Source organism: Sciurus carolinensis, chromosome 4 (genome assembly GCF_902686445.1).
Source record: "Sciurus carolinensis chromosome 4, mSciCar1.2, whole genome shotgun sequence".
Taxonomy (NCBI): Eukaryota; Metazoa; Chordata; class Mammalia; order Rodentia; family Sciuridae; genus Sciurus; species Sciurus carolinensis.
The window spans coordinates 125,285,005-125,406,900 of NC_062216.1; the positions used below are offsets into that span (position 1 = coordinate 125,285,005).

A 121,896-nucleotide genomic window follows, 5' to 3' on the forward strand; every position below is an offset into this window, starting at 1 on the left:
ACAGAAATAAGATGGTAAGTTTATTATTGTTATCATAACAATAAGCCCAAACCCAGCGTCTCATAAAAATTAGAATTTCTTTCTTACAATCACAGGTCTGTTGGTGAGGTGTGGCAGATATGCTTAGACACTAGGCTGAGTTCAGGTGTGCTCCATGAGTCCTTCATTCTCCTTCAACCAGTAACTACCCAGACATGTGCTTCTCAGGGAAAATGTCCAGGAACGTAAAAAGTAAAGCAAACCATCTAAGTTCACTCCAGGATTCTGCTTCTTGCACTCACCAAACCAAGTCATATGCTCAAGCTCAGTGGGTGTGGAGGCAGGAAAGTATCCCCATCCATAGGTACGTGGCAAGTGGTATGGACATATAATCTCACTGCAGATGAGTGGATACCTTAGCCCATGTGTGCTGCTATAACCTGAAACTGGGTGATTTATAAAGAAGAGAAGTTTATAAAGATCAGAAATTCTGGAGGCTGAGAAGTCCAAGATCAAGGCACCAGTGTCTGGTGTCTGGTAAGGATTGCATACTAGCAAGGGGAGAGACACTGGGTCCTTGCATGGTGGAGGCTGAAGATCCAGAGGGGAGGAGTTCCCACTGCAAAGCCTTATTTTAGGAACACCCAGTTTCACTGGAGGGGACACACAGAAGGAACCACAGTGGAAAATTGGACTCTATCATCACTGGCTCCCATCACACCTCACTCACGGTTTTTTTATCAGCCTTCCTGGATATTTCTCCTCAGTTTTTCCTGTGGTGAAACATTGGAGAGTCCCAGGACACATTCCCTTGCATTATTCTCTATTTACTTTTCTCCAGGCTACAACCTTTTAGGATACCCACAGTTACATCTCCAGCTCTCGTGAGCTCCCGAGGAACGTACCCTTTTGAATGTCCCACAGATGTCTCAGACTTAGTACACCCCTTCTAAAGCTGCTCTATCTACAGCCTCCTTTTTAGGGGGTGAAGATGGAAAATCCACCTTACAATCATTCAGGCCAACAGTCTCAGAGTCAGAGTTGTCATTGAGTCTTCTCTTCCTATTACATACTTATCCAATTTCTAGCAAAGACAATTGGTTCTACCTTCAGAAAAGAACTTGAATGTACCACTTCTGAGCACCCTCATTGATTACCACCTTTATCAAAGCCATCTCTCAACTGGACCACTGATATAGCCTCCTCCTATGTCCCCTCATTTTGCCACCTCCAGTCTATTTAGAAGGATCCTTTGAAATGTAATTTACATGATATTCTTCTCGAAAGCCCCTTGCAGCCAGACTAAAAACCCAAATCCTTGCAATGCCCTACAATGCCTTCTATCACCTTCACTTCTCTGACATCCATTCCTTCTCCCTCACCCACCATGCTTCAGCCATATTGGATTCCTGGCTGTTACTGAGCACAGCAGCCTTAGTGACTACAGACTTGGCTCTCTCTTTCCAAATTCTTTTCCTTTCAATGACTGCTCCCATCCATCTGCCTCAGATACCTCCCTCATATCTACCTACTCTTTGCTCAGATGTTGCCTTCCTAGTGGGAACAACACTGGCCAATATATTTAATATTGCAAACGGGTCATCCTCCCAACCCTGACCCAGTCCTTCCAATTACCCTTAATCTACTCTAGTTTGTTTTTCTGTAGTAATTATCACCTTTAAGCAATATTCAATTTACTAAGTTATTATATTTTTATTTATAACTTGCCTGAAAGACAGAGGTATAAGGTATATCTTCTTCATATTCATACAAGTGTCTACATGGTCTCTCTACTATAAAATAACTTTTTCTCTTTCTCACCTCCCCTACCCCACAGTAACTTTTAGGGAGCGTCCAAAAGTAATGGAATATAAATCCCATCTTTTGGGGGACTCCTGTATACTTTTAGAGTTGCAATTCATCTTAAGGTGTTAATGAGAAAAGAGACCAGTATTCACATCAGCCCAGAAAGAATTTTTCTATCCAAAGAGCTTAAAATTTACTGGATCAGAAAGAAATGGCTTTACTCTAGAGAGTACACAATTCTTTCTCTTTTTATTTCTTTCCTTTTCTCCTGGAAGATTGATCTATTCCTATTTTACCCTTACTGATTTATCTCATTGTCTAAGTGCTGTAAAAACATGTAAGGATCCTTTAAGTGGAGCTAACTTTTCTTGAACATCTGGAGACTCTGGTATCTTTCTTTGGTGATCTCTAATTCTAGTTTAAATAATTGTGTGTGTGTGTGCACATGTGCACACATGTGTGCCTAGGTGCTTTTATAGACACATATGTTAGAAGCGATAATAATGTACTTTTAAAGCACAAAACAAATTCTTCAACAATATACCTGATAATTAAAGTTGTTCTGGGAAGAGGCTGTGTGTTGACCCAGTTTTGGAGTATTTGGCACATTTGTCCAGCGGAAAGTTTTTAAAGGCATACATTTGTACACATACACAAACACATCTGTAAGGTTCATCAATCTCATTTGAATAAATATACAAGTTAATAAATTAATTCCAGTTAAATAAAATTGTAGTCCCTGCAATAGGAAATATTTCTAGCACTGAGGCTGCTACAAACAAGTATTTGCTCACCTGAAGAAGCATCATTAAATGAGAAAAGACACATAGTGTGTTTAGCCAACTACCATTCATGTGAGGGGAACAAAGGATATATAATATATACATATTCATAAAAGCACAAAATATTTATGAAAGAAAACAATTTATGTAAGTTATGGCCAGTTGCCTAGGGGAGGGGGGCCAGGGATAAGGTCTGGAAGAAGAGAAACCTGTCAGTGATTGTGTCTGACTTCATCATGTATATATCTTACCTATTAAACAACAACACAAAGCCCACAAAATAATTAGGAAGAAGCCTACTTTAGTACCATTTTTATGCTCTCATGTAGTAGAGCAGCCTGCCAACATGGGGTTGGGTTTTAGGGTCAGACAGGTTAAGATTTTGCTAACTGGAGATGTCCTCTGGGTCCCTCAACTTCCCTGATGTCATCTCCTCTGTGAAATGGGGAAAGTGACAATCATCTGAAAACATTGTCTCAGGGGATCATGAAAACAAACAATGGAAAGACACAGTGGGCACTTGGAAAACCATAGCCTATGTTGGCCTTCATAATGGTAAAAGTTAATTGAGGACAATTTGTCTTTTCCATCCGACACACTCCAGGTCATAGACAAGACTTTGATCCAGAACACATCCCTGTGTGAGTCTTAGGAAGGAGCAGGTCTTAGGAGCAGATCTCAAACCAGGATCCTGGAGGAGGCCTTACCTTGGAATGGGGGTGGGTTTAAAGAGAAAAAGAGAAATGAAGGGAAAAAAAAGTTAACTCTTTGTCTTGGTACATGAAATTTCACCATTAAATTTCACTCTTTTATATCTTGGTGGCTAGTAAATCCCTAGCAGTCTTAATATGGATGATATTTAAACCTCATCTGCTAACACTTTGCAGGGAATTAGTTTAAGCAATTAAAATCTTCCCATTCCCCAAACACCACTGCCCATAAAACAGAGGGCTGTGAAAGAGGAGGCCAACCAGCCTCCAGTCTAATCCAAACTGTAACTTGACGCGGTTTTAAAGTAACTCCTTCCTCAAGACACTTTACTGCCATCTGCTGGAAAGTTGTAGCTATTACCACACAAAGTCCCTCACCACTCCAAGAAGATAAACCTCCCTGTGCAGCACCCAGCCTGCCCTACCGAGGGCAATGCCCTAAAATCAGCTTCACAGTTCTGCCAAGGGCTGGCTGGCACTACTGTGGCAGCACAGGTGCCAACGATCCTTTTCGGGGTGTGTCTCCCCTGAATTCTTGGCTGCCATGACTTCCCTTGGTAACCTTTGTCTGACCATGGTACTAGACGGAATATTGCTTCCTGTTCCCACAAAAACTTAAGTGGAATATCTGCAGGGACCCTGCAGACTATTCAAAAGACCCATCAGGAGTCCATGACCTCCCCCAGTGAAAAAGTTTTGAAGGGGTGTGAATTCATCTCTCCATCATTGCTGCAGGCAGAACTGTAAATGGTGACAGGCAGGGGAGGCCCGGTGGAATGCAGCATTGCAGGCAGGCTCGGCGGATGGGAAACAGATCTGTCTAGGTGCCATCAAAACAACACAACTGGCCACTGGAAACCCTGCCAAGGTCTAGGGTGCTGGGGAGCAGGGAGAGGAGAGGAGGGGGAAGAAGTCCTGTGGGGCTCACACAGCCGGCCAGCCCAGCCTCACGAAGACAGAAATGAGGTTTGGCTTCATTCTTTTCAGCCCACTGATTGCTTTATTTTAAATTACCCTAACTACTTAGCATGGTAAATTAAGTTGAAACCCCCAAAAGTTTGAGGAGGATGTCATCTAATCTGATTAAAAGGAATATTTCCGTCACAAGCAAGGGAGGAAATGGAAATTACCCTGAGTGCACTGCTATTAAATAATTTGCATAGACTTGCATATGCTATACATCAGAAAAGCATATGCTCTTTAGATTTAATGAAATAATTTTCCCTCTCCAAAGACTGTTAGAGTCTCTGTCCTTCCCTATCTGTCTTCTTCTCTTCCCATCTGTCTCTTTTTGAATGTTAAAATTATTTCATGGGAAGGGTATATAGCTATGCACAAATTACATGAAATATGCTAATAATCTTCCTGCTGGCAGGGCTGGGAGGTCCTGAAACTGCATTGCCAAACTTCCCAAATGTCCCCTTGTCAATTTCACATAATTAAAGACTCCCTTTATAGCCCTTAAATGGTTCGGCTTGATTCATTGGGGGGTCCTATCGATGGGGGGAAGGTGGTTAAAACCAATCCTTTGGCTCTACTTTCCAAATAATGTCTTCCTAACCCTAAGGAATAGCATCTAAATCAAAACGAAAATGAAAGGGAAAATCGCCCTCAAGCTCATGTCATCAACATCGGCAGTCTGTGACACTGCCATTCTGGTTGCACATGTACGATAATCATCTTTGAAAGATTTTTGTGCCTGCGCTTCTTTTCAAGGTTCAAACCCTTTGATGGATATTGGCTGCTGTTAAAGCATCACCCCCATTTTATCAATGGAGACAAGGAAGCCCAGATAAATGGACAGGATGGGTTAGGGGCTGGAGGTGGGGGAAGGGGAGAAGGGAAGGAATGAAATCTATCTATTTTTGTATTCTCTATGGATATTCTCTCGTTTTGGGGTAATATTTTAGCAGATCTCATGTTCAGTTGTAATGTAGCCAACAGAGGAATTCTAGTGAATTCCCCAACAAAATTACATTAGGATCAAATGTGATCGTTATAAACACTATCCAGATGTTGGGGATGGACTGGATATAACTCTTTAAGCCCCAAATTACAGTATAATAAATGCAAGCATGGGGATCTGCCAATACATCTGAACTTCGTGTCGGAAACCAGGTCTGACCTTAATTTAACTCTATGAGGAACTATGAGTTTCCCCACTTGTATAGTTAGGATGCATCCAAAGATCTCCAAGTGCTATATTGTCACAAGTTTTATCACTTACTTGAAGCGTGACCATATCAGATTCTGGAGCAAAGCCAATCTTAATGCAAGCATTTTATTAACACATTTAGAGAGGAAACAGAATTGCAACTAGAAATAACTATGGAGGTTATGAAACAAACCTGGTGAAATGAAAAACAATATAGTATTAAGATTACATTTGTCCTTGGTAAATCTCAGGGAGTTATGATACTAAATAAGCAGACACTAAAATATTTTATGATATAAACCAGAGATGCAAACTAGCACAGGTCCATAGAGAAAGATAAAATGTACGAAGAAAAAACTTCATACACTGCCCCTGACATTTTTTTTCCTATCAGCAGAGTTGATATAAATTGATAGTTTTGTGTTATAGCTGAAGGTCAACACTGAATATAGAATAATTACAATGCCAGTGGTTACCAGGAAAGATGACTATTTCACATATTCTAGTATCAAATATAAGAAGATAGATAGCAGGCATTCTGGAAAGCTGGAATCAATAGACCAACCAATTTGTAAAGTTCGAAACGATAGCATGACTACTATCTGCATATTTTGTTGGATGATGCTGGAAGAAACAGAAAGGAAAAAGAAACGTTTTAAGGGGTGCCAAATATGCATCAAGTCCTTTAAAACATGTATGTTCTTTATCTGACTTGAATGTTTGCTATACCAAACTATAGAATGGTTTCCTCCCTGAAGAAACTTAAAGCATAATACCAAGGATATGAAATACACCACCCCTCAAAATTCAGAAGTTAAACCACCAGATTAATAGATGTCACAAGTCAGCATAAATACTGCATTGAGGTTCACTGTGTATCTCCCGTCAACAACATTTCAAGTAAAAAAAAAAAAAAAAAAAAGCTATTTGTAGCAGCTAAAAGTACTTAACACACTTGAAATAAGCTACCCCTAAAAATGAAACCTATGCCATCATTATATTTATTTACCAAGAGCATTTTTTTAAGTCATTGATTTATTTGCAGAAAAAGATCACTAGTGTATCCTCAAAGTCATCTGTCCAGTAGTGAAAATATAGCGGACAGATTGGGAAACATCAACAGGAGAATTCACAGATTATGTGACTTTGAGGCAGATAAGGTAGACCGTAAATGACTTTTTTGTTTGTTTGTTTGTTTGTTTGTTTTGTGGTACCAGGGATTGACCCAGGGGCACTTAACCACTGAGCACATCCCCACTCCCTTTTTAAAATTTTGAGACTAAAGTCTTGATAAGTTGCTCTGGGCCTCACTAAATTGCTGAGGCTGGTCTTGAATTTGTGATCCTTCTGCCTCAACCTCTGGAACTGCTGGGATTATAGGACTGTGCCACCATGCCCCGCCCCTGTAAAGAGTTTTGAGAAGAGGAGACTGTCTCACAAAGGACAGCAAGATGAGAGGTGAAGGCCTAGTTCTCGAAAGATTCTGCCCCTGAGGGCCCATGTCACTTCCACTCCTACCACATTGGCCAAAGTCAGTCACATGGACACATCCAAGTGAAGCTGGTGGGCAAGTGGAATTCTACTACAGACCTAAAAGGAATCAGAAATATTTGGGAGACAGCACTAATAACTACCACACACACTACCCTCAATTACAACATACCCCCTAATGTTTACATTGCTTCAGAGAGTAATAGCATTTCTTACATCTATTATCTCATGAGAGCCTCACAAATCAAGATCTGTTTTATTATCTCCATTTTAAAGCTGAGGAAGCAGGTTCAAAATTAAGTTACTTGCTCAAGGTCATTTACTAGTAAGTGGCAGGGCTGGGATTTGAACCCTCATTTCCTGATTCAGTTCAGTCCTGAGCTGTTTTCTTGATGCCTCCAGACAGGCAGATGGGGGCAGATGCCAGATTGCAGTGACTGAGAGATAATTGGAAGTGAAGAAATGGAAGAGGGTACACTAAGAAGCTTAGATCCTGTCTCGCAGTCACGGGAAGCTTTCTAGCAGCAGAGTGACATATTAAAAGGAATGTTTCAAAAGGCTTCTTTTACAGTCCTTCAAAGGTGCCCCAGACAGGCCCTCCTACACGCCTGGAAGGATTAATAATTGTTTCAGTTTGGGGGGGAAATCACTTTTGCAACATGGATCTGAGCTTTTTCAAAAAAAGTTCATGCCCTTTTTAAACTCTCCCACAAGACAAAATCAGATAGTGATTAGGCTTGAGTGTCAGGCCACTAGTATTACAGAGAAGCATTTTAATGGCAAAACACAAAAACAAAAACAAATCGTAGAAAGAACTTAAATGTCCGAAAGGCAAATAAGAGAATGTATAGTTTCTCCACAAGATAGAATATGAGGTGACTTTTCAAACAACACTTTTTTTAAAGAATCCCTAGTGTCATGGGGGAAATCCTCAAGCTATAAAGTTAAGAAAGCAGGATATAAAATTATACAGTCTTAAAACAATTATGAAAATATACACACAGCTATACATCCTCTGGGTGGTTGGATTACGAGTGATTGTATTTCATTTAGACTTCCCTGAGTTTTCAAGTTTTCTATAATATACATGTGTTACTTTTACGAGAAAAAATAATAAAAGTTATAAAAGAGAAAGAAATTGACAACCACACAGGATGAATTAGAAGGAAGAAAGTAGATGAAAAAAATCTGACCTTTTATGGGAGGCATAGGGGATGAGAGGTTGGTTATTGTTTTATTTTATTTTGTTTTCGTTCACATACACTGTGAAGCAAAGAGGCATAGTCATCAGTGGGAAAGGTTTAGTTATTAATTACAGTAGAAATAGACCTGCAGAAAAGATCACTATCATACACCATAGTTTCATTTAGTAGCCTCTCTCTTTTTATGAAAAAGAATAAAATTAATTTTGACATTAATTTGAATATGTTACCAATTGTTTGGTGAGTTATCACTGATTTATGGTTTAGAAAAAGATTGGTGTGAGAATACAGTAACCTGGGCCCCAGGACTGTTCTCCCATGAACTAAGAATATCTTGGGAAAATTGGTCTTCATTTCCTCTCTGCTAAAAAGCCCAGGGTTAAAATAGGTGATCTCTACAATATTTTCAAGCCTTAAAGGCTATGACTATTTTAATCCATATTAATATCATGTTAATGAAACCAACCTGTAAGTGCATTTGTGTAAAATATTTTCAGCTAGACCACCCACTTAATCAAATTATATTGGAATGCCATTACATGTGCCAGTATTCTAGGTGCCATATTAAATTAAAACAGAATCCTTTCTCCAGCATTTAACTTTTCAAAAATGATTTGTAAACTTTCAGGAAAAGTTAGCTATGATATTTATGAAAATCTGTACAATAAAATCATCTTTTTTTTTTTTAATCCAAAGACTAGGAAGCTATCTGGCAGTGGCAGGTGGGTGACACATCTAAACACGCAAACCTACCACAATAAAAACCTGTTGGTGCCACCTACCTTGTTGTTATGGTTTACCTATGAGGTGTCCTCCCAACTCACATGTTAGACAATACTAGAACATTCAGAGGTGAAATGACTGGTTATGAGAGCCTTAACCTAACCAATGAATTAATCCACTTGAACAGATTAACTGGGTGGTAAGGTAGGCAGGTAGGGTGTGTCAGGAGAAGGCAGGTCATTGAAGGTGTGCCTTCAGGGTTTTTATTTTGTCCCTGGTAAGGGGAGCTCTCTCCCTCTCTGCTTCTTGGCTCTCATAGCCTAAGCTGCTTTCCTCTACTGCACTCTTCTGCCCTGATGTTCTGCCTCACCTCAGGCCCTGAACTGGCTGTCTATGAACTGAGACCTCTGAAACTGTGAGCCCTAAATAAACTTTTCCTTCTCTAAAATTGTTCTTGTCAGGTCTTTTGGTCACAACAGCAGAAAAGCTGCCTAAAACACTTGCTTTGATACTCAGTGAGAATTTTCTTTTGGATACAATTACCTTCAAGTAAGAAAGTTGGTGGGGAACTTCTAAATGTGAAATACTTCAGGATGGAGAATGTAAGATTCAACTCATTTGAATTCTCAAATAAAGACAAGTCTTCATTTAATAAATACAGACATTATTTTAAATCAGGAGTCAGCAACTTTTTCTATAAAAGCACAATTATAATACAGACTTTGCAGGCCATTGGAAGTCTGGGTCCCAACTATTCAGTTCCACCTTTTTTTTTTCTTGGTACCAGGGATTGAACCCAGGGATGCTTAACCACTAAGCCACATCATCAGTTCTTTTTAAATTTTTTTTTTTTTTTTTTTTTGAGACAGGTTCTCACTTGCTTGTTTACATTCTTGCTAAATTGCTGAGGCTGGCTTCAAATCTGCAATCCTCCTGCCTCAGCCTCCAGAGCTGCTGGGATTACAGGTGTGTGCCACCATGCCCAGCTCAACCCCACCTTTGTAGCACAAAAGTAACCATATACAATGCATGAAAAAGTGACCATGGTTACATGCCAACAAAACTTTATTTGCAAGAACAGATGGCCAGTCCCTTTGCCTAACCCCTTTTGGAAAGCATATTTTCTATTCATATTGCATTCAGCTAATGTTAGGAGATGAGGGTGAAAAGGAAGAGTAAGAAAAACCTAAAGAGTAGAAAGACTGAGGTGGAAGGGAAAGGTTAGTGATTTGAGCCCAGGGAGGAAATTAAAGTAATACTTAAAAAAGGCCAATGCAGAAAGAAAAAAAAAAAAAAAAAAAGAACTAGAAACAGAAAGACAAAGTAGTGAAGAAAAATAACAAGCAGGAAACCTATTTCTTTTGTGGTCCCTGGTCCATGAAGAGTAATGCTAGGAATCATGTATAAACAAACAACATGTATTAACTAAATTTAGTGGTTTTAAAAAATGTTTGACTTACAGTTTAAAATCTTTATTTTTCAAAATAATAAAAAAAAAATGCAAGAAAACCAGATGGAAGAAGACCAAAAATAAAGGTATGAAAAGAAAAGGGAGGTGAAAAGAGTGTCAAATGGGAGTAGGAGCAGCATATGGGCAGCCAGGAGGCAAGAAAAAGGAAAGCGTCCATTTTTTCTGTCTTTTCAGTCTCTGCTTCTAGAATTCCAAGTGCCAAGTCTGAGCTGAGACCCTTTGGTCTTGCTGGGAATTTCCTGGTCAAAATAGTCAGCTGCAACATACCCAACGACACAGCCGTCACAGCCATTCCCCAGCCAATGCAGATTCCTCTGCTTGAGTTCAAAGTGTGCACTGGTCTTTCATGACAAGGATGGGAAATTAACCATGGATCAGTGTCTTCATCCATTCGTCACACCTTGGCATTTCCTTTCAATTAGGAATAACATGGACAGAATCTCCAGACCTGAGAGTCCTGTAGAACTTTCATTCCAAGAACTGAAGTGTACTCTTCAGTTCTGACCTTGTAAACTTCATAACCCAAGATGTGAGGGTGAGAAAGGAGAATAAAAGACTCAGGACCATTAGGTAGAATTACACTGAAGCCATCTTAATTAAATAGGGATTGAACTCTATCCTTGTTCCTTTCTATTTCTTTCTCTCATGCTCTTATATCTCCTCCAGAGACAATTCAACAGCCTCTTTTCAATCCATATCTGGCTTTACATAACGCTCACATTCAGGAAGTTCTTCTTTACATTTAACCCAAATCCTTTCTGCTATAGTTAAAACCCGTTTCCTCAGTGGAGATTTGGAACAGCTGGTTTCCATTCTCTTTATAGCAACTCTTCTTAAAGATTCATAGGCTTATAAAGGACATTCATACCAACCTCACCTAAGGCACATAGCTCTTTTTTAAAGCATTTTCCATGAATATTTTCCTGTACATATGTTAATAACCAATCACCCAGTCTGTGGAGATCTGACTCATTGAGCAGATTTCTACAGTTCAAGAAAGAATAGCCCCTATCCAATCACTCAAGGTGGGAGAGGGCACAGAGGCAACCACTTAGTACTTAAAATTATTAAATACCTGGTTTTTTGAAGACACTGGTAATTTGAAGTTTGGGACAAAACTAAAACAGGAGTAGAGTGCTTATATCTGAATAGGGAAGCATGTAGAAATGACCAATCTTTGGCCAACTGCCTATATAGTTCTGCTCAGGAATATCACCTCTTTGTGGGAGCAAGTCAAGGCATTTGAGAATTTTGACAAATAGCACCCAATGTTGGTCTCTCAATGAAATTTGTAACTGTCTTCTCTCCATCACACACCTCAAAAGGCTTCTTCTCTGAAGCATTGGGGGAAAAAATCTGGAGTTACACAAAAGATCTTCAGCTGACTTAGGAGCAAACAACATATGTTCTTGAACATCTGTGCGTTTCCCAAGCTATTTTTTTCCATTATTGCCAAGAGAAAAGAAGTTTAGTGGGATGTTTCTCCACAGAGGCACAAGTCTATAATACTCTCTGTTGATTACATATAAAAGACACAAAATATTAGTTTATTAAAAGCAGCTTCAACCATTGCTGTACAAAGCAGTTCTCCGATGGAACAGATTTATGAAGTAACGGCTGAAAGGTATGCAGATCACAAGATCCATGACAAATGTACTTTATTACATGGATCAGAAATTCCATATGTACTAGCAGTTACTGTACAATGATACACAACACCCAACTAAGACCACTTAAAGGTTTCGCTGATATTGAAAACTATAAAGGCACAATGTGAGAGTGAGAAAGTGTTTCATAAGATAGCATAATGCCAAGACAATTCATCGCTTTAGGAAATAAAATACATTCTGCATATTATAAACTTATTATAAAGCTATGCTATTCCTTAAATTAAAATTCGAAAGTCTTTGCCCCATTCATTGTTTAAAGCAGATGTTTATAACATTTTTTCCATACTTTAATTTGAAACTTGGTTGAATGAGTACCAGATTTAACATTAATAAAATTAAGAAGATTTCAGATTTTGTTATTTCCATCAAAACAAGATACTTAAGCGTACAATCATGTAGCACCAAAAGACTGGCTAGAGCAAAATAAACAGAATACAGTTCAAATATGACATTTTTATATAAGGCATTTCTTGACTGGAAAGGACTTTACCAACTTTTGACTTGAATTCCAAGTACAATTTTGAACGCATTCTACTGTATGCTACTTGGTTCTCCAGCCTGAGCTCGACAGGGCACTACTCCCACTTCAGCTCCTTACATCTCCCGGTATCTTAAAGGTTCCTCTTTAGATGCAATCAGGGTCTTTGTTACTTTCCATCCTAGGCATTCCTTCCATACTTGGAGCAGTTTTGTTCACTACTTAACAGTTGCACTACCTTTTCTGTTTTCTCATCTGAAACTAGGGATAAGATTATTGATCCCAAACCTTTGTTTTATAGAGTCAATAAGTAAAGCACTTAGTGAATAAGCATTCTCTAAATGTCAGCCTTTTGTTGTTGTTGTTGTTTATTACCCTAATGAATGAGTCTCTATGACATCAAATTGCATTGTTTCCCTGCTCTAAAATAGATGTGAAAGACCTTTGACATTCAACTACAAAAAGTTTAGCATTCTTTTCCTAAGCAGGCCCAACCTTGGCTCTGGTCCTTCTAGCTGCCTGATAGCCCCCTGGGACAGCAGAATGGCTTTTGACCTTTTGTAAAGCACATAAAGGTCATCCCTCGCCCGCAAACACTTTCCTGTAAAATTAGCATGTGTCTGCTGTAATAGTGTTCTCATAGGCTGGTAGATATGGGGAAAAAAGAATTATCTTTGTGCCTAGCACATATTTGAATCAATCTGCCAGGTAGCATAAGAAGTTAGTCACTTAGCAAGTAATATTAGCCAAGTCTAATGTTTGCATTTCAATTGTAGTTCTTATAAGTTTGGCAATTCCTTGAGTCTCTTTAGAGGACCCAATTTTTGGGTCCTTACTAGCTTGAACTACACACCGTTATCCGTCACCACCTACCAGTACATTTAAGATATTTGAATCGTCATTTATAGCCAGTTAATTTTTCTTCTCCAACTTCTAAAAATTATATCCTAGATACATAGATCCAAATTTTGAAAACATCCAAATTTCTTAACAAGCAAATATACACTGTTGCGTATTTTACATAGCATGCAAAGTAGTGGGGAAAGATAGGCATCTACATTAATTTGACAGCAGAAAAAATGTGGTCAAAACCACTTAGAGCTTCAACCAACCGCAGTTCATATTTCTTATCAGTAAGCCTGTGCACCAATGATCATGGCCATAGCTTTTCCTTCTTTTGGAAGGTCAATTCATTCCTAAAGAGTTTCTTAGGGAAATCCAGTCTGCTTTAGACGCAGAGGTTTGAGGAGAGTTCTAAAAATCATTTCTCTACTAATCTGCTCTTTATCTGATTCTGACTCTGCATCAACCCAACCCATCATGGGTTGAACCAACAAGTAAGTGTTCTACCCTAAAATTACCTTTTTCTTTTAACAATTTTGGGCATCCTTAAAGCAGATTGGCATTCTAAGAGTAAAGGCTTTAGGGCCCAGATGCCTGAATTTTGAATCCCAGCTTTTGTACATATGGCCTGTATGCCTCAATTTCACCATGTGTAAAGAGAGAGAATATTAGCACCAAACTCAGGATTGCTGGGTGGATTAAATAAATTAATACTTTCAGCAATTTTGACTATCTTAAATCTTTGAATATAATTTAATTTCTTTAAAAACAATAACATTACATTCAAATCCTAATGCCATAGCTCAATCTAATTCCAAAAATTATTTGGTGTTTAGCTTGAGCTCCACCTGGTGGCTTTACAGCAGTTCTCTGGAAAACATCAGTCAAATTAAAAGATAACAAATTTTAAAAAGATAAGCTAATAACAGATTAAAGTGCTATACTATATTTCTCAATTTATCATACCCTTGCACTAATTTTGGAATGCCAGTTTAAATTTCCTGCCAAATTTGAGGTGGGAAGAATCCTGCTGGCAGTGCAGTTCAGGAAGTTAGTGCCTTAGACCTATTAACTGCATGGTACAAGGCAATTTTTGTTCAGTGGCAAAATTTCCAGGGGACAGGACACTCTAGAACGTGATTCCCAAGTAAATTTTTTTAGTGGTGGTATTTTTGTTGACTTTCAAGTTAAATCCCAAATGGACATATTTCATGACGGACAAACTTAAGTCAACATTCTAAAATCACGGAGAGGTCCTAGATGAGAGTGCAAAACTTCTACCACTGGAAGTCAAATTAGAAGTCATCAGCCACAGAAAATGTGAATAAACTCCTGGCATTGATCTCTCAATTCAACTTAGAAGGAATTCAATTAGATTTATTTCTTGAATATTTATATGTCCACTTTTCTCTCACAAATGCTGCTATTCATATCTATACCAAAATGCAACAAAAATCGTGAATGATGCCCATCTTCCAACTTACATCTGTCTTTGCTGTGTGTGTATGTGTGTGTGTGGTGCTGGAGATTGAACCCTGGACTCTGTGAATGTTAGGCAAGTTGTTCTATCACTGAGCTACATCCCCAACCTATTTTAAACATTTGAAGTTATCCACTAACTTCTGACTGAAATAGTTAACTCAGAAAAGCCTATTAAAATAATTTCGATACTTTAAAATACTTTAAATTTTATAGATTCCAATCTTCACAGGATTTTGGTCATATCCTTTCTATCTATATTGTGCCCCAGTCTCCTAGGATGTTTGGCAGTTTATGACCTCATGGCCAAGTGACCTTATTCTAAAATTTTTCACTTTCACTTGGTTTCCTGGTGAATTTATCATCTTCTTCTGAGCCGATGCCCAGCATTCAGTTCTACATATCCTAGTATATTCCCCAGTACCTAGCAAAGTCCCTGGCACAACGGAGGTACTCAAGAAATATTATTTCAGTAAACATATAAAATGATTCACCTGATTAGACTGGAATTTCAGAGGAAATGCTAAATTTAGATTGCTTGATTAAAAGTAGATTGAAATTAGCAAATTATAGCAAGACATTTAACTAAAACTAACTTCCATTATAGTACCAGCATTTTCAACAGTGCATTTTATTTCTCAGAAAACTGATCTTTATAAGACTATATTAATAATAGGTTAACATTTCCAGTGGTTCTTTGGATATACAGCATTATCCAAATTGATGTGACCAAATTTTTTTTTTTTTAAGCATCTGGAGAAGCTGATTCTGGAAAACATACTCTGGGAAATACTGTACTATATTATATTTAGGCCACACAATATTAAAACTGAAGAACATCAAGTAAGCTTCGAGGAAAAACCTGAGGTATTCTAATTTAAAGTATACTGCTTTGCATATATCAATATATTCCACCTAATATTAAAACTTTTAAATAATTTAATGGAATTTTCTGGTCTTCTCTAGTACTAGAACACCTTAATAAAATAAAAAGAAAAGATCAAACTTTTAAGTTCTACACACAAAATATCTTTTATTCTAAATTATAGAAAAATCAAAACTCCAAACAAGTACTACTTATAAGACCCACTGATGTCACATTTTAAAAATATGTAACTACATAATAGCTTTTTAAATATCTGAGTGAACTCAAATTTGTCAGTTTATCACTTATTTTACCTTTACTGATTATAATTTTACCATGTTGTAAGATCAAACAATTATAACCACATTGATTTTTTTTTTCTTTATTTTGGTACCAGGGATTGAACACAGGGGTGCTCAACCACTAACTACACTCCCATCCCTTTTAATTTTTGAGACAGGGAGTTAGTCGCTTAGGGCCTTGCTAAATTGCTGAGGTTGGTTTTGAACTTGTGATCCACCTGCCTGAGACTCCCGAGTCACTGGGATCACACACATGTGCCACCATACCTGGTCAACCACTTTAATTCTTGACAGGATTTTGATGTCTGATAGTATCTAGATATTGAATGACAACCAATTAAAACATCAATATAGTTTTCATTTACCAAAGAAAATATTTTATTTGAGTTCCCAAAACAATCTTGAGGGGTTATTCTGGGTTTAAAGAAAAAAAGATTAATTTAAAATATGAAAACAAATAGTTTTCATTTAGTGAGAGTCAAAAACAAGGTATACATTCTCCAATCAAAAATGTGTCCCATGTGGAATTTTTCAAGTTTTTAAGGGTCTACCAGGCCAAACCCTTTGCTGCCTTTGCTGCTTTTGCTTTGCTCTTCCCCTTTCCTTTCTCTCGCTTTGCCTTCAGTCTTTTTCTTTGCCTCTGGTTCATCCATATTGGGTACTGTCCATGCTGGTCTAGAAGAGTCTTTTTATTTCTCTTAATCTCAGTCTCCATTTTCATGTCATCTGAATAAAAAAAATATGGAAAAACTATTAACACTTATGTGTGTAAAAATAACCCTGTGAAAGCACATGAATGCACTGAGCCTAACAGAACTGAAGGCAGTCTGAAACTACAGAAAAAACTTATTTCTAGAATGCTATCACTCAAAACTCCTTGCAGCAAGCTTGATGGGATTAGACACATGCTATATGTTACTATAATCATGAATGATATAAAAAGTGTTTGTAACTATGGGCACTCTCTACTTACTGAGAAACTTTCTAAAGAATGTTGTCTTGACTGTGCTTTGGAATAATAAAGTCAAATAGGAAACATTTAGGATTTATGGCTTTGAGTTACTGAATTAGTGGGTAAATGTATGGTTCTGAGCACATGTGAATTTTAAGAATACTTCTCATTTTTAAGTGATTCCTTGAGTTACATAAGATAGTTAAGGCAGTAAGAGGTGCATCCATACTTTTAGTGGACAGGCTTTACAAGTAAATGATGAGGAATGACTGGCTATTACTTATGAACATGAATTAAATCCTAATGAACTCAGAAAGAACTTCAATGCCCTCAATAGAGTGGTTTAACAGCAGAGATATGGTAACAGACATAAGCATAAACAAAGAAGAAAGACCTGAACACATCCTGGGGCTGCCACACTTCTGCTCAGGTAACAGACACCCAGCTCTAATAACTGGGAACTTGGCAGGAAGTTCCATGCAACTATGTTATGGTATATGTATCACTAATCTTATTTACTGGTAAGGATCATGCCCAGAATGTCCCTCTCATGGACCTAACCATGGTATACAAGATCTTCTATTATCTCTACTATTTGATGTTATATTCAATAGTCATCATTTCCTCACTGCCTAGAATAGTGCTGATGTTTAATAGTCACTCAATAATTAGTGACTGAATGATTATTGTAGGTAAGTTCTGTTAAGAACACAGAAGATTCAAGGTTTTAAGGATGCCAGTGATATAATCTGATTTATATTCTAAAAAGATCACACTGGGTAATATGTAGGAGATAAATCAGAAGGGAAAAAGCTGAAGAAGACAAAAGCAAAAAGATTACTATGATGGTATAGGCAAGAGATGACAGTTGTTTTACTCAGCTTTTTTGCTGCTGTGACTAAAAGATCTGACCAGAACAATTTTAAAGGAAAAAAAGTTTATACAAGGACTCACGATTTCAGAGTAAGAGTCTTAGTCCATAGAAGGCCCGCTCCATTCCTAGGGGCTTGAGGTAAGGCAGAACATAATGGTGGAAGAGTGTGGGAGAGAGAAGCAGTTCACATGGTGATCAGAAAGTAGAGGAGAGTCTCCAATCTCCAGATACAAAATAAATACCCCAAAGCCACACCCTACCACTTCAACTGGCACTCAGTTAATCCTGATTAGGGCAAAAACTCACTGATTGGTTAACACTCCTATAACCAATTCTTCTCTGAACCTTTTTGCACTGTCACACATATGAGCTTTTGGGGGAAAACACCTCACATCCAAACCATAACAACGATCATTTGAATTGAGATGAAAGCAGGAAAAATACAGATTCTGCTGCAATTTTAGAATATTAAATAAGACTTGCTAAGGGTTTAGTTATGGAGGAAAAAAGAAAGCAGGATCAAGGATGACTACTAGTTTTGTGGCTTAAGATACTGGGTAGGCAGTTGAAAGAAGAGAAATAAGGAGAAACATCAACTTAAGGGCAGTGATAATGAACCATAATGAATACAAAGTGGGACTCTCCTCACTCTCAGTCCTGTCCCCATTTAGCTCCTACAATACTCCAATAATGAGGGCATCCAGACATTCCCTAGGCAGGAAATGGATGAGAGAATGCTTCTCTGAGGATGAAGAGAAAAAAGATAAGACACAAATTCTGACACAGGAGATCTCCTAACAGGACCTCTTATGGCCCTTTCAATTACTTTACAGGTCTAGCAGGTGATAGGACCTCCCCACCATGCCTTCACCCATTCCAGCTTCCAAATATCATTTTAGTGCCTCACTTAAATACTAATAATGACTACTGATTAACCTCTAATATAGAGATAGAGATAAAAATAAAGGAATGGAAGGGTGGGGATGAGATGAGAACTCCCAAAGAAGATAGATGATGCATACAGTAGATCTGAATTTCAAAAACAACTGTATTTAATACCCTCAGGGATACTAAAGAAGAAATATAGCCACTAAGAACAAGAGATTATAAAATGGAAAAGTATAAGGAAAAAAAAACTTTTGAAAATGAAAATTTGATAGTAACATTAAATAGTAACACAAGAACTAGAAAATAAAGTTGAGGAAATTACAGAGTGTAACAAAAGAAAAAACAAAAAGGAGAGAAAAGAAAATTACGGGATCAATTCAAGAGACTCAGGAGTGTGTGGGGACCTGGCATATGAAATTTAAAAGAATTCCTACAACGCAAAACAAAACAAATTTAAAAAACAGGCAAAAGATTTGAATAGACTTTTCTCAAAAGAAGATAAGCAAATAGCCAATAAATACAGGGAAAAATGTTTGGCTTCATTAGTCATTAGGGAAATACAAATACAAATCATGGGACACTAACCCTATCCATTGCTGGTAGGAATGTAAAATGATGTGGCTTAGGTAGGAAAGAGTAAACAAAGAATTATATGACCCAACACTGCCATTTATAAGTATATACCCAAAAGAACCAAAAGCAGGTATTAAACAAAAACTTATACACAAATGTTCTCAGCAACACTATTCATAATAGTGAGAGGTAGAAGCAACCAAATGCTGGTTAACCAATGAATGGATAAATGAAATACAGCATATAAAGTGGACTATCATCCCAACTTCAAAAGGAAGTAAGTATTGATACATGCTACAATGTAGGTGAAAATCAAAATTATGCTAAGTATGAAAAGTAAGGCATAAAAGATGGCATACTGTATGATTCCATTTTTATGGCATGTTCAAAACAAGTAAATCCAAAAAGACAGAAAGCACATTAGTGATTGTCAGAGGCTGGGGGTTCAAGGAAGTGGAAGAGAGACTTTAATAGGTACAGGGTTTCTTTTTAGGTGATGAAAATGTTTTGGAACTAGAGGTGATGGCTGCATAAAACTGTGTATGTACTAAGTGCTACTGAATAATATACTTTAGGGAGAGGCATTGAGTAGAAAGAGAAAATTTAAAAATAGTCATTTTGAAGAATAGGAAAGGAAACTTACAGAACTTTAAGGTTGAAGAATACTGCTCTCTTCTCTGACCACAAGATACCACATAAACATACTTCAAGAGTACAGATGCCGTGAATTCTTAATTCAGCTTGCTGCCAAATTCGTACATTAAGATGTGAGATTCAACAAACGTTTTGCTCTGCTGAAACCCAGCATTATATACAGCCTCTACCTTAAGACTATGGTTAAGACACAGAGGTCCCTGGAATTTGTTGAAATAAAATAAATTAAAATTGATCTTCTGGGTAATTGTCTAAGTGCACAGGACTCATAGTATGGTGATCTTGCAAAGACCTTTCTATCCTGTGGGGACTCTGACTGAATTGTGCACCATTCCAACCAGGTGAAGTCTAGATTTGTCCCCCATGGTACTGTCTACTCCTGAGACACTCAAGCTATTATATAATCACCAAAGATCCACCCTGAAAATCCACATCATGTCTATTCACATGAACTGGTTTTAAAATAGTTTAGCAGAGAATTTCTTGTAGCAATATAGCCTTCAATAATAAACACAGGCACCAAAGGTGTGTAGGGGAGCAGATTTGAAGGCAGGCAGAGGACAATTTAAAAAAGGAAAAAAAAAAAAATCACAAAAGGAAACTTAATTTTTTAAAAAATGAAACACATAAACTCACCATTTTCATCTTTCACCTCACACTGCATTTTCCCTTGGCAATGTCTGGGTACCACCACAGTTGCTATTTCTTCAACATCTTTCATTAAAACATCACTGCCTATTTTGAGAATACTTTTAAGTCTGTTGAGCTCTTTTGGAGCGTTCTTTTTCCTCTTTTCAGCACGCATCTTCCTTTTCCACTTACTACGTAAGCTTTTAGCCATCTTTTACCTGGCAGTTAACAAAAACATATATCCAAAAGCAAATTATTTAAAACCAAAAAAAGGCAAATCCTTGGGAAATCAAACCAACAGTTATTTCTACAAAACAGGAGCAAATGGAAAATAACTCTTTACTAAAGATTTACAATAGCTTAATGTGCAACTTAGGTGTGGATCAATATGGCTCCTATTGCCACTAAATAAGTAATTAAGAATGTTAAATCAAACTCCCTGTGGTCAACGGCAAGTTGTATAAAAAGTTAACTCTGAAATCTCCTTAGTTTCCTTACAAAACAAAGTCAATTTAATTCCCCCCAAATGTAAAAAAGCATCACCAACTCATATTTACTAATTACGAAATTACTTTTACAAACATCACCCTCCAATGGAATGCAGGCACCAGGAAAGTGGATGTTACGTAGAGCGTATTCACCATTGACCCTCAGCGCACAGCCGTCTGCGTAGAGTCAAGGCTGAATGATTTGAATGCCAGCAAGCACAGACCCACTAGGCTACCTTGTCTACGACCCAAGCCCAGCACGGGGACAGCATACAGGGTTGCGGAAACAGTCTTTAGGGCCAAAGTTAAACTTAGCACGACTGACTGACAAGAGAAGGCTCCGTTTTACACAGAAAACGAGAAATCGAGGGCCACCATCAGGAGCCGGGGACCCGCGCCCTTGACCGAGTCCTGCCTCTCCACCTCGGAGTGGTCAAACTTGGCACAAGAGGGTCAAGGCTTGGCACGAAATTTTCCACAGGCAGCAGAATCGAGCCCCAAGTCTCACCCCACTGGACCCCGGAGGAACCGACCCACAACCGATAAACCCACAAGACCACCTTCTGTAAGCAGCACGCCGACCACAACTTCCGCCTTCCGGCCCGAGAGAGCGCAGTGCACGCCGGGATCCTAAACGTCCGGTAACGCCTTGGAGGCGGGGCCGGCGCTGACGAGCTTTCTGCTTTAGATGTTGAACGTTGGCGGGTCCCTTACCGGCATAGAAGCCAGATTTAGAGAATTCGAAACAGCCTTCCAGACGGGGGTCCTGCCGCGTGTAACCTGCTTCCGCGGCGCGGGCATGTCAGCCCCAAGACTCTATCACAGAGTGAATCCGGCAGGGGACCGTGCTTGTCAGATAGGAGATCGGAGCCGACCTTTAAAGTCGACCTCACCGTCCCCGGGTACTCAAGATACATAGTTAATCATCCTAGATCACGTGTACTTTCTGAGATCGTATTGAGAACGTCTATATTTGCAGCCTGGAAACTCCCATCATGGCTCATGATCTTAAGGACGTACACGTATGTCAAAACTTACCAAACTGTACACTTTAAATACTTGCAGCTTATTGTCAGTTATATCTCAAAGGTGTCACCAAAATCAGAAAGTAATCCTATTCCAAAGGAGAATTTAAAGTGTAAAATTTAACCGTTTCACTTCAACTGATGTTTACCTGTCTGAACGCTTACATACCAGGCACAGTGCTAAGCCTAGGACATTGAGCTCATGAACAGTGCTGTTATTAAGGTATACTTCTTATGGTATGGGCATTAGAACCACACAGGTCTGTGTTGTATTTTTGGTTAGAACATTTGTAATAACATGGTGTTAAGAGTTTGGATTTCTTTGTACATAATACAATCTCATGGGTAGGTGATGAGCTCAAAAAATGGTGGCCCCTTTTCCACGTAGTTTCAAACATGTAGCTAACCAGTACTATTTGTAATCAGTGTTTTTTAGAGACTTATTACATGTACCAAAAAACAAGAAAGGAATTGTCTTTGATGATAACCTACTAAATTCCGTCTGGTGGTTAGTAGAGTTTTATGTAAGACAATTTGGGGCACCTTTTATTCTTTAAATTTGTGTCCTAATTTATGAAACTGTGGTATGCAAATTGCTAAATTCAGAATAGAACAAGCTTTTTTTAACATTGAGCTGAAAAATTCATGGGATATTAAAAAAAGGATGATTGCCTGGGAAACCTAGTTTCTTTAAATGGAAGATTAAATGCTTAAAGAGCAATGAGTTTCTATCTTATGTTAACTGTATGCCTCGTTTTTCAAATTCGGATTTAGCTACATCTCCCGGAAATGTATGAGCATATTGCATTTTAAACTAGAGAGAGCTCCCTTTTAGATAGTCTAAATTGACTGCATCTTGCTTAACATACCAGGCAAAGGCTTTTGAGTAGAAATTTTGCAAAAGTAAAAATAACTGAACCTATTATGAAAATTGTTGCTCTAAAATACACGTCACAATTCAGCATTACAAATACTTTATAAAGCAATCATGGACTATGTTATGGAAAAATGTTCTTACTTGCTTAGTTTGTGCAAATGTAGTTCTAACAATAAATGGCCCTAGCATATTTAAAAATCCATAAGCCCACATTCAAGTATAAACTCTGCAGTAGGCACTTTGCTGAATATATCCAAAGTAAAGGAAAACAAACCACTGTGTTTGGGAAACTGTAATCCCTGATGGAGGAATAAGGATTAAGGGTCAAGATGAATATGGCTGTAACTCTTCAGAGAAATGGAAGGAGCTTATGGAAGTAGAAGGCACAGCAGGTAGTGCTGAATACCTGACTGGAAACCAACCTATTCCCCATCCAAAAGGCATGCTATACTACTGGCTCTACTCCAGTGAGTGGAGCCTTCAGGATTCTCCATAGAGTCCCTGATCTGCATAATGATTTAGTAAGCAACAGGAAGACTTCTGGAATAGAGATGGTATCTTCACATTGCCAGTTCCCTGAATCATGGATACTTAAGGACTAAGCACTGCAAAGATACATAATAAAAACAAGAATAAAAAAAATTGTTCCCAGCTCCTCCAAAAAGGTCTGCATCTGGCTGCTGCTACCACTCATTCCCAGAACTACATTAAGTGATTTGCATCTCCTAAGCCAAATGATATTCAACAAACACAAAAGTTCTCAGATCCTGCTCTTCTCTATTCTCCTCCTATCTGTTCTTCCTTTGTCCTTTGCACACTGAGCTGCCTGTTCCTTTCAAAATCCTGCTACTTTACTTAGCATTTCTCAAATCTGCACATTTTCACCTTTGATATAAAAAATTGAAAATTGCACATACCCTTATACCTAGCAAATTGTCATGCTTGTGCATAGTAGGACACACAAGGATGGACAGAGTAGCATCAATGTACAGTAAGAAAGGAGCAACCATATAAAATTCATTAGTAGAAAAAAAATATGGTTGTGGTTCATGGAATATTTTATTCCAGTGGTTTTCAAATCTTTTAGTGCTGGGATTCCTTTAGACTTAACAATTATGGTATTTATCATATCAGAAATTAAAATATTTTTTTGAAAATTTAAGTCATTTAAAAGGGATAAACTCATTAGGTAACATTTTATGAAAATAATTATTTCCTAAATAATTTAGTAAAAAGAATGGCATTGTTTTCTATTTTTTAAATGTCCAATCTGCCTTTGCTTATTGTCTTTAGTCACAATTAAGTCTATTCTGCATTTGGATTGAAATACTAATAATAGCAGCTGACATTGATTAAGTGATTTAGTTTATGTATCTCTCATTTTATCCTTCTGAAAGCCCAATTAGGTAGGTAGGTTTTATTATTATTATTCCCATTATAAAAATGAGGCAAAGGGTAACTTGCCAAACATGCAACTCATCACAGGTTTCCAATCTAGATGTTTATACCCACTATGCTGTGCTAAAATTGATTGTAAAGTATTATGCAATTGGGTATTCAACAATCAATTGATGACAGAGTCAGATTTATATCTAAAAGTTGATGGAGACTACATCTATACAGCTAACTAAATTCGACTTAATAGGTAGGAAACGATGTGCTTAGTGAGTATTATGGGCTCATTTATGTCCCTAAAAATTCATGTTGTGAAGTCCTAACCTCCCATGATTTCACCATATGAATATATTTGGAGATAGTCTTTAAAGAGGTAACTTTAAGGAAATATGGTCATTAGGATGGGCCCTAATTCAATGACTGATGTCCTTAGGAGGAAATTTGGACATAGACAAATATAGTGGGAAGACCTGGTAGAAACAGTATGAAGACAGCCATTTACAAGGAGAGAGGTCTCAGAAGAAACCAACCCTGTCTATGCCTTGATCTTGGACATCTAGCCCACAGAACTATGGGAAAATACATGTCTACTGTTTAAGCCATTCATTCTATAGTACTTTGCTATGGCTGTCCTAGCAAACTAATAAAGTAGTCTTCTCTTATTTTTGAGGGGATATATTCCAAGACTCTTGGTGGATACCTGAAACATGGTACCAAACCTTATGTATACTATGTTTTCTCCTATACATACATACTTCTGATAAGTTTAATTTATAAATTAGGCCCAATAAGAGAACAATAATAGAAAAGTTGGAACAATGTACTATAATGAAAGTCATAAGTATTGTCTCTTTCACAATATCTTATTGTACTATATTCACCATTCTTTTTGTGATGTGAGATAATATAATGACTGTGATGCCACGAAGTGAGATAATGCAGCATTGTGCCGTGTAGAGGTAAGGCACCAATGGCCTTCTAACTATGTGTCAGAAGGAAGATCCTGGATCACTAAGCCATGAGAAAGTGGGTAATGTATGCAGTGTGGATATGCTGGACAAAGGGAAGATCCTGTCCCAGTCAGGATGAGAAGGATGTCATGAGACTTCATCATGCCACTCAGAAGGGTGTGTGACTGGGTCTGAGGTTGTAGCTCAGTGGTGGAGCACTTGCCTAGTGAAGCCCTGGGTTTAATCCTCAGCACTGCATAAAAATAAATAAATAAAATACAGGTATTGTGTCCATCTATAACTTTAAAAAGTATTAAAAAGAAGGGTATGCAACTTAAAATTTATAAATTATTTCCAGTATTTTCCACTTAACACTTTGAGGGCACAATTGCCTGCAGGTAAATGAAACCACAGAACATGAAACTACAAATAAGGTGGGAATACTACATAGTAAGAAAATTTGCCAAAGTTTCAGTGCTCACTGTACACTCATCTATATGCTGTATGGACCAACACAAATGGAACTACAAGACACTAGTTTTCAAATATTTTTATTTTGAATACATACACTAAATGTCAGATGAACCAGTATCTTTGGGGGTCTCCTTTAACCATATGACCTTTCTATAATTTTAAAATGAAACCTTTACATAAAAAGATAAGTAACTACTATCGAATTCTGTCATATCTGACTTTCAAGTAGACCTTTAATTTCTAATACATCATTTTATAATGAAACATCATTAACATTTTAATATAATACTGAGTAATTACTTTGGAATTTATCTTTTATATTATTTTTCTTCTAAATAAGATTAAAATCTAGTAAAAGATTTACACTTCAACTAATACTAGTGTTTATAATGGTAAAGACACTAGTGTTTTAGAAATCAAATCAAATCTGTTGTTCAAGAGAAAATTTATATTGAATCACTAAAGACAAATCAATACTTTAAATGATCATAAAATTATTTTTGAGTTACCAACAGGTAGGTATAGTTAGAACTTAGGGCTGAAAAAAGCAAAAAAAAGATAATTTTGAATATCTCTTACCTGAGACTCTAAATCAAAGTATTAGGAAATGATAAACCATAAAGAATAATAAGATTTCAAAACTCAGAAGTACACAGATTACCAATAAAGACCATAAAAGTATTTAATATTTAATTATGTCTCAACTTTTATTACTTAATAAAACAGTTCTGTATACGGCTTTCAATTACTTTTATTAACTGCTTCCAAAAACCGTAAAAGGTGCAGGAATAGATTAATAATATCCATGTAGAGGCTGATGGCAGCTAATACATACTCTTCAGGTGACAGTTTATGCATCAGTGAGTGTGTGTCATAGATGATGAATCCACAGAAAAGAAGGGCTCCCATAGCAGCCAAGACTAACTCCACTGTCTCACTATTAAAAAATATCTATAGGCAAGAGATTAAAAAAATATATTTGAGAATGGTGGTAATAGTACTTACGTTACCTCCACTAATGATCAGGTTAACCATTTTAAAACAACTTACCTTCAAGAATCCTGACAAGCATAAAATCCACAAAAGAGCAAATAGCCTATAAAAAGAAAGTTTTAATAATTTAGGGTTCCTTGAAAAAACAAACACAAAACCAACACTGTAAACCCATTCCACTTTATTTATTTATTTATTTACTTACTTTTGGTACCAGGGATTGAACCCAGGGCACTTGACCACCAAGCTACATCCCCAGTTCTTTATTTTATTTTTATGTTATATTTTATTTTGATACAGGGTCTTGTTAAGTTACTGAGGCTGGCTTTGAACTCTCGATCCTCCTGCCTCAGTCTCTCAAGTGTCTAGGATTGCAAGACATGGACATGGACATGGGCCATGGTGCCCAGCTCCATTCTACATTTTCTGAAATTCATGCAGATTTGTGACAAGAAATAAAAGTATAAGAATTCATAACAATGAAAACAATACCCATTTTATTATTGAAAGTACAGCTATCCAACAATTTTATGGTATACAAAACTGAGTATCATTTTTTAAGTTTTCAATTATAGCACAAGGAAAATACTGACATAGGCAGGAATCATTAGAAGTACTTTAATTTAGAGATTTATAAAAGTTTCTAGAAAATATACACATGAATAAATGAAAGATAGTTGCATTTTTAAACTAAATAATATCAAGTTATTGTATGAACAAGCATATATATTAAAGTTCACAATGTATTTTCTATTTTATTTTATGTATTAAGGAATGTAATTTATACACACAAATTGGCCACTTTTGTAACTTTATGAATTACCATTCAAATGTATATACATAAAATATGTGACAAAGAACATCTAAGAAGTCTGTCTTTTGGTATCAAATCTGCTGCTTCAGGCACAAGCCAGACTTACCCTCCCTCCTTAAATTAAAACCAGGAAAAATATATGAAACAACAGATTTCAGACAATGGATAACAAGCAGCACAGGATAGTCATTCCAGAGATTAAGGAGACAAAAATTTACGATTGCCCCAGCTAGAGAATTTTCAGGCCAGTGTCAGGTCAGGAACCCTAGAGAACCTTTTAGGCTCCTTGAGTTAAAGAAACAAGAATTCAGAGGTTTGGGAGATCAAGGTGGCTAGAATTTTCAAAAAAGAGTGCTAAACAGAAAAGAGCTGTACTGAGAGAAAGAGAAAGCTCTGGTGGTATGTATTGTAGGGTTCCATTAGTTTTCAGCTGAATACTGATCAATATATGTATATGAAGACTGAACCAAAGCTGTGGAAAGATGCACCACAGAGGCAGGAAGAAGAATCCTTGGAGCTCACACAGGGCTAGGAGAGTTTGTATTCATACTAAGCAGGGTACAAAGATCTCCTAAATCATGACGGTTTAAGTACTCCTCAGAAGGTACTATCTTTGGTAATGGGTCAAATTATTTCTAAACTAACACTATTTATTTAAACTAATTATTTCTCTGCCTAACAGAGCCTCAAAAGGTTCAGAGGGTTTCCACGGAACTTAACTTTATTCTACATCTTGTAAGAACAAAGTCAAAATATTTAAGGTGATGCAAAAAAAAATTTAGGACTCAAAAATACAACATTTATAATGGTCAGTGTCCGGTCAAAAATTATGAAGACATACAAAATGATGAAGAATATATGGTCTATGCAAACAGAAGAAAAAATCAATCAACAGAAACATAACCAGAAAAGAAACAATGTTAGAATTACCAGATAATGTCATTAAATATACATTCTCTCACCTTACTTTTTTTTTTTTTTCTTTTTTTCTTTTTCTGGTACCAGGGATGAACTCAGGAGCACTTAACCACTGAGCCACATTCCCAACCCTTTTTGTATATTTTATTTAGAGACAGGGTCTCACCGAGTTGCTTAGCACCTCACTAAGTTGCTGAGGCTGGCTTTGAACTTGTGATTCTCCAAGCCTCCCGAGTTGCTGGAATTACAGGTGTGCACCACCACATCTGGCACTTACCTTACGTTTTTAAATGAAAAGTAAAATATGAAATAAAAATACTCTGAGACTAAGAGAAGATTAGACACGGATGAAGAAAACATTACTGAATTTGAAAACTAAACAAAATAAATCACAGAAAAAAACCCACTGGAAAAAAAGTTAGCAGACCACCAATGAATTGGGACAACCCCAAGAAGTCTAATATACATGTAATTGGAGTTGCAAAGTAGAGAAGAGATAAAAATAGTTGAATAAATAATGGCCAAAATTTGATGAAAATTTTAAATTGACAGATCCCAAAAGCAGAAGAAAACGAAAGAAAAAAATACTAAGGAATATTGTAATCAAGTTACTGAAAACCAGTGAAAAAGAGAAAATGTTAAACGAAGCCAGTGGAAAAAAGATACATACAAGGAACAAATATAGGAAAGAAAGTGGGCTTCTTGTCAGATACTGCATAAGCCAGAGGGAAATGGTATGGCATCTTAAAATATTGAAAGATTTTAAAGATCTTTAAGGCAAAAAACAAATTTAAAAAACCCCACCAAAACCTAGAATTCTGTTCTAAGAGGTACAAGTACCTTGAATTTAGGAACTGAAAAAAAAGTATTATTTAAATTGAGAGTTGGCATGCTTATCTTTGCTCAGTGTAGGGCAGGCACAGGGTCGGGGGGACACTATATCTTCCACGTTTGTTCACTATAAAAACAACCTTGAAAAGACAATCTGTAACAAAGGGCAGTCAGGATATCACTCACAAAACATTCTGAAACACAAGGGACCCATGAAAAACTGTCTCCCAAAAGGTGTTAAGATGGTCCCCTAGAATGAGTTTAGGATAGGGTGCCAAAGGTTTCCTGACATTAATTTACTCTATTATTTTCTATGTAACTAGACACATAAAGATGCTACATTTGATTATGATCTGACACAACAGATAATAAATATCAGAGGACATACATCTTTTCTCCACTACAACAACCAAGTTGAAATGTGGCAAGCTTAGGCTCCCTGGTTAAGTCTGTCCTCCCCAGGGATCCAGGTGTACGCACAATAAAAGAGTTGTTTAGATTCACAGGTTCCATTTGTAAGTGTCTGGTAAGAACTTCAGCTGAAAAGTTTTCAGTTTATGATAATATTTTCTATAAATACAGTAATAGTCAAAAAAGGATTTGAAGGTCATGTACTGCAAATATGCCTCCTATGTTGTTATTTTCCTGGCACTTTACTTTGGCTTACATCTCATTAAATATTTAAACTCCAAAGAGAGCAAACACTCTGAAAAATATAGATAAGATTAGATGAGAAATGCCACAGATATATTGCAAATTTTGCCATTCTGATTCCTTCACCTATAGGACTGACAAAAATAAATTCTAGACTCTTCTTTTTCAGTAAGAAGCACAGATTAAGAAATAACCTACAAACAGTGATGTGCTGGTAAACTGATTCTTCAGGGGGAACAAAAATAAGCCATGATTTGTAGCACTTCTCAGTCTTTGTGGTGTAAATACTTCCACTGTAGTCATTTCAAGCTTCAAGAAATTTAACTGATTTGTGAGATTCTTCTTGCAAACTGGTACAAACAGACTCTAGTACACCAATAATGAGCTGCCATAGTTACCATACGTATTTCTTTTTTCTTTCTTTTTTTTTGGGGGGGGGTGCCTGGGATTGAACTTAGGGGCACACCACCACTGGGTCACATCCCCAGCTTTATTTTATATTTTATTTAGAGACAGGGTCTCACTGAGTTGCTTAGCACCTCACTTTTGCTGAGGCTGGCTTTGAACTCCAGATCCTCCTGCCTCAGCCTCCAGAGCTGCTGGGATTACAGGCATGCACCATTGCACCCAGCTACAACATGAAGTTCTAACATTCAATTCCTTTTGTAACAAGACTCTACTGGATAACAAATGATGATAAATAAATAAAAATGATGTTGCAAAACCCATTACAGCTATAAGTCAATATATGAAGCACTGCTACCACTATCTGCTGCTATCACATCCACACATTTCACAAGTATTTCTTTAGTCCCTACTGTAGCCCATAAACAGGTCAGAATGAATAAAATCTTTTTGCTCAATCTTTGTATCCCCTTTTGGCACTTAGCCTCCACAACCATTTTTTTAAAAAATATATTTCTTAGTTGCAGATGAATACAGTACCTTTATTTTTTATTTATTTATCTATTTCTATGTGGTGCTGAGGATCAAACCCAGTGCCTCATACGTGCTAGGCAAATGCTCTGCCGCTGAGCCACAACCGCAGCTCCCCTCCATAACCATTCAGACTTTGAAGCTTCACAATAATTACTGTCATTTTGTTTAAAACTCAATAAAATGCCACTGTTAAGTATCTGAATCTATGGCACACTGACCAAAATATGGTTATTACTATGATTTTTCTAGAGAGTTATTACATGGCAATATCCCATAATGGATGGCAATAAAAGCATATCACTAGAGAATCCGGCTATCCTCAAGGGGTAGTAAAGTGTTACAGTGTACAGTAGTAAAGTGTTACAGTGTTTTAAATATGCCACTATCAAACTTGCATTTTGGAAAGATCACTTAGTTGCTTTGTGGAGAAGAGACTAGAAATGGTAAGACGGAGGATAGCAAGGCTGGTTATAGTAATACAGGTAACAAACAATTTCAGAAGGGTTCTTTTTCCAGTATTATAGCAAACAAGGCTATTCAGATCAATTATGACACCATCCCCATCTCCTCAGAAACTAAAAAGAAAAACTTCTCACGGCTATCAAATAACTGACAAAACAGAAGGGAATTATCAAGTCACAATGTAGGTAAAAGTAGAAATCCAAAGAAGTAATCATGGTACCACAGCTGGATTTACCTAAAGCCAGTAACATTAATGTCAGGGCAACCATGTATCAATCACCTCCCAACTCCCATCCAGAGACTACAAGGAAAGCTATCAGTGCAAAGGCAAGGAAAAGGCAGAGGGATCATCCCTGAGAAATCGATACCCCAAGCCAATCCTTTACAGATTTGTAGTTCAAATTCACAATATCTAAGTGGCTGGGAAAATATCGTGAACCATGAATTTAGTTTTAGGTGGATTCAATCTATAATTCTCCAGATGCCCGGTAGCAGCAAACCCAAATTACTATGGAAAAATGCACCAGCAGTGTAGGGTTTAAAGAAATTCAACATAATTTTTAAAGGACAATTACCTAGTAAAAACCTAACATACAAGAAAATAAAATATTAAAATGATCAGAAATAGCAGCCAGCTACACAAAGAATTCAGAAATGTTTGGCATTGGACCTATACATGATAATGTTAACATCAGCTGTATCAATAAATATGTATTTATTATGAAAAAGCTGAAATATGAGGGAGACTGTTTACTAGAAATTAGAGATATTAGAATGGATTGGAGGGAGAGGAGCAGTTGGAAGACGGTGATGGAAAGAGAATGTGGAGTAAAGCTTTCATCATGTATACCACAAAATATATATGAAACATCTCCCCAAAAGAAGGAAGAGAAAATACTGCCCCTTCCTAAACCAAACTCAATTCTAATAAAACTATTTAGGCAACTTGTATGACTACACTTTATTCCAACGGGATTTCTGGTAATCTGGACTACCAGGAAACAAAAGGGAGGAGGATAGAAAGTTTTGCAAGAATAGACTTTTGTAAATACTTAGTATTGTTAACAGGAAAAAGAACAGAAAATGGTTAATTGTGTGCAAACAGGCCACTGTAAGATGAGAAGTGTCTGCATTCTTACCAGATGAGGGCAACATGCTGTTATTCTAATATAAAGAATCAACCATATATCTGTTTGTTTGAAGAAGGATACAGGTTAATCTAGATAGATCAAAAAAGTTTTAAAGTTTGTGGAGACAACTGTCGGCCTTTGCACAAAGATGTGGATAGTCTTGGTAACACTTATGCCAAACAAAGGATTACATACTTTCAGTAAATCCCACACTATTCATAAAGCATACAAGTCTAGACTTTTTGGAAAGCTGATTTCCTTAATTTTTTTAAAAATTCACTTCCTTTTCCTTATAGGGGAAGGAAATGACTCAAAGTCACTTTCTATTTCCTTGTAGGCTCTGTAAAAGTAGGGTCTGGTCCTAGTACTTTATTTACTTCCATTTTAAGGTACCCAAAACTAACAGAATAGCACTTCTCTCAAAATCACTAATAATATTAAAGATATCTATTATACCTAAAATACATAACTTACCCTGCTCCAAATTTGCTGAAATCTCTCTTAGACTGTAGAGTGTATATAGTCAAACCAAGAAATACTGTAGTAGTCAGTACAAAAGCTTGCAGAATAATATATACATCATAGAAAGTAACTGTAAAATTAAAACATTGATTAAAATGTACATAAACATATTCAAAATAGAAATGCATTTTCTGTTATTTAACATTTTATTTCTCCTATACTACTCACCAATTTAAAAAAAAAGACTCCTTATTCTGTTTTGAATATATTAGTACAATAAAATCATACCCATTATATAATTAAACAGGCTCTAAAATATTCATTCACACAAAATAAAGGGGTCTCATAACATTATTATGAAGTGAATGAAATGACTACAAAGATATTCTGCCAGTAATTGACTAAGAGTTTCAGGGATATGGTAGAATGAGTCTCACCCATCTCTGTCCCAGCTGAAGTTTATCATGGTCTTTGGAGACTGTCCATCATGTCTTAAATATCAATAGGAATGACTCTGGGTTCTCTAGCTAACTAGGAATTCCTGAATAGTAGCAATTCAGCAAGAAAACTATTGGGGATACCAGGAGTGGCCTACCCATTACTCTGCAGAGGACAGAAACCAACTTCTAACTGCTTTATATATAAATCTGTGTTACTTTGGAGTACATTATTGTAAGGTTTATTAAATATGTAACAAATTTTCTTCTATAATTTTAGAATGATCATCCAGATTGACTATGCCTATTTTTAAAGGAGGTTAAGTGCTTTGAACACCAAAATATTTAAGTAATATTTAACACTTCAACAAATAATTACTCACATTATTTCCATTCCTAAATTATTAGAATTTTGCTATAAATGACATAGGGTTAGGAAGATGAAAACAGAAAAGAAAAAAACATAAAGCCAATTTTTCTTCTTGTCAATTATTTTAGTATACAATGAGGTAGAAAAGATATTATAATTAATGAGGAAAATAAAAGTCCTCACATTACACGATATATATTTTAACCTCTAATTCCAATAAACCTGACATAAACCTCTCTCCAATATGCTTTACACATGGTGGGTACTCTAGAAGAGAGAAATGGACTTGCTAACATTAAGTAATCTTAAAACACTAAAAATATGTTAATATTAATATTTCCTTTCTATGTTGAGAAGCTTTAATTCTACTTATTTTGGTATTTCTTAGCATTTTTATATTCTAATTCTTTTATAAAGACTAAATTACTAAAAATATAAACAAAAACTGATATAAAAATAGTAATGAAAAAGTAGGAAGAGGAACATACATAAATCATAAGGATTAACAATTTGCCATTATTGAGAGTAATAGTTAATACCAACCTTTTTTGGCACCCAAGGTTAACCATTTCAAAATAATCAGAATTGTTATTAACTCATTGAAATATTTTATTTGAGGCATTACATAGGGTACATCAAGTAAATATAACAGACCATTTGGCCTTCAAACACATTTAACATGAAATATAGAAATAAATTATTGCTGTTTCTTACAGTATCACTTAGTAAACAAAATATGAGTATACAGCAGTAGGCACAGTTCAATGCAGACAATTCTCAGGAAGCTAAGCTCATGTGATGAAAAGCACACAGCTCAAAACAAACGTCCTCAATTCCTCTAAATTTCCTTTAAATTAGGAAAAATATCAGTCATGGTTGTCTTATTTTTTAATAAATATGTAAACAGAAATGAAATATTGTTCTCCATTTTTGTTTTCCTTAAACTTTTGCATTTCCTCTAAGCTCAGCTGAACTACGTAAAATATAAACATTTGACTTTTGCTTATATTTTAGGCAATCTTTATCCTCTGCCATATTTTTAAAATATAACATTCCATGCTATTAAACTTTAACCCCAAGTGTTTTTTTACCGGAAAGATTTATCCACATAATAAAAAGTTACTATAACATAAAGAAGCACAATCATGGCTTACCAACAACTGCCACGGTCAGAGCTTCCAACAGTGTCTAAGAAAAAGAAACTGAAATTAACTAATGCATGTAAAATGTATACAACTACATGTACATTTTCTAATTTCTAGTAGATCAATGGGATACCGTGTGAGTGATCTCATTTTGTTTCACAGCAGTCTGGTGAAGTATGTGAGACAGTTATCAAGCCCACCATAATGAAAAGGAAACCTCAGTGTACGGAGTGAGAACACTGAAACTCTAATTGTGGTTCCCATGACTTGCCAAGTTCTAATTAAAATTTTCATATCTGTAACAGTGGAAACAATACAGAAAATTCTATTTTTCTTACTAAGATAATATAAATATAAATGATAGTACAAATCATGTGTTTCATAAAAACCCCGATATCTAACAAATACCAATATAAAGATAAAATATTTAGGTAGTACTTTGGTGTGGAAGTCTTAAAATTGTCTCCCAATATACATTCTCTTTCTTCCTTAGTAACAATTTTTATCTGGATACCTGACTGCTCAGATTTAACATTACATTTTTCAGTCTCCCTTGTATCTAGGCCTGGCCATATGACTACCAGTAGCCAATTTAATGTGAGTAGAGAGGTGTACATCTTCTATATTGTGCTCTAAAAAAACAAAGCTTGTTCTCCTCTTCTCTTCCCTTCTTCTTTTCTTTTCCCCTGCCCCTGCTCTCTTTCGTAACTGACACTATGTGGCTATGGTAGTGAGGAGCTGTCTTACACCATGAAATATGTTAGGAATGCATAAACTATAGCAGGAACCTGGGCTGTTGTTAATGTCACTAAACAATCATTCAGATTTTTATATGAAAGAGAAACAAACTATCTTGTTTAAGCTGTTATTTTGTCAATTAAGCCATGTCATAAGAAGCCAAACCTATATTTCAATAAAAACTGGTGGATATTGAGCCTTATCCTCTAGCCTCTCTTTCTACTTGATTATATTATCTTTACTTTGTCTTACATTCTTACTTCAGTTAGACTTCTATCGACTATCTGATTGACCACTGTGTGAGAAGGCAAAGTTCAAAATAACATAAATATCTGTATTATCATACTTCTGGTAGAAGTTTTTCCTGTATTCCATCCTACCTGAAATCAACAAATTTTCAGAATCAGAGCAAAAATGATATTAGAAATTGTACATAGATATGGAGGCAATGAAGCTGTTGCTATGTTTTAATGTTGTTGGCAGTGCCAGGGAAATGGGAGTAAAAGATGATAGAAACATTTTTTCCTGGGCATAATTATACAACACTCTTGATATTTGTGACATGATTTTAGAAAGAAATCCCACACCATATTCAAATATATGAAGGAGACAGGACAATATAAATAGGAGTAAAGATAAAACTAGGAAGACATAATATCAACCAAAAATAACACCCTCCTTTAAAATGCACACACACATACACATACAGGCTTCATAGGGCAAGGTAAGATTCACTTCCTTTCTTATTTTGGTACGACAAGACAGAAACAAAACAGAATAAACAATAAAAATCCCAAAATCTAGTAGTCAGAGGGCACTGAATAATCTGAGATGTATTTTACATACTTCCTTATCTGTTAAACCACTTTTAGTTATGGGCATGTTGAACAGGTTTGGTAATAAGTGGCCATCTTGCTTATAAACATTTGGATGATGCTTTTCAAGTGAGTCCTCTCCACTGGGCAAAAGTTGGCCTATGCCTTCTTCCTATATAGAAATCAGTCTAAGAAGAAACTATGAAAAGAAATCCACATGATCCCATTTTTTTGTGCCTCCCTCATCTGTCCTGGCACATAGCTGACTGGGCTAGAAGCTGGAATCTGGTCCAAGGACTAGCAATCCAAAGTTATCTAACACTCTACAATGGGACCTTACCAAAACTAGCTGTGCCAATCAGATTCTTCTTACTCAGGAAACCAGATTCAAGAGTATGAAGCAATGGCAGGAGGAGCTGAAGCTGAAAGGTAAGTGAACTATGTGGACCAACAATGGGTCATGTTAAAATGAAAGACAAAAGAAAAAAGAAAAAAACAATGTTTAAGGACAGTTGTGAGAGAGAGATGTAACAGGACCAGGGGGAAGAGACCACAAACTGGTACCACTGAATTCCCTGCAATAGCATGTTTTCTAGAGCATTTTTCCAGTTCCTCTTCTTAAGATCTGGTGGGTTTGGGTTGGTGGGTTCCCAGGCTCTTATATTCTTAAAATAAACTCATGGTACTTGAGATAACTTGAGTGGGACTGATAACATTGCAAACAAAAGATCTTAAGATTTAAATGAATAACCTCTCCTATAACTGAAATTTCCAAAGTCATGAGCTTTTTCTTTGTCATATTAACCCAAACTCATTATCAGAATTCACAACTTTCTTTAGTTGAAATCACTTTAATCTGATCATAGCTTTTTTCCTTAATTACATTACCTCTATTTTGTCTTTCAAAGTAGACTCACTTGATAGACCACATCACAAAGGCAAAGTCAGAATTAATAGCAATGGCTGTTATTTACTACAAATATTCTTATTTTCAGTTTGGAATGTTTTGGAGTAAATTTTCAAGTTAGAAGACAAAAAAATCACTGGATATGAGAAGAAACAAATAGTGTAAAAATATGTTGAGTCTTACCAATGTTACTCAAACTCAGAGATTTTACAGGTGATATGGCCATACCACTGTGAACGTGGCAGAGCTTGTCTACAGGTGACAGTTGGGGTTTTAATTTTTACCTCTATTTCAACAAACAAGACTTAAAGTTAGATTCTCCTATCTATGAATTTGAAACAAGTTGGTAAAGCACATCATTTGAGCAAAATGGTCTTTTAAAATAAAGCAATATGAAAAAAGTAACACTGAGGAGCTAAAAATAAAGAATTTGATTTAATTTCTATGAAATTAAGGTTACAATATAAATACTGATATAGAAAGTATCACAGGGATTATATTAGTATTTTCATTTTATATTTGAAAAAATGTGATACAGAAAGGTCAAATGCCTTGCCACATGTCACATTAACAGACAGTTCCAAAGCTAGGTCATCTAATTCTGATTTGGTATTTTTTTCATTGAATGCTAATTAAAAACAAAACAACGACAACAACAACAACAAAAAAAACCCAAACTTTGATACTGACAAGTGGTTAAAATTCTAAAAGCCTACAAAATTACAAGTGATTTCTTATTATACCCTAATTAAAAATAAAACTCCATTTTCTTCTGTCATTGTTATATCTGTTTGTACATCCAATTAAATAAATGCTTTGAAAACCCTTATTGTTAAAGAAGCAGATATCACCAAAGTACTCACAAATCCAAACAGCAGGTACAGGTTAAGGGGATGTTTATGTCTGTTTAAAGTCAATGCAAAAATCAAACCCAAAGATCCGAGGGCAAACACCAAAATCAAGGCAGGACTGAAAGACATAATATTAAAAAAAATTTCACCTTTAAAAATACCATGAAGAGTGTTACCCAATTTAATAAAATTTTTCTGTATATTTTATGTGTTCACAAAAGTAGAAGATAAAACCTGGAATGATCCACATCAAACTATCACAATAAATTACTCTGGGAAACTGGAGCGGGGAATAAAGGGGGGGAACAGGACAAAACCCACAAGGAAAAAAGAAGACTTTCCTTTTGTATCTCATGAACTTCACCTGTTTAAGTAATGTCTGTAATTAGCATACTACTTTCATAACTAAAATGCAATAAATAAATGATATTAAATAGTTAACAAATTTTATACATAACTACTTTTTTAGGGTACTTACCATCTAGGTATACTTTATTTTATCCCAAATAACACTTTCTTTTGGTGGGGAAAGTGGAGACAAAAACTCTTTACTTTTATGAAACTATTCATTATTTTTCCTTTCCTTTAACATAGATGAAGTATATTATTTTTAGTCATAGGAATAATTATGTTGGAAGTAAAATTTTTAATTAGGGATAAAGTAAACTCTTCTGGAAATTTCTCAGTGAAATTATACTAGTTATGAGCCAAAACTAAAATGAACACACATTAATTAAGTACCAGTTTTTCGAACACTGTCTTAGGTTTTGTGGGTAGAGCAGATAGTCTAATAAAGTAGAATAATTAAGGCCTAAAACTATGTGAAGTAAAAATTTTTAATGCTATTTCAGGAGATGAAACCATAAACTAAAAAGAAACCATAAACTAAAAAGAGGTAAAATACCACGTTGTGGAACATTTTCCTTCAGCAAAAACAAAACTAATTTTATAGGAGTGAATAGAAAAGAAAGAAATTTTGTTTGTATAAGCCCTTTTGCTCACATGTAATTATCTGAAAATAATTTAGAATTATAGTATTACCTTACCTTTCATGTACAAATGTCCGTATAGACTCAAAGTATAAGAACACTGTACAGGTCACTGTAGTTAAGAGAACTTGCAGAGAAAGTATGGTGTAGACTTTTCTGAGGAAGGCTAAAAGAGAAAAATATTACACATGATTATTTACTTAAGTATCTATACAGAACTATAAGACCAAATTTCTTCTTAGAAAAGTTAAGTTTTTACAGGCATTCTTTCTTAAATCTTAATCTAAGTCATCTTAAAAAGGGAAAGCCTCCAAGGTAATTAAAAAACTGTAGGGGATATCTAATCTTCCAAAAATATGAGCTTAAAAAAATTAAGTTAATTGCCCAGATTGTGTTTTCATCAAAATAAAAGGCCTATTTGCATACAACAGCATACAAAAAAGCAAAGGATTAAAAACAGAACAGTTTTACAAAATGGTTATTAGGTAACTAATTCCTATTCACTTCTAGTACTTGCAGGACCAGTTCTTAATTACTCTAAAGTATCACACTGTCTATGTCACGGTTGAATATAATCTGAGAATGCCTTTAAAATGATTTAAAGAACATGTACTACAAAACTGAGATTCAATACCAGTCCTCCTCACACTCTTCCAAAAAAATGAGAAAACACTTCAAATTCATTCTGTAAGGCCAGCATTACCCTGATATCAAAGTCAAGGATATTACAAGAAAACTATAAAGTGCTATGCAAAAAAATCCTCAACTAAACACTAGCAAACAGGATTCAGCAATACATTAAATGGACTATATGTCATGACCAAGTGGGATTTCTTCCTGAGACGTAAAGATTGTTTAATAAATGAAAATCTACTTATGTAAAACACCACATTTACTTATGGGGGTGGAAGGGAAAGATGATCATCTCAATGCAGAAAAAGCATTTGACAAAAGTTCCACAACCATTCATGATAAAAATACTAAATAAACTAGGACTTGAAAAACTATCTTCTCATAATAATGGCCACAGATGAAAAGCCCACAGCTAACATCACACACAGTGAAAAACTGAATGTTCTTCCTCTAAGACAGGAACAAGTCAAGGGTGCCTGTTTCTGCCACTTCTATTCAACATAGCACTGAAAGTCCCAGCAAAAGCAACTGGTCAAGAAAAAGAAAAAAAGGCATCCAAAGTGGAAAGAAGGAAGTAAAATTATGTCTGTTCATATTTACATGAATATGATCTTACATAAATAAAACTCTAAATATTTCAGAACAAATGAATTAAGCGAAAATGAAAGAGAGAATGTTAACTTGCAAGTCAGTTCTATTTCTGTACATTTACATGAGAAAGTTAAAAGGATATTAAGAAAACAATTATATTTACAATTGCATCAACAAGAATAAAACATTTAGAGATAAACTTAACCAAGAAGACAAATGTAAAAACTATAAAATGTTACTGAAATTACAAAAGACAAAATACAGAAAGATATCCTGTGTTTGCAGAAGACTTAATATTAAGATATACTACCCAAAGTGATCTACAGATTTAATGCAATTCCTATCAAAAATTTCAATGGCACTGTTTGCAGAAATGGAAAATTCATCCTAAAATTCATATGGAATCTCAAGAAATCATAAATAGTAAAAATAATATTTAAAAAGAACAAATGTTCTCACATTTCTTGCTTTTAAAACTTATGACAAAGCTACAGTAATCAAAAGAAAGTGGCACTGGCATATAGACAGACACAAAGACCAATAGAATAAACCCTTGAATATGTAATCAAAAGACCACTCCATAGAAAAAAAAACAAGTCTCTTTAATAAATGATGCTGGGGAAACTGGATATCTATGCAAAAAGAATGAAGTTGGACCCTTATTTAACACCACATACAAAAATTACCTAAAGATGGATCAAAGATCAAACTGTAATACCTAACACCATAAAAGTCTTAGAAGAAAACACAGGAGAAAATGTCACACCACTGGATTTGGCAACATGATTTCTTGCACATGACACCAAAAAACAGGCAACAAAAGGAAAATTAGATTAAAAGGACTATATTATAAAAAGTTTGTATATCAAAGGTTATAATCAATGAACTAGAAAGACAACTCACTGAATGGGAAAAATATTTGCAAGTTGTATATTTGATAAGGAGTTAATATCTAGATCATGTAAAGAAATCCTATAATTCAACAACAGAAAACAGATAATCTGATTTCGAAATGAACAACATCAAAGGAATGAAAAGACAAGTTTTGACTGGGGAAAAATAATTGGGAAAGAGGTATCTGATAAAGGGCTATTATTAAAAATAAACAAAGAATGCTTAAAACTCAACAATAAGAAAACAACCTTATTAAAATATGGACTTGAACAGACTTAAAGTCTTGAACAGACACCTCACTGAAGAAGACAGAGAGCAAATAAACATATGAAAAGATGCTCAATATTATACGCTACTAGAGAATTGCAAATTAAAGCAATGAGATACTACTATACCCCTATTAGAATGGGCAAAATTCAAAATACTGGTAACATTAAATTCTGGTGAAGATGAGAAAGAAGAACTCTCATTCATTGCCAGTGGGAATGCAAATTGTGGAATATAATTTGGTGGTTTCTTACAAAACTAAACATACTTTGATTCATATGACCCAGCAATTATGCACCTTGGTTTTATACAAATGAGCTAAAAACATGTCCATACAAGAACCTGCATATGAATGTTAACAAAGCAGTTTTATTTATAATTGTCAAAACTTAGAAGCAGTCAAGATGTCCTTCAGAAGGTGAATGAATAAACTGGTATATCCAAACAATGGAATGTTCTTCGAATAAAAAGCATGAAAGGGCATGTAGGAAATCTTAAATGGGTATTATAGAACTAGGTAAAAGAAGACACTGATAAATTTACATATTGTATTATTTCAACTAAACTTCCAAAGGATTCTGGAATGTCTTAGCTTTCTGGAAAAGGCAAAATTATGGAGACAATGAAAAGATGAATGGTTGCCAGAGGTTAGGTAGTCAGAGCACAGAGGAATTTTTAAGGCAGTGAAACTATCCTGTATGATACTATAATGACAGACAGATGTCATTATACCTTTGTCAGAATCCAAGAGCAAACTCTAGGGGCTGGGGCTGTAGCTCAGTGGTAGAGTGCTTGCCTCCCATGTGTGAGGCACTGGGTTCCATCCTCCACACCACATTAAAAAAAAATAAATACATAAAAAGATGTTGTGTCCATTTACAACTAAAAATATTTTTTTTAAAAAAGAGCAAACTCTACTGTGAACTATGGACTTTGGCTGATGATACAACAATCTAGATTTACTGATTATAGCAAATACACCTCCTTGGTGCAGGATGTTGATTCAGGCAAGAGGATTTATAGGGGAGCAAGGGATATGTGACAAATCTGTACCTTCCGCTCAATATTGCTATGAACCTAAATTGCTTTTAAAAAATAAAGCCTATCTTCTAAAAATGTACACAAAGTATTGAATAAAACCTCCAAAGAATATAGTCAGTGGCCCAGAAGCATATTTTAAAAGTGTTCAACATCACAAGACACTGGGGAAATGCAAACCAAAACGAAAATGAGTTATCACTCCACACTCATTTGGATGACTATTTTCATTCAAAGACACACACACATAAAAAATAAAATGTACTGGCAAGGATATGATGAAATCTGAACCTTTGTATGCTGTTGGTGAGAATGTAAAATGGTGCAGCCACTAAGGAAAACATAATAGCCAGTTCCTTAAACAATTAAAAATAGAATTACCATACAATCCAACAATTACACTTCTGGGTATATATTCAAAAGAAGATAACAGGGTCTTGAAGAGATATTTACACATCTATATTCATAACAGCATTCACAATTGGCAAGAGATAGAAGCAATGCAAACTTCCTTCAATGGATGAATGGATAAATAAAATTTGGTACATACATACAATGTAGTATCATTCAGCCTTAAAAAGTAAGAAAATTCTGGCATATGTGCAACGTGGATGCACCTTAAAGATATGCTAATTAAAATAATTTCGTTTACAAAAAGACAGTGTTTATGATTCCATTCATATGAGGTATTCAGAGTGGTCAAAGTTTACATACAGAAAGTATAACGATAGTTGCCAGGGGGAGGGGGAGGAGGGAATGGGGAGTAGTTTGATGGTTATATAGTTTCACTTTGGCAAGATGCAAAAAGTTCTGGAGATTGGAAGTACAACAATGTGGAAATACTTAACACCAGTGAACTGTACCCTTAAAAATGGTCAAGATGGTAAGTTTTTTGGTATGCTTATTTTGCCACAATTTAAGAAAAGATATTTAATGCTGAGCTCACTTACTAAAATCATTTCAAACCTCAATCCCAGAAATATCGAGGTTAGGTATCCAGACTTGTAGTACATCAGAACTATCTTCATAATCCCTTTTTCAGAACCAGCTCCAGACGCCCAGACAGGCTGAAAATCTGGGCCAGCTTCTAGGATCAAATGGCTGAACTAGGGCGGACAATGAATTCCACTTACATGACACTGAGCGCTTTAAATTCGAAATAATGTCCGCCCACTGGACATTATAACAACCTAAAACTGACGTGGTATTTAGACTGAGTTAGGAAGTCTCTATTTCCAGCAACTTCCCCAGTAATACTCAAACATATGTTGAACTCTAGGCCCTGCGAAAAAATAATGGAACAACAGGTAAGGTCTCTGCCCTGGCGGGGCTTACGGTCCAGCAGAGCAGGCAGACAAGGCAATGAAAACTCTTAACGCGTTTACGCCCCTTAAAGCAGACACATCAAGTAAGTGGCTCCATTCCGGTGGACGTCATAAGGCTCACATAATAAACTCATTTTCATCCAAGTGGCCCTTCGTTTCTTTTAATTTAAAGATGCCAAACTGAGGCTGCTGCGGTTTTCGTGCGCCCGCTGCTACCCCGCGGGCTCCGGCTTCGCTCCGGAGCTCAGCACCCAGCGCCTGCGGGTGGCGCTCCCGCCGAGCCCGGCGCTGAACCCCGGGAGCCCCAGGAGACGCCGGCCGCCACGGGCCGGCCGCGCAGCACCTACCCATTCGGATGTGCACGCTGGCGGAGGCCACGCAGCTGCCATAGTTGAAGTCATCCTCGATCGAGGAGCAAGGGTAGCGGGGGTCTGATTCCCCCATGGCGGCAACACAACCCCTTCGCCCCTGGGCGGGCCGACCAGAGAGACCACAGTGACCACAACGGCCTTCAACCTGCTTCCGGGATGAATCGATCAGCCAGAACTAGCCGAGCTGCCGCGGTGGGACGAGCCCCGAGCTGGTCGATGACCTCACCTCAAAGAGTTCAGTCAGGCTGAGAAAGGGGAGATGGATGGCTTCAGGTTCCGATAAGAGAGACAACGGATTGCATTTCCACCTTCATCTACAGGGACACTTTTCTCGGATTTTCCTCAACAAATTTTTAAATCCTCTTTCCAGGAGAGTTGCCAAAAGTGTCAAAAGAGACAAATACCCACTTCTTTCGTTCACTTCTTCAATAATCTTACCAGGGATAATACCAACATTTACTGGACACTTTCTATAAACCTGACTTTCTGAGTGAAGTAATGTTTATTCCTGAAAGGCAATAACGAAGCAACCAGAGAACAGTGATATGGGTAGGTTCTCAAAGAACCATCTGCAAAGACTGAGAGGACCAAGCTAAGTTGGTGTAGGGAACAGGTGGCAAAGAATGAGGCTAGATACAGTCCGGATCACTGAATGCCAATGTAAAGCACATTGGAATAGGTCACGATCAAAAGAAGGGAAAGGAGGATAGTGTACTAAGAGAGAAGATGGTGGCAAATACAGTGAATCATTCGTTCATGATATTGTCATTCCAGTACAAACAAGAGGTGTAGACATGCCCAGAATAATGCCATCCCCAAATCCCTTTGATAGGTAACAGACAGATGCAAGTGGTGGGAACATGAGATTAAGGGGAAAATTCTATAAAATGAACTCGCACATGCTTTCTTTTCCAAGAAGCAGTTTACCTGCAGACCAGCCTGGCTTAAGTGGCCAGGATGTATCACATTCCTCAGAATACTACCTGTTACCTGCAGGAGAAATGCAAGTTAGAAATAATGTCGATAAGAGGAACCCAAGTTACCCTGAAGGGGGAGACTTTTGTGACTCCTTTCACAGATCAGATCTTGGAATTGGGGGAAGATAAGAATAATTCCTTCTAACCATAAAATCTCTAAAAATTTATGATTAAGAATCCAATTAGAAGCAGTCAGCATGGGCCTAGAGTTGTCATGGCAGTGAGGACTTGAAAGTCTGATGTCATCTAGTGGTAAGAAGTCAGGAGATGGACCTGATGGGAGTCTCTGAAAACTTCTCTGGGATTCTCAATAAAACTGGAGTGCAGGAGAGGTACACTGTTCCACTCCTCTCTGAGAGGGTCCATTCTCTCCCCTGAGAGTGTCCCCTTTACCTTTCCCATCTCTTCTAATAAACTCATTGCCTGTTACCAAGTGACATGTCTGAAATCTTTCTGACTTGAACGCAAGAATCGGTATTTGAAGAGCGGTGTCTTCATGATGCCTCAGTTTCCCAGAAGTGCCCAGTCCTGTAACACCTTGAAATATTTTTGATGCATTTACTTTGATCCAACCACATTGCTCAGTCTTTGTTTTAACCAAAGCACCTAAAAGACCGAAAGGCAAGTGAGATTCAGAATAGTTGAGGAACTGTCTATTCTAAAATTAAATCCTTAAACTTAATGCTATCAGTAGCTTTTTATCAAAATGACAGACTTGCATAACGACAAGAACAAAAGAACCTTATCTTTTATTATTTTATAAACATTTTAGATTCATATTACTCATTTCAATGGTCATAATAATAGGATTTATTTTAGAGAACAAACTAGAGATGAACTGGGAATCCATCATTTAAAGAGAGCATTACCAATCCATTACCAATCCTGTTTCATCCTTTAATTTTTTTTTTTTTTTTTTTTTTTTTTTTTTTTGCGGTGCTGGGGATTGAACCCAGGGCCTTGTGCTAGCAAGGCAGGCACTCTACCAACTGAGCTACATCCCCAGCCCCATCCTTTAACTCTTTAACAGTTACAAAAATTAAATTTCAGGTAGATGTGCATCTAATTGGGAAAGACAAAACAAAGAAAATTTTGTAGAAGAATGAATATCTTTATAATTTGGAGAAAGGTGAAGATTTCTGAAAACAGATATAAAATAGCATTTGAGTTGAAATCAAAAGACTGGCAAATTAAACTATATTAAAAGTGGGAACTACTTATAACCAAAATACATAAAAAAGTGAAAAGCAATCCATAGAGCAGGGAAAGATATTCACTACACATCTAATCTACATAAGGCTTCTACCCAGAGTATTAAAACAATTGTTACAAATTTATATCAAAACAACTAAACAAACAAACATACAAACAGGCAGTAAGTAGAAATACTTGGACAATAGATTGGAACAGGCATCCCCTCCCCACACACTCAAGAAACCAAATGGCTAATAAACATATAAAAAGATGTTTACCTTAATCAAGGATTCAGTGATCAGAGAAATGCAGATAAATATCAAAATGAGATATCCCTAAGAACCCACCAAATGATTAAAATGAAAAGATTGACAATATTAAGTGTTGGCATGACTGAGGATTAACTGGAACTCTAAACAACACTGACTTTATAGTTAGTGACTTGTGCTATTTCATGGGGACTTGCACTCAGAAAGACTTTGTATTGGTTTTATTGCTCAGCTGTTGCCATTTTGAAATTCTTAATAATTTTGTCTTGGACCATGTATCTTATAAGTGAAGCCTGAGAGGATGCTTATAGCATAAGCATGTGTAGAAAAGGTATACACATTGTGAATTCATTGTCCCCTGCCAACCATTTGCATTTTGGTATTCAGGATGCCCTGTGTGCACAAAATTCCATGTGACCACAATGCATGGGAGTTGAGCTAGACCCAAAGCACATCGACAACTGAGTGAAGGGAGAGGGAGGGAGGTTGCTGACAACCCACAGAAACCAACTCTCCTTACCAACCAGGACTTACTTGGAATACAGAAAAAAGCCAGTGATGTTCTAAGAAATGTGAAAGATTAAGAAATCTTATCATGGGCTGGGGTTGTGGCTCAGTGGTAGAGCACCTGCCTGGCACATGTGAGGCACTGGGTTCGATCCTCAGCACCACATAAAAATAAATAAAGGTATTGTGCGCATCTACAACTAAAAAAATTTTTTTAAATATTAAAAAAAAGAAATTTTATCATATCCTTTTCCACTTGTGTTCCTTTCCTGTACTAGCCAAGCAATACACCAAAAAAAGAAGACATAGAAGGAAAGGAAAAAATAGGCAAGCATAGTTTTTTTTTTCTTTTTAGTTCATCCTAATCAGTAAGCTAAAGGAAGATATTGTTATGTGCACACATCAAAAAGTGAAATAAAAACAATTCAGTTTTGTGCAGCTTTTCCACAGTTCTTGTAAGAATGAAATACATATGAACACATGTTATGAGAATCAAATTGTGCAATTTTTGTGATTACACACATGAGTTAAATGCTCCTTTACATTTGCATTTAAAATTGGCATTGCACAATAGAAAGATCAATGGTAAAACCTGTGTTAATAATTTAAAAATATATTTTCTTTACTTATTTATATTTTCTTTACTTATTTTATGACATTTAATAGCAAAATGGCAAGTAAAGATACTTCAAAAAAAACTTTTATATTTTAATATCTTTAATAGAGTTTTCCCCCTGCTTTTTGAAGAAGTGTTCCCACATTTTTATTTTGCAGTGAGTCCCATAAATTTTGTAACTGACTCTGATAAAGTGAGCATAAAATAGAGCAAACCCTTTGGAAAATTGTTTGGTAGTATCTACCAAAGCTGAACATATATTGCAGATTCCGAGTCAGCAATTACATTCGTAGGTAGAATTGATGCCCAACAGAGATGTCTGTTCAGGTTTTCAGAAGACGTACCCAAAAGTATGCATAGCAGCATTATTTACAGTAGCCAGAAACTAGAAACAACTAAGGTGCCAATCATCAGAAAAATTGATAAATTATGATATATTTATATAATTGTATGTCTCACACAGTGAAAAAGAAAAAGAAATGACGGTTATACTTAGTATAGAAAACCTTGCAAACATAAAACTGTTTTAAGAAGGGAGTTTAGCTCATCTAAGTCCACAAGCAAGATAGGATTCAGGCACAGAACTAATGAACTGCTCAATGACCTTATCAAGGACCCAGTTTTTCCTCTCACTAGACCATTCCCAGGGCTCATTTCATTCTAATATTGACCTCTATGTGGTTGCAAAATAGCTCCCAGAAATGACTTGAGTGGCTATATATTCCTATTCAGATAGAGATAGAGAGATAGAGAGGTCTAAGATGATAGGATTTCCCCAAGCTATAAATGTATTGGAACAATTCAGCTCAAATCTGAGTGTATGAATCTCTGTAAATTTAAATCTGAAGTCACAGGAGACCTTAGCCATGTGGAAAGAACACACTGGGTAAGTGAATAGCAAGTACAAAAACTTTGATGTGGGACTTTTCTGGTTATGCTCAGGGGCAGCAGAAAGAGAGTAGCTAAGGTCAAAAGATCAAGGAAACAAGTTCGTAGGGTAAAGGGCAAAGGAGCTGAATAAGAAGGGGAGGTATAATGCAGTTCATTGAAAGAGTCAGACTTTTATTGACTGTGATTAGGAGTCACTGCAGGCTTCTTCAGAGAGGAATGACATTATTAGTTAAGATTTAAAAGGGTCGCTCCAGTGCAGTATGGAAGAAAGGATGTAGGAAGCAAGAATGGAAGCTGCTCTTTGGAGACTACCATAGTAAATCCAGACAAGACAGGAAGGTGGCTCAAGCCAGGAGAAGCAGAGTTGGGAGAGTGGTCAGGTTCTAGATACATTCTGAATACAGTATTTGCTTGCAGATTAAACGCGAGCTGTAAGGAAATTGAGGAGTCAAGGATGACTCGATAGTTTGGAACTAGAAAGATGGAGTTGCTGCTAACCTAGATGGGAAGAATAGGTTCAGGAGACAGGATCAAGAGTTGAATTTTGGACATGTCTCTGGAGTTCAAGAGAGAAGTCTGGGATAGACACATAAATTTGACTCTCTTTGGTATACAGGTGACACTGATTGCGATCGCCAAGGGAGTTGGTGTAGATAGAACCAGGAGATTGAGCTGTGTGGCGTTTCAAATTTAAGAGTTCAGGAAGAGAGGAGGAACAGAAGAGAAATCTGCAGTGGACGGTAAGTGAAAAATGCAAGAGAATGTGATGTCCTAGAAGTCAGATGAAGAAAGTGTTTGTGTTGGTGCATTCCTGGAATCCAAATGACTCGGGAGGCTGAGGCAGAAGGATTGCAAGCTCAAGGCCAGCCTCAGCAACTTGGTGAGTCCCTAAGAAACTTAATAAGACCCTATCACAACATTTTAAAAAGGGCTTGTTTTAGTCAACTTTTTCACTGCTGTGACTAAACGGCCCGACCAGAACAATTGTAGAGAAGGAAAAGTTTGAGGGATCATGATTTCAGAGGTCTCAGTCCATGAGAGGCTGGCTCCATTTCTGGGGCTCAAGGTGAGGCAGGACATCATGGCAGAAGAGAGTGGCAGAGGGAAATAACTTACATAATGATCAGGATTTTATCCACATGCCAGATACAAATATATACCCCAAAGTCATGCCCCAACTCCCACCTCCTCCAGCCACACCCTACCACTTCAGTTACCACTCAGTTAATCCCTATCAGGGGATTAATTCACTGATTAAGACTATAACCCATTTACCTCTAAATCTTCTTGCATTGGCTCACATGTGAGCTTCTGGGGTACACCTCACATCCAAACCACGAGAGGGCTAGGGATGTGGATCAGTAGTAAAGTGCCCCTGGGGTCAATCCCCAGTACCAGGAAAAAAAAACAAAAAACAAAGAAACAAAAACAAAAACAACAAAAAAAAGCTGATAGGTCAAGTAAGATGAGGGCTGAAAATCCCATAGTATTTGATTACAATGATGAGGACCTGGCTGAACCTGAAGCCAGCACTTTCAATGGACAGTGGGCTTAAAAGACAATAGGAGGAGAAAAATTGGTATAATGAGAATATTCAACTCTACCCCAAAAGAGAGCAAGGGAGCTAAAAATGTGTTTCAGTGGTAAAGCATTTGCCTACAATGTATGAGGCCCTGGGTTTGGCTCCCAGTACCATCAAGAAATTATGTTTTTTGATGACATCATATGTGTATTCTGTTGGAATAGAATAGTAGAGATAAGGAAACAGCTGCCCTTGATGCCTCTGATTCAGGGACAGGAACAGGACTGAGTTTACAAGTGAAGGAATTAGACTTAGATGGGCCCCTGGACCATCTTTCTATAGGAAAAGGGGAGAAACTATATGTTGGTACACATGCTGGTAGAGAGGTGAATGTGGTAGGGAGATCTTGTAGAATTTTTTTTTTCCTGATGCATTGGTGTTCTCAATAAACATTCTTAAGGTTATATGCTGAGCCTGAGATTGAGAGGAAGGTGATAGGATTGAGGAGGAAAAAGAAAGTGTAATATAATATTCAAGGACACCAGAAGAATAAATGGAATAAAGGTGCATAATATTATTGCTTGGCAGCATGAAAGAGTCATGGTTTTGATTTAGAATTAAGTTAAAAATAGCACGATTTTTTTTGTTTTTGTCTTTTATAGCTACACTGTACCTGGGTACAGAGACCAAACTTGGAAAGTTAGATGTAATCAAGATGGTAGATTTACCAAGAGAGTTCAGCAAAATGAAAGAGGAACCAGGAAACAGAGGTCACTTACAAGGAAGTGATTATAATAGTTGACTGTGAACTTTATGGATAAAGAGAAAAGTGAAGACATCAAAAGGGTGGGGACAGAAAAGAGGTAGCATGATTTGGATTCAATATCCTGGTGAGGGGGAAAGGTTGTTTAAGTCAGAGTACTAGAAATACAGGAGGTGTGGTCAGAGCAGAATCATGAAACAGAAGTTATAGATAGCATAAAGTTATGGATAATGACAAGTCTAGGGGTAATCATTGGCATGAGTAGGTGAAACAGAATAGAATGGGGCTCAAGGTCACTGGAGGAGAGGAGTCAAGGAACTGAGAAGCTAGGGTAGTGAAAAGTTAGTCGACTATACTACATATACGTTAAATCACCTAGAAGTAATACAGGAATAATATTGCAGAGAGTGGCAGTAAGTCAGGAACTGGAGAGTCAAAAAATGAGGAAGAGGAATCAGGATGGGAGAGAACTGTTGGGGAACAGCAACAGGGAAGATTAATGAGTGCTGTAACTGATGATATAAAGTTGAAAACTCAAAGGCAGTTTTAGGATAGGGCGGGAACATGGTCTGGTAACTGCCAGTACTGGAAATGCAGATTTTACACAATCTAGCTTTCACTTAAAATCCTTGCTTCTTGATGAATTAGACCTGGCAAAGCAGGCATTTCTGACTGCTTCCCTCACTGTTATGCTTTGGATCTTTAATGTTCCCTACAGGTTCACATGATAGAGGTTTGCTCACCAGCATCTGGTGCTATAGGGCAATGGTGGATCCTTTAGGAGCTGGGGCCTAATGGCAGGAAACTAAGTCATGGGGAGCCTGCCTTTTCCTCTTTCTACTTCCCAGCTACCTTGAGGTGAGCAGCCTTCTCACCACACACTCCCACCATGACATAGGCCCAAAAGTAATGGGAGCCAAAAGACCATGTACTGAAACCTCTGAAATCATGACCCATCCTGCTTTCAAGTTAAGTCAGGTATTTTGTCACAGTGAAAGAAAAAGCTGAACACACTCACCCTCATTGACTTCCTGGTTCCTCTGCATATTTGAGTTTGCCTCCCCTGTTCTAGAAATTCAAGACTTCCATAATACAGTACTAATTGTATTTTGCCTCAATTGTTTGGTAGCCCCTTTAAGAGATATGGAATTTCACAGGCATGTACACTTTGACAATAAAACCCTAATCATTTGGATGAAGGGAGATGGAAACTCCTGCCCAAACCGCACAGGCTTTACCAATTTTCAAGTATGTTTTCATGGAATACTACCTTTTGGGACTTCAGGTAGGGGTACTAACTGCTAGGGAATCATCACTGCTGATCCCTAGGGGGAGCTATTCCCAAAGTAAGACCTGAAATATTTCAAATAGGTGGCGATAGAGCTCAGTTAATGGGCCCTGGGCCATCTCCTGGTCCAATCTTTAAAAAAAAATTCCCACCATTTTTGCATTTTTGAAGCATTTCCCTCTCTCTTTCTCTCTCTCTGTAGTTCTGTCTGTAGCATTTGTATCATGCCTATGGCGGGGTTTAATGGTATAAACGGTAGAAGATTTCAAAGCAGCATTTTTTATTAAACTCCATGATGAAGCAAAAGGAAGGTTCGGTGAAACACTTTGAGGAAGGAAAAAGTGGTCAAAGTTTCGTCATGGAAGCCTAGGGAGAAGAAAATGTACTAACACCAAATAGTAGAGGTGGGGCCGCCTTCTGAAACACAATTTTACTCTGATTTGTTTGGTGCCTCCAGTTTTTCTGTTGTTGGCCTCTACATCCGTCTTTCCCAGCAGTCACTCTATGCGTGCATGTTTTCAATCTGTTTAAAATTCGGTAAAAGAGTTGGGAGGAAAAGATGCCAAAAAACTTGGGAGTGGCTGTCTTCAGCCAAGTGGGGTCACAAGGGATTATTTTAATTTTTCTGGGTTTTCTAAGTGTTCATAATGAACTCATGTCTCTTCCGACAGAATAACATGAAATAAACCTTTTATTAGACGTCAAGACGGTCGTGGCGGTCGCCTGTAATCCCAGCAGCTCCGGAGGCTGAAGCAGGAGGATCAATATCATAAGTTCAAAGCCAGCCTCAGCAATTTGGCGAGGCCCTAAGCAACTTAGTGAAACCCTGTAAACACTGTCTCAAAATTAAAACGGCTGAGGGAGGTAGCTCGGTGGTAAAGCGCTCCAAGGTTAAATCCCCAGTTATCCCACCCCGCAAAAGACATAAATCATCCAGGCCAGAAGACAGCCCATCCCAGGGCAGGCAGAGCGGGTGGTAGGGACACAAGGAGTCCCGAAGTCCTGGTCTTTCCTTTTGGTTTGTCTCTTCAGTCACATTCCACCCAGAGGAATAACAGGACCTTTCAAAACAGGAAGCCAACCAAGAGCCAGACTCAGGGAAAACCCGCGGCCAGGCCCCAGGTCCGCCCGGGCATCTCTGGGGAGCGGCGCTTTGCGTCATGTGGGGACCGCCCCTTGTGAGGCCCGGGCACTGCGAGTTCAGAGGTTTTGGCGACAGTGGTGGAAGCAGGATTTCCGCGGTTGTGTAACGCGCGAGGTGCGGTGGAGAGGCCGGGGCTCCGCATCCCCACGCGCCTCGAGCAGCCGCGCCATGGCCGGGAACTGCGGGGTCCGCGGCGCGCTCTCGGCGCACACGCTCCTGTTCGACTTGCCGCCCGCGCTGCTGGGCCAGCTGTGCGCGGTCCTGGACAGCTGCGACGGCGCGCTGGGCTGGCGCGGCCTGGGTGAGTGCGGCCCGGCGCGGCGCGCGCGGGGCGGGACGGGGCGGGGAGCCGAGCTGCGGGGCCCGGAGCTTCCCGGCCGAACCCGCCTCTTCTTCTCGCACGCACTCCCGAGACCCACACGCTCCCTTTCCCGTCCAAAGAAACTTGGGGTGTCTTTGCTGCATGATCAAGTGAACTTGGGAAAGATACCGCACGGCAGCATCGAACTATTCCTGCCTTTCGGTTCGGTGGTCTTCAAATAAGAACTTATGTATGCTGCCTGTCATTGCAGAGTCCACCCGGAGTAGAACTTTCATAGTAAATCACCTTGAGAACTTTTAGATGTGTACCCTTTGGTGTTTACAGCGCTTCCGAGGCTCCAACTTGCTTCCCAGTGTAATGCTAAAATTAATTACTGTTTGTAATTTACTATCCTGGCTCTTAAACATATCTTACTTATTTAACAATCTAGTGAACTGAAAGTTTATTCTACGGAATGGCTATTTTAATCTAGAAAAAATGGTTTCAAAACTCCTTTGTATGCAGACATTGAAAAGTTGAGCAACTGCCTTTTGGAAGTGTTGAGGGTAATTATCAGAAATAATTTCAGACAAAAATCTTTGTTTTGTACAGGTAATTTGGGTTAGATTTGATACCCCATGCTGTCGCATTTATTGTTAATTGAAAATAAATGTGATTATGTCAAAACAGCTTTCATTGTGTGAAATAGTAATTTTTCTTACGAAGAAGAGTAGAAAATCTATGAAGAGAAGTTTTCTTGGTTTTAAATAAACAATGTGGCCACATTTTCTGAAACTGTACCATTACATTTTTATATAACCTCTAGTTATATAAAAATCATATATTTTAAGCTCTATAATTTTAAATTATGGCCTTCAGTAAAATATCTCAGAAAAAGATACTTGACTCTGATTTCTGGAAAGCAAAAATTTTCAATGTGCATTTGAGAAATAAGAGCTCTTCTCCACCAAATATTTTTGAGAGATTTTTGAGATGGGGTATATATATTTGTACCTATAGATTTCCTACAGTTACTGAATTTGTGAAGGAGTAGTGAATAGGGCCAAGTAGATATCATAAATGAAGGAAGCAGGTTGATGGTGACAGTAAAAATGTAAAAACCTATGTCCCATTTAAAAGGGGCAGACAGCACTCAGTCTCTGGTCATTGTGGCTTTCCAGCAAGTGCAGCTCAATTTACTGGATTCTCTCTCTTCCACAACACTGAAATCTAGATATTCTTGCTTTAAATGGGTGTCCAGTTGTCCTGTAAGTCTGATGCTATCGCCATCACCAGTGTTTTAACAGGTAAGGACACTGGAGTACAAATTGGTTCAGTAATTTGCCCAGGTTCACACAGCTGTGAGTGGCAGAGCTCGGACTTGAGCCATGACAATGGATGCAAGGCTTGTGCCCTTACCACCGGGACGCTAACACTTCCCCCTTCCGCTGTGCTCTTTTCTGCTGCATCTGACAACCTCTCTAAAGTACAGCATTTCTGACTTGCAAAAACAATTCAGTGATCTATTTAACTATACAGCCATGTTTTCCTAGTTATGGAAATAAATGAAGAGGACTCAATCTAGGACAAGAAAGGCTGTCTATTCAGAGCAAAGGAAAGGGCCACTATTGCTTACATTTGACAAAAGGCAGGCAGAAGGCTTTAGGTATGTCTGATTGCAGACTGGTGGCATGAGGAAACTGCACGCAGGCTAACTAGAGGTGAGCGAGCATCCTCTGTGATTGTTTAGATGTACATATTTGGCTTTCTTGGGTTGGTCTTAAACTGAAAGTAGGAGCAGAAATTAAGCAAGTTGTCAGTTACTAATCAAGTTCCGGCAGTATGGGGCCAATTGCTAATTATTTGGCTTCCTGGACTCACTGCTACATATAATAGTCATGGACTGATTATTGTAGATAGAAGGCTAGCTTCTTGAGCTTGAGTTGATACTCATTATAGGCCTGAGGTTCTACCTTTACATATAGTCTGGTCATTGTTCCTTTGATTCTCTAGGGGAGGGATCTAAAATGTTTACTCTTTGACATTCCAGCTGTAATTCACTGTCAGGGAGTTATGCTTACTGATTGCCTGAACCTTATAGCTGAAACTGATCAGCTGCTTCACAAACTATTGATTCAGCACTAGGGAAGGCTGCCCAGTTCAGGGTGTCCAAGGCAACTGAATTAAATGTGCTGCATTTCCCTATTGGTACAGTGGAGGAAGAAAGTGGGGATGGAATGCAGGAAGGAAAAACTTGACCTTTGAGAGGAGAAGTAATAGTGATAGAATGCTGAACCAAAAGGCTGCGTTGGGGGTAGTGGGTATAGCTCAGTGATAGAGCGCATGCTTCAGCACAGGAGAGGTCCTGGTTTCTATTTTCAGTTCACACACACACACACACACACACACACACACACACACAGTGCACTTTTATGCTTAGACCAGGTGAAATTCTTAAGGCACAGAGGGACCACAATTTCAAATGGAAAACAACTGTGATAGTAATAGATGAAACTCTCTCAAGCTGATCATGATTCTTCTGATGTGAACTTCAAGATACAGTGACAGAAGCAATAGATCCTAGTGGCCCCCATGGTATGATGAGTGCATGCAGGATAAGGTAGGCCAGTGGCTCACACATTGGAATCACCTGTACCAGCTTTCTAATAGAAAATTGCCCTATTCACTCTTGGGGCAGCTGGTTCAGTAAGTCTTAGGGGAGGTTCCAGGATCTTTTGTTGCATGCCAAATGAGTATGAATCTGATGCACAATCTGATTTGGGAACCATTGGTTAGGCCAAACTCTTTTCTATTTCTCTTAATTCTTTGTATCTTTGATAATATTCTACACATTACTCTTCAAATTACTTCATCAATTATTGTTATTAAAAATAGTATGATCCCAGTATAATACTAGGTTGATGTTGATGACTTTATGGCTTTATAATAAAAGCAAGAGGCCTGATTAGAAAATGTTATTTACTTCATAGACATAATAATGGATATACAGAACCTCTTATGACAACTCCTATTATATATATCCATACATTGATATTTAACTTAAATTGCAACAGCTCACACTATAAAACCTTGCAGCACTAATGATTAAAGGAGATGTCATTTTTTAGACTCTATATAAAGGGTGATATTCAATTATCTTCCTCTAAAAGGAAAGAAGACTGCATAAATTATTGTTAATTACTTTAAAACAATTTACGTAAAATCTTAGATGTACATTTGAACATTTAATAACATTCCAAAATAATAGCAATAATAACAATAGCTGCCATCTATGAAGTGCTTGTTATTTGCCAGACACTATCCTAAGCATTTGACATGGATTATTTATTTACTTATTACAAAAATTCTCTGAGGTAGATACTTTCCCTGTTTCAAGTTTATTGATGGGAAAATTGATTATTAGAGAATTTATTATTCTCTAATAATAAATTTATTTATTATTAAATTATTAAATTATTAAATAAGTAATTATTAAATTTAATAATTATTAAATTTATTATTCTCTAATAATAAATAATGTATTATTAATAATTATATCACAGTTTACTAAATGGCAGACTAGGATTCTATTCAAATGATTGAGTTTAGAGCCTTCATTGTTTTTTTGGTTTTGATTTAATTTTTAAATGGTTCTTATTTTTAGAATAGTTTTAAATGCACAGAAAAATTTAGAATTTGGTGCCAAGAGCTCCCATATATACTCTACATTCACACTATACTCAGTTTCTCCTATTATTAACATCTTACATTAGGATTATACCTTTGTTACAATATGAACACATTATTAACTGAAGTTCATACTTTATTTGCACTTCCTTCTTTTTTACGTAATGTCCTTTCTTTGTTCCAGGATTCCTTCTGGGTTGCCACATTACATTTAGTTGTATCCTTCATCTCCTCTTGACTGTGATGATTTCTGAGCCTTCCCTTGTTTTTAATGACCTTGACAGCTTTGAGGAGTACTGGTTGTACTTCAGCTGGGATTGGTCTGATGCTTTTCTCATTAATAAACAGGTTATGGATTTGGGGGTGAAGACCTCAGAGGTAAAGCACCATTTTCATCACATTTTATTAAGGATATGTACTATTTATGTGAGTTATCACTGTTGCTGTTAACCAGGGCTGAGGTATGTCAACTAGGTATCTATACTGGAAAATGACTCTGTCCTCCTCTCTCCATATTGTACACTTTGGAAGGAAGTCATTGTGTGTAGCTCCCATCTAAGGAGGAGAAAGATACCCTTCCCTCCCTGAAGGTAAAATAGATTCTTTTTTTACTACTGCACTACTTCTCCCATCTTTCAATGCGCTCTTTAGATCTCACTTCTACACTAAGCTACTCTCTCATTTCTCTGTTCCCCTTAATGGTAAAATTCCTCGAAAGGGCTATTTATAGTCCAGTCCCTTTTTTCCTTCTGGAAACTTCACCAATCAGGCTTTCATCCCCCCTCCTCCTCTTGAAATTCCTCCTCAACATAGCAAAACACAGTGGTCATTTCTCAATATTCTTATTTGATCACTTGAAGTACATTCTTTACTTCTAGAACATTATACTTTCTGACATTCATTTCTTCTTACAGATTCCTTTTTATCTCGTAGAGTGCCCCTGGCTTAGGCTGTGCACCTCTTCTCTTCTGTTTGCCTGCTATACCTACTACCTTGAAAATACACCACTAACTCCCAAATTTTTAGCCTGGCTCTCTTTCTTGAACGTCAGCCTTCTTTATCTATTTGTCTACTTGACGGTATCTCTAACTTAACATTCCAGAAATGCCCCCTCCTCCCAACGTTTTCCCATCTTAGTTAAGGGAAATCATATCCATTATTTACTTAGGTCAAAATATTAGTCTTTTGTGGCTTCTTGCTTGCTTTCACAAACCACATCTTGTCTCTTAGCAGTTGATGCTTTTAACTCTGCCTTTAGGACTTATCCACTAATTTAACCGCTTCTTCTCCCTGCCACAGGGTCCAGACCATCAGCTCTCACTTGGATTACTTCAATAGTCTCCTAGCTGCCTTTGTGCTTCTCAAAGCTCTTTTCAACACAGCAGTCACTGAGCCTGTTAAACATGTAAAGCATATTATATTGGTACTTTATTCAGAACCTCTGGTAGCTTCCTGACTCACTCAGGGTAAATACCAAAGTTCTTCATGGCTCTCTCGCTCCTTTCTCCCTCTTATTTGCTTGACTTAAACACATTAGCCTCCGTTCCTTGAACAAGTAAGGACATTTTTTTCCTGGAGGTAACGTTGGAGCTGGCTTCTCCTCTTGCATAACATTTTGCAAAACTATTATCTACCTTGACCACTTTTAAAAATGGATACTCTTCCATACCTTTCCTCTCCTACTTTATTTTTCTCTATTATCACTTTTGTCTTCTCTCACCTCCTTCCTGTTTGTTTATTGTCCACCTTAACATAAGCTTCACAAGGGCAGGGACTTTTTTTTTTTTAATTTCTTAGTAACTCTCCTAGCATCTGAAATTTACACTTGGTATTGAGCATGCAGTTGGTAAATCTCTATTTTGAATGAACGAACGAATGAGCAGATGTCTATTTAATGTCTAAAACCTCTTTGGGCACAATCTTAGACAAAGCATTGTATTAGATGCAACATTGGGGCTCCTCCTTGTAAGGATTTTCCAGTTTAGTGCAGGCAACAGACCTATATACATGCTATAAAGAAGTTAAATAAGGGAAGGATGTATGAGAAAATTGTATTGATCATCAACTGGATATGAATTTCTACAACTTCTGAGTTGCATACAGAAGTGCTAGTGTTGAAGGTGAATTGTTCTTTTATTCTCTCCCAGAGGTATTTATGTTAGGTCCTTACCTGGTTCTATGATTTAGAGAGCAAGATAGATAGAGGGACATCTGAGAAAATGTACATGTTTAGTCCCACCCCTGGCTGTGGAATGAGTCTTATTCAGGTATGGCACATGAACTTAAGCCTAGATGTGGCAAAGTATTATTTCTTATAAAATTTACTCACTGCAGGGTATTCATTCCTAGAGTCTGGGGTGAGGGTTAGAACCAACTTAGATTTTTGAGTCTTATTTTACTTTTTTAGAATTAAAATATCTTTAATTTTATAGGTTGTTTTTAAAAAATTACCTAATTTCTTTGTGGAAAGATATCTTTCTGTTATCTAAAAACAAACTTTGTAAGATACTATCTTAATTTCCCAGAGGTTTTAGCACATGGTCATATGCAAATACAGATTCCAAATAGGGGTGTGTTGCAATATTCTAAAAAACCCCTTCAGAAACATATTTGCATATGGAGACATGATTCTGCAACTGAATTCCCCAGTGGTTAGCACTACCTAGACAGTCCTGCACTCTCAAAACAGCCTCCAAGGACCTTTGAGCATCTATTAATAGTAATTAAACAATGATTATCTTCACATAAACTCATTTCTCAACTTAGCAGGTCATCTTTTGGGTTTGTATTACACCAACATGCCTTTCAACGACAGATTTGCCTTCTAAAAAATGCTTTTAAATAATGCTGAGTTACAGCTTATTTTTCTAAGTTAGTTTTACAATTTAGAATACTCTTGACTTTATAACACTACTAGTCGGAAACTTTCCATTTTATTTTTATTTGCTTTCTACTGTGCATAAGCAAAGTCCTGTATTCTGAAAGGGAAAAGCAAGGAAGGTTTGGCAAAAGCTAGAAATAGTGGAGAATGTAATTAAGATATCAAGAATTTGTATTTTGTTGCATCAAGTTGGAGCTATTGTTGTATAGAATTTGATCTAACTGAATATACATTTTATGGATGCTAAAAACACTCTAGTGGTGTTTCAATTCAGATGCTGCATCATCCTCAGAGAAAAGCTTTTAAGGTTGCACCATGAATTGCCAGTTTAGAGAGAAAGCGTAGTTCATCTCTCATCCTGATGGCAATTCATACATGTGGGCACTATTTATTTTAACTGAGTCCTGATCAGTTTCTCACTGAGAACTACTTTAGAAAAATGCCTTTGCCTAATCTAACTTTGTAAAATCACTCTCCTTTGGCATCTGTTCATTCATACTGCAGCTCAATCTCAGGAATGTGCTTAATAGAGAACATCACATCTTACATTAGCAGTTCCTCAGTCAAATCACCAGATGCGAGAGCACAGGGTTATGACCCACTGTGCTTTAAAAAGGGACCTTCACAACTAACAAAGGAAAAAGAAATATTGGGAATGGAATTATGCAGAAAAATGGACACCCTCTGGAATTTAGAACATTAAATCTAGATTCCCCTAATAGTCATAAACTGTTCCTTTCCTACTGGGAGAATTGTGTGAACTATAAAATGTTTATACCTTTTAAGTGTAAATATTGCAAATGAGATTCCTGTGACTATTGCTACCACATGGATCTTTCAAAAAAAAAAAAATAAAACTGACATCACTTTTCAGAAATCTGAGGTTGGTCGGTTGCTTTCAGAATGAAGTTTAAATTCTTGTAATACCCAGGGTCTCTGTCGTTCAGAAAATACGTACTGAACATCTAGGTGCTAAGCATGTTCCTGGAAGTAGAAAAGCCACGTGGAGACTTCATGGAGCTTGTTCTCTGCTCTGGACGCAGGGCTCACCTCTGCTCCCTCAGCCTCTTCACTGTGTATGAAGCAGTTCTCGGTCTGACATACCTCAGTCTCGGCCAACCTCGCTCCCATCTCTGTGTTGCAAGGCTAGCACTAAGTCTTGGTCACCCTCCTGTTCCTTTCCTGACGGCGGTTTTCTACAAAAGCATTTTCCCTTTTGGCTCCTGTGAAATCATGTGCCAATATGTTTTTTCCAGAGATTCACAGTATAGAGGGAATTATTTTATCTATTTTTGAGAAGGCAGAATTTGTTCTGCTATGTAAATATTCATTACTATTAATTTACATGGCACATTATGCCTAATATTCTGTAAATATTTGCCACTTAATTTTCTAGTAGAAAAAACAGAAACCTAAACTTCACCTTTTCTGAAAGGGACTATTCTTCTGATATTTAGGGTTCTGTCACAGGAATGTTAATTTTGAGATTTGAAAACTAGAAGTGTTTTTTTGCTTCATTTTGTTTCTTGGTGCTGGGGATTGAACCCAGGGCCTCCCACATGCTAAGCATGTGCTCAACCACTGAGTCACACCCCCAGCCCTAAAGACTGGAGATGTTTTAAAGTTCATGCTCTTATAACCAGCAGACCAAGGAAGATAAACCAAATTTAGTATATCCTGTAGGTGGGAGGGCTTCAAATAACAGTTACTGATGGAAAGTTTGAGATTGTTCAGTGGGACTGTGGCTTGCCTAGAGTCCTACTGTGGCTTCAGGGCCATCACTAAGCCCCCTTGTTCCTGTATGCACACAGAGGTCCACAGCCATGCTCTGTTTTGACAGGAGTCTTTTCTCCTTGGGAGACAGGATAATCGACAGGGTTGAGAGTTATTTGTTGGTTTTCCGGCTGAAATTTCCTGTGATAGTCTACCCTATCCAGTCTCATATGCAATACTTACACATATTACAATATTTACAGTAGTTTGACATATTATAAGTTTGCTTTTTGCTGTTGGAAAGAGCACTGGGTCCAGTGCATCTGTCTCTCATGCAGTGGCCCAGCATTCCAGGCTTCTTCAATCATGAGACACCCCTATGTCACCATGTGCTTTTACCACTGCTGCAGCAGGATTGGGAACCTGGTAAATTGTGCCTTGACTCTTCAGTGTTTCTGCTGGAATAGACACATTGCTAACCTTATAGAGAAGGGAAATATAATCCTCCATAATGGGATAGGGGATTGGAAATATTGGAGAGCATTGGTAATGTCTACCATGTCAATTTTAGCTCAAAGAACAGGGGCTATAGTGACTTAGGTACTTCCTTAAGAATTGATCTCCCTTTAGAAATATCCATTGCTTTAATCATGGCTCGGGGTCCAGAAAACACCCCTGTAGAGAGCCTTCCCTGGGTCTTTGTCTTTAGTTAGGGACCTATCTCCGTGCCCCACTGGTGTATGCAATTACTGTATCTTGGCTCATCATAGACAATGGCACATGTTTGAACACCCCAATCCACGGTATTCTCTCAAGGGTTTCTAGAAACAGCTAAATAAAGTGTTCGTGAAAAATGTGTTTCAGCCAAAAAGGTAGACTATATATATCAGAAAGGATTGCAGTTATCTCATTATCCACAGGGGATTGGTTACAGGACCTATGCAGATCCTAAAATCTACAGATGCACAAGTCCCTTATATAAAATGGGATAGTATTTGCATATAACCTATCCACATCCTCCCACATGGTTAAAATCATCCTTAGATGACTTAATACCTAAATCAATGTAAATGACTACAGAAATATTGTTTAGGGAATAATGACAAGAAACAAAGTCTTTACCTGGTCAGTATAGACAATCTTTTTCTGAATATCTTTAATCAATAGCTGGTTGAATTCACAGATGTAAACCCAACAGATATGGAGGGCCAACTGTGTTTTAAACAGCATCACAGCAGATTCTACCAATATTTTTACTCTACACTCCTCCTGTTTTTGTTTGTTTGTTTTGTAGAGATAACAATCTAAAACATATTTGGCATCTGGATAGTTTTTTGCCTCTTCATGAAATACTGTCTCTTCAAAGAAATGAGGAATGAATATAATCTTACCAGAACTTAAAATAAGGAGGAAGGATAAAGACATTCCAAATCAATAATATCAGACATTTTATTGTAGCTGGATTTTTTTCCCTTGTAGCCTAAACATGCAATCAAATTCAAAGTCTCATTTATCCTTCCTGTTTGATATCTAATCACAAAAGTTGCCAGTCTCTTTCCCTCTATTCTCATACAAGAAGTGACTGGATTAATTCAAGATGCAACTTTGTGTGTATTAGTCAGGACAGACTACGTTATGCTGCAATAATAAACAACAACACAATTTTAGTAATTTGACATAGGATAAGTTTGCTTTTGCTGTTGGGAAGAACACTCAGAGTCCTTTGTATCTGTCCCCAATGTGCTGACAAGCATACTAGGCTTCTTCAATCCTGAGACAACCCCAGGTCAGCATGGGCTTCTACCATTGTTATGGTGGAGTTGGGAAATTGTGCCTCGACTCTTTAGTATTTCTGCTAGAATAGACACATGCCTAACCTTACAGAGAAGGAAAATGTAATCCTCTGTAATGGGGTAGGGGATTGGAAATATTGGAGAGAATTGGTAGTAGCTACAATATCAACATTTGGCCCAAAGAATGGGGGACAGTAGTGATTTCAGATTGTGATCTTTTTCCACTTTCAGGATGTGCTGAGAGCCTCAGCAAGAACATAAAGTCAAAGTAAATTGAATATTAAAGCAAAGCCATGTAGAACTGAAAATTTGGGGAAAGAGGTTGCTGTATTAAAGCAGAAAATGCCTACCTTTCCATGTTTTGATTTAAAATCCTATAACTTGTACAGCAACTCCTTTACACAAACTTTGGACCTTGAAAGAGACTTTAAACAGAAGAAAGTTCCATGAGGCTAATTGCTTTCCTCAGATCTGAACATCTGTTGAAAGGACATCAGCCTTTGAAGAATATCATTGGTGGATAGGAGAGTCCTTCAACAAAGTTGGTTTCTTTGCTGTTTTAGGGTTATTTTTATATTCATGTGTGGCAGAAGCAAAGGGTACTGAACTCCCATTACTAGTTACTGTTGTTTACTGGGATCCCCATGATCAACTTCACATGATAGTTGAATTACATCCACAGATCAGTATCTGGGATCCTTAATTTTTTAGGGACTCTGGATGGTAAAGCAATTAGGAAAATCTGCCATCACCATCAATGACTCAAAAGCACATCTTAAAACTAAAGATGACTGAGCTAATCTGGGAATATTATTACAGCAACAAGAAAGCTACCCTTTTGTCATTTGCCTTCTCTCACCCTCTCTTGCCTTACAGTACACTTTAAAACTTGGAAGCTGTGCAGCAAGGTGAAATAAATTTTCACTTGAAGAATCCTTTTAACTCTGGGCACCATAAATTCATACACTTTCAGTACCACTTTAAGGTACTTGTACAAGACCCAAAACAAGTCATATGCATGGATCTTGAGCAATGAAAAACCTAATATCCTAGTGAAACATTTTCCTGACCCCACCCAGATATTAGCTTTTGCAGTGCTGGGGATTGAACCCAAGACCTTGTGGTTATAAGGCAAGCACTCTACCAACTGAGCCATATCCCCAGTCAGATATTAGCTTTTAATTACTTAAAAATATTTAACAGCAAAACTATGTGGAAGAAGAATTTAAAACACTCTTGCATAAAAACTTCAACAGATGAAGCTAACTGTATTACAAATAAATTATACCCACCCTGAAATGAGTGAGGAGGAAAAGAATTAACCTAAGTAACTTTTGAAACAGCATCATAACTGGATGACTTTAAGCTAAGGACTAAAGAATCATTACACTCTAATTTAGTGAATGTGTTTCTCATGGAGGTAGGTTAACAATTCTGAAAGTACTTTACGAAGTGTAGTGGAATTAAATTAACAAGTAAATATAGCATCAGTGATAAGAGTAGCATTTCTTACTGTTCAAGAATTAAGTTACAAATAAGGAATAACTAAAATGTGAACCTCTGGGATTGGATTGGAATCAGAGCTATCAGAATAAACTCTTGGTTGTAACATGTATACATACAGGTAGAGAAATGTGGATGTGTGGATTAGTGTACATCTCATTTCCTAACTCTGTTTGCTTTGAGAGCCTCCAAGCAATGGGACTCTAGCCACCATAAGCACATTTGTTACCTGGATCTTAGCTTCTAATCACCGTTGAATCCTTGGGCAAGTCGTTAATTCCAGTGCTGGGGAAGGAGAAATGCAAAAATATGAGCTTTGAGCACCTTGTAGAGCCAGCAACTGAGAAAGTGCTTAAATAAAGATTGGGCTTGTCAGAACACAAAAGCCAACCTAAACAGACAAAGCTAGAACTGCTTCAGCAACAAAATAAATAATGATAATGTGTTAGTCAGCTGTTTGCCACTGTAACCCAAAATGAAAAATGAATCACTTAGAGGAAGAAAGATTTATTTTGGTTCACGTTTTCAGAAGTTTCAGTCCATGGTCACCTGACTCCATTTCTTTGGGCCTGAGGTGAGACAGAACATGGTGGGAGGGCATGGCAGAGGACAGCTGCTCAGCTCATGGCCGCTGGGAAACAGAGAGTGAGGAAGGGGCCTATCGCGCTCCCCGCCCGCAGAGAGACACGACACCGGATCGGAGCAAGTTCTTTATTTTCTGCTATCTGCTACTTCTGGCTGGCCGCGCCGGCCTTACATTACATACAACAACCAATCAGCTTATAGATCACGAGGAGAAAGCATGGACAGTAATGGAGCATAATAGTGTGCATATAGCAAGCATGCAGTGTCCACGAGGACCCATGGCCAATCACATTAACTTCCTCAAATAACGCCACTTGTTGCACAGAGAATTAGTCTGCTGGAGGTACCTGGTTTTGCTCTCAGCACTTCCTTGGCACATTGCCAGGCGCCATCTTGGCCGCATCGTAGGGCTGGGGTCCGCGGTACCCCGACAGGGGCCAAGAAGAAGAAGGATTCCCCAAGGGCACACCTCTAGTGACCACTTCCTCCAACCATGCCCCACCTGCATACAGTTCCCACCTCCTCCAAGTAGTCCATTCAAATTATTAATCCACCAAATGGATTAATCCACTGATGAGGTTGGAACCCTCATGATCCAATCATTTCCTAAAAGTCTCATCTCTGAATATTGCCTTGCCTTTAAGTACATAAGCTTTAAGTACAGGAGCTTTTGGGGGACATTTCAAATCTAGACCATAATAGATAGCATTGGATTTTATTTATTTATTTATTTTTTATTGTAAACAAATGGGATACATGTTGTTTCTCTGTACATGGAGTCAAGCCATACCATTTGTGTAATCATAAATTTACATAGGGTAATGTTGTTTGATTCATTCTGTTATTTTTTCCCTTCCCCCCACCCCTCCTACCCCTCTTTTCCCTCTATACAGTCCTTCCTTCCTCCATTCTTGCCCCCCTCCCTAACCCTAACTCTAACCCTAAAACTAACCCCTCCCACCCCCATTATGTGTCATCATCCACTTATGAGCAAGATCATTCTTCCTTTGGTTATTTGAGATTGGCTTATCTCACTTAGCATGATATTCTCCAATTTCATCCATTTGCCTGCAAATGCCATAATTTTATCATTCTTTATGGCTGAGTAATATTCCATTGTGTGTGTGTGTGTGTGTATATATATATATATATATATATATATATGTATATATATATATATATATATATACCACAGTTTCTTTATCCATTCATCAATTGAAGGACATCTAGGTTGGTTCCACATGCTGGCTATAGTGAATTGAGCAGCAATGAACATTAATGTGGCTGTATCTCTGTAGTATGCTGATTTTAAGTCCTTTGGGTATAGGCCAAGGAGTGGGATAGCTGGGTCAAATGGTAGTTCCATTCCAAGTTTTCTAAGGAATCTCCACACTGCTTTCCAGAGTGGCTGCACTAATATGCAGCCCCACCAGCAATGTATGAGTGTACCTTTTTCCCCACATCCTCGCCAACACCTGTTGTTGCTTGTATTCTTGATAATCACCATTCTAATTGGGGTGAGATGGAATCTTAGGGTGGTTTTGATTTGCATTTCTCTTATTACTAGAGATGTTGAACATTTTTCCATATGTCTGTTGATTGCTTGTAGATCTTCTTCTGTGAAGTGTCTGTTCATTTCCTTAGCCCATTTGTCGATTGGGTTATTTGTATTCTTGGTGTTGAGTGTTGAGTTTTTTGAGTTCTTTATAGATTCTGAAGATTAGTGCTCTATCTGAAGTATGATTGGCAAAGATTTTCTCCCACTCTGTAGGCTCTTTCTTTGCATTGCTGATAGTTTCCTTTGCTGAGAGAAAGCTTTTTAGTTTGAATCTATCCCAGTTATTGATTCTTGCTTTTATTTCTTGTGCTATGGGAGTCCTGTTGAGGAAGTCTGGTCCTAAGCCGACATGTTGAAGATCTGGACCTACTTTTTCTTCTATAATCTGCAGGGTCTCTGGTCTGATTCCGAGGTCCTTAATCCATTTTGAGTTTAGTTTCGTGCACGGTGAGAGATATGGGTTTCCAGTTTTCCCAGCACCATTTGTTGAAGAGGCTATCTTTTCTCCATTGCATATTTTTGGCCCCTTTGTCTAGTATGAGAAAATTGTATTTATTTGGGTTTGTGTCCATGTCCTCTATTCTGTACCATTGATCTACCTTTCTATTTTGGTACCAATACCATGCCGTTTTTGTTACTATTGCTTTGTAGTAGAGTTGAAATTCTGGTATTGCAATACCCCCAGCTTCATTTTTTCCTGCGAAGGATTGCTTTAGCTATTCTGGGTTTCTTATTTTTCCAGATGAATTTCATAATTGCTTGCTCTATTTCTGTAAGGTACGTCATTGGGATTTTAATTGGAATTGCATTGAATCTGTATAGCACTTTTGGTAGTATGGCCATTTTGACAATATTAATTCTTCCTATCCAAGAACATGGGAGATCTTTCCATCTTCTAAGGTTTTCTTTAATTTCTTTCTTTAGTGTTCTGTAGTTCTCATTGTAGAGGTCTTTCAACTCTTTGGTTAGATTGATTCTCAAGTATTTTATTTTTTTTGAAGCTATTGTGAATGGGGTAGTTTTCCTAACTTCTCTTTCTGAAGATTCATCACTTATGTATAAAAATGCATTAGATTTATGAGCATTGATCTTATATCCTGCTACTTTTCTGAATTCACTTATGAGTTCTAAAAGTTTTCTGGTGGAATTTCCTGGTTCCTCTAAGTATATAATCGTATCATCAGCAAATAGGGAGAGTTTGAGTTCTTCTTTTCCTATTCATATCCCTTTAATTTCTTTGGTCTGTCTAATTGCTCTGGCTAGAGTTTCAAGGACAATATTGAATAGAACTGGTGAAAGAGGGCATCCCTGCCTTGTTCCAGATTGTAGGGGGAATGCTTTCAGTTTTTCACCATTTAGAATGATATTAGCCGTGGGCTTAGCGTAGATGGCCTTTACAATGTTAAGGAATGTTCCCACTATCCCTATTTTTTCTAGTGTTTGAGCATGAAGGGGTGCTGTATTTTATCAAATGCTTTTTCTGCATCTATTGAAATAATCATGTGATTCTTGACTTTAAGTCTGTTGATATGGTGAATGACATTTATTGATTTCCTGATGTTGAACCAACCTTGCATCCCTGGGATGAAACCCACTTGATCATGGTGCACTATCTTTTTAATATGTTTTTGAATGCGATTTGCTAACATTTTATGAGAATTTTTGCGTCGATGTTCATTAAGGATATTGGTCTAAAATTTTCTTTTTTCGATGTGTCTCTGTCTGGTTTAGGTATCAGGGTGATATTGGCTTCATAGAATGAGTTTCGGAGAGTTCCCTCCTCTTCTATTTCATGGAGTACTTTGAGAATATTGGAATGAGCTCTTCTTTAAAGGTTTTGTAGAACTCGGCTGAGAACCCATCAGGTCCTGGACTTTTCTTTGTTGGAGGCTTTTGATGACTTCTTCTATTTCATCTCTTGAAATTGGTCTATTTAAATTGTGTATGTCCTCCTCGTTCAGTTTAGGCAATTCATATGTCTCTAGAAACCTGTTGATGTCTTCGAAATTTTCTATTTTGTTGGAGTATAGATTTTCAAAATAGCTTCTAATTATGTTTTGTATTTCAGTCGTGTCTGTTGTGATATTTCCTTGTTCATTCCAAATTTTGGTAATTTGGGTTTTCTCTCGTCTTCTCTTTGTTAGTGTGGCCAAGGGTTTATCAATTTTGTTTATTTTTTCAAAGAACCAACTATTTATTTTGTCAATTTTTTGTATTGCTTCTTTTGTTTCAATTTCGTTGATTCCAGCTCTGAGTTTAACTATATCCTGTCTTCTACTACTTTTGGTGTTGGTCTGTTCTTCTTTTTCTAGGGTTTTGAGCTGTAGCGTTAGGTCATTTATTTTTTGAGTTTTACTTCTTTTATTGAATGTGCTCCATGAAATAAATTTTCCTCTAAGTACTGCTTTCATAGTGTCCCAGAGATTTTGATATGATGTTTCTTTGTTCTCATTCACCTCTAAGAATTTTTTAATTTCCTTCCTAATATCTTCTGTTATCCATTCATCATATAATAGCATATTGTTTAATCTCCAGGTGTTGGAGTAGTTTCTGTTTTTTACTCTTTCATTTATTTCTAATTTCAATCCATTATGATCTGATAGAATACAAGGTAGTATCTCTATCTTCTTGTATTTGCTAACATTAGCTTTGTGGCATAATATATGGTCTATTTTAGAGAAGGATCCATGTGCTGCTGAGAAGAAAGTGTATTCACTCTTGGTTGGATGGTATATTCTATAAATGTCCATTAAGTCTAAATTATTGATTGTGTTATTGAGATCTATGGTTTCTTTGTTCAATTTTTGTTTGGAAGATCTGTCCAGTTGTGAGAGAGGCGTGTTAAAATCACCTAGTATTATTGTGTTATCGTCTATTTGGTTTCTGAAATTGAGAAGGATTTGTTTGACATACATGGATGAGCCACTGTTTGGGGCATAGATGTTTATGATTGCTGATTTATGGTTCCCTTAAGCAGTATGAAATGTCCTTCTTTATCCCTTCTGACTAACTTTGGCTTGAAGTCCACATTATCTGAAATGAGGATGGGTACCCCAGCTTTTTTGCTGAGTCCGTGTGCATGGTATGTTTTTTCCCATCCTTTCACCTTCAGTCTATGGGTATCTCTTTCTATGAGATGAGTCTCTTGTAGGCAACATATTGTTGGATCTTTCTTTTTGATCCAATCTACCAGTCTATGACTTTTCATTGATGAATTCAGGCCATTAATATTAAGGGTTATTATTGAGATATGATTTGTATTCCTGGTCATTTGACTCATTTTATTTATTTATTTATTTATTTATTTTTGACACGACTTGGTTCCTCTTTATTTGAGAGTTCCTTTAGGATAGTTCCTCCCTTTGCTGATTTGCTTCTTTGTTTTTCATGTCTTCCTCATGGAATATTTTGCTGAGAATGTTCTGTAATGCTGGCTTTCTTTTTGTAAATTCTTTTAGCTTTTGTTTATCATGAAAGGATTTTATTTCATCGTCAAATCTGAAGGTAAGTTTTGCTGGGTATAAGATTCTTGGTTGGCATCCATTTTCTTTCAGGGCTTGAAAAATGTTGTTCCAGGCCCTTCTAACTTTTAAGGTCTGAACTGATAAATCTGCTGATATCCGTATTGGTTTCCCCTGAATGTAATTTGGTTCTTTTCTCTCACAGCCTTTAAAATTCTGTCTTTATTTTGTATGTTAGGTATTTTCGTTATAATGTGCCTTGGTGTGGGTCTGTTGTAATTTTGTGTATTTGGAGTCCTATTAGCCTCTTGAACTTGATTTTCCATTTCATTCTTCAGATATGGGAAATTTTCTGAAATTATTTCATTGAATAGATTGTTCATTCCTTTGGTTTGTTTCTCTAAGCCTTCTTCAATCCCAATAATTCTTAAATTTGGCCTTTTCATGATATCCCATAGTTCTTGGCGATTCTGTTCATGATTTCTTACCATCTTCTCTGTTTGGTCAACTTTGATTTCAAGGTTAAATATTTTGTCTTCAATATCTGAGGTTCTGTCTTCCAGGTGTTCTATCCTATTGGTTGTGCTTTCTATGGAGTTCTTAATTTGGCTTATTGTTTCCTTCATTTCAAGGATTTCTGTTTGTTTTTTTTTTTCAATATCTCTAACTCTTTATTGAAATGATCTTTTGCTTCCTGTATTTGCTCTTTTAACTGTCGATTGGTGCGATCATTCAATGCCTGCATGTGCTCTTTCATTTCCTCGTTTGCTTCCCTTATCATGTTAATTATGTACATTCTGAACTCCCTTTCTGACCTTTTTCTGCCATGCTGTCATTGGATTTTATTGATGTAACATCTAGATTTGTTTGAGGCATTTTCTTCCCTTGTTTTCTCATATTGTTTAGGTATCTGTGGACTGCTGAGATGTTGCAGATTTCCTCTATTGATTTATAATGTCCCTGCAGATTTCTAGTATATCCCCTCTTAGCCTTCAGTAGTCTGAAGTCTTGGAGGAAGTTGATAATGCGGTGCTCCCCAAGGAAGCTGCCTCTCTACGGGTGGTGGCCTTCAGGTGGGGTATATTCCCTGCTAGTGGGCAGAGGTGCCTCCACTTGTTGACCAATGGTCATCCAAAGGGGAACTAGGCTGTGGGCTGAGGCAAGGCCTCTTTGTGCCTGTGTCTCTGGTTTTACCATCCTTGTGGGGAAAACCTCACCCGGCGGGGAAGACTCACCCGGTGGGAAGGTCTCACTGGTCAGTTCCCCTCCTGGAGGTTCCCCTCAAGCCACAACTACCACCTGGGCAGGGCAGCCTTCCCAGGCAACGTTCCCAGGGGCCCGGACCTACCTCCTGGGCCTGGGAGCCTTGCCCTTCGCAGAGGAGTCTCCTTAGGCTGCCCCTCCTCAGAGAAGCTGCCCGCAGTCCTGGAACCTTCGCTCTGCCCCTCAGCTTGTCTCTGTGCAGCTCTTCCACCGAGAAGCCGCCTAGGTCCCCGGACCGTGCTTTGTACCTAATCGCCTGGCTATGCGACCCCTCCTCTGAGCAGCCACCTGGAGCCTCGTACAGATGCTCCGAGCCCCAGCGACCCGCCGCACGCCTCTTCCTCCAGGAAGCCACCCGGTGTTCTGTGTGGATGCTTGGGGACCAAGCAACTCACTGCGCACCTCCTCCTCCTCAGGGCAGCCCCCCCCGTTGTTCAGGAGGTTGCTCTGAGTCCAAACAGCTCGCCGCCCAGCTCTTCCTCTGGGCAGCCGCCAGAGCCCCAGCGGGTTGCTCCGAAACCAAGCGTTGTGCTGAGCGGCCTCCTATACAAAGCTCCCAGTTGTCCGAGTTCACTGCTCCAGTGTGTGGGGAAGGGTGTCTTGCCACCTGGGCTGGGCAGTCTTCCTCTGCAATGTTCCCAGGGGCCCAGACCTACCTCCTGGGCCTGGGAGCCTCACCCTTCTCAGACGAGTCTCCTTAGGCTGCCTCTCCTCGGAGAAGCTGCCTGCAGTCCTCAAACCTTCGCTCCGCCCCTCAGCTTGTCTCTGCAGCTCTTCCACCGAGAAGCCACCTAGGTCCTGGGACCCTGCTCTGCACCTAATCGCCTGCCTATGCAGCCCCTCCTGTGGGCAGCCGCCGAAGCCCATGGGTTGCTCTGAAACCAAGCACTGTGCTGAGCGGCCTCCTCTACGATGCTCCCAGTTGTCTGTGTTCACTGCTCCAGTGGGGGGAGGGGTGTCTCATCAGGCAACTCTACTTCACAAAGTTCCCTGTGTTCCGGGGCTACCGCCCCATCCGGGACGCCTCCCCAACGGGAGAGACTCACCCGGCGGCTTTGAGTTGGTCCCAAGTCTCTCTTTTGAATCCTGAGTCCTGGAGCAACATGAAATGCAGCCACCCTCTAGTCCACCATCTTGAAACCTCCTCCAGCATTGGATTTTAACAATTAGAATAGAATAAGTATCCATAAGTCCATACTAATCTGCATAAAAGTTGAATAAATTAATGAGAATGAAGGGACACTATTACAGAAAAGTTACAGTTCATGAATGTAGAAGGAAAAAAGACGAAGTAGAAAAATCACCAGGAAGCAACTAGTACAGTAATATTTGTGATAAACAAAAGCATTGGTGGGTGCAAATATTAGTAGGCCAGTTCTGCAGAGAAGCAGGGTATTTCCATAATTTCAAAGTATCTTCCCCAACAGAGCTATTAATTATAAAGAGAAAGATGGTTTGGTAGTGGAGAAACCTTGCAGACACCACCTTAACCAACAATGAAAATACACATAAATGGTGATAAGTCATCATATCACAACCCCCTGGATTTTGCACACTAAGCAGAGCACAATGTCATTTGACTATCCTGAAAGATGAGGAAAGAGTGAGGAATCACTATACCCTGGAGGAGACTCAGGAGAATAAGTTATCAAATGCAGTGTGGGAAAATGGAAAGGATTGGAAAACAAAAAAGCACATTAGTGGAACAAGGAGTATAAGCAAATAAGGTCTGCAGTTTAGTTATTACTGATTCTGATCATTGTACCATGGTTACTGCTGTGAATATTAGTGGGAGGTGGGTGAGGAGTACCTGCTAAAGAGTTCAAAATAATAATTAATTCAAATTATTCATTGAAAAGTAAAATCCACAAATATTCCAATAAAAGTAAACTATTCTTTGGTTCTTTCTTTTGCAACTTCCACAGCAGAGCGACTTTCAAACAGTTGGCTGGATGTTCGTCATATTGAAAAATATGTAGACCAAGGTAAAAGTGGAACAAGAGAATTGCTGTGGTCCTGGGCACAGAAGAACAAGACTATCGGTGACCTTTTACAGATTCTCCAGGAGATGGGGCATCATCGTGCCATACATTTAATTACAAACCACGGTAAACACATTCTTATAATGTGGCTCTCGATCTATGCTACAGGAATTTCAGTTTTGTCCGTGTGATCACCTTGTCTTACTGGATGTGTCAGTGATTCCTTGCCTGTCACTTTTATCTTCAGGGGAACTTGCAGCTTTCTATTTGTGTGTGACACTTCTTTTATTGCCTAGCGTATACAACACATTACTTCTTACAGTTTTAGAGTTGTTTTTTAAAACCTTTATGTACAAACTGCAGGTTTGAAAATGTTTCATTTCTAGCAGCTAATAGAATCAGATTTCTCTCCAAAATTCAAAGACTCCTTGAATCGTAAGCATAATCAGAATCATAGTGTTTAAGTAAAGCATAATCAGAATCACAGTGTTTAAGTATGGATAATGCTGTCATTTGTTTTATTATATGATTAGAAGTTATAAATGTAAGTGGCTCTCTCTCCCCCATATTTTAGTGCAAATAATACCTGCAGAATAAATTTGGAATTTGTCTTTTATCTTCACTGTTCTTTTTATTATGCCATAGCTTTTAACTCTGCCTCACTTGTCTGTCATTCATTCCATAATTCTGCTCTGTGTGTCTTGTTTGTTATGTCTTACAGTCAAAGAAACCCAAAAAATAATGCCCATGATGTTTTCTTCTTGTATTCTTTGTCAGTAGTCTCTTAACATCATCTGTTCTGTTTCTTCCACTTGAATATGTTCATTTTGCTAATAATGATCTTGACTGAGCTTGGGCCTTTGCATTATAGATTCAGGACTCTTGGGTCCAAAGCCTTTGAATCAATATCTTTATTCTTTGACTCATTTCAGTTTTATATATTTGTACACATGTTCTTTGGTCACATCCTTCATATGTATGAGCCTCTCTGTTCTTATACAAAGAAGATTTACACACAAAGAAGAAATTCTGAGAGATCTGTACCAGAAAGTTATTGCTTCAGAATGACTTTTATTTAGTAGATATTCATCAGTGGGATATTAGTTCCTAATAAGCTTCAGCCATGATATTACTTAACTTGGCTAATCCTTTTTACCTTTTGTATACTATTTCTTTACGTGGTTTAGTAGAGCATAATGCTTCACTTGAAGCTGAGCAAGTGGAATGCAATAAGTCCCTGGAAACTGTAAATACAATGCCTTTCATTATCTCAGCCTTTTCCAACCACACAAACCACCATATGGTTTGCTGTTCACAGGATCAACCTCGCCCAATTTAACAGGACACCTGGGTTTGTTTTATACTTCTGTGTTCTGGAATAGATTTCAGGGTATATTTTCATTCTCTGTGTTGTTTTTTTATGCAGCAGAGAATGATTTGGACTATCAGGAGATAAACATTCCGTATTCTTGGGTGATTCCTAGTTTATTACACATGCAAAATAGATTTCATTTTTTAACTGTGAGATTAACAGATTAGTACAGACAATTATTTGCTGCTCTAGTACAAGCAAATAGATAATTTGAGATAAAGAAAAAGGATAGTGCCTCACTCTGAGTCTTTTACCGAACAAAATAGCATTATTTAATTGTAATTTATTGAATTGATGCTTTGAATTGAATCATATTCTGGAGAAGGTTAATTGGGTAGACTGCTAAGTGAAATGTGATGATATTCATTGGGAGCCTGTGTGCTGAAAAGGTGTGTCCTGTGGCAGCTACTCCCCGATTAGAGATTGGAGTTCCTGATGGAAAATACATGAAAAGATTTAGTCTTTCTATGCTGCCAGATAGACAGATTTATCAGTTTTCCAGATAATCAGTTTTTGCCTACTTTTCCTTATTGTGTGTTCCATTTGGTGAGATTTTTTGATTTCATTTTGTTTTAAAGGAATGTTTGACCTTTTTGTCTTCCACGCTCTAGGATCACTTTATATGTCTGGAATGTCTTCTGAGTCTTACTGAGAAATGTCTCCAGTTTCCTCCCAGGAACTGTTCTTGCAGTTCAGGTTGCTGCCATAAGACACTTCCTTTGATTTCAGGACATAACCAACATTTTCAAGGAATTAGAATCTTTACTTACTGTTATTATATTTTTGTCCATACATACACTACTTATTTTGCATTTGTATTTCAATGATTGGCAGTTGTTTTCCAGTTTTGACATGAAATCCACAGCTTTTTACTGGCTTCATAGAGTCATTTCGAACCTTCCATTTTATGCAATTAAGTATTACTGGTCTTTTCATTAAAAAAGGGGGGGCGCAATGACTTTTAGTGCCCTTACAGCCTCCACTCTTCAAATGCTGTTCTATGTGAGGACATTTGTCCTTCCTTCCTTCCTTCCTTTTTCTTTTTTTGGTCCAGTTGACCTGGCTAGAATTTCAGTGTAATATTGAATAGAAGTGGCAGGACCAAATATCCCTGTCTTGATCTGAATCTTAAGGGGAAAATATTCAGTCTGTTACCATTGAGTATAATGTTAACTGTGGGTTTTTCATAGTTGTCCTGTATCAAATTGAGGAAATTCCATTCTATTTCTAGGGAGTTTTAAAAAATCACGAGAGTATTGGATTTTATGAAATGCTTTTTCACAGTCCACTGAGGATGAACATTTGGATTTTGTCCTTTATTCTGTTAATGTGGTGTATTACATCGATTAATTTTCAGATAATAAGCAAATTTTAGACTCCTGGGATAAATCCCACTCTGTTACAATATGTATTACTTATGTGTTTCTGGATTTGGTTTGATAATATTTTGTTGAGGACTTTTGCATCTATATCCATAAGGGATATTAGATCCACTTTTCCTGTGTCTTCACCTGACATTGGTATCAGAATAATACTGGCTTCATGATTGAGTTGGGAGTTGGTCTGTCCTCTTCCATTTTTGAAGAATTTGTGTGAAACTCAAACTGTATGGTAGAATTATCCAGTGAAGTCAACTGAGCCTAGGGTTTTCTTTGTGGGACTTTTAAAATACTAGGTCGATCTCTTTATCTGTTAAAGAGCCAAAATGTTTATTCCTTCTTGAGTTAGTTTCAATAGTTCATGTCTTTCTAGGAATCTGTTCATGTAAATTATCTGATTTTTTGGAATAAGTATTTGTTCATAGTATTCCTTATAATTCTTGTTATTTCAGTAATGTCAGAAGTGATATCTCCTCTGTTGTTCTGTTTTTTGGGGAGTTAACTGGGCCTTGAACCCAGGGCCTTGTGTTTGTGAGGCAAGCACTCTACCAACTGAGCTATATCCCCAGCCCCTCCTCTGTTGTTCTTGATTTTAGCAATTTGAGCCTTCTCTCTTTTTTCCTGGTCAGTCTAGTTAAAGAATGGTCAATTTTGCAGATCTTTTCAAAGAACCAATATTGATTTCATTGATTTTTCTGTATTTTTCCTCTTATTTACTTTGACTCTGATCTTAATTATTTCTTTCCTTCTGCTTGCTTCTGTTTTAGTTTTCTTTACCTTTTCTAGTTCCTTTACAGTGAAATTTAGGCCATTGATTTGAGGTATTTCTTCTTTTTTAAGGTAGGCGTTTGCAGTTATAAATTTTCCTCTAGGCACTGCTTGTTCAGCATTCCATAAGTTTTTGGCATGTTGTGTTTTAATTTTCATTCATATCAAAGTATTTTCTAATTTACTTGTGATTTCTTCTTAGATTCATTGGTTATTTATGAGTTTATTGTTCAATTTCCATGTATTTGTGAATTTTCCAAATTTTTCTTCTGTTGCTTCTACTTTAATTCCCTTGTGGTCAGAAAATGTATTTCATATGATTTCATAACTTCCAAATGTTTCAAGGATCACTTCTGGTTTGTTCTAGAGAACGTTCAATGTGCACTGGAGGAGTATTTGTGTATTTTAATTTTGGATACAATGTTCTATAGATGTCAATTAGGTCTAGTTGATTTTCAGTGTAGTTCAAGGATGTGTGTTATTAATTAACTATGTTTTGGTGCTGGTTTTATAAGCAAAATAATTTAAGAAACACTGGAACACAATCTAAGCAAAACTAGAAGGTAAAATAAAAATTGTCCAAAGCCTGAATCAAAATATTAGAAATGATAGGAAAATTCAGCAGTATTTTAACCTTTTGTAGGAAGCTACAAAGATTATCTCAGTTTAGACCGAACTATGAGACCAAAATTACATTCTGTATTTGGGAAGGAGTAGTGAGTATTGGTATTTGACACACACACACACACACACACACACACACACACACACACTGCCACCGTGACCACCAACTCTAATCCTTTTTGGCACAAAATAATATAAAAGATAAACTAACCCAGGAAGATGCGATCTTATAACTACAAAAATTTAAACTTTATGTGCAAAAAGCTGGTTATGATGTTACATTTTTCCCTTTAATTTTCTACTTTGTACTTTAATATTTTTAACGATGTTTAACAATAATTTAAAGTAACCATTCATGTCTCAAGTGAAGAAAGTTAGCTTGTATAATATTTTTTCATTAGAAAGCTATTTCACATTTGTAAATTTATAACCTTCCATTTGAATGAAATTGAACTTTAAAAATGTACATTACTAGCAAAATATTTATTTTCAGTCTCAGAAAGGGAAAAAAATCACAATAGGGATGTAAAACTTTTTGTATCTAACTCCCTTTATTTCTCTTTCAGGGGCAGGCTTGAATCCTTTCGAGCAGAGTCATCAGGAGCATGGATTTCCAAACATATCCAAGGTAGATCATGTGTGCTTAGAAAATGACCTTTGAACTCCATTGCATATATAGTTGAGCATAAGAAATGAAATTCTCCGACAGAAAAATGCTGGCTATGCAGGCACTTTTTAAAAAACAGAAATGCCTGAGTTTTCTCATTATCACTTATTTAGTTGAAGATTCAGGAAATTAGAGATTTGTAAATATTTGCAGAATAAGAGCTTTTGCCTATCTGTGGTCTGTCAGAGCTGAGATTTAGAACTGCTGTTGGTACCATGAGTTCTGCATTCGACTTAACTTTTAATTTTCCTTTTCTAGTTGGTGTTTTGTATGTTGCTGTGAGTTTTTATTAGTGTAAATGAGCAGTACTCTAGCATTAGAAGTCACTTTAAATTGACTATAACTGACTATGGTAGATTCTTGAGTTTCTATAGCTGATATGGAGACTTTAAGTATATATGGCAATGAACATCATTGAATAAAGTAAAATAATTTTACTCTTATTAGTTTTTAAAAAATTATATTTCACTCTATTGAACTGTATAGGTTCCCTGGGAGCTTTGGATTTCTGCTGAAGCTCTGTTCTCCCTAGACTTATGAAATGGAATTACTCTAGTATGCATTCTTTCTTTTAGGGAACAGTCAATGTCACAGCGGATGATGTTTGTATTCCTGAACATAATGAAAAAGGTAAACAAACAAACAAACAAACAAAGAAACAACCCCACACACACAAATAAACAACTTTCCTTTATAAAAATCATCCTTTTACATAAATGAGTTTAGAAGGGGAGATACCCAATAAAGACCTTATATTCAGATTCAGTATAAAACTTTCATAGTTATCAAAATAGCTTCATTTTGATTGACATTTATAATTCTAATAAGTGACATTTATTTTAAGAATCCATTGGCTAATGAAAAACACAATTGTGGTCTCTTCATATACAGAGGAACTTTTCTTTGTTAATAAAAATTTCCATTTTTATGTGCCATAATAAAACATTTAAAAACATTTTAAAAATGAGTTTTGTACTGCTTTAGAAATTTTCATAGCAATTGCAAAGATCTTTGGAGGTGTTTATAAAGCAATGTTGAAGGTCAGTATGAAAATTCAGTTATTTTCCATATTAACTCTCCTATTTTATTAGTAGGAGAATAATTTAGTCCCACTTGGGAAGACTATTTAAGCCTGCCTTGCCTAGATCTGATGCTTTTCTGGTTCAAAAGAGAATTACAAAAGTTAAATAAGATTTTGGTTCTTTAACAATAAGATCTACATCAACTTTAAGTATCTTTAGAGAATATTTTGTAGTAACTGTGGAAATATAGCCAAGATTTGGCTCTGAAGGATTTAGCCAAGTTTTTGTTTTTTTTTTTTAAATTACTTTTAAGTGTTTTCTTCCTATCTTTCCTTTGGGTGATTTTTCAAAACGCTGAAGCATGGGGAGGGATGAGAAGTGTTGGGGCATGATATTAACCAAATTATCTTGTTATATTGTATGCACATATGAATATGTAACAACAAATCCCATCATTATGTATAACTGTAATGCACCAATTAAAAAAATGGGAAAAAAAGCTGAAGCATCCTCCTAATTTGTTCTGAGGAAATAAGTTAGGCATTTAGGGGTTCATGAAAAATATCTCTATCAGTCATGTTTGAAGAATATTGTTTAGTTATATGAAGAGTTCCACTTCCAGAGTTTCTTAGAGGGTTTTGGTTCATAATGGCTCAACTGCAATACATTGACCTAAGGAGGAGGAAATAGAATCTTGGAAAATTTTCCCCAACTAAACTATTTGGCCAATTTCTTTAGAGAGGTGACAAAATCACGATACTAGTTTTCAGATATCTAAAGTGCCATTCACTCTGTGGGATGATGAAATCCAGACCCAAGCCAATGTAGGCTTTAGTTTGGTTTCCTGGGCCTCCTCTACTGACCTTCTCCTGGGTTCTACTGTGTTTCCAAGATGGCAACATTGACTCTTTAAAAAGAGAAAAGGTGGCTTATCTTCTCCCTCTCTACTCTCCTTCCTAAGGAATATTGCTTGAATCCTCCATCAGCTTCCAGAATATCATAGAAGGAACCAAACATTTCCACAAAGACTTCCTGATTGGAGAAGGGGATATTTTTGAGGTATACAGAGTGGAGATTCAAAACCGAACATACGTTGTTAAATTATTTAAACAGGTATGAAAAGAATTACTACCACAGGATGTTGATTCCATTTATTCTCTCATATTTCATATTAGAATGTGTCATTTTCATCAACAGTAAAGAAGGTGTAATTGAAAATAAAATTTCATAAATGGAAATAAGATATATGAGCTCGGGTGACTGGAGAAATGAATGCCTGTCTTTCAGGAATGTGGAAGTTAAATCATATCCCCAGATATATTGCATGAGAAAAACTTCTCTGAAAAGCCTTGTAGGGCCTCTGGGACTTTCCTCAAGAGGACAGTTTGTGCCAGTCTGCTGAGGATGAGCAGCATAGTCTCCAGGCAATTTCAGTGCCACAGATGATCATTCAGTACAACTTTATAGATTGTTTTTTATAGTTCAGGAGGGTGGGAAAGAGGAGGCTTTAAGTAGGAGCTATCAACCAATGATCAGAGTAGGTTAGAAGACAGTTGAGTGACTGCAGCCAGTAAAGTAGAGAGGGAATTAGCAAGTCAAACTTGTAAGTCAATAAGTGGTAAGTATCTACGCAGACACACAAAAGAGCTGATCTTCATTCTCTTCACTGTTGATCCGTCAGCAGGAAACATTTACTAAACTCCATTTTGGCCTGGAAATCTGAGAATATAGAGATGAGTAAGGCTTCCTTTTGTCCTCAAGGTGTTCACAGTATTTTGGGGGGAGATAATCAGCTCAATAAAAGAATGAAATTGTTCTGAAAGAAGTACTTTAACAGGGATTTGTATAAAAGATCCTAGGGGCACATAAAAGGTAGCATCTCTCCACCCAAAGGAGGGGTGCATCTGGCAGCCAGCAGAGTATTGGACACAGGTAACCACTCAACAAACATTTCTTAAAAATTAATGGAAAAGTAGGTGAAAGGCAATGTCCTTTCAGCTGGATTTTGAAGGATGAGTAGAATTTTAGCAGGCAGTAAAGGAGGGGAAGTAGATTCTCGGTGGACTAAATAGCAGATGCTGAGGTCTGGAGGTACCTATATGCAAGTATGTGTATCTTACACTTCATTTGGTGGCATGGAGTGTAGGGGTGGAAAGGAAGTGGCAAAAGATGATGATATGAAAATAGTGAAGTGCATGTGTCACAGGGAAGCAGGGAGCTGAAACTCCAAAACTCAGTTCTTGTGTTCCAACAAAAGAAAATTTAAAGGCAGACACAAAAAGCCATGCAAGAGAACTTTACTGTAAGTGAAAGTGAGGTGAAAGTAAAAGTAAAAGCAAAGTGAGGCTTAAGCAGAGAGCATGCACCATCTCCTAGCAGAGAACAGAAAAGGAGACAATGCTGTCTCCAAATATGTTACTGTTTGATGTTTACCAGGAGAACTGGGGTCCACCTTCTGTATTCTTTGCCAATCAGATATTCAACTCCTTCTCCTTCACTGCATTGGGTGGTAGAATTTTTTACCTTCCTCATTCCTCCCCTGTCATTGGGCCATCCTATTTTGGAGGGCTTCATCTACAAGTCAATCCCATGTTAGTGTGGGCTCTGGTCAACAGCTGGTCAGAAGTTACCTTAGTGCACCTGAGCTACTAAAGGAATCTTCCTTCCCAGACAAATGGAGACACCTATAGCCATAATTCCTAGCTTCACATCAGCATTAGTGGATACTGTCAAGAGTTAGTCCTGGAGCTGGGGTTGTGGCTCAGTGGTAGAGTACCTGCCTAGCATGTGTGAGGCACTGGGTTTGATTCTCAGCACTACATAAAAATGAATAAATAAAATAAAGGTATTGTGTCTATCTACAACTAAAAAAAATTAATGAAAGGGTTAGTCCCATTAATCCTTTTATTTTGATGGATTTTCCCATTAGCTCCTTTGCTTATGCTTGTTTTCTAAAAAATTAACTACCACCCTTTGCTTTCCCAACTACTCTGAAAGTAGTTTAAAGAAGACCCTAAGGTAATTTAAAGAATACTTGTGACCTTGTCATGCATTTCACTGTTTATTGCTAGCTACTACTTAACACATGGATGATTTTTAAGTAGAAGAGTGCAAGGCTTAGATTAGGGTTTTGAAATATAACTTTGATTACAGGGTAGATGATGGATTGTAAGTTGACCTGGGACCTGGGGAAAGATGACAACAACTAGAATGAAGGAAAAAAGACCTGGCAGAGGGATAGTTCAGATGTGTAAACTAAGAAATCTATAGTGCTTAAACCAGTGTTCCCAACTTGATTTCATTTTAGAATCACCTAGGGGGCTTTTATAAAATAAGCCCAATAGCTACTGGTTAAGTCAGAATGGGTGGTGGCAGGCCTTAGTGTGTTTTAAAAGGTCCCCAGGTGGTACAAATGTGCATCTGGTGTTGAGAATCACTGCCGTATCCCGGGCTAAGTCAATGTGGAAGGTGAGAAGGTATGGCTAAGAGATGAGATGAAATGGATCTAGTGATCACTGGTAGGACTGGGAGGTTGGGGTACAGGGAGGTCGATCTGAAGTAGTTTCCGGTTTGTAGCTTACCTAACAGAGCCTTTAAAAATTATTAACTTTTTTTCTTCATTTCCTCAAATTGCATCTTGGGCCACTAATGCTACATAGACATCTCAAAATTCCTGTAAAGATGAACAGTCTAATAAACAAATTATACTGGTAAAACCATTCAACAAATACAATGTAGATGTTCTGATGAAGTCTGTTTTTTAATGCCAATGCGTCATTGGCCCTGGCTCCATTTGTACACTCTCTTGTGACTGAGCCCCAGGGTCCACCTCCCCAAATGACCTTTCCAGTCTTCTCTCTGCAGCTGTTTGGGGAGTTTCCTTTCCCTTAGTTTGACTTTAGAATAGGATGCCATTGCCCATAGATCTCCATCCTTTCTTGTCTCCAAAACAACTATTTTTCCTTCATTGCCTCTTATCACTCTTGTGTGGTTTTGGTGACTCCCCGACAGTTTCATTCCATTAATTTGTAGTACTGATTTCTTCATCTGCTTCTCCCAGTGGACAAACTGACTTTAGCGCCTTATTACAGGGACTGGTCCATAATAGTTGGTCAGTAAATGTTTATTGGAAGAATTGAATGAAGCCCATATGCCCTTTAAGAACTTAGTTGCTAAATACTAGGAATAAAAAGACCTAGAGACTGCAAAGGACTGTACAAACTCCTTCTGTCCCTGGTCCTATCCTATATTTGAACTCTCTGTTAAGGTGGTAAGTGGAAGTATAGTGGGACTTTTTTGCAATCTACTTTTGTCTCTACCTGCTTCTCTAACCCAAAGCCAACCAACCAGCCCCACCCCTACACTTATGAGGAACAGTGAGAACACTTAATGAAGCCTTAGCCACAGAACATTTTTTTGAACAAATGCAGTTTTGTAACACTGAGACATTGCCTTCAATAACCTTTCATAGAGTCCTGAAGTAGGAATTGTACATATTAGATCTGTGCTTTTCAAACTTTCATGTGCATATTATCACCTATTAATCATCTTATAATGGTGATTTTGATTGAGCAGATCCAGGCAGGAACCCAGCACTAGATTCAGCATTTGTCAGCATCTTCCAGTATAGCTGAAGATTTTTGTGCATAACCCAAACTGGAAGCAGGAAAGTGAGTGCTATATTAGCAGAAACACAGAAAAATTCATTTCTCAGATTAAGAAAATTATGACTTTAGAGAGATTCAGTGATTGAACAGAAAGTCACAAATAGCAAGTTGTAGGGATGGGCCCCAGACCAAATCTACTTAACACTCAGGAAAGTTGACTAGTAAAACATAAACTTTGATAATATAGTTCTTGGCAGTGATTTCTTAACCTGGTTTATTGTTTCTGATTTAACTTGGAAAATAGAAATTCTATTGGATTTCTCTTTTTATTTCTGAGAACAGAGCTCTAAAAATTCTACCCTCTTTAGTAGTTTGCAAATGAGAATCTTGGGTTGGTGCAACCTAGAAGTATACTTCACTCTTTCATGATAGAATTTAGGAACCTGAGATCAAGGGACATGCAGCAACATACCATGTTTGAAGGCATCAAGAACAGTGCTAGGTACAGAGTAGGTGCTCTGTACAAGATTAATGAATTTATTAATTTTTTCAGTATTCACTTATTCATGTATCAGGCTCTGGGCTAGCTTCTGAAGCTTGTTGTAGTACGAATTCACACTTCGATTTGCTTAGTAGGCTCATCTCTTCAAAAGTGTGGCAAAGGTAAATGTGAGTTGATTTATCCAAGTGACCAAATTCATAAATGTCAAATTAGTGACCACTTGCAGGATAATACAGATGACATAAATTGAATTCTTTGCGAGATCAAGTGAGAAGTTTCTGTCATGGGATTTTCCTTGAATGCATATAATACTTTTGAATTTATTTAAATATGTGAAAATAGGGTTCCAAAGAGTTTGAATATAAAATTTGACAACATGATATGTCACATGAAAAACTTAATTCAAGAGCAGTGGGTCTAAATCTGTTTTAGGGTTAATAGATTCTTGAGAAGTTAATGAAAGTTAAGGATCCTCTCCTCAGAAAATTATTCAAATGCATTTATAATAAGTTGATCTAATTTCAGGGAAACTGTAGACTCTGGGTTAAGAATCCCAGAAATAGACTCTTTTTTCTTAATTTTTTTTATCTTTCTCTATATGATATTTAGGAGAAAAAAATGGAATTTAAGAAATACTGGAAGAGATTTTTATCTGAGCTTGAAGTTTTATTACTGTGAGTATATTTTGTCTGGAATCCCTCCTCTTTGTGTCTGGGTTTCATCTCTGTTCATCTTTGATTTACAGCACAGTGCATGGCATGGTTGGCATTTAATTAATGTGGGTTGGATGTTCCAACAGTCTGAAGTTTTCGACATCTGCTTCAGTACATTCCTTAAAGTACATTTAAAAATAGACCATTTACATAATTCACTTGAATATATTTGAACAAGAAACTGTCACAAGAAAGTGAGTTAAATCGTGTGTGACTAACATGCCTGAATAGTAATTCCTAAAACATTAGAACTGTGTATATGTCACTCTATTCCCCTTCCTTAGAGACATTCCAGGCTAAAAACTGTTTCATCAGTATAACTGTCTTCAGAAAGAGTTTCAGACAAAGAAATCAAGGGCTTTTGATGTGCATATTATTTTCTGGGAATTCATTCATGAATCGAGAATCCTTAGAGACAAATTTAAATGACTTCATTGTCCTCTATATTCATATCTGCAGCTGTGCATCCTCATTGGAGGCCCCTACTCCTGTAGAGCTCACTCATCACCCCTTACAAACAGAAATGGCCCTTTTCAGATGTTTTCTGGATAGATATGTAAAGTGAGGGGCGGAAGGGCAGGTGGAGAGTAAGATGTTATGCTGAATTCTCTCCCTTTTATACCCAGGACCAGAAATCAAAATATTAGAGGCTAATCATTAAAACTTAATAGATACCATTTAGTTAATAAAGAATTGTAATCAAAATCACAGTAATAGATTTTTACATTTAGGTTTCCTTTATTTGCTTATGAAAATTACATTCAGACATTTCAGAATTCCAAAAAATACAAAAGGGCCATCCAAGAAAAGCTTTTCCACCACAACCCAGCTGACTTTCCCAAGACAACAGTGTTATCAGTTTCTTGCGTATGGCAGATATTTTATGCACAGGCAAACACACTTTTTGTTTTATTTCTCTTCTTTTACATGAAAGATAACGTAAGCACATTGTTCATTTTCATGTTCTGTGCTGTAACTGTTCCTCTCTCCTGTTGAGAGATTTTAGTTTTTTTCTAATCTTTTATTATTCAAAAATAATGTTGCAACAGGACAGCCTGTGCTTTTTGTGTCATATTAAAACATAAAAGATCGGTAAGACCGTGCCAAAGAGATTTTTTTCCTGTACTTGTTTCTGGGAGCTTTATGGTTTCAGTCTTTAGTACATTTTTAATTGTTTTTGTGTATGATGTCTAATAAATCCAACTTCATTATTTTATGAGTGAACATCCAATTTTCCTAATACCATTAATTAAAAAGACTTTTCTTACCCCCTTGTTTTAGTCAGCTTTTTCACTGCCATGACCAGAAAACCTGATGAGAACAATTAGAGGAGGAAAAGTTTATTTTGGGGCTCATGGTTTCAGAGGTCTCAGTCCATAGACAGTCAGCTCCATTCCTCAGGGCTAAAGGTGAGGCAAAGAACATCATGGCAGAAGAATGGGTCAGAGGAAAGCAGTTCAGAAGGTGGCACCAGGAAGCAGAGACTAAGCTTAGCCAAATATATACCCCAAAGGCATACCCCCAGTGACCAACTACCTTCAACCATACCGACAGTCACTGCCCAGTCAATCCATTCAAGTGGATTAACACAATGATTCTATTAAGACTTTAAAAACCCAATCATTTCACCTCAGAACTTTCTTGCATTGTCTCACACATGAGCTTTTGGAGAACACTATATCTTAGACCATAACAGCACCCTTGTCAAAGTTTTGTTTGACCACATTTGTATATAGGTTTATTTGTGGACTCTGTTCTATTCTAAAACAGTACATACTGTTTTGATAGCTACAGCTTAGTAATACAATTTAAAATCAGGGAGTGAATGCCTTCAGCTTTGTTTGTTCTTTCTCAAAATGACTTTACAGGGGTCTTTCATGGTTTCATATGAATTTTGGAATTGTTTTCTCTATTTCTGTAAAAAAGTCATTGGAATTTTGATAGAGATTACATTGAATCTGTCGATCACTTTGGGTAATATATGTATTTTAACAATTCTTCCAATTCATGTGCATGTGATATCTTTCCATTTACTATGTCTAATTTCTTTAATCAATATCTTACAATTTTCATTGTATAAATTTTTTACCTCCTTGGTTAAATTGATTCCTAAGTATTTTATTCTTTTTGATAGTATTATAAATGGGATGATTTTATTAATTTCTGTTTCAGATAGTTTATTGTTATTGTATAGAAGCATAACTTTTTTGTATGTTGATTTTGTATCAGGAAAATTTGGTGAATTTGTTTATTAATTCTAACAGATTTTTTAGTGGACTCTTTAGGGTTTCCTACATATAAGATCAAGTCATCTGCAAATAGCCAATATAATGTCCTCCTCTCCAATTTGGATACTTCTAATTTGTTTTTCTTGCCTAATTGCTCTAGATAGAATTTCCAGCACCAGGTTGAATTGAAGTGACACGAGTGGACATCCTTGTCTTATTCCTGATCTTAGAGAAGACGCTTTCATCTTTTAACCACTGAGTGTGATGTTAGCTGTGGACTTGTCCTTTATGGCCTTTATTATGTTGAAGTATATTCCTGTGGTCCCTCATTTATGGAAAGTTTTTATTGTGAAGGGATATTGAATTTTGCTCAGTGCTTTTTTGTATCTATTGAAATGATCATACGAATTTCATCCTTCTGTTTGCTAAGGGGTTGTTGATTTGTACATGTTGAATCATTCTTGCATCCCAGGAATAAACTGCTCTTGATCATAGTATATGATCCTTTTAATGTTCTATTGAATTGGGTTGCTAGTATTTTGTTGAGGAGTTTGGTATTTATGATGATGAGTGATCTTGACCTTATAATTCTCTGTTCTGGTAGTGTCCTTATTTGGCTTTGGTATGAGGGTACTTAATGCTGGTCCTAGTAAAGCAAATTGGTAAATGTTTCTTCCTCTTCAGTTTTTTGGAAGAGTTTGAGGAGGTTTGGCACCCACTCTTAAAATGCTTGATAGAATTCACCTGTGAAGCCCTCTTGTTCCTTTTCTTTTTCTTTTCCTTTTTTTTTGGGAGGGGGAGGATTTTGATTACTCGATTAGTCTCAACATCATTATTATTAGTCTGTTCAGATTTTCTGTTTCTTCATGGTTCAGACTTAGTACATTATAGGTTTCTAGGAATTGATCCATTTCTTCTAAGTTATAGTTTCTTGGCACAGGCTGTTCATCCTTATGATACTTTTTGTTTCTGTGGTATTAGTTGCAATGTATCCTCTCTGGTCTATAATCTTATTTGAGTCTTCTCTAGAGAGAGAGGACTCAGTGTAGTTTCAATTTCTTTTTCTGAGTGAGATTAACCATCTTTAAAATATATATACCTCCTTTTCTACAAGATATCTGATAATATCCTATGCCCATTTTAAACATTAGGCTATTAGTTTTTCTCTTAATGGGTTGAAGGAACAATATATATATGTAGGAAAAAATTAGACTATTTTCACATTTTAGACATAAATCATTTTAAATACCATTTTTTCTTTGCTTATTCTAGTTTTTTCCACGTAGAAATGATTTTATAATAGTTGAGCTTATCATTTTTAATGGATTCTTTTTTCATAATCCTTCTTTACTAAAAGGTTATTAAATAATTCTCCCATTTTTTCCCTAATGCTTTAAAGTTTGATTTCTCACATTCATATATCTAATCCACTTGGTTTATCTGATGAGATATGTTCCACATGAACTACAACTTGTCTGTTTCTTTTAAAACAATCCTGTTAGTGTTTACTGGGATCCTAAAATAATCTTAGGAGGATTAACTTTAGGATGTTGAATATTCATGGGGTACTATTATTATTATTCATTTCACTAATATTTATTTAGTGTTAGGAACTATTCCAAGTGCTTTACACGTATTAATGCATCAATTCTCACAATAATCCTATGAGATAAATTCTACTATGATCCCCATTTTGAAGAAGAGAAAACTCAGGAAAATCCTAGATTTTCTATAAGGTACAATCTATTTCTAAATTACCTTCAGTCTCCCTCTTCTCAGACACTGAGATGTTACTAAGGAAATGTTATTGAGGAAGGCCTTCTCTTAGATTCCACCCTCTGAAGTGGGGCTGGAAGACAAGTTCATAAGTAGATGGGCAGTTTCAATAAAGTACGTGATAATGTGAGAAAGTACAGAGAAGGAGAGCATGGGAGCTTGGGGGTGGGCAGCAAATGGGGCTTCTTGGAAGAAGCGATATCTAAGCCAAGTGCTGAAGGAGTTTATAAAGTCTAATATTGAGGAATCTACTTACACAGATTTACAGACTCCTTAGAATATGACTTCTTCTTCTGCTGCTGCTGCTCCTCCTCCTTTTCCTTCCTTCAGGGAAGGGAAAGAAGAGAATAATTTATCTTACAGTGTACAGGCAGATGAAATAACTTGCCCAAGTTCACAGAGCTGGAAAAAGACCAGCGAGATTGGAGGCCAGATCAAATCTGTCTCTCAAGCCTGTCTGCTCTACCACACTATGAGTGACTTTCAGCATTTTGTCTGCAGTAGGCATTCAGAGATGCTTGCTGAGTGGATTTCAAAACATAGCTACTGACTTCAAGATCTATGTAACTTAAATCCTATGGATTGAAAAACTTGAAGAGAAAGGATGGGTGGCATGAGCCCATAGCTCCGTGATGTCTCCAGGTTCCATCCTTGCTGACTTCTGCAGTATCTGTATTTCTGCCTGATTGGTCCTGCTTAAAAATAAGAAAACGGTCATTTCTATTCTGTAGGCAAGACAGCAGAACACCAGGCCCTGACTATGTCCATATGATGTCTACCATCTGCTGCCTTCCAAAAGATTTTTCTCTTTAAATTTTAAGTTGCAGGAGAATCAGCCAATTTGTGGCATAGATCAACTGTTTAAGCAGCTAAATATATCTCCTCAATTTCTTTTCAGTTCATTGCTTTTCATTTTATAGATTTGGTTGATCTGAACCATAATAGGTATTGGGACCTTGTATCATAGAAGTTTTTTTTTTTTTTTTATGGTGCTGGGGATTGAACCCAGGGCCTTTTGCTTGAGAGGCAAGCACTCTACCAGCTGAGCTATATCCCCAGCCTTCATAGAAGTTTTTGACATGTTTAAAATTAAAAGTCCGTGTGTATGTGTATGTGTACACATACAAGAACATACAAGATACACATATACATACATATGTATGTGTGTGTGTGTGTTTATAGGAGTTTAGTTACTAAAGAAACAAATAGTAAGCCTTTATAAATAGAACCATTTTTTGCTGCTTAATTTATTTTAATATCCCTAGCAATGCCTAGGACATAGCAGGTGTTCAACAGATAATGATTGAATTGAACTGAGTTTGCAATGTGTGCGAGCTTCATGTTTTATATTTGATAGGGTTACTTGGATTCCAGTGTTCTTTGTAGCAATGATATGTACCTCAAGGAGTAGAATTTTTGTTGGTAGGCTAATAAATTAGGAAAGAAGCCAGAGAAATGTATACTATGGGGACATAGAAGTCTTTTATTTTAAGTGAATGATATATTTTTCAGCATCGAACTTTACTTGTTTTGTGGATTTTTGATAACAGTACAAGCTTTGTGAGGAGCAGGTGCTGTCTCTTTTAGTCTGTGTAACCCAACATCTGACCTAGTGGATCTCAATAGCTGGTCAAATGGTCTTCTGTACTCCTACATTTGGGTGACTTTACTTACACTTATGTAGTTAAATCAGTCAATGAACAATTCCAATTATGTTATCTTTATCTATCTACTTAATAGTCATATTTTGTTTCATATAGGTAAAAATAAATTAATATCATTGTTATCTATTTTTTATAAATTCCCCAAATCTCAAATCTTAAGAAATTTTACGTTTTAAAATCTCTGTCTTATATTTTGAAATTTTATTTTTACTTGCATGATCACAGTCAATCAAATAGAGTTAGTTAGTAATTTGTTGAACTCCACAGACCAATTTAGAAAGCAAGTTTGTGTCCAATGAAATGACTTCTCTCTTGGCTGAATTTATCTGCTTTTGTCCTATTCCCCACTCCCCTTGCCAAGAATATTACTCACACTTCTTTGAACAAACAATTTGATGGCTTTAAAAATCTTGTGTTTCAAGGTTTCGTCATCCGAACATACTAGAGCTGGCTGCGTATTTTACAGAGACTGAGAAGTTCTGCCTGGTTTATCCATATATGAGGAATGGAACACTTTTCGACAGATTACAGTGTGTAGTAAGTCACATATGCCATTCTGCCTGGTCCTCTGACTCCCTAAGGCCTGGGGTTTAGCTGCCATAGCCTTCTGGGGAAGTTGGGAAGCCAGATGTGGGCACCTGAAAGAATCACCATCAATGGGTTTCCCTAGGAAGGAGGAGGTTTCTCCCCAGTCAATTATTACTCCTGGAAGGTTGTATAAGCACCCCAGGTACTGGGTTTTGTGCAATGTGGTAGTCAAAAGATTTGTTGGGTCCTTCCTCTTTATTGATTCTATAATCTGAGTGAGTTTACATTCCCTTATTTCTCAGATAATTTAATTTGCATAAATTTATATGAAACATTTTTCAATATAAAGGATAGACATAAAAGTGATATTAACTCCTTAAAAAGAAAGAGGTCAAATAAATGCTGTGATTTCTCATTTTTTTGAAGGCTCAGTCTAAAAACTGATTCCACATAGGTTAAGTTTCAGTTAGGATGAGAATAAAAGCAGATTTCTCAATTACCTACGCTATTGTGCCACAAACAAAATCCTATTTAATGAACTTTTAAACAGCATCATCTTTCTAGCCACATTTTGTTGTCATTGTTTTGTGTTGATGGAGATCAACCCAGGACCTTATGCATGCTAGGCAGGTGCTCTACCATTGAGCTACACCCTCAGCCCCAGACCACTAGCCATATTATGATTAAGTTAGTTGTAAACATAATTGGGCATTTCCATCATCTGTAGACAAACCTGGAACCATTATTGGTAGTACAGGAAACTCATCTGGAATTAAAAATAGACTGTAGTAAACCACAATGTTGATTCACCCCCTCACCCCAGCTTCTATCGTGGCACGCTTCCATGTCATGAATACATAGATAACTTGTACTCAGAAAGTGCAACGAAACCCAATGCTATTTGTTGTTTTTCAGGATAACACGGCCCCGCTCTCTTGGCACATTCGAATCAGCATATTAATAGGTGTGTCCAAAGCTGTTGGGTACTTGCACAACACCCAGCCGTGTTCAGTCATCTGTGGCAATATATCAAGGTAAATGACCCCAGAACCTTAAGTTACCCCTCATAATCCCTTTCATCATCACAGGTGAGTCATCCTTCACACTCTTTTCTGACTATAGTTTTCCTGGTACATATGCAGATAAATAAAGAAGTCTCATCTAGGTATGAAAAACCATACATTTTTATAAATTAAAATGTGTCTACCAGAGTTAAAAAAAGCTGCGTTTATATTGACAAAGGGAGAATTTATATTATCTTTGGAAATTCCTAATGAACAATTCTGTGTACTTTATTAATTTTACTTGATAGTAGGATGTGACATGAACCTGAACTAACCACCTCCCCTTTTTAAACTGAGGTTTAAGGAAAGATAAAGCAACTTATACAAGGCTTTCTAAGATAACAATAGAAAACAGCAATTAAAATTCTTGGTCCTTGAATTCTGATGTCTTACTCATCCCACTGAACCTGCTGCTCATAACTTTATATATAAATATGTGACAGGCCAAGTAGCAGTCCTAGTGTTCATTTCTGAGACATGAGAAAGTTAGAAGCAGAGTCTCCTTTCTTTCTTCTTCAGTGGTCACAATGACTCACTTAGATAAGGTATATACCCTATAGCAAAAATCCCCCTGGTTAATTTTTCCTGTGTGCCCTTCATCTTGAACCTGTAGAAAAGTCCATGAACATTACCTTTGCTAAATATCAGGGGAGACTGAATTGAGAAGGCTGCTGCCTCTTTTGGACCATTTCCTACTATTTTGTGTTGGGGGGAGCTTTTCATGTACTTTTGATTTGAACAGAAGAACTGATTGCTTATTTGTTTTTCTGGAAATGAACTCCACATGAAAAGACTCTAGATTTTTACTTAGTCCTGAAGGAGCAGCAGGGGAACTACCCACAGATGTCTGTTCCTGTTACAGTGTGGAAATTCATCAGCTGCTATGGCTCCCTAGAGTCACCACAAAATTGATGTACCCTTGTAGAACCTGGACAGGGAGGGCCAGTGAAAGTCCCAGGGTCAGTGAAGTCACTCATTGGCATTGATTCCAATGGGCTAACGTGGTCATCCCCAACCTAAAATAATCCCTCTTCCATCCAGATTACAACCAACACTGGTACAGTAGGTGCTCAAGTATATGTTTTACTGAATGAATAAGTATCTGAAATTTTGCTGTCTATGTTCTTTCTTTAGTTTAACTTAAAGTAAGCATCAGTTTATTTTAAATCCCACATGGTAATACATTGATTTTATTAAGTTTCCTTTGTGTGGCTGAGTTCATCAAACCCTTTCCTGAAGCAGAGTTGGTAGGAGATTCCAACCATAGATTTCCCCCTCTCATTTGGTGATTTGCACACTTGTTCTCTGGGAACTGGAATGAGACAGATTCAATTCACTGTCAGATAGTAATGACATTCAGAACCCCGCTGTCCCAGCCAAATGTGAGCTGTCCAAGGTTACCTTCCCGTAACTCTTCTAGTGACCCCTTCACATTACTCCAAACCTGGACTTCCCTGAGTCTTGGCCTCTGTGTATATAACCTAATGCTTTTAAGAAGGTCTAAAATCCCTGCCTCTTCTGCCTTTCTTGAATTGATTTTTAAAATCTTTGTAAGGAAAGACAGCTTCTAGGAGGGATGCCATTTTTATTGTACATCCCTGATAATTGGCTTTAAAAAGGGCATCTTAAAATCTGTGTTGAATAGTGACCTTTTCCATGAGTAAGTCAGAGCAGTGCTTTTGCTGGAGGAGTGGAAAATGGAAGTTATTATTACCTGTATTTTCTTTTCTGTATTTGCACTTCAGATTAATGGATCACAGAAGACTTTATTATAAATCATTTAACAATTTTAAGTAATGTTATTAATAGTAGGAAATAACATGGAACAATGTGTATAAGGTGAGATTAAGTGGAAAAATACAAATTGAAGATAATTATAACTTTGTAGAACTACAAATTCATTTATTTTAAAAAGATTAAATATAAAACATAACAAAATATCAACAAGACTTTGGATTGAGAGACTATGGCTTATATTTTACTTCCATTTTGTGATTTAAAAAAAATGTCAAAAGAGTATGCTGTACTCTTATATTGAAAATAAAGCTTATTAGAAAAAAATAATTTGGCATCAGATCTTTCTATCTTAAACCAACTAAGTAGAAGTTCCAAGAGAGTCTCAAGTTATAAAATGAAATGTTTATCATCTCAGTCATTCTCTATAATTAATTCTACCTCTACAAAAGCGTGATAAACTTACGGCTTTGAAGTTTTCTTAAAGTAACTTTAAAAAAATGAATATTATAAAGTCATTATTTAGCCGCCTGGTACTCAGCATGTGACTCACACCTTTTGTCTCAGCAAAATGAAATAGTGTCCACATTGTCACCAGAGAGGAGAGAAGATGATGTTGTTGGAAGAGCAAGGGATCTTTGGGTTCATGCCCAGTCCTACCTCACATTGGTTGACCACAGTTGGCTCATTTGCATATTCAGAGCCAACCAGGATGATCTCAAGTTGACTTCTTGCTTTCCAATTCTTTGAACTTATACCTGCCTGTTTTTGTATTGTGTTCTACTTACCAAATCCAGGAATCATGATAGGAGAATGACAACCCCACATTCTCTTAAATCCTGACCAAGTTTTACCCTGATCCGCTTTTGAATTAGAAGGAATTCAAATACATGTAGGGAGACACCTCCAGCCACCTTCACACCCTAGAGTGACCCTTAGGAAAAGTCCCAACATGTGTGTTTTCCAAAAACACCCTCTTCTCATCTTTTCTTTGTTCTTCCCCTTTATTCAGCTGCCACCCCAGTGATCTCATTGTTAACTTTGTCTCTTGTCACTGATTAAGAGGATGGCCTTTGGAGCCAGGTATAATGGAGCATACCTATAATCCTAGCCATCGAGGAAGCTGAAGCTGGGAGAACCCAAGTTCAAGGTCAGCCTCATCATCTTAGGGAATCCCTTATAAACTTGGCAAGACCTTGTCTTGAAATAAAAAATCAAAAGAATGGGTGATGCTGCTGAGCAGTAAAGTGCTCTTAGGTTCAAACCCTAGTACCAACATAAATAAATAATGTATGGCCTTTGGGGTCACACAGATCTTGATACAAATCCCCATTCCACTACTTTTTAGTATTGTAACCTTGGGCAAATCACTTAATTCCCGGAGGCTCAGCCTCCTTCCTCATCTGGATCTGGGTACTATGTACCTCCTCCCATGGTCATGAGGATGAAATGTATTAATATATAGAAAGTACAGCCCAGGGCCTGGCATTAAGTAGTATTTATTTGCACCAAATTTGAGACTTGCCTCTTTTACCTCTTAAGTGATTCATCCAGCCTGTCTTTGGACAATGGCCGTCCTAGAGGGGCCAGCACACCTGCTCCATCTGAGCTTAGCTCTAATTATCAGAACTTCTTTTTTTCATTGAGGTAAAATCCTGTGACTCACCCTTTAATTGATTTTGCCTCTGGAATCATCTAAATACAGTTAAAGAAAAAAAAGAGATAAAAGTTCATCATTCTTTGTAATCAACAGTTCAGTTTCTTAGTCTTTTATTCATGAAGCTGGATAGTTTCTTTTTATTTTTTTTTAAGTCAACTGCAGTAAATCAAAAGAACAACTAACAAGGAAATAGGAGGGCAAGGATTTAGTCCTGGTTCTGCCATTAAGTTATTTTGCATAGAACAAGTTATGTAACCATGTGGGCCTCATTTACCTCATCCAAAAAAGAATCAGTATACTAGAGCAGCCATGACAAATCAATTTTATCTCACATTCCATCCTGGATTGATTGGTAATGATTTCCCAAGTGCACTACTGAAAGGAAATCTAGGGTGGCTGCTCTCTGAACTTGATGAGCTATGTCTGCCAATAATATGGGAGGATGGTGTGGCAACAGTTGGGCCACATATTTGCCATTTCCATGATGAGAGGTCTAAGCCTATTCTGGTTTCCAGCCCTCTTAAGAAACTGATTATATGAACAAATATTTATCTAGTTCCTTCTACAGATTCAGCATTATGGTTATATAAAGAAAATGAGATGGTCTCCCTTAAGAATCAGATGGTAAAGTTCAGGCTGACCAGGAGGAGTTTGAAGGAAGGAGAAATGCCGGAATTCAGTGGTTGAGTGAAAACTTCACGGAGGAAGTGAACCTCAGGGCTCCTTAGAGAATCTGGATAAAAGAAGGGCAAAGGGAATACTTTCAAGATGAGGGAAGCTGCGTAAAGAAAACTCTAAGATAGCACAGTTTATGGTTTACCCTGCTGCCCTGGTTAAGAATCCACTGAGGTGACAGATACACTGCAGACCGATTAGGGAGCTCAGTAAAAGCCAAAGGACTTTAGGCTTGGCATAAACACCCACTGAATGACTTGTTATTAATCCTCCCGACAACTGAGATTAGGCATTATTGTTATCTCAGTTCGACAGGAGAAAGCCTAGGCTTACAGAGCTTAGGAAGTGGCCTGTCGTGTGGATGCAGTGGGGAAGGGAAGGTGTCATTCCACGTCTGTGTGAATCCAATAATCATGCTCTTATTAGGGAATTAAAGGATTACTGTGGGCACATTCGCTTCATTTGCAGACACGGAAATTGGAAAGGAGAAGAGGGCGTAGTTAGTGGGCTTAAATATGGAGATGTCAACGTTGGGCTCCTAGTGACAATGGCAGTAAGCAGCGAGACTGAAGAACTGCATTCGCACTCTTGCTTGCTCTAGCACTGAGAGTAAATGGCTTTCTAAGGAAGAAACTATCAATGACACAGCTGAGGAACACCCACAGGAGGAAGCAAAGCCCATATTTCAAAGGTATTTTCAATAAGTCTGGTAGTTTATTTAGCCCAGAAATGTCTTAGTGATTTGAACTCTTCAAATAAAATGTTATAAAAACAAAATTCACTTCCAGATGGTGGAATTTGAGGAGAAAAGAATTTAAAGGAAAGCATTTTGAAGAGTTGCAGTCTGTATTCTTGGCAAAAGACCCTCACATTTTTATTTAGGAAATGAAGATGTTTTTGAATTGCAAGAACACATAAAAGCATCTGAAAGCAGTCAACCTCCTTGTTATTTCCATCCTATTCCTCAGTAAGCTTAATTGTTTTCACATTTATGAAAAATTTTAAATGGAAATGCTTTTTATCCTCAGCATTTTTCATCTCAGATCTTCATTCCTACTAATGTTTCCAAAGCAAGGAGATAATCTTGGTGAACATTTCTAATGTGTCCTATAAAGTCTTGTTCTTTAGTCAGTATTGCCATTTGTCTCCTGTCAAGTTGGACAGTCCTCCATAAAGGAGAAAAGAAACAAGAGGTATAAAGTCAGAGTGAGTGGGTGCATGGAGCATTTCCTGTGTGAAGACTAGGACAACTGAGTGGTTGGAAAGAGGGGGTAGGGAGCCACAGACTGGCCCCTTCCCCACCATGACACTCTTGCCCAAGGACCCAGGTTCTTCCTTCTCCTACCCTCAGTACAGACAGTGAGTGGCTGTGGGCTGATGTGGTACAGCCTGGCAAGGTTAGGCTCTAGTTTCATGTTTAATAGGATGTCAAAGTTTGTGGGGAATGCAAAATCAGATTGATTGATTGATTGTTTAATTAACTGGTCTGTTCTCTCTCTTCCTGCTTTAAAAAAAAAAAAAAAAAACCAACAACACTATCTTTATTTTTCATAAACTTTTTGGTTTTTTGGTGGTGCTGGGGTTTGAACCCAGGACCTTGTGCATGCTAGGCAAGCACTCCACCAACTGAGCTATATCCCCAGCTCCTCATAAAAATTTTAGGTACAAATGATTCTGTTTCCTCAGACTTTTATACATACCCCCACTTCCTTCCTCTTTTAAGATATCCAAATATGTCTATTTTTTTCTTTAAGAGATGCCAAAACAACTAAATGTTGCTTAAATTAAAATTTCCATTAATTCTATTTGCCACCACTGTATCCAAACCTCAACATTAATTTATTAGTATGTATAAATATGTATGTGCATGCATAATACACACTGTTATTTTCCCCCTTCTCTGTTATGTTAAATTATCTAGAAATATTACTCTAGTTAGGCTTGTCCAGAATGTCTCTGGAATTATTTTGGAACTCAGCTGATTGATTGAAATGAATTAACTCAAAGGTGCTCAGCCTACAGGCCATTCTGTTACCTGTGCCATTGTTACTTACATCAGTGTATTTGTCCTGCTAAAGTTATCCAATCCAGGGCTGGGGAGATAGCTCAGCTGGTAGAGTGCTTGCCTCACAAACACAAGGCCCTGAGTTCGATCCCCAGTACCCCAAAAGGGAGGCTGGGCTAGTTAGGTTAGAAGTTTCACACTTTGAGGAGGAACACCTCTTATTAATCTGGCCTTTGCACAGAGCGCCTAGATTCACCACTTATAAAGTACACGTGAGTTTTAGTTTTGTCTTTAAGACCTGCCTAGCTTTGATGGAGAATGAAGAGAAAGCTCCCCAGTCCAACAGGGAACTGAAATGTTTCACTTTGTGCTGTCCCAGGGAGGATGCCCTGCAGGCTGACGTGGGGTCAGGGCTGTGGGCAACTTTCAAGTCACCTGTGGGTCCTGGGGAAACTGGGTGTTGCCTCATCTGAGGTCAGGGGGACATCTGGGACAGGTTGTCTTGGTGCTGTAACAACCACAACGTGGCACAAGCATCCATTAGCCTAGGCTGTCACAGAGAGGCCATTTAGGTCCTCTTTTTCTCTGGGGCCTACTGGGTGGAGCCAGAACTTTTCCTAAGGGTTGCCAGACACTCAGGCTGGGCTACTTGGCAACAATAACCCCCTTATGTGATTTTAAAGATATATGTGTGTATATGTGTGCACATATATATGTATTTATATGTATATGTGTATGCACACACCACACACATATATATGTAAATCTTTGAAAATTAATCAAACTCTTACATGTCAAACATGGCTTTGGTGCTTAAATTCAAATCCTGCATGAGAAATCATGTGTATCAACTGCTTTATTTTTAAGACCTGAAGGCTTCAACTAAATTAGGGAAAGAACTGATGAGCAAAGAAAGCAATTCTCACTAAAAAAGTAGCATTGTTTGGGGAAATTCAGGTTCCCCAAAATAATTATCCTAGAAATCCCTCCTAATAGATCAAGTAACAACCCCAGCATTAGGATACAAACTCACCACCTGTGCAGAGTACTCCCCCTTTCTTCAGGATACAACCCAAGGATCTTCTGCTACAATTGTCTGGAGAGTTGATGGCCTCTTTGATTGCAGTAAATAGCCTTATGGGCAAAGAATATAAAAAATACATTGTAGAAATACTAAATTGAAGGTGTGGACCATTTGATGTATACCAGAATTGTTTTTTGTCTCCTCTTTGGTAGCCACAATAACTCTCAAGCCATCTTTTTGCATTATACTTTTATGATTTTAACTGTTCCACGTTGTCTTTGTTTTGTTAGTCTCTCCTCACCCCACAGGATAAACTTACTCAACTGACCTGCATGGTAGCTGAGGTCACTGTGTTTGAACATTCTCTCCAAGGTTGAAGTAGTGGGAATAATCGGGTAGAAATTGATCGTCAAAGGGCCTTTTGCAATTTCCACTTTCCTAAGACAGAATATCCTTCTTCCCCAGCTACCGATAACCTTTATTTAGAACAGAGTAAATCACTAGACTCAAAATTTATGTTCTACACTAAGGTCTGCTGGCAAACTACTCGTCTTTGCTCCAAGTGTCATTATTCATTGTGTAAATGCAGTGCCCTCAAATAATTCCACATCTTACTGATGGCCTCTCACTGACCTCAGGTCCTCAGTGGGTGTTTCTGAGTAATTTATTGTTTGTGGTCACCCAGATCACCTCTGACATTCACAGATGTGCGATTGCTCAGTTGCCGGAAGCTTCCTACCAGTTTTGTTGAGAGTCAGATAAATGGAATAGAACATGGGCTTTGTTTGTTGATCTTAGCCTCCCGGCTTTCTTTTGTACTTAGAAAAGATTCAGGGATTTTTAAGTATTTCACAGATTCAGCTTTGGCATTCTCATGGTTCTTGAATTACAAATTAAGATTTCATGCCTTCTTTAGAGCTGGGATGGAGAAAGAAGACATCGAAAATCTGGCATTCAGAGTTTTTCTGTCCTCCCCCTATGCCAAAATGAAGTCAGTGTATGCCGAAGTGGCTCTTGGAGTAGGAGCTGTGGGAGGGACAGAGACTTGGGTCCTGGCAGTGAGAGCTGGTGAACATTTTTGCTCACCTTCTCTCCTGGTCCACTTGGCAAATCCTGCATTGTTCTGTCTACCCCAGCTCTGAGTAGCCCCGGACACGATGTGAACAAGTGAAGTACACCCATGGAAGATGTAATTATGAGCTAGACATCTGTTGTTACCTAGCACTAGAGAGAAGCTGGGATCTGACATAGTCCATTCTTCCTCTTTAGCAGTGAAGATGGTCAGGATGGTCAGGCTTGGTCTTCAAGTGATAAAATGAAAGAATAGGTGAGGAATCACATAGAGAGGACTCTGTGAGACTGAGGCTGGCTCTTGCAGCTGCTAGGTTCTTGGGGAGAAGAGATAAGGCAAGGAGAAAACTAAGGACTGTGCTCAATTACACAAGTCTTGGGGACCGGGCCTCTCTGACTTTCTTCCCATAAATGCAGAGATCACACAACAGATGAGGGATCCTAGGGCTCATTCCTGGTGGGCTCTTCGGATTTTGCAATCTTATTGCCACCCTTACAGGGAGGGAGGAGCCAAATAAAGTTTAAAGCATGTCTTTCTCTATCCTTCAAGGACCCTGGCATGTCCCTTCATTTTGTCCATTGTCAGATCAGTCCTAGACAAAGTCAGGATTAGAATTCTTGAGACCTTAGCTTCAAACATTGGACTGCCCCTGACCCCAGCATCCCATGCGTGAATCCTCTGAATAGTAATAAGATCTACAATTCAAACCTGTGGAGCTGAGGCCTGCATGTCTGCCTACTTGTTCGGGACAGCAGAGACTTTTAGAACTTTTGTTAAGATCCACTATTTGTTTAGGATTAAGACTTTCTTATTATTCAATAGCTGTTACCACTTTTAATAACAGTTTATAGTAGTACAAATATGTCACTTGGTGTTTTGAATGGGCGGACCTGGTGGTAAATGATTTAGTTTTAGGGGACAAAGAGCCAATTGCGGATACTCCTAAGCAAAACTGAGTAGGAGACTTTCTCATGGCCAATCCACCTTCTCTGTCATTCTCTGTCTGCTCTCTCATTATTGGTTTCTGAACTTTACCCTGGCAACATTCATTGATTAGGGTTGGGAATAGTTGCACTTCCTATTCTCCATGTCAGTCTTAGAAGCTCTGTCGTTCTCTCCACTTCGCATGTGAGGAAAGAGGGTACTGAGGTTTGCAGGGTGAAGTAACCTGCTAACAGTCTCAGAACCAGAGAAAGGCAGGGCCAACCTCCCACATGTGAAATGCACTTCCTTCTTGGCTTATCCTTTTCCACCCCCATCATGGCAACACTTCAAAGATAAAAGTAAACTGATACTTAATCTGAGTAACAAAGCTTATTAAGGATTTTATGAGACAACTGCTTAAATTGAATATGTGCACTTTGCCTTTACTTCTGCAGATATTTGTATCTAAATAAGACTAAGAAACAAAAACAGCAATAGAGATGTAACTGGCGGGTAGGGCTGTCATGCAAGCAGGGGCTACCAGTGATCCCTCCAATCATTCCAGGGTTGTGGCTCTGTGCCAGTTGGCTGAGCCCTGCACAGCACAGCTCTGTGCGCATAGCCAACACTTAATTATTAGCTGACTTTTTTGGGGGGTGCTGGGGGTTGAACCCAGGGCCTTGTGCTTATAAGGCAAGCACTCTACTGACTGAGCTATCTCCCCAGCCCCAATTATTAGCTGATTTTAATCAGCTAGTTTTAACTCAGCCAACATTCTTATTAAGTCTAAGAAGAGTACAAGGAAAGCTGCTTTGGATAACTTTAGTTTATTCTATTGACAAAACCTAGACTTTACCCACCATCTCTGTATATTTGAAATACCACTGTTCAGAGGTCAGGTTTTTGTTTTAGTTTTTATGAAACATTTAGATTATGCTTTTAAAAAAATGAAAAGAAGTATCGTCTAGTTCATGGAAATTTATGTTTGGTTTTATTTATATGTGTTCTGGACTAACCAGATAGAAGGTGAGCTTTCCATGTTGCATTTTACTGAAAAGACTTCATGATGTTTTGTCTTGTCTGTCCTTGGGCACCATTTTAGCACAAACATACTTTTGGATGATCGGTTTCAAGCCAAACTAACTGATTTTGCCATGGCACACTTCCGACCCCACCCAGAGAATCAGAATTCTACTATAAATGTGACCACCAGCAGCAGGAAACATCTGTGGTACATGCCAGAAGAGTATATCAGACAGGGGAAGCTTTCCGTTAAAACAGACATCTACAGTTTTGGAATTGTAAGTGTACACTGCTGGCTAACAAACTGGGGAGAGTTTATTGCCAAGAATGTTCTAAATTCTAAGAAGAAATCTTAATTATTACTATCAACATTAGCTCATATGAGTTGTACACATTAATGGGTTTCACTATGACAGTTCCATATATGCGTACATCATGTTTTAATTGTATCCATCCTTCCTACAACCCTCTCTTACCTTCTCCATTCCCTGCTCCTGTCCCCATCCCCTTCCCTAATGGTACGTCTAGGAAGAAACTTTGTACAAGTTTTAACTTTTAGACTTATTGATTTCTGTCACTCATTATCTTATACTTTAATTTTGTGTCATCAGTGAAGCAATAAAATATAAAGCATTAATTAGAAAGAACTATATTCATTTTCATGGTTAATAGTTGCAACAAATGTTGTGTATGTGTTCAAGGTATGTAGCTGACTTTCTAAATGTTCCTCATAGGTAATAATGGAAGTTCTGACAGGCTGTAAAGTGGTATTAGATGATCCCAAACATGTTCAGCTGGTAAGAACTTTCTTTAGGTTGACATCCACTTCCTCATTTTTCTGACCCAGTAATATTATGTAATAATTATGTAATAAGATTTTCTCCTCCTCTTCCTAGCGGGATCTCCTTATGGAATTGATGGAGAAGAGAGGCCTTGATTCATGCCTCTCATTTGTAGATAAGAAAGTACATCCCTGTCCTCGGAACTTCTCCGCCAAGCTCTTTTCTTTGGCAGCCCAATGTGCCGCAACTCGGGCAAAGTCAAGACCATCTATGGATGAAGTACGTATTCATGTGATTTTATTCAAAACAAAGCCATGGAAAATCTATGTTGGATAAGTGGTATATCTAGGTGCATTATTTATCAGTGAGACAAATTAAGCTTTCAACAGAAAATGCCAGCCTAATATACCTTTGTAGGTCAAAAGTCACATCACTTGGCACTGTGGTAGAGGTCATTTATTGGGTGGAAACAGAGCATCACAAAAAATGTAATGAAATATAGCTTGGAAGGAATGTCTTATTAAAATATCTGGGTCATTAAAATGTAACATATTTTTCATTTTTAAATGTATTCATTTCTCCATAGGTATAATCATGCATTCACTGATTTGTTTATTTGCATATTAACACATACTTATTTATGCTTTCCATGTGCAGACTTTGTATTTGGCACTAAAGGTGCAACGGGGGTCACTATATAGTGACTACCCTCAAATGTGCAGTCCAAATAAGAAGTCAGAGCAGTAAACGTGGGATTTTGGTCCTAGGAGGTGAAAGCCCTGGTTGATGAGAGCAGAGCCAGAATACGTATATAGCTTACAGTAGTCAAGGGAGCCTCTTGGTGGAAGTGACAGCTTAGCTATGATGTGGAGAACAGGTTGGATGGAGGCAGCAGCAAGGATGGAAGGACAGTCTTGGCAGAGAGAGTCAGCCAGCGTGGGCTCCAAGGTGGTGGCGTCTGGTCTTAATGCATTAAGACCACAGGTAATCCAGCATCATGGATGTGAGGTGCGGGTGAGGGAAGGCTGCAGTACTTAAATATCAGACTTCCGGGTGATAGAGGGATGTGAATTCCATTCTGGGGTTTGGATTTTATCCCAAGTCATTGTAGAACCATGGACAGATTTTAAACAAGGACTTGACATAATCAGAATGTAATGAGCACTGGTGTGGGAGTCAGGAGAGCATGTTCCAGGCTGACACCACTAACAAAAGCCACATGGAGCCCTGGGCCCAGCAGAAAGCTATGAGCTGTGGCTTTGGCATGGAATTGAGGCCAGGAGATCTGTATTCAAGCATCAGGGCTCCCCCTTACTTGCTGGTGATATTTATTTCTTCTACTGAGCCTCAGCTTTATTATCTATAAACTCGGAATGAGCATTTTATTATTTGTTAATAAATAGCATTATTATAATATTATTTGAGCATGATAAATAAAATAATATGTGTGAAAGCACTTTATGAATTGTAAAATGCTCTATATGCATTTTTAAAAAGTGTGTGTGTATGTGTGTGTGGGGGGGGGCGGGGGAGAGAGAGAAACAGAGAGAGAGAGAGAGAGGGAGGGAGAGAGATTTATTTTCGGTCAAGGATCTCAAATCTGCCTGCATATCCAAATCATCTAGGAAACTTTTAAAATGCACAACCATGGACCCTCATCTCCTTTTTTTTCTTAATTTTTAAAATTTTATTTGTTTGGGCATTTGTTTGAATGATAACCTGTAGATTGGAACCAGAAGATCCGTTTTCAAAAAGTTCCCTGGGTAATTCTGGCATTCGAGAACTACAAATGGATCACCATTGCTACCCTCCTTTCCAGTCCTTATGGTTGAAGTAAAAAATGTAGAGACTCACTGGAGACCACAAAGCTAGTTGGTGGCAAATCTAGGACCAAAGTCGAGTCTCATGATGTTTAATTCAATTCAGTTTCTTTTATATCTTGCTTGTATAAAATAGCATTATAAGTCACTTGTTCTTAGGGGTTTCTCTAATCTTTAAGATCCCTTCTACTTCAAATTCTGTAATTGAGCTTATTTCATGAAAACAAGAGAATGTTTTTTAATTGAAAAAAAAGAGGAATGTTTTTTAAGCCTAACTCAATGTTCATTTGGTCTTCATTAATTAGGTCCTGAATGCTCTTGAAAGTTCACAAGCCAGCTTATATTTTGCAGAAGATCCTCCCACATCACTGAAGTCCTTCAGGTGTCCTTCTCCTCTATTCTTGAATAATGTACCAAGTATTCCAGTGGAAGATGATGAAAGCCAGAATAATCATTTGCCACCTTGCGATAAAGGTTTGAGAAAAGATGGACTAACTCAGAAAATTCCCTTTGAATGCAGCCAGTCTGAGGTCACATTTCTGGGTTTGGACAGAAAGAGAGGGAGGGAGAGAAATGAGGATGCTTGCAACATGCCCAGTTCTTCTTGTGAAGAAAATTGGTCTTCAGAGCACAGAGCTTCATCTCAGAGTTTAAAGGCCACTGAGGTGAATTTGGACTCCTTTTTAGAAGCTTCAGGCCATCCTTCCAGCAGCAGGCTAGTGGAGCCTGGATACTCCTCTGAATTTTCTTGTAATAAACATGAACCATACAAAAAGGATTAAAGTTCCCAGAAGGTAAAGGAAAAAAACAAGTGTTGTTGAGGCACTTGAGCAAAGGTACCACCTTGGGAAGACATGGTCTCTTTAACTGAGGCCAAGAGAATGGCTGGTGGTGAATTTGGGGTAATACAGATGAACAATCTGGACAATTTCATTCCTTTCTTTTCGACCCCCCAAAACAGAGTGGCTTAAACAAATGTTTTATCAGAGTAATTGCCTCATGATCAAACCAAGACTAAATTAGAGCTATTCAGAATTGCTCAAGATCCTGGGTTCTGACTTCAGCAAAAAAAACATTCCAAACCTACCGAAGAGGGACTGGATTCTCATGTCTTCACCATCTGGTCAAAGTGAGTCTGTAGAACCTCCCACTGCAAAGGACATTCAGTTGGATTCTGTTGTTTGGTTTAGCTTGCTTAGGAGGTAGCAGGAAATGTCTAATTTGTCAGTGTTAACAGATACCTTTTGAAAGAACTGTCTTTTTATTGTGATCAACCCTTAGTATTTTTCTGTTCATCCCTGTCTGAAAACAAGTCAGGCTCGCCCTTGGCTAGGGTGTACTCGTGTAGCAAGGATTCTTGCCTAAGATCTATATTTCTATATTTAAACTCTTAGGATAACTTATTATATAATCTAATTGTTGATTATTATTATAGATTTTTACTAACTCAGAGACCTATTATATCTTGAGCAAAGTATATGATATTTTAATCAATAATTTTTGTTCCAGAAAATGACTGGTCAGCAGTCTAGGTCAACTTCTGATTGGTTCTATTTGTGCCTTCCAGCCTGTGTCTCCCCTCTTGCTGCTTCCTGCAGCTTCCCTTTTGATGTCCTACCCAGTTTTCAGGCTCTGCAAAACTGCCATCCTCCAGGAAACCTCCTAAATCTCTCCAGCCAGAAGGACTCACTTTATCAGCATTTCTATAGCAATTTCTTTGAATTTCTCTTTTATGCTTTTCACTTTCTGAGTTGTATCAAAATTGTTGTATCATCTTATCTGTTACCTGATTAATAACTCCCTTTGTTTTCTGTTTAACAGGACATCACAAATTTGGTAGCATTAATTATTTTACAGTTCTGCATATCAGAAGTCCTTGGCAAACCTTTTGGAGGCTCTAGAGAGAATTCCTTGTCTTGCCTCTTCCAGCTCTTTGAGGTCACTTGCATTCCTTGGCTCATGGTCTCTTTCTCCATCTTCAAAGTCACCAGTGTAGCATATTCAAACCTCTTTCTTCCCCCCATCCCTTCCCCTCATCCTCTCTCTCTGTTCTGAAGTCTTCTTTTTTTTTTTTTTTTTGTGATGCTGGGGATTGAACCCAGGGCCTTGTGCTTGTGAGGTAAGCGCTCTACAAACTGAGCTATATCCCCAGCCCCTGAAGTCTTCTTCATTACCTTTCTCTTGCTCTGGCCCTCCTGCCTCTCTCTTATAAAACCCTGTGATTGCATTGGGCCTACTCAGATAATCCAGGAAAATTTCTGTGTTTCAGGATTCTTAAGTTACTTGCATCTACAAATTCCATTTTTCATGTAAAATGACATACACACAAGTCACTGGGATTAGGACATGGATGTCTTTGTGGGGGCTTTGCTTTATCACAGTCCCTGAGTGTGTAAGGGCCACGTCTTTAGGACTTAGCATCAGACTCCTCAGAGCAGGTATAGCCTTACAAGTTAAGTTGAATTAAATTATAGATATGAACCCAAATAATAAACTCAAATATAATTAACATTTCTGAGTAAATTAATAAAGTAGGGATAATGAACAATGGATAGACATTCAAAGAAAACCATTTTCAGAGAATTTACAGAATCTCCCTGTCCAGGAAGCTAACTATAAAAACTGTAACTTTTTGTGTCAGAGAGGAATGGACTGTGAATTTTTTTTTTTTTTTTTTTTTTTTTTGGAGAGTCAATGTGGTTGGGTTAATCATATTCAGATTGGAGCCTGAGTTCAAGAACAGCTAATCACAGAAAAAGAATCATCAGGAACAGGTTCAGGCAAATAGACCAAGGTCAAAAACATGTAATTAAACTTCTCTAAAAAGGCCTGAACTGAGGTTAAAAACAGAGTAGGACTTAGCCTGATCAACAGGTCAAATGCAGGTCCCAGGTAAGCAGTTAGGAGCATCCATGTTCACAGGCTGCAGGGTTCCTGGCTGCTGGTGCTGACTTCCCAAGTGATCAGCACATATGTGTTCATACTACTCCTGAGCTGCCTACTTGTTTTCTAGGAATTTTAATTATTGTGCCTTGTCTGAGTTTGATCACTCTTGATCACATGTGTTAATGAAACAAGGCAGCAAAAATCTTCAGCGTTGGACTCGTATGTTGCAAACCATTCTGAGGCAACGTACTCCATCTTAGAGATGTGGTTTGAAAGTATATTGACTGAATAGAGAAAATTAGCCTGGAATCATGTAAAAATACCATTAATAATCCACAAAATAGAAAATTAAGAATTGATTATGTTAAATTTTTTTACTTTGAATCTATCAGACACCCTCTGGACCTTTTATGAAATGTCATAAGGAAGCTCTGATTAACACCAGACTTGTACAGTTACTCAGTACACACGTAATCTGTAGGTATTGTGTTGACCTGAACTTGTTTAGTTGACCGAAACAGGGTTTGTCAAACTTCAGTGTGTATCAAAATGACATGGAAGTCTTGATAAAAACATGCCCCCAACCATCTTCTAATATATTTTTTCTGGGGTTAAGAGTTTGCCTTTTAACAGCTTCCCAGGAGATGTTGATCCTGCTGATATGAAACCTATTCCTTGGAAACCACTGCATTAAACTTTTCTCCAATTACTGTACATTGGCAGATTCTAACTGTGTATGAGAAAAAAATTATTTTTTTTATATTCCCTAGGATGTAGGCTAGCTTGGAGTAGGAGCTAGAAATATTATTGATCAATGATCTTATTGACTAGATTAACTTTCTAAAGTATGATTATTTTGCATATCTTGAAGACCAAGTCAGATTAGCTGGCAGTGATCTGATTAATGATGTGATCAGCAGAGGCAACTGTGATAGAAAAGGACCTAAATCTCCTATTGAATGATTCAGTCCTCCTGACTAGATTTGCCTGCTAGGGAGAGCATTGATGAATGTTAATTGAGAGTAATTAAATCTTGCATCCTGCTATGGGTCATCAGAGGATAACCCCATGGTTTCTTTATGTGCAGACTAAGATACATGAAGAAACTAAGAATGAGCCTCCAAGCTCTGAGCAGCAAAGATTGGATTTCAGTAAAGAATTTCACTTATCTTCACCCTTGTAATATGCTGTGGGCTGTCCTCCAGGCAGATCCTATTTACTGTGCTTCTTGGGATTTTTGTCCCATTGTATAATGCTCCAAAACATGGAGAAAATATTCTTTTGTTTTGAAAATGGGTATGGGATTTCTGACATAATCAATTTTATCGACTTCTTGAGAGTTGTAATGATCTGTGACTCACTGCATAACAGTGTAGTTTTATGAGGTGGTACATCAGACTGTGTCAGACAACTTTTAAGATTTGTGGCCCAATGAGTATAGGAAGTGAGGTTTATCATGAGTAGCATTTGCTAAGCGTTCATTAGAATCAAGGTACTGTGTTAGTTGCTTAGGTTACAAGTAAAGTACAAACAATTTAGTAAGGAACAAAGGACAGCTACCCAAGTTACCTGCACAGTTGCTTTTGTGATTTGAACCACAAACCAGTGGATGAAAGCTAATGCTGAAAGGGGGAATGAAGAATGGAATACTGTGCACTTTCAAGGGGGCAAAGAAGACTTCTTGGAATAGTTTCCTGAAAAGAGAGGAAGGATTAAGAGAAATAGAAAAGGTCACTGAAGAAGCACCCCAGAAACAGGGGCCCCAATCCTCCTAGATCTCTGCATGACCCATCTCTGAAGCTGGAAGGATGGGGTGGGGTGGAGGAATCTAGCATGTTTCTGCATGTTCAACCCTCACAGCCTCCCCAAGGTGTGAATCCCACCCACAGGTGAGGAAACTGGCTCCCAGAAGTTGAAGAACTGACCTAAGTTCCCCCCAGATTTGGAGGAGAAGGCAGGATCTGTCTAACTCCAAATGTGGTTCTCTTTCTTGCACTCTGCATTACACAGAGGAGCCACTGTGGGTTCAAGATCAGATTCAAAGGAATGAGTATGAAAAGTCATTTGTTGATTCCACTAATTTTTTGTAGGCACACAAAACTTGTTATTACTTCTGCTTTCTTCACCATTCTGATCCTCTGCTATACACATGGCCTCTGCAGTTAGTTGACGTGAGTTAAGTGTGTTCATCAATGCATTGAAAAAATACTTATCAGTGGCCTCGTTTGTGTCAGGCACTGTTGTAGTAGCAGTGAAGGTCAAAACCACCAGGAACCCTGTCTTCACAGAGCTTATATTTGAGTGAATGCATGCTCTCCAGTCTTAGGTCTCGCTACAAGCTCTTCCTAAGGGATTGGGAACTTTTCTTCTTGCCCTGTTGTATTCTCATAACCCGAGAGTGGCCTGTAGCTTCTCTATTAGTGTGCACTAAGCAGTCTGTGACATGCTAGGGGGCAATCATGATAGCCCCTATTCTTCTATTAACTCGTGGTTTCTTCAGGGCATTTATTTAGTACCAGTGGTGTCTTCAGCATGCTTCTCTCAAGGGGTCTGTAAAACCCCCCAAACCTCACCTCACATCACAAAATACTGGAATTGCCAATTTGGTTAACTTTCCTCCTGCACAAAACTGAAGTTCCCTGAGGGCAGAGGCTATGTCCTGCTCATTTTTGTATCCTCCTTGGGTAGCACAGTACCTGGCATGTAATGTGGCCCAATAAATATCTGTAAAATGAATGAATCAAATAGTTCTTTAAAACTTCTTCAAACTTATTGATATCTAGTCAAGACTGCCATCTATATTTTACACAAAGTTGTCTTTCTGGTATCCAAAATATTATCAATCATTTGCTTAAATGATTTCATTTCACCATTCTTGGGTAAAACTCATGAATTTCAAATACTAATATCTGATTTATCTTTGAAAATGGATATTATATATGTTAACATCAGTTTGCTCAATGGTGGAAAATATTCCCAAACCATTTCTAAGCAATGATAAAACATTTTTGACAGGGAATAAACTGATATTTGTTGTGTTTTGTTCCTGTCTTTCTATCCCAGTTATTTATTTATATTTGATGGTCCATGACCTTGACTTGGAAATATTTTATGCCAAAGATATATATTGCCTGTCAAACTTACAAACCTTCTCATGGATGTCACTGACATTGTTGCAAACTTTAAAGACATCTCTATAAATAGCCAGAGAAAAATCATAGGTGGTTTTTGTTTGTTTGTTTTCTCCTTAATTTAAAAATATTCCCAGAGACAAACATTAATTAAAATAGGAGGTAAGAAGGTAGAAAAATCTTACTTGCAGGCGATGCAGGCTCAGTTAATATTGTTGTATCTAGTAATATGCTGGTTTATTCATATATCATTTAAGTTTTAGATAACTTATTGAACTGGATTCTGTTACTATGGGGTCAAGAAAAATGAGCCAGAAAGAAGTTGACTCTTGTCCTGAGTCACATAACTGTTGGCACGGGAATACAAACTGAAACCCTTTTAACCAAGTTCAGAAAACATCTGCCCTGAAAAAGATATAAAAAATTAAAAGTATCTCCTATTTGCAAATGAAAACAACTAATAACTACATGTGTGATTTTTATTTTCTTTTCCTTTTCTTAAGTTTATCCTCCCAGATTGGCAAAGATTAAAGCTGTTGACAAGAATACATGCAAATGGGCATTCTCATTCACTGTTGGCAGGAATGAAAATTGGTTCAACCTTCCTAGAAAGCAATTTGGCAACATGCAGCAGAAATTTCAATGATGACACAATTTTACCCAGCAGTTTGTTTAAGAGTTTATCTTAATCAATAAAAATCACAGAAGTGTATAAACATGAGCCCAAAGATGTATCTCATGATGTCTATGAAACTAAAACATTGGAAATAACCTAAGTATCCCAAGTAGAAGATGGGTTAAATAAAACGTATCACATGTATAAAATTAAATTGTATGTGATAGCTATTAAAAATTATTTAGATCTATTTTATTGCTATGGAAATTTGTCCCTGAAATATTGTTATGTGAAAAAGCAGACTACAAAGTAGCATGTTTAATAGGAGCCATTTTTAACATTGGATATCTTTTAAATGATACATGTTTCTCAGAGAGCTCTTTTCCAAATGTTAATGATGTTTTTACTCTGGGCTGTGGTATTTGGGTGATCTTTACTTTCTTTAGACCTTTATGTATTTGAAAATTTTATAATGAGCATGTATCTTTTTTATTATCAGAAAAGAATAAAGCTATTTTTTAGTTTGGAAGAAAAATCATTCTCTACCTTTCTACCTTTGCTTGCTTTTTGCTTTCTTGTACCCTTGGTAAGCAACTAGTAATAATGCTTCTGTCCCATTGTCCTTTATGATTTTTATCTTCCTACTTGGTGACTGCAGCTACCAGATGGATTTTTCTGGTGTCCCCTGAGTTAGTTGTAAGAGCATAAATGAAAAAGCAATCTAAGGCAAAAAATCGGACAAGCTGAAATACAGGAGAACAGATCACAATGCACAACTGAGAGCATTTGTAATTAAATATTGGTTGATTTTGGTCCAAAAAAATCTTTTAAAAGTTGACCTTAAAATTTATCCTTATAAATCAGGACTTCAAGGAGTTGCCTACAGTTAAGTGAAAAGATCTTTGGGGAGATAAATTTTCCACCGTGAAGTATGGACTCTCTAGACTTGAGCTCCACCATCCATTTTTAGCCTACATAAAATTTTTAACTTGCTGAATTTAGTAGACTCTGGACTGTCGTTACTGGTTAGAAATAAAACTTAAAACAGTGCAGAGAGAGTGTGACTGAATACAATGCTTTTCTGTAGCAGGTAGAGATGGAGACTATGTAACACAGCTAATGGGATCCACAGAAATGCATTAATTATACAGGGAAATAGCAAAGTATACACCAGGGTAAAATACCAGTTCTAATGAGTTCAATCTGGAGGGACTGTTTTGTGAACATAACTAAGTTACACAGTGTGTAAATATGACAAAAACAATTCCTAGGCAAATCCAGCTAAAAGATAAGTGAATGCTAGGTTTGTAAGAGTATAACACACCCACAAATTTTGTTCTTTTGATACTAAATTAATATATTAATGCTACTTTGTGTTTCTTGGAAGGGAAATTCCATACCAGTTGTAACATCACTGCAGAGATTTCAGGAAGAGAGAAGTTTAGGACTTCTAATTTATATACAGTGTAAAATGGAACCATTTCAAAACGGCATGTTCAGGTACAAATTATCACTAGTTGTCATAATCTTCTGAATTCCATTATTCACTAACAATAATTCCATGTCATTCTGAAATTGCACAGGCTAATTATTGTGCAATTGCCAGACCATTAAACACTGAATCATATGATATTTATTTTCCTTTTATGATAATAACTCAGGATTTTTTTTTAAAAAGACCTGCACTGACTGTAGCCAAAGGTAAATATTAATCTATGACCTTTTATTGTTTTTATTTTGTGTACCCTGGAGGAAAAAATTTAAGATTCCAGTGTGCTTATAAAGCCAAATATGCATGTTTATATTAACTCACTGGCAACTGTGATGCTATTGCCTGAGACAGGAGGCAGAGCAATCCCTGACACTTTCATTATGCATTTGTCTGGCAGTTTGAAGAGAGCGAAATAATTTATGTGATTACTCATAGCCTACTTGGCCATTAAGATGTATTTCCCTAATAAAAAAGTAATCATTCTGTTTTAGAAGATGTATTCTGACATGTTCCCATCTTTCTGTCTACCTCATATCCTGGCATTATCATTCTTGATTTCAATAGTCATTTGAATGAATCAAGTAGCATCATTGCTTCATGGTTAAAATGTCTCATCAATTACAATGAAACCAGCTTTCCATTTCACTTTAGTTCCTGTTCCTAAGACCACCCTCTAGACCCCATTGCCACCTGCAACTGCTCCATATCAGAGCATGGTATGTTGTCTTTCACTTTATAAAGACATCCTATTCTTCAGTCTTTCTATTTTTTCCTGACCTATCAACTATCATCTCTTCCTCCTCAATCTACTCCATGTTTTCCTTTGCCTTGGCTAGGTCATGGGTTCATCTGTACCAGTAACTGTGCTTTCAGGGATATGGAACCCCTACTAAGTATAGTAAACAGAAGAAATTTAATACTGATTGGTTATCAAGGTATTGAAAGACTAGAATGGCAATAAAAGGAAATAAAATATTACTCAGAGATTATTAACTATAAGAAGCCATTCTCATCCCTAACAAGGAAGGTGAAAATATATAACTAAGAACCTGTGACCAAGGTGCCACTGGAGCCTCTAGACCTGAGCTGCACGGGAGGACAGCAAGGACTGACTCGCCACCTGTACTGCTGCTGCTCTCATGACCAGCATCCCTATAAGAAGCAGAGAAGGAAGAGGTTATTTGATTCCTTCCATGTACCATATTGAGGACAAGAATGGAGCCAAGAGCCACCAGACAATCCTGACCCTTACCTATCCAGCATTCATTTTCACCCTTCTACCATCAACTTAAACTTCCAGTAACAAAAACAGCATTTTGCAAATATACCTTAAATAAGGAAGATCTCTCACTCCCCTAAGAGAACACCAATTCTCGCCAGTCATCATCTCAATGTGATCTTGGTTCTTCTTTCATTTTAGTTATACCCTGCCTGAATTTTCTAAGAATAAAGGTAATCAGCTACAAACTTTCTTATGTAATATAGAGGGAAAGAGAAAGAAAAATAAATAACTGGTTAATTTGTACACATACACACAAAGGGGAAAAAAGGAAATGTGTGTGGCTGCTATAGACTGTTCATATGTTGTCCTAAGGGTGCAATCTGTATTTATAGCATGGTTCTTCCAATATCCTTCCATGTTTCCTTTACTCTTAGTTGGCACATTGGTTATTGTACTGGATTTCTCCAGAGAAACAGAACCAATAGGTTATATATAGATACATAAGAGGAGATTTACTATGGGAATTGGTTTCCACAATTACAAAAGCTGAGAAGCACACACCCTTTGCTTGCTGCAAGTTGGAGAACCAAAAAAGTCAGTTGCATAATTCAGTCTGAGACCAAAGACCTGAGAATGGGGAGGGCACTTATCCTTGAGCCTGAAGCTTCAAAAACCAAGAGCTCTGCCACCCCAGAGCAAGAGAAGATGCTGCCTGACTCAAGGAGAGCAAATTCACCCTTCCTCTGTCTTTTTTTGTTTTATCCTGGACCTCAGTGGTTTGGATGATACCCATCTGCACTGGTGAGAACAATCTTTGCTTAGTGTACCAATTCAAATGCTAATGTCTTCCAGAAACATACTCAGACACACCTAGAAATAATGTTTTACCAGCTATCACAGTCAAACTGACACACAATTAACATCATAGTTGTTCAAGCTTCCTCCCCTCATGATGGGCACCAAACCTTCTATCTTAAGGCATGAGTCTCTAGGGCTCCTTCCATTATTGGAATGCTATGATTTTGCATTAACTTGCACAACTGGATATGGAAATATTAGTATCCAGAATTCCCTGTATGTTCTGAATTTAACTTCCTTGACTTCACTGTGTTCACAAATGATTTCCTCTTGATATTTAAGATCAATATCCAGAACCTTTAGCAAGACCCTCTTTCTTCTTAGTTCAGTGGTATGACTAATCCAAAATGACAGCCTCTCAACTTCCACACTCTTGAAAGCATTGTTTTAACACATGGAATCATCTCACTTGAGACCCGAGACCTTCAAAGTAGCAAAACTCTGAGTTGAAGAGATGGGAAGCCCACAACTAACAAAATACATGAGTGGATTTAAAAGTCAGAGGTGTGTGGAGTGTCATTCCAACTTCATTCTTCAGTTGTCAGACCTATGTGTTCTGGCTGTGAGAGAAATAGACTGTGAACTGGTCATTGGCTTAAAGCCTATTTCCTCCAGTCTCACAGTGCTGCCTCCTTGCTGGTAGCTAGGAGTTCTCAGTAGGCCACTTCAAAGATCCAGAAAGCAAGCTCCTTGAGGGTGATGAAGAACCTCAGCTGTACCACCAGGGGAAGTCCATGGTGCAAGCCATTGTCTCATTCATTTTATGGTGAAGGAGTTTTGGGGGCAGAGCTGTGTTTTAAGAGATACTGTAAACCCACCAACCAGGATCCTGGCAGGGACATTGGGGCAGGGAAGACAAATTCATATGTAGAGTAAGAATTGATTCTGGTGAGGAGAAATCATCATGATCTCCATGATAGAAGGGGTCCAATATAATCAGCCTGTTCCAAGTAGCCCATTAGATAGTTCCCTTCAGGAATGACATCAGCTCATGATAGCAGCACTGATTTCTTCTGTCGGCAGTTTAGGCACATGGCCTTGGTCATGGCATCAGTCAACTTTGAGATGGAGAAGCCCACACATAACTTTTATCCCTGTTGCCACAGCAACTGTGGATCACTTATGCCAGAATCACTCATTCTGCACTGAATCATGAGTTGTTTTGAACAGAGTTGTCTCCTATGCCTTTGCATATCCTGGTGCTCATGGGAGGATTCTGCAAACACAAAGTATTCAGTAAGTATTACATTGCTGATGAAATGGTTGAAGGAAAGATAAGGTAAATTACAAGTTGGCTTTGGAAGACTGGAACAATGCAGAAACAAAGGAGGGCTTGGCTTGATCTTAAGTATTTCTTTCAAGGAGGCTTGAGATTGTTTCATGTACTGGAGAAATAACTTCTTGTAAGAAGATCATGATGTTTGTGGTTGCTTAGCCATACTACTCTCTGTACAGGGTCTAGAGGATCACCTTCAACTTGGCTGCTCATTTTCTATGCAGTTGTGATCAACTAAGATCTCTCTGCCCAAAAAGGATCCAAAAAATTTCATTAAATAGCTGGTCATTATCTTATATTCAAATTTAAGTTTCCCTTTATATATACCTTGATGCTCTTCTGGTTTACTCCTGTTCTCACGTATTGTATATGAATTTAACTACTTTAACTCCAAGGTCAACTGGATTTCCACCTCATTGTCAACCCTGTTTAATGACAAGAGATCTAAAGGGATTGAGTGATCAATCAACATTTATAACTTGTCAGTAAAAGAGACAGGAATTCAACTCTGGTCTTATTTCCATTATACTTTTCTGGGTGGAAATACCTGATAATTATTCAGGCAAACTAGTTTTTAACCCTTTTAACCTTTTTTTCAAGTGGCTTAAAACATGCATGTACTTTGACAGATTATTGATACATCTACAAATTTATTCTATGGAAATAAACATAAAGGCTTAAAAATTAATAGTTAGAAGAACGTTCATTACTGCATTTTTACAATCGTAAATAGTTGAAAAGAACCTAAAAATGTCTAACAGGAAATGTATTAAATATAACTAAATATTGTAATTAATATGATGTCCTGCAAGATTGTTCACCCTACATTGCTAGGTGGTAAAATGTAGGTTACTTTGCATTGAGTAAAATAGCATCCACTTTTTGCAAAAATAAAATGCATGGATGCATAGTAAAGACCAGAAGAAAATAAATGTATCCAAGAGAAAGCAAATGTTAGGATTGAAGTGATGCCCCCTTTCTTTTTTGTTTACCTATATTTTTCTGAATTTTGTGCTATAAGAACATATAACTTTAGTTTAAAAATAATTGTCACTACTAAAATAGGTAAAAATTAATTTTTGGAATCTTATTTCATGGGATTTGGGTAGGCAATGAAAACCACATACAACAATATATCAGTATTTTTATTATGTAGCTTTCTATGTAAGAAAGCTGTTTTTATCTCTCTATTTAACATATTATTAATTTCCTGTAGTGATATTGCACTGCTATAGCTCTTTAAACTTATTAATTGCCTGTATTTCTATCCATGCAAATGCAGACAAGGCTTTTTTCTTGTTCTCTGGGAGAGATTATTGTAAGATATTGAGGATAACAACCCCTAAGCAAGTATTCAAGGAATAGCTTAATTTGTTAGGGTACTACAGCAATGTGATAAGAATTATGATTTTCTTTCCAGTGTGGGAGAGTAAACCCTGTGCTAAGGTCACAGAATATACCTCTAAATAGTCCACCTGTAAAATGCCACTCTGATTGGAATGGAGAACCCAAAAAAACATGGGAGGATTATCCTGAAATGTCCTTATCCTGGTTAATCAGGCAACTTTTTCACCACTGTGACTAAAAGACCTGATCAGAACAACTGTAGAGAAGGAAAAGTTTATTTAGGGGCTCACAGTTTCAGAGGAATCAGTGCATAGACAGCAGTTTCCATTCCTCTGTGTCTGCGGTGAGGCGGAACATCATGGCAGAAGAGTGTGGTGGAGGAAATCAGCTCACATGATGATCAGGAAATAGAGAGTCTCCACTCAGCACATCAAAATACATACCCCAAAGGCACACCTTCAATGACTCTCTAGCTACACCTTACCTGCCTTCAATTACTATGTAGCCAATCCCACCAACGGATTAATTCACTGATTGGGTTAAGACTCTCACAACCCAATCATTTCTCCTCTGAACCTTCTTGCATTGTCTCACACATGAGCTTTTGGGGGACACCTCACATCCAAACCATAACAAACACCATACTTGCATGTGAAGTACAACTGCAGTTGGATCAGGGATGTTAACATTTAATTTAAATTCAATTAAATTTCTAATTTAATTTCTAAATTCAGGGAACTTAAAGTCATTGTAATTAAAAGTAATGAAATGCAAAATTCTCTGGTTAGGTATTCATTCTCCTATTCTCATCCTTATACACTTCTCCTTCCTCTGGGGTTTATTTGCTCCTTGCTGACCTCCCTCCCAGACATTTCTACTCGTTCAGTGGAATGTTCATTTGTTTTCAAAGGAACCATTCATTTTCAACCAGCTCAATGACATTTCACCCTTTTCATTATTTTAACAAAACCTAGCTCTCACTCAAAAGACACGGCTAACTTCCTTTATAACTCTGTCCCGCAAAGGTTGCACATTCTTCCATAAGCTTGACTCTCATAGGTCGGACAGGAGGAGTCAGATCCCCCTCGCTCCACACTGTCGATCCTCTACCATTGGTCTCCCAGCCCAGGGCTGGCTTCACTAGTGCAGTCACAGAGGCTCCTGCACACATACTCCATTCTTGGGGTTTAATATTTTGCAGTTGCCATTTTGAAATTCTTAACAATTCTTGTGGGCTGAGTTGCATATTCCCCCAAATTCGTATGTTGAAATCCACACCTTTTACTATTTCAGAATACTGGGGCTATATTTGAACATAGTATCTTTAAAAAGATAATTAGGTTAAAAATGAGGCCTTTGTGATGGGCTAATTCAATATGACTGGTATCCTTAAGAGATGAAAACAGACTGCACAGAGAAAAGACCTTGTAAAGACAGAGGGGCAGTCTATGGTGTCCCTACAGTATAGTCTATGTGCCTCTACAGTAGCCCTGGAAGGTAATATAATGAACATTCTCATTTGTGTTTTTTAAGGGAAATCTGATGAAACAATGGAGCATGCAGTAGGGATTTGGAGCCTCAGTTTGCCCGGAGTTCTACATCTTGCGACCTCCCCACCTTCCTAGGATAGGTTCTTGGCCTCCTGTTCCCCACACTCAAGTCCTGCTCAGCCTGCCCCTTCCTGTCCATTCCTGAGGTTATGACAGTGGAGCAAGCCCATGTGTGTTCTACCACTGCCCTCTGCCCTGGCCAGAGAGGCAGCTGGGAGTGGATGCAGACACCTGTCGGTAGAGGTTGGGTGAGCAGCCCCTGCGGCATCTTTGGGTAATGCATGGCAGCACCCTCTCCCTCCACAGCGCCACAGTGTGTTTGGTAGGAGTTAGCCTCTCACCACCCTGATCCCAGTTCAATATGCATCTTGTTATAGAGGTTTTCTTCTTGCTTTTGGCCCTTCTGCTATGGGTTGGTATTTTGGTAAGCCTTTTCACTGTTGTGACTAAAAGACCTGACCAGAAGAATTATAGAAGAAAGAAAAGTTCATTTGAGGGCTCACAGTTTCAGAGGTCCCAATCCATAGACAGCAGGCTCCATTCCTCAGGGCTTAAAATGAGGCAGAACTTCATGGGGGAAATGTGTGGTGGAAGGAAGCACCTTCACATGATGATCAGGCAGCAGAGAGAGAGACTCCACTCACCAGATACAAAATATATACCCCAAAGGCATGCCCCAATGCCCACCTCCTCCAGTCACACCCTACCTGTCTTCAGTTACCACTCAGTTAATTCTATCAGGGGATTAATTCACTGATTATATTAAGGCTCTAACCGAGTCATTTCTCCTTGGAACCTTCTTGCATTGTCTCACATGTGAGCTTTTGGGGGACACCTCACATCCAAACCATAACAGTTGGGATGTTAGACTGTGGGAAGGAGAGACTGATTTCTCTGCTTCCAATGGGTTGCAGCACATCAGGGGAGGCAGAGCTTAGAAATTTGTGGGCTATGCCATGAGTCATGGGACAGAGCACTGCTGGGCACCTGTCAGGGTCTGCGCTACCTCCATAAGGATCCCCATGTCCAAGGGAACCCAACATGAAATAGCAAATAGAAACTAGTCAGGAGAGAGATTGTAGGAGAAAGGATGCCCTTTTTACTTTAGAATATTGAACACACTATATTCTGGCCCCTACATTTTCTTCTCACTTTGGGGCCTCAGATTACATAAACCAGCCATGCTTCGCCCAATTTGAAAATGTCACCACTTTAGGGTTCATACTCTCTGGTCATTTCACCCTTTCCACTTCTCTGTACTTATAATTTACTCCCTTTGTTTAGTATATTGATCTCCCTCCCAGCCACCTTGGTGTGGTCAGCCACTGTTAATGTGCCAGTCATCTTCAAAACTAACTGTGTATTTCATTGATTTCAAAATCCAGTCTAGAGGAAAAATTCCCTTTGTGGCCACCCTCATCCTTCTCATCTCCCCACCACTCAGTCTCTCAACCTTCGCACTGGGACTGAGTGCACAGGCTTAGGGACAACTCAACCAAGGTAGGACACCAGAAAAATTAGCTATTGCATTTGAGCCTCAATTTCTTTGTCTGTGGTGTAGGGAGAATAACATTGACTTTACAGGTTTGCTGTAAGGGTTAAATAAAATAATATGGATGATGTGCTTAGCATAGTGCCTGGCACTGAAGTTGTTCATAATAGGTGGTGAGCCCTTTC

General features: G+C 37.7%; 3 protein-coding genes and 1 non-coding gene across 7 annotated transcripts; 1 reads left to right on the forward strand and 3 right to left on the reverse strand.

Moving 5' to 3' along the window:
* Positions 1 to 16,307: 16,307 nt before the first annotated feature.
* On the reverse strand, positions 16,308 to 21,855 carry Llph (LLP homolog, long-term synaptic facilitation factor). Its single transcript, XM_047547956.1, has 3 exons — positions 21,576 to 21,855; positions 20,534 to 20,745; positions 16,308 to 16,682 (listed from the first exon to the last, which is right to left on the reverse strand). Exons 2-3 carry the CDS (start codon positions 20,736 to 20,738, stop codon positions 16,504 to 16,506), a joined length of 384 nt encoding a protein of 127 aa, XP_047403912.1. The 5' UTR covers positions 20,739 to 20,745; positions 21,576 to 21,855; the 3' UTR covers positions 16,308 to 16,503.
* A 3,941-nt stretch (positions 21,856 to 25,796) lies between these two features.
* Positions 25,797 to 44,475, reverse strand: Tmbim4 (transmembrane BAX inhibitor motif containing 4). The gene is made up of 7 exons (XM_047551064.1): positions 44,287 to 44,475; positions 39,249 to 39,357; positions 38,215 to 38,320; positions 34,901 to 34,934; positions 32,952 to 33,069; positions 26,787 to 26,832; positions 25,797 to 26,687 (listed from the first exon to the last, which is right to left on the reverse strand). Exons 1-7 carry the CDS (start codon positions 44,381 to 44,383, stop codon positions 26,478 to 26,480), a joined length of 720 nt encoding a protein of 239 aa, XP_047407020.1. The 5' UTR covers positions 44,384 to 44,475; the 3' UTR covers positions 25,797 to 26,477.
* Positions 44,476 to 53,309: 8,834 nt separating this feature from the next.
* On the forward strand, positions 53,310 to 115,659 carry Irak3 (interleukin 1 receptor associated kinase 3). Of its 4 annotated transcripts, none has more exons than XR_007108440.1 (13): positions 53,313 to 53,782; positions 74,152 to 74,334; positions 78,918 to 78,979; positions 79,594 to 79,648; positions 81,002 to 81,153; positions 85,759 to 85,823; positions 91,953 to 92,067; positions 92,974 to 93,092; positions 103,319 to 103,517; positions 103,974 to 104,036; positions 104,136 to 104,300; positions 106,147 to 106,970; positions 113,862 to 115,659. XR_007108440.1 is itself a non-coding variant. In XM_047550728.1 (12 exons), exons 1-12 carry the CDS (start codon positions 53,650 to 53,652, stop codon positions 106,621 to 106,623), a joined length of 1,785 nt encoding a protein of 594 aa, XP_047406684.1. In that variant the 5' UTR covers positions 53,310 to 53,649; the 3' UTR covers positions 106,624 to 113,012. The 4 variants fall into 4 exon arrangements, 2 of the variants coding, with proteins under 2 accessions (XP_047406684.1, XP_047406683.1); XR_007108439.1 differs by lacking the exon at positions 113,862 to 115,659 and adding an exon at positions 112,362 to 113,012; XM_047550728.1 differs by lacking the exon at positions 113,862 to 115,659 and having other exon boundaries at positions 53,310 to 53,782; positions 74,155 to 74,334; positions 106,147 to 113,012.
* On the reverse strand, positions 90,851 to 90,924 carry Trnae-cuc (transfer RNA glutamic acid (anticodon CUC)). The gene has a single exon. It is a non-coding gene; the product is annotated as a tRNA-Glu (tRNA).
* Positions 115,660 to 121,896: the final 6,237 nt, after the last annotated feature.

Excerpts from the sequence above, each read along its gene's own strand:
- Llph (XM_047547956.1), bottom strand. The coding sequence starts at position 20,738 with ATGGCTAAAAGCTTACGTAGTAAGTGGAAAAGGAAGATGCGTGCTGAA. Across the intron at positions 16,683-20,533 it reads TGAGGTGAAAGATGAAAATG|ATGACATGAAAATGGAGACT; the intron begins GTGAGTTTATGT and ends TTTTTTATTCAG.
- Tmbim4 (XM_047551064.1), bottom strand. The coding sequence starts at position 44,383 with ATGGGGGAATCAGACCCCCGCTACCCTTGCTCCTCGATCGAGGATGAC. Across the intron at positions 39,358-44,286 it reads CAGCGTGCACATCCGAATGG|CCTTCCTCAGAAAAGTCTAC; the intron begins GTAGGTGCTGCG and ends TTTCTCTTTTAG. Across the intron at positions 26,688-26,786 it reads GCTTGTCAGGATTCTTGAAG|ATATTTTTTAATAGTGAGAC; the intron begins GTAAGTTGTTTT and ends TCTTGCCTATAG.
- Irak3 (XM_047550727.1), top strand. The coding sequence starts at position 53,650 with ATGGCCGGGAACTGCGGGGTCCGCGGCGCGCTCTCGGCGCACACGCTC. Across the intron at positions 85,824-91,952 it reads GAGCTTGAAGTTTTATTACT|GTTTCGTCATCCGAACATAC; the intron begins GTGAGTATATTT and ends TTGTGTTTCAAG. Across the intron at positions 93,093-103,318 it reads ATCTGTGGCAATATATCAAG|CACAAACATACTTTTGGATG; the intron begins GTAAATGACCCC and ends GCACCATTTTAG.